The sequence below is a fragment of the Prosopis cineraria genome, unplaced genomic scaffold (assembly GCF_029017545.1).
Source record: "Prosopis cineraria cultivar Desert tree isolate PC_DT_omini unplaced genomic scaffold, ASM2901754v1 PC2, whole genome shotgun sequence".
NCBI classification, from domain to species: Eukaryota; Viridiplantae; Streptophyta; class Magnoliopsida; order Fabales; family Fabaceae; genus Prosopis; species Prosopis cineraria.
In genome coordinates this window covers 13,023,847-13,167,100 of record NW_026555333.1, presented here as the reverse complement: position 1 = coordinate 13,167,100, position 143,254 = coordinate 13,023,847, and the positions used below count along the sequence as shown (strand labels likewise).

Sequence of the window (143,254 nt, the reverse complement as noted above, 5' to 3'; positions counted from 1 at the left end):
ATTTTCTGTGCAACTAATTCTATCAAAACATGCACTTTGAAACATTTTAGTCATTAGATCTGAACGGTCTCTTAATTAACATCTTACCCGGTGTTATTTATTATATTAAGTGAAACGATAGTATTATTTTTAAAGTTATATTACGCATAAATGATAAATTAATAATGTTTTCTTTTTTTAAAAAATCATAAATGGCACAAGAAGGCTGCCACCAGAGGTTGCAGTCCCCTTTATAAATAGAGAAGCTCTCAATTTCATTTTGTCACAACTCTGTTTTTGCCCTTTTCTGAGGTTCCTTGCTCTGTTTGCGAAACCAAACAAACCAGTTCCTAATGGGAGGCAATTCACCTTGTGCTTCATGCAAGTTGCTACGGCGTCGTTGCGCCAAAGATTGCATCTTCGCTCCCTATTTCCCTTCCGATGACCCTCACAAGTTCGCCATCGTTCACAAGGTCTTCGGCGCCAGCAACGTCGGCAAAATGTTGCAGGTTACCTCCTACCTTCCCTCCTCTTCTTCCTCTTTTTTGTAATAACAGAGAACACAGAGAACACCACCAAACTGATTCTTCTTCACGTTCCACAGGAGCTTCCAGTTCATCAGAGAGCCGATGCAGTGAGCAGTTTAGTGTATGAAGCGAATGCAAGAGTTCGAGACCCAGTGTATGGGTGTGTCGGAGCTATATCGTATCTGCAGAATCAAGTTTCAGAGCTTCAAATGCAGCTCGCAGTGGCTCAGGCAGAGATCCTGTGCATCCAGATGCAGCAGGATCCGGAGCCAGCAGTGATGCAAAACGCAGAAGTTGACCCAAATCAGAGACCTTATTTTCTGCAAAACGACCTGCCTCATCAGTACCTTAACTTTGCGTCTTCCAGCAATGTAATTCAGGACTCTCTCCAGAGGGAGAGTATCTTCGGACACGACATGGTTTCTTAACTTGAATTCCTTATACTTTTGTTTTTGTTCCATGTCATGTTTCTTTTCCTGAGATCTTATATGTGAATGGCTTCTCTGTGCAATTCTTTATCCTCGATTAGGGATAGACGAGGACAAGGGGGATTCATGGGTCAACTCTAGCCTGTGAGATAAGTAAAAGTGAACTAAAATAGCGATGGCGTCTGAATCAGTAAACTAATTAATAAATAAAGCAAGCGCTTGTATTACAATGGGTTATATTATATATTAAGCCAAAGGGAAGGGACAGTGTTCGTTTTACAGACATTCTGATGATCATAAAATGACCTCCATTGTCTAGAAAAGAAGACAGAAAATGGGAGATCATGAGTCCATGGGACTACTTTGCTTTTCAAATGAAACAAATAAAGGTGAGAAACAGTACACATAAATTGACTCAAATTTCTGATAACTAACGCTGAAACCATATTCGGATTTCATCATTCTGTGAGAACGTACGAATATGTATTTCTTTCGATATTCATAGTTTTCAATAAATATGTCCTGTGCTTTTATTTACTTTGTTCCCACCATAATCTGTGCTCTGTTGCTTTTACTTTCACCTACGTCTAAGCTGTCAATTATAATTATAAATATTTTCGTATAGGGGTAAAACGTGAGCAACATGAACCTAACTTCAGCGCTCATCACATTAATGAGGATAATTGAGCTCATCAGCGTGACGAGATTTGCGCCATTCATATTAAAATCTAGATAATTCAGATTTAAAATATTATTTTATTTTATATTTATTAAAATAAAAATTATAAATATTTTTAATAATTTTTTTAAATTTCAATCTGATCTAGATTTTTTTTGAAAAATTCAATATAATATTAAATTTTTTATACTTATTATATATCTAGATATATCCTGCACAATTTAGATTACTCATAATTGTGATGAGCAACAAGGATAAGCCCCAACAACATAAAGGTGCTCGAGAGATTAGCTTCTTCTAATTAGTTTGTGTGGGTTTCTCTACAAAAGAATGCTTATTAATTAATGAATTAGTTAACTGTGGGTAGAAATATTATTTTCTTAATCTCAAATTATAAGATATTTTTAAATAAAATTGTGCATATCAATAAAGTTTATTAAATACACTTTACAATTTTAATTTTTTAAAATAAAAAGATAAACTTTTAAAAATATCTTTCATTTGATACTTTATTTATGAAAAAAAATATTGAAAAGAGAGAAAATATTAGAAAAGATAGTATTAAAAAGTATCATTAATAAAACCTTATTCTTATTAAAATATCTTATAATTTAAAATAAATATAATATATATATTAATTTTATGAACTTCTTTTTTAAGTGATTGCTTTTCTAAATCCATCTCTTCAAACAATATATATATATATATATATATCCTAATCAATGGAATATTTTAAAATGTTAAAGAGAAAACTAAATAAGCTAAATCGCAACAACCGAGCTTCTTTTTTTTTTTTAAAATAAAATAAAGTAAACAGATAGGTTAAAAAATGTGCTACGGATTTCATCACCAGCTTTTGTTTAAGGTCGAAGCAATATCTAGGTCAAACACCCAAGAAACTTATATTTGTTGGTCCATAGTTTTTTTATCTTTTAAAAAATTAAGAGTGTCTTCGTCTTCTTATTTTTTGCTAAGTAAATTAAGAGTATCTTGACAAATGACAAAAAGGTAGGCTCTTCCATCTCTATTGGCTTTATACACAGACATCAATCTCCAACCATTTATTTTAAAAATGAAAGCTTCTAACACCACGCATGCCAAACTAATTCTTTGGTTATTTCTACCTTATTAATTATCTTTGGCTATTATATTATCGATTCCTCTTTCATACTAAATTAACTATACATATAGTGTTTGAAGCCAACAACTCCAATTAATCCAGATCGAGTCAAGATCTTTTTAAGTGAAAGCCTAACTACTAAATATTGTTGTATTTTTTAATTTGAACTCCAAGCTTCTGATTAAATTGATACAACTTACTTGCTAATTGAAGATAGTCATTATATTGATTTCTTGTGCGTGTATCTAGCTGCATAGTCTTCCAATAATCAACTTTTACGAACTAATTAAGCTATTACAAAAAGTATTCTCATATTTTAAAAAGGGAAATTGCGATCATCTTGTTCAAATCGAGTGTACGATTTTGCTCCATATAATGATTAATTTCTTTTTTAATATATTATCAATTTTCTGCGGTCTTTATCAAGCAATTACAAGTTTAGTCACCCAAATTGTATATATAAGCACTAAAACAAAGGCATCTGAATGGCGATATGATAATAAAATAAGGAAAAATTCCACGTGTCCTCTTTAAATTTTGAACGCAATTAAAATGTCCTTCTAAATATTGAAAAAAAAAGTAATATCAACCTCTTGATAGATTAGTCCCATGACAATATAGTGATTATTAATAAAATGTACAAACAATTACTAAAGTGGTTGTTTAGAGTTGAGAAATTAATAGACAGACCGAGTCAATATAAACTCAAGTCATAAGTTCAGTTATTTTAAAAATCAATCATTTTTTAAAATTCAATCCTTATTCAAAAAGTTTAGAGTTGGGCTGTAAGCTCATTTTAAGTTTTTTTTTTTAATTTTTAAATATTAAAAATTTTAATTAAAATATTTCATTGTTTAAATATAAATTATAATGTTTAAAAATTAAAATAAATAATAAAAATTTTAATTTTAAAGTATAAATATATATTCTAAAATAAAAATATTTTATTTTTTAATGAGTAAAACAAAAGTGAGTTTAAAAGGATTGCTTGAGCCCAAACTCACTTTTTAAGATCTATTGGAATTGGGCTTTAAAGTGTCATTTTTTTTTAAAATGTTATTTTTTAAGCTCAAACTTTTCTGAAAAAAATTTAAATGGATGATTCATCAGGTGCCATCCTTATTCCGAATGCTAGCACTGATACAGTGATACTGTTGTTCTTATATTTGAGGGGAAAAAAAAAAATCCTTGCTTTGTTCCTTTAAAAAAACTGATTCACCAAATTTGTCCAAGCTTGTATCTGTTGCTTTTTCCTACAATTTGATTGATTACCAACGTTTCATTTTCCAATTGGGGAAAATGTTTGTCTGCCTTAATTTGTTTTATCATATCCGTGGAATGAAAGTCTAATCTAAATTCACACCAGAAATTGCTAGACGGTTCTCATCAGAAAAAAGATTACAAAAGGACAAATACAGGTCTAAAATCTAGTTCAAGAAACTTCGTTTGACATCAGAAAAAGCATAGCGGGGGGAGGGGGGGGAGAGAGAGAGAGAATATGCTGATTTTAAATAATCCAAAGTATATGGAACATGGCATAGCAAGTTTTCTTTTGTTTTTTTTTTCCCGGCCAAAGGTAATGTCATTAAGTTGAAAAAAACTTCAGACAGTCGTAAACAATTGACGAACACAAGTCGAAGCAAATCAAAACATGAAGAGCCAGCTAAAACACGTAGAACAAAACATAAAGGAAACGAAAATGCAAAATCCATATATGTGTTTCATGATCCGGATGCAGGAAAGGCATGGCAAGTTAGACAGTAAGAAAAGTCAAGACATATCACTGTCCGTCTGTCACGATCAATTTCTAGCTCTCCAATGAGACAAAAGCAAGTGATAGTGCAGCAGTCTGAATCCCTCTGATATTTCAGTGGAGGGTTCCACATATATATTACTTCCAGAAGAAAAGATTTGCTCCTGGTCTTCAGATTTCATTTTTTAAAATATCAGAGTCTTCTTAATCAAGCTAAGATTTTCCAGAGCTTCGCTTCTATTCCAAATAAATGCTGCCGCATTACGTTGAAGCTGGGTAATCGGAGTTTTTTTTTTTTTTTTTATTAAATCACCTTACAACATCGCCAAATGCTCAAATATAACACAAATAAGTGTTCTGATTTTTAATGTGAAATCTGTATAAAATTTAACATATCTACACATGTATGTACGAACAAGAAAAATTGAAACATGTATAAGATCAGTTTTGTCTATTTTTCTTACGAATCTACTCCCCTTTTCACGTAAAATCTATGAGCATTTTTTGATTTATGAGGTCTACCTTTCCCTAATGAATTCCTAGACCCAAATTCACCTTTTTTTTGGGAAAAATTTAAATGTTTAAAATTTTGTAGTTTGGAGATTCTGCCTGGGTCCTTGCATTCACAATTTTGTAGTCTCGTTTAGAATATCTAAGCTACTTAGTGCTTGGGTAGTTGTGTGACGAGAAGAGATGAAATTTGATTTTAAGATTTTAGTTTACGTGTATGAAGTTAAAGTTCTCAACGTACAGATGTCATGAAAACACAAAATGAAAAATATTCACACCCCAGAAAAATCTTGCATGGCATGAATATGGAGAAAATTCTGCCGTTGCGGAATTCAAAAAGAACCATCAGTTTTGAATAACTTTAGTATTACTTGCCGTTGCTTTCTATAAGTCATATATGATCACCCATCACACCCACCTCATAAACATAATAATTAAAGGTTAGTGTATGGAAAACCTTACAATTTTTTCTAAATTTATCCTCATAATTAAATAGTACATTTGAATCTCCCACTCCAACCTCAATTTTTAGTCAAATAATTTTTAAATCTTATAGAATCATTTATCAGAAAAAAATATTAACTATTTTTAAAAGTTAGCAAAACGTCCTGTTTAATTTTGAAACAAAATCCTATTCTAGAATGACTTACAATATATAACAGTGGGAGTCCTGCATGTCTGCAATTAAGAATAATCGTATAATCCTGAGTATAAAATTTTAATTGCTTAAGAAGATAGATAATGATTAAATGACCATGTTAGTGCATGGCTGTAAGCGCAGCCTATTCAAATAATCTTGCTTTGTGGACATGGATTGCCATTGCTCCTAGCAGAATACATTCAGGAGATTATTTTTGGACAAAAATAGAAGTATACTGTTCCATGCATTTATTTTTGGTTTTTTGATAAAAGTTTAATTTCTCTCATTTCATGCACTTATATGATGACTTGAATTCCAATATCCAAGAAATTAATCAAAATGTGATTCTTATTATGAATATTATATAATTATATGAATGTATGGCTATAATTCTTAATGCTTGGAATTCACCTTCCACAACCTCCCAATGAATGACTTAAAAAAAAATTTTCAAAGTTAATGCTTTATAACCTCCAAAGATTTCATATTATGTTATTATATCTTTTTTTATTCAATTGTAACATTAAAATTAACCTTAAATAATTGAAAGCCTATAAATAAAAGCCATATACAAAGCATTAGATATCCAAGTGAATGACCTATACTTTATTATTTCTCTCCCAATTCTTCTTGCCTTGCCATTGTCTTTTCTTCCCTTCTTATTTTCATAACAATTCTTCAGTTTTTATTTTTGACAAAAACTGAATAAGGATTCAGAGTTGATCAGGTTTGCATGGGGAAACTAGTCAATTGCTTTCAGCGAGTTCAAATCTCAAACCTTGGCAAGCTTAGCCTCAGATTACTGGCAGTATTGCTTCAGATAGCTTCCAAAGAAAGACAACGTACAAATTTCTGATGGAGAAGATGCTAGCATAGTTAAATTATCCCCAGGGCTAGACTACTTTCTTTTAATGCTTGCTTTCTAATAAATCTGACACTGGAAAAGTATTAAACAAACTATATCTCAACAAAATGATTGACACATTTTGCTGACAATATAAGACATTTATATTTTGGATGGAGTTTATCATTAGGGCTGATCCTTGATAGGCCCCCCCGGGAATCCCTCACCCAACTTGTCACTTGATAAATATTTCTGGATTTCGTAGCTGTGTGTGTCATTGTCCTTCTGTCCATTGAATCCCCATCCGAATGATCATCATCTTCAAAGTGATCCAAACATCATCAAAAGATATATCCATGATCCTTCAGATAATGCCTGGAGAGCCAATTAATGGATGCTGTAATGCCCCGGCAATATTTGTGGATTTTAGATACATCTCTCAGTACTTGTACATATATCTTTTAAATCCCATCAGCACCACATGATGTCCTGATCAGCATGAAAGGCATGGGCTTTGAAAGCTCAAATTAATTCTTCAGTGCCCGTTAACTTGTCATACTCATTCTCATCTATAGCTCCTTTCTTCAATTTTTTCCACAGCCGATATTCTCGCATAAGCTCATCATCATCTTCAACTGACTGCTGAGCACGTCTCTGTTTAGCTGTTTTCTTCCTTGTTACAGGGGCCGCTTTGGCGGTTTTGGTGGGTTTCTGAGGCTTTGCCTCTTTGTCTTTGGCTTCTTTCTTAGCTTGCAAGTTTTGCCTCCTTTGTTTTTCACGAGATTTATCCCTAAACAATAATGACATATGCAATTAACAAAGGCTAACAGGAAAGATACCAAGTATTTTAGGAAGGAACACTAAAGATACTAGGACTAATTCCCCCCTCCCCACCCAAAAAAAGAAAAAAAGAAAGAAAGAAAGAAAGAAGAAGATATTTGAATCTTGCATAGTGATAAGAGTAGTTTTCATCTTTCAAACATGAAGCTTAAAATATAATTTATTTAGATTTTAAATCAAAATAGCCCAACTAAAGTAATTAAGTGTTCAGTGCACAGAATGAAATAAAAGAGAGAGGCTACAAATTTAAGCTAAATATTCATTTCATTTGATGATGCTTTCAATCTGAGAAGGCTTAAAATGAGAAGAGGGAATTTTTTTTTTTTTTTTTACCTGTACTTAATGTCCTCCAAATTAATGTCTTCAACTGGTACAAAACCTTCCGTGGAAAGTGACTGCTGTTTTAACTCTGACATTGAAGGAAGCTGCAGTAAGCCATATCCCATGGCCAACTTACCAATTTCAAGTTCTTTCCACCTGAAAGGACGAGTAATTACAGACATCGTGATAACAATGACTTGTGATGATGAACAGAAACTGTTTTGTGAACAAACAATAATCACCTAAAAATATAGGAGCAGTGATGCTCTTTATAAGCACGTATATAAGAAACAAATGCCCTAAGTCCTTTCTCCATTACATCACGATCCTTTTTGGCAGCAGAACGAAGCTGTAACAAGTTTTGATTTAGAATATAGGGGTAACAATGTTGAAAAATTTAAATCGCATAAATCACTATCCCATTGGTGATTTGAAAAAGATGGAAATGGTAAACGATTAGGCTTGGAGCTGACCTCAGGAACAACATCAGATGCATCATTAGAGGAACTTCTCTCTTGGAGGGGGACTCTTCTTACACGAAGGAATTCCACATAAGATTCTTCCTACTTACAAAAGCAACAGTTTTACCATGATAAAGGAAATGTAAAATTATCCATCCAGAAAGGGTTACCAGAAGTATATACATTTGACCACACCTTTGGCAATAAGAAGACAATAGCATGTCCTTGTTTACCCAGCCGAGCAGTTCTCCCAACTCTATGTATGAAAACATTAGGGTCTTGCGGCGGATCATACTGCATGGGACAAACTGATCTCCATTACATATTGGCTATCGATGTTAACTATCAAGAACAGCATTTGAACATCATTTTTTAATTTACTTTGACAACAATGAGTAATTGCAATGAAACAAAAGAAGATAAAGCAAAGTTGACAGCAAACGGCAGCATTTACATTATTGCAAATCTACCTGCACTATACAATCAACTCCAGGTATGTCAAGTCCACGTGCTGCAACATCTGTGCATAGAAGTATCCCATTTGAAAGAGATGTAAATGACGCCAATGCCTTCTCCCTAGCAGCCTGCATGGCAAAGTACAATAAAAAAGGAAGCACACGAAAAGTTAAACTATAAAATAGTGGACAATGAGGAGAACAACAACGAAACAAGAAATACTGATCTTCAATTATGAATAATGTTAAAAGCCAGCTTTATACCTGCTTCATCTTTCCATGAAGAGGGATTAAGGAGAAACCTTTCAGGGCAGGAAGGCGAGGAAGGACAAGTCCCCAATAGTCAACACAGGCACAGGTCATGAAGTATCTGTATTGGAATAAAAACAGTATTTGAGTAAGATAATTTGTTCCATCATTCAAATTATACTTAAAAGGTACATATCTCACATTATCATTTTCTTGGAGCGGTTCTTCATTAAGATATCAACAAGTTGTGATGGTTTCTTTTCAGCCTCACATTCCATGTACTGAAAACTCAAGAAAAGGAAGAGAATGAATTTAAAAGTATAGGATCAATGTAGCATATATCAAGCATCTTCTAGCCATTCATGATATGTGATGTATAGATTTTGTTAAGAATGAAAGAGGCCCAACCCAACAATCAGTCCTACGTGAAGCTTAGCGAGCATTGTACCTCAATTTGAAGTCCTGCTGGCGTCCTTGAAGAGACTGGCTGTTGTGATGCTGCAGGGTCATTTACTGATTTTGACTCTGCCTGAACTTCAACCCTCACAGGATTTCTCAGCCCGGCTTTAGAAAGCTCCTCAACAGCCTCAGTTTGAGTAGCAGAGAATAGACCTGTTCTGCGAAGCTTTGGTAAGAGAGATATAACGGAATTAATCTGCTTCTGGAATCCCATATCCAGGAGTCTATCAGCCTCGTCTAAAATTAAAATCTGGAAGAACAAAGAATCCCCATCATCTTTTCTGACTAAAGTGAAGATAAAACACCTCCAACATTCTATCACTCAGAAACCCAAATACAAGGTATAATTAACAAGAAAACATATACCTCGAGGCTTTTAAAATCCAATATATCCATTCGATCCATTATGTCATATAGCCGCCCAGGTGTGCCAATCAATATATTAGCTCCCTCTTCCTCAATTTCTTCATATCTGCCTTTACGTCTACTCCACCAACAAGGAGCATGGACTTAACATTAGCTAAAGTTTTAATGAAAGGTTGTGCAACATGGTATATTTGGGATGACAGCTCCCTGGTGGGAGATATAATTATTCCAAATACCTACAGATTAAAAAATAGAAAAAGAATCTTTAGAGACATAAAAACAAATTAAACCCCGCCTTTCTCTCGGTGATCTTTCAAAGCATATGCAACAAGCTGCAATCATGGTCTTCAAGAAACAAAGACAGGACTGCCGTTACCCAAATTTAGGAACAAATCAAATGGCGAGGAAACCCATATTCTCAAAAATCTATATTAGAAATCTCATACCAAAATCAGCATTCTTAGTTTTGTCAGTTCATTTTTCTAAGATATTGGGAAAAAAATCTCCATATCGACCGTGACAGGATTTAAATAGCCGTGTAAGATTATTTTACCGCGTATCAGCAACCCAGAAAAGCGAACATTCTATCAATTTCTCTAAGGCCCAAAACATTACAACGAAACGCAATATTCTTTTTTTTATTTATTTGCTTCATGTTTTTTCAATAGCAATTTAGTCGGTACACAGAAAAACGAAGTCATATGAACCTGATGAAGTTTGGGTTTGGAACAGGACCGGCGGAGAATCTCAACAAGTGGAACGACAAATGCCAGTGTCTTGCCTGAGCCGGTGGCAGCGTCGACAGCCACATCCTTAAAACTGCATAGCAAAGGTATTGTGGCAGCTTGAACCGGCGTGCAGAACTCGAAGCCAGACTTCGACAGGGCTTCAAGGACCGGTTTAGAAAGTGGCGGGTTCAGCTCAGAAAATCGCGTTCTCGTTAAGGCTTTGTTGGGGGAATGAGAGTCCATGGTTCCAAAGCTTCCCGGCGTTCCCCACTGGGCTGCTTGTTCGAGTGGGGCGATTTTGCCGACCTCTTTCTGATCGCTAGGGTTTTCAAAATTAAACCTTTTTTCCCGGTAATTGAAAATAACTTGAGCAGAATGAAAGGGAAGTCTCAAAAACAAAAACAAAAACAAATATTATCACTACATTTTTTTAAGAAGTTAACTGTAAATATTAATTCAAATTATAAATTAAAAAATTTGAATTATAAATATAATTTTTAATTTTTAGATATAATAATTAATATATAATTAAAAATTTTATTTATAATTGTTTAAATTAATATTTATAATTTATTTTATCAAAAACTTATTTGTTAATAATTCATCCTTCAAACTTTATTGTCTATCTCCCAATAACTTGAACACCCTCTCCCGCCAAATCAATGAATAATTGATTGTTAGTATTTTACTCTGAATTTCATTTAAAGTTTCAAATTGGATAATTTTTTTCTGGTTTTTTCACTTGACGTAGCTCCGTGTGATTGGATTTTAAAAAAAGACGATATCTAAAAAATGGAAAAAAAAATGCTTTATAAGATATGATAATAAAAACAGGCTATTCTATTTTTATGTTTAATACAGTTATTTGATGTTTAATATTACTAAATCAAATTTAAAAAGAAAGGGGGGAAATTATCACACAACAACAGAAAATGCCATAAAATCCCACCAATTACACAAATTATCCCAAGATCCATGGTTGTAATTAATTTTTTATATACATTTACTAAAATACCGTCATTCTCTTAGATTATCACGGACTGTCGAACCCATTTTGATAAAACATATGTAAAATATTATTTTTATATACAAACTAGTATTTACTATCTTGTGCATTGCCCGGAGAGCATTAACTAGTTAATCTAATAAAATTAACACGTATCATGTGAACTATGATACATAATTATGTTACATTTCCATACAAAAAATTGTATATAATTTATCATTCATGAAAACTATTTGTAAAAGGTAAATTAGACATAGCGTATGTAAGCAAACATCCCATCAACAGTTGCCTAGATGGGCAATGATATTTCAACTCTAATACATTGAACATAGTGCTAGGTCAGAATAAACATTAGAAAACTGTGATTAAAAATTCTTACATCCATTACACTAAATTCTTAAAATTCTATCTATAAACATTTGTTGCATTACATTTCCTATGAGGTAAAAAAATCTTGAATCCTTCCACACCCTTAGCCCTAATAATGTCACATACAATTGACAATATATCAATACAGGCAAGTACAAACTAACTAACATTGAGCAGTAATTGATCTTGAGTTTTATTAATTGTCATTGCAAATGAAACATTAAAAATTACTTTTGCAAGTGTCTATCCTATAAATTAAGACTTTAATTTTGCTTGAAACCATTTAAAGTTGTTCCTTTAATGACATTTCTTTTAATACAAATGATATGTAATCTCATATCATTGCATTCATATCATTGCATTGACCCAATACCTGAGGCTTAGTCAATATTTTCATTAACTTCATCTTTCATAAAAAATTATATAAAAGAAATATTTAAAAATTTGAAACCAAAATTGCCTGCATAAAACAATAAAAAATTTGTAAGAGACACGAACATAAAAAGTGAGCAAAGCAACAACAAAAAAATGATAGTAATAATAATACAAACTTGCAGGCTGACAATTGTTATTAAATCACGTTTCTACTCCTCGCACAACAGTGGAATGAAAATAATTTATATTCTCACTAACTTGACGATGTGATTTAGTGTTAACTTCTATAGTTATATATTTTCATTGGATTTAAAACAGTAGTCATACCATCCATGCATCAAGCAAGTAGCAACACCCTCAATAACCTTGGTGTACACTATTTCTTCCTTCCCATTTTTTGAATTTATTTCCTTTTTTTTTTTCACTTTTTAATCTCTCTCACCCAATCCTCCGTCTTGCTCTCAATCACACAACAACAAAAATTGATGTCGCGCAAAAGCCTTCCTTTCTTTGTTTCCTTTTTATTATTCCTTTAAAGGAAATAAACAAGTAATTGTCGAAATTAATATTGTTAATTAGTTAAACAATCCACTTTAAGCAAGTACAAGCACCAATACAATAAAAATAAGATAGGACTTCACATATGCAACGCTAATTGCTCTTTTCTTTTCTTTTCTTTTTTTTTTTTTATATTGGTGACATGTGGTAAGCTTTCTCGATTTTTATTTTTGTACATTTACTAAGATGCCCTCATTCTCTTAGATTACCATGGACCGTCGAACCCATTTTCATAAATATATGTAAAATATTATTTTTATATACATAATACACAAGTTACACCATACCAATTATTTACAACAAAATAAAAAGAAACGGTAATGAGGCAAATGACAAAAATAGCTGAAATAATTTGAACATAAAAAAAACTTACTTTCTTGACTTGATGGATAAAATGATTGTAAATATGTCTCTTACATCGAGTTGAAAACTCTTATCACGTGCAAATAAACTTGGGTATAGTAGCACAATGTGGTGTAAATCCATTCCCATTCTCTCAAAGGCATTTTATCAAAGAACTAATGATAAAAGTAAAGTATTAAAAATCAAACTGATCATTAAATCAACTAAAGTAAGAATTCAATCGGAGGTTAAATTAAAGTTAACTATAATGATAAAATAATATAATTTAAATAAATACTCATTAATTGTTAATACATTTATTCATATCAAGACTAAATAACTTGTATGACATATAAAAATAATTCTAACAATAGTAAAAAAAATTCACATGATAATAAAATTAAATTGATAAAAATAATAATGAAATATAAACATAGAATTAAAAAATAAAAATAAAAAATTTACAAGTTAAAAAAAATAACAAATATATAAGTTCAATTAACAAAAAATTGAAATGTGAGGTGTGTGAACAGTGACAAGCAGACAAAACGTACATGGTTTAGTTAAAAAAAAAAAAAAGAGGAAACGTGTATGGAGAAATAGGATGTGAAGACCATACTGACACCTCGTCTAAATTAAAAAAAAAAAAAATCAATGAAGGTATTGCCACTGGTTTAAAATTTGAATAGCAACAATCATTTTATCTCTGGATTTCCTTCTTTGACTTTCATTTGGTTCAGCCTCTCCTTCCCTCACAAGAACAGCTCCACCACTATGAGACAAAGATGATGGTGAGCGATGGACAACAACAGCAAAGCTGGTGATGAAGCAAAGTTGTTGATGAAACCCATGGAAGGCTGAGAAGGTTGAAGGCGAGGCTCACAAATGACAGATGCATGAAGATCGCTGACAGAAGGATGAAGATCTATTCTTTTCCTTTTAAGCAAATCATGGGCAAGAGATCAGAGCCGCAACTAGCGAGAGGCTTCTGGTTTCTTTTCTTTTAATAATTTTCATGTAATCTGCCCAATTCGCCTGACCCGTGAGGTTAGGCGAGTTAATCTTGAGTCACATGAGTTAACATAGGTTAATTAATACCTAAAGAAGTACATGACTAGACTGGATGCATTGTCAGTCTGGCTAGTCTGATTCAAGTTGGATTTACAAACAATTGGTAAAAGCTAATAATCACCCCTTAAAAAGGCAAACAATTGATTGTCATGGGAGTTTTGTACTTGGGACGATTCTCGCAAGCTTAAATTACACTTGAGTTTTGAATTGTGTGTTCTTTCTTTTAAAACAAAGCTACAATTGCCTACTTTAAAATTTCTTCGTTTTCAAAATCATTCCTCTTACATGAATATATTAGAATTACAGAAACCATTTAGATGCCACATTCGAGTTCTATTATCCACGTCGGCTTCAGGTTCATGTGTTCTTGCATCTCGTCATTTGTCTAGGCAAGTTTAATCATGTTTGGAACGTTCAAGGATTAACTGTGAGACTAGATGCAAGTTGCCAGACCTACTTCCCAAAAACAAAAATATAGGGACCAACTTATAAATTACCGTTAAGTATCGGGACGGAGGGTTTGATTTCTCGTTATTGGTTTCAAGTTTGTATCTCATGCAAAAAAGATAGACTCGGTGAACACTAGTACATGGCCCATGAAGAGGTGCTGAAGCTGAACAGATTGTGAAAGATAAAACGGGCCATAGTTGACAAGCCCAACAAGAGCTTATAGTCCCAGAAAAAGTAGTAAGCCCAGCAATACATTTATAAGTCCAAATATTGACTAACTTAATGCTTGCCGAAATAAGTTTCGCAATCACCAATATATTATTTAATTGTGTAAACTTTTCTATGAGTTTTCTTTAAAAAAAAAAATGGATGACATGCGTTTTGAAAATCTCCTCTATTGACATCCATCCATCCAGACACGCATAACCCTTATCATCTTCCATTAACGTGGTTGGAGTGACTACATACATGGACCTTCGAATCAAGTTTTGTGTTTCATGCCAACTTAATTCATAATGAAGCTCCGTTCCTTTCTTGTATATTGTATGGCCATGGTTTTGCGATGCAGAGATTTTTAATCATCATCATCGCCAGTATATTTTGTCCTTACTTCTGTCATTACTTAGTTTGCAGCCTTGCATGTAGCGACAAATTTCTCCTTCAATTAAAATCGGCCATTCTTTATTTTCTGACATTATTTTTTTAAGAAAAAAATAATTTTTGATCCATTTATTTTTTAACATGTTTTGATATTAGTTCTTATATTTTTATTTTGTTGTTTCAAGTCTTTTAAGTTTTATCTATTTATAATATTAGTTCTTATATTTTTAGATATACCCGTAAAGACTTAAGAGTAACTAACATGTGCTTAAACCCTGTACTTTTTACATTAACTTGTTAAAATTATTTGAGTTGTATTAAAAAAATGAGTAGAAGACAAAAAAAAACAATGCATTAAATATTTTTAATCATGCAATGGATAAGGTTTTAGAAGGAAAAAAACATATAGTTAAGATAGACAAGTAAAAAAATTAATAATCAATTTGCTCATATAATATTTAACTTATCAAAATTTTATAAACTACTCACCAACAAAAATAAACATAGTTATTATACACATCTTCAGATCTAATTTTGCCAATGATGATAAAAACTAACATTGTAGATTGTAGACATATGAAATTTAAGGAACTTGGAACAACAAAATACAAATATAAGAATTAATACTAAAACACGTTAAAAAGCACAGGACCAATAATTATATTTTTCTTTTTTTTTATATACAGTTATAAAACGAAACACAACTTCAAAAGAATTGCGATGAGATTAGCTATCAAGAGCTCACTAGGTATCATCGAAGCTAGGGCTCACACAACATTTTAAAACCCAAGGAATGGGTTGTAAAATAATAAACTTAAAAACAAATAGCTTAAAATTTTAAGGGTATATATACTAAATTTAGAGTGTTTCCTAAAGTTAAGGGATGCGTTTGCCCTTATAACTTAAATTGGTTTAACCCTCCCACCGCAAATCCCCAATATGACTTTAAAGTTAATTAAACTTGTAGATAGCATGTTTCATCAGCCACACAAGACAAGTAAAGTGGACGTGCAAGCTATCCAAAGATTGGACTCCCCAATTTCTAAGCAGCACAAAACTGTGAAAGGCCAACTAACAGATTATAGAAGCAACACATCTGAACATAAGTTATTTCCAAATTTAACCCAAACGTAAGCAGTTAAATGGATTGATCTTGGATTAGAAATCATGATTAGTTGGAGAAAAATCATTAGTTTATTGGGAATTTAGTTGATCAATCATGGTTGAAACGTGAATGTCCAGCACAGAATCCGCGAATACCGCTAGAGTCCACGAGTGGGTTGCAAATGAAAACAAACGCGACCTAATACATTTTCAGCTGACACGTACCTAAACCCCGCACCCTTTGTTTATTATCATTATTATTTTTAAATGTTGAAAAAATGTCGTCGTGGGTCACCTTTTTATTTTTTAATTACAATAAAACATTCTCCAATTTTACGTTAACCCCACATTCCCACCCCATAACCATAATTGTACAGTGTATAGTCCAACCCTCCTTTCCAGGCTGTAGAACCATGCGTCGGTCTTATTTTCTTAATATTATTTTCTTTTTAAATTCTAATTCTCCCAGCATGACAGATATATTATTCTAGACCAATGAGTGGAATTCAGAAGGATGCCCGAATGTAATGTGACATGTTTACCCAGTCTTGAAATAATTAAATTCTATTCGTTCCCTACATTTCGAATATTTTTTTTTCCAGGCAAAAAAAAAAGGAATATTGAATTTGTTTATTTCGAATATTATGCACTGAATGAAAATTAGTTACTGAATAAAAATATTATGGAGGAATGGCTTGCCTAATAAATCACATGCACCAAACTACCTCAATTATAATGCCCATGTTCGTGCATGAGGCGAGGAAACAATTATCTATTTATTATGATTATTTTCACGAGAACAATTAATTGTTACATACAAACATGAGTTAGTGTGAATTTGGATAACAATTAATTAAATTTTTATATTTTTTGGTCAAAGTTTTCGTTTTTCTTACTTTTGACCAACAAAAGGGTGCATGGAAAAGAACTAAAAGCAAGAAAACAGAGGTCAGAGTGGGAAAAAAAATGATCCTATAAATATAAAAACACCACAATCACAGAAAGTACAGATGGAGCGAAACTCAGAGGGGAAGGTACGGAACAGGAACAACAGAAATTAGGGCTAGTGAGGTATATTAATGGAAGAGACGGAGAGATGAGAAAGAATACAATTACCCCAAAGAGGCTTGGGGTCAACATGCAAATGAAGCCACCATCGTCTCGCTCCTCTCGTCTCTCTCCCCTGCTTCTTATCTTACTAGCTTTCATCCTCTTCGCCTCCGTCCTCTATGGCCACAACCTCCTCTTCATCTCTCGTCAACATCCCCACTTCTCCGATCCCCCTGGTGAGTTCTATTTATCGCTAAAATTAGCAGGGTCATAAGGCTCTGTTTAGATGACAAAAAAATAAAGGCTTTTCCGGTGATCAGCTCGTCCTCCGGAGAAGGTCGTAAGGCTGCAGCAGAAGGCGGTGCCGTTTGCCATCGGGAGAACGGAGGAGGGGTGCGACTTGTTCAGCGGGAGGTGGGTCCGGGACGAGGCGGCGGGGCCATTGTACGAGGAATCGGAGTGTCCGTACATACAGCCGCAGCTGACGTGTCAGGAGCATGGGCGGCCGGAGAAGGAGTACCAGCACTGGCGATGGCAGCCCGACGGTTGCGATCTTCCCAAGTAAATGTCCCCATCTAAAGCTATGTCCTGCTTTTTTGCCTTGCTTTTTGTTTACTTGCCTTCTGATTCACGGTCAAAATCATCGGTAAATCGGCTTGAATTTCTTGGGGAAAAAAACCGGTTGCCGACAACTTTCGGAAAAAGAATGTACCGGAGGGCCGAGCCGGAGATGTGCATGCTTGGCGCGTGTGAACTGATGAAGAGACAATTTGGTTGCCAACTAAAAGACAGCTCCAAATTGAATACTATCAATTTCTGTTCTATTTTTTTTTTCCCTCCACAAAGACATTGCATGCTCCCATTGGCAATTATAGGCTAGACTCTAGAGTTGCGGACAAGGTAAAACCTAATATGAATATTTAACGCAAGTGATTTTTTTTAAAAGACGTTTTATATTTATGATCCCAATATAATTTTACTAAACTTAGAAGTGTTACAAGTTTTGAAGAAAAAATTATCAAGTTTTCTCAGTTACGATAAAGTGATTAAACCTTTGTTTTACATCCGTATGAAATGATAAATATATCAGATAAACATAATCGTTGATCGAGTAGATATATTTCGTTTGGAATTTGTGGTTGGCTTTTATGTGTGTTATATGATACCAGAACGTACCTTCAAGCGTACTTAAATAATATTTCTTTCATTTTAAATTATAAGATATTTTTAAATAAAATTTTATATATTAATAAATCTTATTAAATATATTTAATAATTTTATTTTTAAAAAACATGAATTTTAAAAAATATTTTTTATTTAATAACCTTAAATATATACTTAATTAGTATTAATAGAGAGAGGGTAATATTAAAATAAGTTTATTTAAAAAATTTTAATCTTTTTAAAGTATTTTATATTTTAGAACTGTAAATTTATTTAAAAATATTTTATAATTTAGGATGGAGGGAGTGATGAGGACATATTAAGATGTACGTATAAATATATAATTAAGATATATGTGCAAAAATCTCTCTGTCCTTTTTGTGTATGAATCACATCTGGAATTGGGAACTAGATTTTTGTTTCTATTATATTTTATATTTTTATCTTTGTGTTTTCACCTGGCTATAAAAGTGCAGCAGATTGACCTGGCATCACCGGATTGTCCTACCTAACATAATGATAACCATTGACTCCGATAATGCACTAAAATCTTAATTATAATAAACAGAGCTTGATTCATGAATGATGAGCTTTTGTTCAACTTCCAGGAGCAGTTGTTGACTCTATTAAAAAGTTCAGAAGATTAATAGGCAAATTTGCGAAGAGGAAAACTATATTTTCTTGGCCATTACCTTTCATTGGATGGCCATCGACGGGTAGTTGAAGCTTTAATTTGGATCATGTCTTTTTTTAAATCATGATTTTGCAGCAGTTAATTCATTCTTATTTCATGCGAATCTAATTCGTGGAAAATGTAAGAATTGGTTTTGTTTAAGAATTATTTGAAGAGAATTTAAGGATCCACGGGCCCAACACATTGGGGCCAATAATTGGGCTCCCGTTTGAGTCTAATGCAGTAAGGCACAGAACATGTACTTGGCACTGTTGGGAAATTGATACTCGTGGTCCAATCAAAATGCCAAAAATAGCCTCGGGATTTCCTCAAAATTTCCCACAAGGTGTTAATTAAATTGAAGTCTGTAGCCTGCATTTTATGCTGATTATATGCTTAAAATATCCAAATTGAAAGCCCGCCATGTGAGGAACATACAATATGTATTAACATGATGGTGATCAAGGGGTGCAGATTCAATGCGAGTCTGATGCTGGAAACACTTCGCGGGAAGAGGATGATGTTCGTCGGAGACTCCTTGAATCGAGGTCAGTACGTCTCCTTGGTCTGTCTTCTTCATCGCCTCATTCCTCAGGACGCCAAATCCATGGAAACCTTCGATTCACTCACCGTCTTCACGGCCAAGGTCGATGATTCATCCTTGTTGTTACTATAATGTTATTACCTCGTACGTGGGGACAATCGTGTATAATTCTGCATTTTTTGTTTGTTTGTTTAGAACTACAATGCCACTATCGAGTTCTACTGGGCGCCATTTCTTCTGGAGTCCAACTCTGACAACGCCGTCATCCACAGGATAACCGACAGGATTGTGAGAAAGGGTTCCATCAACAAACACGGTCGGAACTGGAAAGGCGTCGACATCATCGTATTCAACACCTACCTGTGGTGGATGACCGGCTCCAAGATGAAGATCTTGTGAGTTTATATTCCTTCTTTCCTGTATTAACATTGTTCTTGATCCTGTTGCAAAATTGATATATATATACACCTAACAATAAGAAAAGTTCAGGCTTGGATCTTTTGACGACAAAGTGAAAGACATAGTGCATATGTCAGCTGATGAGGCTTATCGCATGGCAATGAAAAGTATGGTGAAATGGGTGAAGCAGAACATGGACCCTAATAAGACGAGAGTCTTCTTCACCAGCATGTCTCCTTCTCATACAAAGTGAGTAGTCTATGTATAATGCATGCACACACACCCCTCATCGATGCATGTCGTACAAAGTAAAGCTTGTGTGGTCATTCTGATATAAATGTTTGATGGATGTGAAGGAGCATAGAGTGGGGAGGGAGAGAGGGAGGGAACTGCTACAATGAAACGAGGCCGATGGAGGATGTTATGTATGACTGGGGAGGGGAGGCGGAGAGAAGCATAATGAGAGTGATAGGGCAAGTGTTTGGGAAATCCAGAGTGGGCATCACGTTCCTCAACATAACGCGGCTCTCAGGTTACCGCAAAGACGCTCACACCTCCATCTACAAGAAACAATGGAACCCTCTCACTCCTCAGCAGCTAGCTAACCCTACTTCATACGCTGATTGTGTTCACTGGTGCTTGCCTGGCCTCCAAGACACTTGGAATGAGCTTCTCTTCGCCAAGCTCTTTTATCCTTAGATTCAATCCGACCACGGGACAGGAGGAAAGAAAGGAATAATTTGTCTACTGTGTAAAATAGGGACTGTTGATCTATTGAAAGACAGGGATCAGATGGTGTATGCTGGAAAATTGATTGATTCTTTTTGTTATAAGCCTCATTCACGTTTTGACATGCGTTGGGCTCGAACAAAGTGCCTCATTTATGATGATTCCCCGGTGGGTTTCCTTTCCGTCAGTGAGAGAGAGGAAGAAACCATGGTCTTTTGAGGGGGGAAAAATAGATGAATTAAACTCAAAAATTAAAATATCTAATTTGGAATTGAAAACTTATAATTTTTAAGAAAAAATTATCATTGTAACTAATGATTTCTAATTAATTCTTCATGCTGTTTTAATTAAAAAAAAAAAGATTAGAAAAATCCTGCATGATAGGTTCAATTCTTTTTTTTCCTTCTTCACTTTAGGAGAATTACTTTGAAGTATTCAAATTCTCTCAAAGTCTCATGAAATTCATAAATTGCTACAAAGTCTCAAGTCCCTTAAATGTAAACAAGTTTGTCTATATAATTACAAAAAAACCCTTATCTTTATTGCAGACCACACCATACCAGACTCTACCTCTTTGATCAAAGGTAGTAACAGCCAAGCCTTTATGATGTTCCCGACCGCTGGAAAGAAGGGAGGATGTGCATTTGAAAACAACCAAGCACCTTCGTCACTGAAAGTAACCTGCAGACTTGTCCTCGAGGCATTGACTTGCTTCCCAAACCTCCCTCTATTGATGACTGGCCGGAATCCGTATGCGTCCACCAACACTTCGATCATCCCTTGCTACTTTGTAGCATACTTGTGACTACCCAGAACTCCTCCCCCACCACCCTTCCTTGGCACTCGTTCTGCTCCTGGCTCGTTGGCCATAGCTTTTCCCACTTGTCCTTCACCACGTCGTAAACCGATGCCGTTTATGTAACACCACTTGAAATAAAGACAAGGATTGATTAAAAACTAATTCAAAATTTATACAACTCTAAAATCAAATGAAGAATTAAAACCAGTCTAGGATCTTTCTCGAGAAAATCCACTAATCATTACCAAACAAAAACAAGCCGTCATAGAAGAGGGGACTTCCTCTGTGATGAACAAATCCATTATGGACAAATTCCACAGGACATAACAGACGACATCTCTATTGATCGACAAATCATAACAGGGTATCACGTACTAGTAATTTACAACAGACAAAGAAAACACTTGGCTAGAAACTACATACATAGGAGTACAAGAGGACAACCATATACTTGAGTCAAATCAGCCCTGTCACCACGAGTAGACAACAAATTATAACTCTCACCTGAAAAATTATTATTTTCTGCTTAAAAATGTTGTGGCTCACTCATTTAGTCATTGTCAACACAACCAATCAAGAAACAAAAAGTTGCGTAGTGTCGTTGACTCGTCGATAGGGTGGGCCTGATTGTGTTGGCTGATAGATGGGATGTTCGGTTTGAGAGGGTTTTTTATTTTGGGCCTCGGGCCTCATTTTCTCACCAAAAAAGTTGTATCTCATTGGAATGGGCCTAAATGCTCGGATGGTCATTGGGCATGCGCACTAGTCCCCAGTCCAGAATGCAGCAACTGTTTTTTAACCCTCTGAATACTAAATAGTAATTAGCATCCCATGTCCTCACTTGATCTTTATTTTTATAGGGTAATTCTATATAGAAAAGGTACGATAGAGTAAACTCTTTTCTTCATAAGACCAAACAGCTGAGAATATTCTCATTAATGAGAGTTTTATGATTATAAACTTTGCAAAGAAGAATCCTTAAGCAGACCATGTTGTTATGGGCGTTCACAGTTGGCATCCGGTTTTGCATGTATATTGTTGGTGTCGTCCTTGCTTTCAAAATTTGGTTCACAACATGGTCAGTATTTGTTGAATAAATGAGTTTAGATCAGATGGAGGTCTCAAGTCTCAACAGTTGGTAGGTGCATCTTTTGGTTTCTCTGGAATGAGGACATAACTTCTCCAACTCTTCAGCTTTGCCAACATTAATATGAAGATTGATCAGCGCCACACCTAGAAGGGCTCACTATTGAGACCAAATATGGTAGTACAACCTACAATGCTCCACATCATATAGTTACTGTAAGTTAGCCGAGTTAGATACATGATTGTTTGTTGGAAAAATAATAATAAAATTCCTTTAAAATATATAAATAATAATTTAGTCTCTCAAAATACTATAATTTTTCTAAAGTCTTTAGGGACTTTCTGTCATTAATGAATTTATATAAATTATTAAATTATCCTTGTTAAAAATAAATGATTTTAAATTCTATATTCACAACTTTTCTTTTTATATTAACAACAATGCAATAGCAAAACAATTGTTATTGTATTGTTGAAAATAAATGATTCCATTGTTGTTGTATTATTGTGAATATAAGAAGAAAAGTTATGAATATGACAAGAAAAATTGTGAATTATTTATTTTCAAGAAGGGTAATTTAATAATTTATATAAATTCATTAATGATAGAAAATTTTTTAGGAACTTCAGAAAAATTATGAAATTTTAGGAGATTAAATTATTATTTATATATTTTAGATGAATTTTATTATCACTTTCCTTTATTCGTTCATTCATTCGTTTGTTTTATATATGTGTGTGTGTGTGTGTGTGTGTGTGTGTGAGAAGAGGGTTGATAGTTTGTTTTTAGCCTTGTTAGCTCACTCTGTTCTTATTGGACTCATGATGCAATACGCATATAGGGGCTGCTTTGGAAGTTTTGAGGAATGAGGTGAAATTATTATAGAAGTTTATAGTATCATATAATCGCATCAATTTGCATATTATTTTTTATGTTTGCAAGCTTCAAAATTATTTCTCAATGCTTTATGATAAAATAATTCTAGCATTCTACTTTTAATATGAAATATACTCAATTCATTCAATTTATATTGTAATATAGTTTATCTTTGATAGAATTTAGACAATTTTAAAATTAAAATCTTATTTAAATGCTAGTGATGATTATTATTGATGCCGTTATTAATCAATACTCAGTAAGAAAAAAAAACTTGAACAAATGTGTAATTTATCATTGAACTTTTCATAAAAATATCTTTTTATATTTATCACTTACTTTTCATTAAATTTATACTCTACATATATTTCAATAGCCATTTTGTGAAGAAATAAAGTCATTTTTCCTATAATTTATCATTGAATTCTATACTATTATATGCTTTGCAAAATGAAATTCAACACTATTGTTTAAATGAGGTCTTAGGCCAGGACCTTAATGGCCTAAGGATAGTAGCATTATTTTTAAAACCAAACCAGATTGGTGAATTAACGAACCTATCGTTCATCCAGTTTGATTTTCTATTTCAAGCTGCCCTTAATTAACTCAGGTTAGCTCGGGTGACTTGAGATTAAACTGGATCAGCCGCCTACCCTATGGGTCAGGCGAGTTGATTTTTTTTAACTTTCCAAAATAACATCATTTAGGGCTGAAAAAAAGGCAGAAGTCCTGAGTAATGAACCTTTTCATAGTCTTTAACTCTCAAACTTAGACCTCTCCTCTTCACTATTTTGTTCTCATTCTCTTCTCTATCATATCTTATCTCATTGTCCTCGATCGTCCCTGAGCAGTAAGCTTTAAGCAGCTACTTTATGGGTCGTGTAACATCCTAGTTTTTAATCTCTTGATTAACTAAATAATTAGGATAATTAAGTAATTATAGTAGTGTGTGGACAGGGAGGTCTAATAATTATATTCGATCATATTTTAGCCTTAATTATGGGCTTGGTATCAAGTTGGACCACTCGAGCATCAAAAGAAAAAGAAAATGAAGGGTTAGTATTGTTGTGCCACATGTTGTGGTGTGGAATACATCTGTCACAACACAGAAACACTTTAGATGTGAGAATCAAGATCTCTTTGTGCCATGTGCCATGACACACAATCATTTTTTACAATTTATCATACACGAACTGAAACATAAATAGAGAGGAGAAAAAGGAGAAAATGAAGGGGCATGTCAAGCTCTGTTAGGGTTTGTTCTTGGATGGCATTGGGAGTGTTTTGAAAGCTACAAACCCCTAAGGTAAGTATCATGCCTCTTAATCTTCCATTTTCTTTCACATTATGAAGTTTATGATTAATGTTTGATAGTTGAAAATAATTTTTAATCTATATGGGTTATAGATCCAAATCTATTAACTCAAATGAAGTTAATAGGGGTAGATTAGAATATCTAAACTTAGGTATAATGAATTTTGGTGTATTGGGTGGTTGGGCTTCATAAATATGTTAAATTTATATTAATATGGGTTGTTAGAAGAATGTGATGTCATTAATGGGAGTTTGATGGCTTATTAATATTATTGGGGACTAAATATAGTTAATAAACCCAATGGATAGGCTTAAATTCATATAAAGTGGGTATTGGGCAATTTAAAAGTGGAGAAATGAGAGTTAAATGCTTGAGTTTGTCAATATTAATGGAAATTAACTTGGTAAATTGTAAATGGGCTCTTGGACACCTAATTGGCTTGGAAATTCAAGCTTGGAAGTTATCATATTGAAGGATAAACTTTTAACTTCTCAAAAGTTTAAGATAAACAAGGAAACCTTACTTTAAGTAGTTATCTGTTAATTGATTGTTTATTATAATGTTGTGAACATTGCATGCATGAATTGATTTTCAATGTTTGAAAGCATGGTTATGCATGACGTCATATTTGGCTTGAAATGCAAGATGTGGAATCAAGATGATTTTCGAACTATGAATATGTATATGTTTTGGGAAGATAAATGTGATGTTGTGTTAAGGTAAATGCGTGTTAATAAAGAAATGAATTATTGTGATAAGTGAGAATAATATTGTGAAATGTTATTGGATGCTCACTTAGGTAGCTCATGATTGTGAACATAATGTGTGATTGTGATAAATATTAAATGAACATATAAAGATGAATGGACATCATTTATGTCATGATTAGTGGGCGAGAGTTCGTGTAAGGATTGAGAATAGAGAAAAATCCATATAATATGTTAGGCTGTCCTTCGGTTCATGGGATATCGCCTTGTCTCACAGTTTGTCGAGAGACTGTCCCACAGTTTGTCGATAGACTATAACCTAGATTTTTCTACCAATTCAACGAGGCGAATATCTTAGGGTATGAGACATTTCAGAGATTCAAGAGTGGGGAAAGCTATAGTCTGAGAGTGAGTCATGTGATCTTTGGCCGGGTCACACTTCACAATTGGTGAGCTTGAATAGTTCATTCACATGAACAGAACCCTATTAAGTATTATAGCCTATGATTTTAGTTTGAGGAAATAAGGAGGGTACAAGGTTGGTTGATCATTGTTTATGTAAGTGTATGACGTGTCACATGAGGTAAGTCTTGTGTTGTGACGGGTCATGATCACATGTCTAAGTGTTTTGTGATCATGTACCTAGCATGTGTGAGATGAAAAGGTGCTAACTGGATTAATAAGATATAATATGTGTTAAAGCGTGTTTTAAATACTTTCTTTCATATGCATGGTTTTGATCTACAATTGATATATAATTGCATAAGGTAGGTTTTACTTTGGTTACTCAGTGGCTAGACTCACCTTTCTTCTTTAACATTTTTCAAGCACTAGCTCTGGTGTTGAGAAGGACAAAACTACTGAAGCTTAGGAATTTGTGTATTCCTTTAGTATGCCTCTTGTATCTATTTATTTTGTATAAAAGAATATGATTCCCAATTCTAGGTTGTATATAGTTTTACTTGCACTATCTTGTTATTGTAAACGTTTGAATTATATTTTAGGCCTCGAGTATTTGTGTATGGAGAGATATATATGTTGATAGGGTTAAAATACTAGTGCAACTATAGAAATGATATTTTGAACATGTTTTGATTAGTTTTGATTCAATGTAATTAAAATTGCCTCCCCCTTTTGTTTTTGGTGAAAAAGAGGTTAAGGAATGATCTTGTGTTATACGGACATTTAAATGTATATGACATGTTATAGTGATAGTCTTAAGTCCATTAGATATGGCCTAGGTGTTAATAAAGGTTTTTGACACTTGTTGTAAATTTTGAACACCCTTATTGTATAAAAGTTATAAAAAACAATAAAAATGTGTTTGGGTCGTCTCTACTTTGTTTCCTCCCCTTCTCAATTTCTCCTTTCTCATGGCTTTTTAGAGAAGAAAATGTCAAAATCGGATAGATGAATCTGAAACCGAAAGCTAAAGGGAGAGAAAAGAGTTTCGGCGTTGCAGTGTTTTTTGAAATGAAAGAAGAAGAGTGATTTGACATGGGCTGATATAGAGCAGCGTGCAAAAAAAAGTTGCTTCTACTTTCTATATTTTAATGTTGTGTTATTTTTTGATAAGATAAAGTTGTATTTTTTAAAAAAATTTACATTATATTATTTTATTAGAGCCAGTTTGACTCTCAATTAAACTTTTGAACTCTGACTTTTAACCGGTTCAATAATTAATTTAATTTTTAATACTTTAAATAGCGGTCATGACCTTGTGGACGATAGTCAAAAGCAAGAATGAGAATGATGTATTTGAGACCTTATTAATGTTACAGATGACTTCCATAAGATATTTGGGAACGTATACATGGCTCTGGCCTCAACTCCCAATAGCAATTTTTCTCCAAGGTAAAAAAAAAAAGGGAAAGAGCAAGTTTTTCCATTCTTTTCTCATGATTCATGAAAAAATAATAATGCTATATTGTAGTTAAGAATATTACAGTTTATACCTAAAACAACTTTTACAACAAATAATTGTAATTATATTTGTTTATAAAATGATGACTTTATTTTATTTTGTTGAAACACCATATTTTGAATTCATATAAAGCGTATGTGGATCAACGTTGTGAGACATGCAATGCTATTGCCGAAGACATTATCCATCTGCTACGGGATTGCTCGAACACTCAGAGTTTCTAGATGGATCGGAGTTCCTTGATCATGAACACATAACGACTTTCTTTAATGCTGAAGTTCATGATTTGCTCACGAGGAACTTGCCGAGCCAGAGGAAGAAAAATGGTGCTCCTTGGTGCTGTTATTTCTCGATTGCTTGCTGACTCATTATTTGGAGAAGACGGAATGAGAAAATTTTTCAAAATAAATCCACTTCCAATGCAATAACTGATGCTCAGACCATTGTTATTATTTATACGTTTGCAATAAACCAAAAGGAATTTTTTTTGGGGGGGGGGGGAACACGGTCTTGATCTTAGTGGTACGTGGTGTCTGTTTAGTAGTGATTTAGTTTGAACTTAATGTAGATGGAGCTTTTGCTGCGAATCAAAACTTTGTTGGTTGTGGTGGCTTAATTCGTGACCACAATAGCAAGTTCAGAGCTGGTTTCATGCGCAAGATGTATAATGGGAATCCATTCTATGTCCAGCTTTGGGCGTGTTTTAAGGGGCTTTAAAATGGCATGGAACCTTGACTTTCATAAACTCCTCATTGAGATTGATTCTTAATTATGAGGTTACCGATCGAAACAATTAATTACTGGAGATGTAATAATTAGCCATCAAAATCATGAAGTTATTTATGAGATTAAATGCTTGTTGGCTCGTGTTGGTTATTGTTCAGAAGATTTTGCGTGGCGTTGATTAATGAAGTTGTTGATGATATTTTTGTTAAGTAGACGTCTTTTGTTGGATTTCACCGGCCTCTATCCCCGCCTTCCTTAATCTTAGCCTTGCAGCTGGACATTAATGCTGCTTGTTTTTTTTTTTTTCCCAATTTCCCTTGGTATAAAAAAACATACTTCTTTGAATCCTATTTATAAATAATTTTTAACATGTTTTATTAGAATTAAAAAAACCTTAAATTTCATTAATTTTATCTTAAAATTTAATAAGTTTTCACCTTTATTCGTAATAAATATTTTTAAATTTCATTACTAGTATTCAAAGCATTTAATAAAAGTAAAAATGTAAAGAGGAGTATTGAAAATTGATAAGTGTTCTGTAAATAAGATCAAACTTTTTTTTCTCTCTCTATCTTATAAATAGGACCAATGGAGCATAAATAGGACCAGAGGAGTATTAAACTTAAAAAATACTCTTCTAGTCTTATTTATAGGACATAGAGAGAGTGTGTTTTTATTTTAATTTTATTTATAAGACACTTTAATAACTATAATATTCATCTTCACTATTTTAAGAGTGTGTTTGTTTTGATTTTATTTATAAGACATTTTAATAACTATTATATTAATCTTTACTATTTTGGTTCTATTAAATGTTGGAAAGCTTATTAAATACTGAAGTATTTTATTTTATATATATATATATATATATATTTTATATTTAATAGAAGTAAAGTTAAATATTTATTAAATTTTTAAATAAATTTAATTTTTTAATATTTTAATAACAATAATGAAAATAATTTATAAACAGGGCTAGAGGTGTGAAATATTGCCATACATTGCACATTGTTCGCACGGAAAAAAACGATTCTAGGTTGATAGGTTCTGGTTATAATTGGCCGATACATATTAATTTTAAATAGAAGGGTCCAGTGTTGGTAAAAAAAACAAAACAGAGAGAGAGAGAGGAATTAGAAGGGTCTGGCGGATAGATCAGTTGATGAGCACATGCGCTCCATAAATGATCTTCACTCTCCTTCCTTCATGGCTCATGCCTCACCAAAACATTCGGTGTTGGGTGACTTGTAGTAATTAAATTTTATCGTACAGTTGAGACCAGGGACAATTGGCTTCATGTTCATGATCTTCACTCTCCTTTTTTTTTAATATTAATTTCTTGCACAGTTGAGGCTAGAGACCACTGGTTATGAAAGAATCTATGGAAGTGACAAATACCTGAAAAGGTGAAAATATTCCTATTGACAAGCTTCTCATAAAAGAATAGTTATTAACTCACTAGAGTTAAGAGAGGACTATCAAGCACAAGCTACTAGTGTAATTGTGAGGAGAGGGTCCTTCGTACATTTCGTGACCGTAAAAAAGCTAGGGAAGTGTGGCAATCTTTGATTAATCCTAATGTTTTTGGATGTTTTTTCTCTCTTAGTCTGCAAAAATGGCTCCATTGAAATGCAAAAAATAGTTCAAGAAGAAGATATGTCAAGGTCATGGACTGGAGTTTTTAGTTATGCTTGCTGGATGATTTGGTTGAAGAGGTGCTAACAACTGTTCGAGGAGCAAAGCAAAATGGCTAAGGAAATCATCCATAGCTTTCAATACCTCCTAGCAGAAGAAGTGGCAACTGATACATGGAAGCACAAGATTTTTGTCACCATGGATGATCAAATACCTAACTGGACACCTCCACCTTCGACAATAAGAGCGGATGTGGACAGATTAGCATGGGAACAGAATCACGCCGCATGTGGCTAGAGTTATTAGGAACGCCATAGGCGCCTGGATTATGGGTTTTAAGAAAAACTTGGGATGCCTAGGTTCTACTACAACTGAGCTTTTAGCTATTTAAATTGGATTGGATAAAGCAAAATGCTGGGATTATCCAAGATTCAACACCACATGGATTCAGTTGATGTGATCAACCTCCTGCTAAGGGATAGCTCTCTTGACCATCCAATTAGGGAAGAGATATTGGAGATTAGAGGGGCTGCTTATGATCAATGAGAAGCTAGCTAGGATTATTTACTCACCTAGAATGACAATTCGATGTGCTGATTATCTAGCATGTGAAGCTCGTGCCAACAATGTTGGTGGAGCTAGTGAAGGATGTGCCGTCGAGATGTGCCCATATTTTTTGGGAAGATAGGCAATAATCGCCACCTGTTTCATTGTAATTTAGGAGTTGCCCTGTTGTAATGTTCGGTGTTGTTTTATTTTCAAGTTTATGCTTGCTTTTAAATTTTCAAAAAAATAATAATTAAATCTTATCAATACTTAAAAATTAGCAATTATATTTTTTACAAAAATTCAAAACAATTCTCATAAATATAATGCTTTTTATATATATTGCCCCTTCCAAATGTTTTAGATTTATTTTTTTTAGTATCATTTGATAAACTATCTCAATTATATGATTGTTATCATATCACGTAAAACACTCATTAAGTGAATGGTTTCATGACATCATTTATTGAATCCAAATCAATTTGTCCTTGTCCATATAATCACTTCACTTGCAAATCTTAATTATTACAAAATCCGAATATCAAATATTTAGAATATTTTTTAATTTAATTTAACTATCTATTTTCCCCCGTGAAAATGGCACTTTGTGTCGGTGCATACATATCAAGCCCACCGATGGATTCACATGAACGGAGCTCATTTTCAAATTGGTTTGTGCTTGCTGAGAGCAGCTCCACGCATAGAAATATTTGCTTCCTGCTGAATAAAAATCTCACCATTCTGGAAACTAAACCCAAGCTGCATATCTATTGTAATTATATATCATATATGTCTGTACACACACGCACAAGTGCTTGTATGATGTGTCTGAAAAGGAACGCCACCACAAAATAGCATGAAAATATTTTATCTTGGATGTATTATATATTTTTGCTCGAGCACATTCATTCAGGTTTATTATATACACACATTATAAAACAAAAGGAAAGATTCAAAGATCTTTGCACAAACATGTGTATATATATTATTTTGGATCAACCCAGCATATAAACCGTTTAAAATTGATTAGAATAAAAAGTTTACCCCGTAATTAAAACTTACTAAACCAAAACAAACCAAGAAATGTTTCATTAAAAGTTAAAGATTCTCATCGATTATCTAAAAAAAAATATTATTTTGTCCTCGAGAGATTTTCTTATTAAAAATAGTAATTTACAACTAAAAATAGTAGTAAATAAGGAAACACACATATATTGATTTTGAAAAAAAAACATTTCACCACCAACAAATTTTAAACTTGTCTCCTGACTTAAATTGAACCAACCAAATTATATTATTCAAAAAAACCAAACCAAACCAATCATAGAAAAACTTTAAATAGATCCCAAGTTTGATGAACGGGCTGACTTGGTATGGTTTGATATTTTTTTAAAAACTAAACCAAACTGAATTTATAAATATTCTTATTTTCGATAACTCTTTTACTTTTTATTGGTGCATTATTTACAACCGTACCCGAAACTTTCTGGAACAATCCTGAACTAATTAACTAATATTACTGAAAAGAAGGAATCATTAATTCGCTAGTGGTGATTAACAAATATGAACAAGTAATTAATGAAAAGGGGTTTTAATAAAGAAGATTGGATGGATGAAGAAGGAATAAATAAATAAATAAAAATGAATGGCGGGTTTGGGTTATTTGATGAAAGCTGGGGTGGTGAAATGACTTATGGAACACGAGAAAAAGGGCTTGGGTGGTTTCATTATTTTATTTATTCTACAACGCAAAGGAACATGGATGCCGATGGTTCACTCTCTCCTTATTGCCAACTTGCACCCCAACTTGCATTTTTTTTATATCCCTGTTACAACTCACGTCTTCCTCACTTTCTCTCTCTCTCTCTCTATATATATATATAGAGAGGGAGGGAGGGAGGGAGGGAATATTGAGAACGAGGCAAAGAATCACAACTTGACTTAGTTTACAAATCAAGTTGAGTCGAGGCGAGGCAAGTTGCGTTTGATTCGTTCACCATAATAGTAAATTATTAAGTATTAAAATGACGTCGTAATCCTCATTTATATATTCCACATCATCACAGGTTCCTTGCATGCCTCAATTCTTTTTTATTTTTATTTTTTTAAAAATCTTAACAATCTTCCTCTTTTCTCTATGCAGCTGCGATATTCATTCATGGCGTTATTGTGGCCTGTATTTTTTTTTTCCTTTTCATTTTTCTTAAGGTATCTTTTTCGTCCCCAAAAGTTGGGGATCGATTTTAATTTCTTCTTAATTAAATGGTTATTATTTTATGAGTATTATTTATCATTTACTATATTTACAAGCTCTGAACCTAGAACTTGGGGTCATGATGGATTTACTTATTCATGGCTCGGTCGCTCAAAAATCAGATGAATAATTAAAAAGATTAATAAACGTTTCATACACGCATATAAGTTAAAGAATTGAATTAAGAAACTTGTTCATTCTAAAACTTATACACGCTCATTAAAAAGAGACGAAAAAAAAAAAAGATAAAGCAAACGAAGCAAAAACAACAAAATGTTTGCTCACAAGTTGACCCTTCAAACTTCGAGCGCTACTTGTAAAGGACAAGAACAAGAAAAGAAGGTTAGAAGCGCAAACTAGTTGCACCATAATATATATATATATATATATATATATTATAAGTTTGTTTAAATTATTTAGTTATTTTTTTTTAAATAATCATACTCGTGGAGCTGTCGGTGTGTGTGAGATATAGTTGTTTTAAAAAATATTTGAAAACACGATGATATATATATATATATATATATGAACTTGTAAATAGTGTGAGCTCAGCAAAATGTGGAGCTAGGGACCAAACTCTGATGATGTGCAGCAAAGTGAATTGTGCAATGAATTGTATTATTGAGGGTCTCAGCCTCACCCCGTGAATAATTGATACCTCTTATGAGTCACTGACCCCAACCATTATCACTTTATCTATACACACACACAAACTAAACACAAACACACCCCCACACCCTAAATGTATCTCTGGTTGGCTTAGCATTTAAATGAAGCGTGTGATACATTCGAAGGCTTCACTTTAAAATTTTGAAGTCACCGTTTAATTTCTCCGCCTATTTGTAATAAGATACTTTTTAAAAATTTAATTAGTTGAATATTTATGGGTGATTTCTAAATTCTAAATTTATCCACATATATCTTTTTACTGTCCACATTTTTTTTTATTGGAGGCAATCCCATTAAAAACATGGTTGAACATTAAATGTAAACATTTTTTTCAACGAAAATTCAAATTTTTATTTATCATATTGTATGAAACTAACATTTTTTGCACTACACCCAACCCCAATTAGTTACTCACATATTTTTTTCATTTGACTATCTAATTGGATTAGGTTTGAGTATTGTCAGTCCATTTGGGGTGGCTTAAATTTGCACATATGTCTAATTGATTCATTTGCATGGTATATTTGACTTTAAGATTTAAAAGTAAAAGTTGATTCCTAATTTTAAATGAGAGTAGTTTATACTCTCACACTTCAGTGTTATGAAACATGTTTTTTAAGTACTGTTTTGAATTTCCAATCTTTAATATAAAACAGATTCTAGAAGCTTTTTTTAATTTGTCCTAAATATAAGACGAAGTCAGAATAATTTTCTTTTTTAAATTTACCCCTTGTTTATTCTTTGTTATTTGAATTATATATAACAATATATTATTATAATTAATTACAAAGGGTAAAATGAGAAAATTACATTTTTTACAAGTTTAAAGTTATAATTAACGATTCTTAATAAATGTGAAGTTCGTTAATTTTATTTTATATTAAAGAGTAGAGGGAGTATTCTTTTAAAAACTATAAGATATTTTGAATTTTTTAAGGTGTAATTAATACAATTTCTCTTAACAAACTTCTTAAATAATGATCTAATTAATAAATTTTTCTAAGACAATCTATTAAACAAAGATAAACATGAAAAAATATGTAATTTTAAATGTTATTAACTAAATTATTGAATGTGTGAATTAGTTAAAAGTGCTTTATAATTTTAAATGAATAGGAACTAATTACTAATTTTTGCTCCATCCAATTCAAAAATATAAGTACATTTTAACAATAATTCTCAACTATACCAATACAAATTTTGTTTTTTGTGAAAATATATATTATTTTTTATTTTTATTTTTAGTTTCAATTTATGATAAGAGAGAATAAAGTCATAAATTCATAGATACAAAAATTCAGGTTAATAAATATAATAAATAAAATGAGTTTTTTTTTACAAATACTAAAATATTTAGTCCCTGGACTACAATATAAGGTATGGACTATTAGTAACTAATTTATAATTTTTAAAAAATATTAATTAAAACCTAAATTTTTTAAAATTTTTTACATCTTTTCAATTATACCCTCATTAAATATCTCATACAAGTGCCTTGTTAATGATAATTAAAATTTTAATATATTATTTCTTTTTCAAAGAAAAGTAATAAACAAGTAGAGATATAGTTGAAAATTAATTATATATTTTGGAGCAATCAAAACTTTTAAAGATATCCTATATTATAGTTTGGGAGTATTATATTTTAGACTAAGATTAACGAGAAGAAAATACTTATATTTTCAACCAGATGGTGTCATTGATTTTAACCGCCTTTTGTAACTTGGTTAAAAACATTTCCCCCAAACTTGAAACCGACTGGCTATGGGTAACATTTTTGGACGGCGAGAACCTTTTCAAAGCTGAAACATGCACGCCAGGTTTTGATCCTCCTCTTTGGCTGTTACAATCTAAACTTTACAGCGCTTTTCCCGGCGGGTCTTTATATTCTGATTTCCCAAATTAAATTAAATTGATACTACCAGTTTTATCCTTATGTTTCTCACAATCATTTGTTAATTAATCCAATCGTCATAACAATATATAATGTGTGCGCACTTACAGTTTGTAAATTATATCATAGTTTAAGAGTAAGCAAAAACATGTGGCTCCAACAACAAGTGAATCGGATAAAAATCACTTAACTTGTAATTTCGTAGGTCCACTACAAAACAGAATTTACACCAACATGACACGATGAATCAACCAAGTTTGCCGGGGTGGGGATAACATTTTGGACAAATGGAAGCAATCCTCGATCAGAGTGAATGGTGGAATGAAAAAAATACAAGTCTATATATGAAAACATATATAACTAATTTATTATATATGCACATATGTCACATTCAACCATTGCCGTCGATCGAGACCCTTCCAAAAAACTAGTCATGATCTACCCGTTCATTCCCAATACGGGCATGAAATGTGGTGATCTATGTCCACGACTCAGACGGATACGAGATCCGTACCCGTATTCGAAACAGAAAAAGCCCGGAATCATACACCACCGAACCAGGAGAAGAGTTTCAGAATGTGTGAATTTACGATGACAGTGGCGGTTTCTGGCCCCCTCTGGCCATGTTCTCTGCGATCTGGGCCAAGGATTGCAAATTGCACCGTACGATCGTGTCGACGAACACGCATGTCTCTTCCTTCGTGTTGCCCTGAGGGACGTCGACGACGTACGATTCGATGACCACCGTCTCGTTCCCGTTAGCGTGCAAGGTCGTGACCGACCGGTAGTTGCTCAGGCGGTGGTCTCCGCCGACGACGCTGAAGCTGATGACGTGCCGCTCATCGTCGAGGATCTCCAAGCGCTCGGTGCTGGACACGGCAGGAAGGCCGGACACCACGTGGACCTCCCGGACGGCGCCGACGTGAATGCCGTGGCCATCGCCGTCGATGACGTGGCAGCTCTTTACGAAATGCTTATAGCCCTGGGGGTTATCAAAGCGGCGAACCACGGACCAGACGGTGGAGACGGGCGCGTGGATGGACTGGATCACGACGGAGCAGCACTGGCCAAGCCCCACCTCGTGCGCGTGCTGGAAAAGAACCGAGTCCGGAACCGGAGGGAGGTCAAGCTTGGAAGAGGAGAGAGGAACGACAAGGCAGCGCGTGGAGAGCGGTGGAGGCTGCTTGTGGCAGTCCAAGGCTGTGCCGGGATTGAAGGGGTGGAGTTGAAGGGAAGAAGGCATGATGATGACGATGGTGGTGGTGGTGGTGGTGAATCGGTCCGGCAAGGAGGGGGAAAATAGAGGAGGTTGAAGAGGACAGAGGGGCAAAGATGGAGTTATATGTGGACGGTAGAGGTTAATTTTTTTTTTGTTATAGTGCAACTTGCATTAAGTCTTTAGTATTTATTTGTTTTTTATTCTTTTTTATTTTTTATAGGTTGGTTATGGTATGGATGTGAGAGAGAGAGAGAGAGATGATTTTAAGGAGGGAAGCTTACGCTTACGCGGGAGTTGCAAGTGGATGCTGCAAGTTGCAATTGTTTGGATTTGATTTTATAGCATTTTCTTCTTTTTCATGTTCTAACTTCCAACTTTTCCACTTCATTTTCCCTCTTTTTAATTCTCATTTGCCCCTTGCCTAATCCAACAACAATTTTATTTTATTAATAATTAATGTATATTTTTACCTTTAAAGTATTTCTTGAGAAACATCTAGTACTCTAACATTTTTATTAAAATAATTTTACCTTTAAAATTATTAAAATAAAATATTTTTAACATTTTCATCAAATTTTTTAGCAATTAATGTTTGAAATCATTGTTAAAATTTTGACATGGAGGGTAAAAATGCTCTGCATTTATTACTTTAAAAGTAATATTATTTTAATAAAAATATTAAGATGTTAGATATTTTTTAAAAAATATTTTAAAGATAAAGATATACCTTTATCTTTTATTAATTAATGCTTCCGATGAGATCCTACTAGTTTCAATATTTATAAAATTACTTTATTTTTTTGTTTACAAATTTACGGAAAAAATATACACTTGCATTGTCAAACTCAGTAAAATGATCATGCTTGAATTTAAAAATTGGGTTGCATAAATAAGATGAATATTAGAAGTTAGATTGGCGTTGCCCCCTGCGTCGTCTTACTTAATTGTATATTTAATAATTTATCAGTAGCATCCCAAGGATGCCGTGGTCCTTAATAAATTGTTTAATTTCTTTCCGTTGTGTTTGCTTCCGTTCCGTTCTATGTTCAACTCTTACAATTGCCGCATGATTCCTTTTTCTTTTTTTTAAAAAAAATAATAATTAAGTCTCAAAATATTGAATTAATGATATTTAGGTTCTGTTAAATTTTTTAAAAAATTAAATTATAAATATTAATTTAAACATTTACATATAGAAATTCTTGTTACAATAATTTAAAAATTATATTTGATATTTAAATACTTATTTGTAGTTGAAATTCTTGAATTTGTAATTATTCATATCTATATTTTTAACTTATTTTTAAAAAATTTATCAGGAGTTTAAATGTTATTAATTTAATATTTTAGGGCCTAACTATTATTTTTATTTTTTTAAGCGAGGAAATTCGCTAATGCTAACCTTCAGAGAACATACAAATAGCTGTTTAGCCGAAACTTCTTGATTTTAGCCAAAACATAATGTGAAGTCATGAAGGCTGCTAAAGTGTTAATTATGTTATTTCTCAACAGTAATTGAGTTGGGTAGAAAATTCTCAATTCCTCTTAAATAAAATTAACGATGGAACCTTGTAGTTCACATTAGGAAGGCTACTCTTAATTAAGACTTTGACAAATAACTCAAATTTGGTTTGATAATACTAGATGTCAGATAATCATATAATAAACTTATTAAAAAAATAGTTCAGTTAATAAAAATTTGGTCAATAATATCCTAATGTCGAATGAATATATTCTGCTACTGATGTAATGGTATTGTTAGTGGGCAATCTATTAATTCCTCTTTAAGTGGTTTTTAAAATTGGAGCATGCCTTGATTCTGGTGAGTTTTGAGATCCAATTTACTTAAATTTTTGTCTATAAAAATGTATTAATTTGATTTTCAGACTTGTAGCCTTGGAACGCTTTCAAGGTCCATCATTTCAAAATTTTAACTGAAATTTCACAAAATCTTGGTAATAATGTGAAAGTACTTAAAATATATATGTAAAACGAATACGTAATTATCAATAACAAAGCTGCAAACTGCTCAACATTTATGCAGTTTTTTAGTTGAAATGCATAAAATATCAGTGAACAATTCGATAGATGATAATTTAAAAACTCGTTTGAGCGGAGATCCATAATAAAGACACTGAATTGATTTCGGGATTAATCACGCGAGAGTGATGTATAATATATATTTTTTTTAAATTCAAAATTGAATATGAGTATCGAGAGTCAAAAATTAGAAATTCACGTGATGATGAAAATTCAATAAAGTATACTCTTGCATCGGATTTAAAGCACAAAGGTTATCTTATTGGGGCCGCCATATTTTTTCTATAAAAAAGTAATAGCGACGACTCAAAATGAAATTATTTTATCTACAATTTATATAAATAATTTGAATTTGAATAGTTCAAAGATGTTGAGCTCAACAAATAAAAGAAATAAGAGTGACATAGTTATTTACACAACAAGGAACATATATATATATATATATATATATAGAAGGTGAAAGGGACAAAAACTATTACGTAACCACTTACCCAATCCGTGTGTCCTGGCGAAAAGAGAATTGAATTGTCTAAGAAATTACCGCACAGTTTCATTGGCTGTGTTATAAACTGTCAGATTAACCTTGGGAGAACTATAATTAAGGATCAAAATGACAAGTAATTTATAGGTATTAAATTTTTGAAATTATTCCACAGGCCAAGGTCCTTTTCTTAAAAGGAAAATATATAATAACTGAAATGTCCATCATCAAACAGATAATTTACTTCATTTAATAGCTACACATGGAAAATTTAATACTAATATAACGGAAATTTTTTATAGTGACATAAAGGAATTTTTAAAGTACCAATTCCCTATAGGTGACTATTAAATTTCCCTTATTTTAATACTAAAATTCCTGTGGATGACAATTGAACATAACGAGTTGAATTATGTCTCATGAAATTTTCAATTGTTAACTTTGATTCTCTCAAATAATTTCAAAAAAGTAAAATATTTATTAATAAATAAATACTAATATAACAGAAATTTTTTATAGTGACATAAAGGGAATTTTTAAAGTACCAATTCCCTATAGGTGACTATTAAATTTCCCTAATTTTAATACTAAAGTTCCTTTGGGTGACTATTAAACAAGGTGAATTATGTCTCATGAAATTTTCAGTTGTTAACTTTGGTCCTCTCAAATAATTTCAAAAAATTAAGATATTTATTTATATATAATTTTTTATTTTAGTTCTTAAGCATAATTCTCTCTCGAATCTTCAGCTTGAAGCATAGTATCTTTCAAAACGAACACCATCGAGTGACTCAGGAGCTCCTTTTTTTTAGACTTTAGAGGTTTTACATAATTCCTCTAATCTATTTATAGGCCAAAGATAGAAAATTTTTTGTCTTATTTATAAGTCATCTCATTAAATTTTTAACACAAATTTTTTCTTGTTATTCTCCATTGAATGTTGGATAAAAAAAATATTGTTAAAATATATATATTTAATAGGAATGAAATTAAAATTTATTAAATTTTAAAACATGATTAATAAACTTTAAAGTTTTCCTTAATTGTAATAGAACATGTTAGACAAAAAAATTATGCTTTTGGAGGGTTGCTGGCACTCATTGGCATCTCTCAGACCAATTTTTTCTAATTAAACCACGAAAGTAGCTCAGATTATGTCTTAAGGTCCATATGATTTACTTATTTTTTACATTAAAAAAGGACTTTTGAAGATTCAAGAAGGTAAAAGGTGTTTGGTTTCTTTAAATTGTTTTCAAAGTCTATTTAAAAAACACATTCAAAAAGCTCAAAAAGTCCATTCTTTAAACTTAACTTTGAATAGCTTTTTGGAAGTACTTTGCATAATTTTGTTATCAACTAACTCTCACTCTTCTATTTTTCTCAATCTTTACCACAATTCAAACAATTTTCAATTTGCTAAACTAATTTTTTAAAAAAAAATTATCCAAACATAAATTTTATTATAATAATTAATTTTTACCAAATGAACTTTTAGCAAATTGAAAACCAAACACACACTTAATTTCTTAGAGATCGTGGTGCTCAACGTTTCCTAAACACACTCTGCATGTTAGACTGTGATTATATTGGGTTTGAATCTTCTCCTTTTCTATTTTCTTTTTTTTTCCTCCTCATCCCATCTTTTTGTAATATCCAACTTAAAAAATGAATCATTTAAAAAATAATTTGCTCCGTCTTAGTTTAAATTTATTTATTTTTTATATGATATTATGATAGTAATTGTTTTATAAAATATAGCCAAATATGGAGCATTCATTCTGCTATTTAAGAGTGGAGATGGGATAAGAAAAAAAATAAAAAAAAGGTGCAATTAATTATAAACTGTATAGAACAAATTTTAACAGTTTAAAATTATTTGTTTATTTTTAATATAATATCATGATAATTATTTTAAGATACAATTAAATCTGAAACATTCATCCCTTATCTAATGATGGAGATGGGATGAGGAGAAGGAAAGGAGAGAATAGGAAAGGAGAGAGTCTGCCATTATATTTTTAATAGTTAACTAATTTCCAAAACAAATCTGATTCACATCACGCTTCTAATTTTGAAAATATATTTCTGGATGTAAATAATTTAGCCAAGCCATCAAATTCTTAACTTGTTTCTTTCAGTAAAAGTTATCGCAAGGACTCCTTAAAATTGCAAACAACTTTTGAACATAACAGTGTATTATTCAATTTAAAAATATATATTAATGAGTACTTTGAAACTTAAATTATTATTCAAATAGTATTCATATGATGTTGATTGTTATTTAACCCAGCTGTCATACCACATGTCAAGAGATAATTAGTGTTACATCAGCCTTTGACTATACCTCATTAAGTTAAAAATAACGGCAATTATATGTAAATTAACAATAGGCGGGGAGGTAATTTACTCAAAATTTACAAATTGATGAAAATTTTTACTCATTTTAAAAGTTTAAAATTTAAGATACTATTCAAATAATTAGAATGCTCATTAACCCTCAATTTATTAATGTTACAACTAAGAAATAACACAACTTTTTTAAATTATAGCGGATATTTTAGTCTATTATTTGGAGGAATAGCGACAGGTTTCAAAAGACAAATTTAATAACAACTAGGTTCCATAATGTTATGGGCCTAGTTGTTTAATTTTTTTAAAAAAAATTAATTTTCAAATTATTTAAAAGAGTAATAGTTGTTTAGCTCAACTCATCAAATCAGTGAACAATAAAGTTCATAATTTTAAAAAGTTAATCCAAGTTATTTATAAAAAAAAAATCATCCGGAAACAGACTTTCTTGAGTGATTAATTAAAAAAATCCCTCATGTTTAACTTCATTAAATCATTTAATTAAGTAATAAAAAATGATTTTCTTAAGTTTGAACAAATATGCTCAATAAATAAATTAAAGAGTAAGGACATTTAAGTTTCATGGATCATTCCCAATAATTTGCAAATTGCAACTAAAAGTCATACATTTGAACCATGTGAGTAGATATTATCTGCAACAACTTACCTTTATTCAAAATATTTGAGAATCTAATTACCATTAAATTAGTTTTATCACCTATTATATTATAATTTAAAATATATAGTGTATACACTTATTAGTGTTATGAGAGAATTTTATGATTATTGCTATAGTGTTTTGAGTTTCTCACTGTCTCATTTATCAATTCTCACCTTTAAAAAAATTATAGGGAAATTACTTATAGATCTTTGTAAAGCAGATTTATTTATAAATAAGTCTTATGAGATTTAAAAATCACAATCAAGTCATTAGGGAATTGAGAATAAATCAAAATTAGGGTACAAGAACAATATTACCCCTATTAAAAATATTAAAATTATAGTTATAAAATATTAAAGTGATAGTTGTAAACTACTGATGAGTTAGTTGTAAATAATTAATATTAAATTTTGTTAGTAGCTCATGATTAGTTTAAATATTAAATATTTGAATTTATAGTTATAAAATGTTAAAGTAATAGTTATAAATTACTAATAAAATAATTGCATAAAATTAATACTAAACTTGTAATATCAATTTAATTATTGAATATGTAAGGTTATAATTATAAAAAATTAAAATGATAGCTGTAAATTACTTAATCAATTTATTGTATTTTTACAAAGGATATCATTGTTTTTGTATCCCAATTTTAAATTAAAATCAAGTTTCAAGAGACGTAGCTATGGTTTCTAAATTTTGAGACTTACTTATAGATAAGTTTATTTTACAAAATCTATAAGTAATTTTTTGAAGACTTATCAATTAGCCTTCCTTAAATTAGAATAAAAAATAATTGTTATGACTTGTGAAATTAAATTAGGCAAAGCTTATATACTTAATATACTTTCATCCAATCAAATCATGACATGTAAATTTTATTATGTTAATAATATCAATAACAAAAATTTATTATAGAATAAATAATTAATAATAGATATACATATCTTGATTTAATTAAAAAATATTTTAAATATATAAAGTTAAGTATATAAATTTTTTTCCATTAAATTTAGGTTTCTTATCATGTTGCTTCTTACAGCTCATTTTCTTGAAGTGTATAGTGAGAACTTTTAAGAGTATGCAGAATCAGAAAATTTTTAACATATTCTGAAAAAAGAGTTGTACTTTTTATAATTTATAAATAACATGATATATCGTGGATTTTATTATATATATGTAAGTATATATATTATTGTTTTGAACCTTTAATTAAGATCTCTAGGCTCTATCTATGAGGTTCTGTTCCATATCGGAGAAAGAGTTATTTTTTTGTTTTTTGTTTTTTTAAATGGAAAATGGAATGGAAAAGATATCTGAGAAAAGTTATATTATTTTTTAATATTAAATAAAATAATAAATTTTTAATTTAATTTTATTCTATAATTTTTAAGGGTAAATTTAAAAATATGCAAAAAATATTGAAAAATAGAACTTACCTAAATTTTACTAAGATCATTCCTTAATTACGAAAAAAGTATGACGCTCAAATTCTCAAAAAATCAAAGCTTCTATTTAATAAGTAAAGGAAAATTTTCATCATTTTAAAAATTTCACTTTCTCTAAATTTACCGTCAACCACACTAATAGCTATTTGTACTGGGCAGAATGATTGGAAGCAATATTATTTTCTTTGAACAATTGATTCCATCCAATCAAATTTTTCCTTTTCAACCTTTCCCCATTCTTTCCTTTCCATTTCCTCAAACCGACCTGCCCTAAATTTTATCAAGTTCAGATCTTGAATGTAATTTTCCCTTGTTCTTTTATCAAAAGCATCATCTTTGTCTATAAATAATAGCGTTATCTTTAACTTATTTATATAAATATATATATATATATAAATATATATATATATATATATATATCCTTACCAAAGAGGTTGAATTTTGAAGATAAAGCATTATTTTCATGATTGCATGGATGCAGCCAATATTGTGGTCGAAGAAAAGAAAAGTAATTGACAGAGAGAATCGACCAAAACAAAAATGAGAGAGAGAGAAACTGCGCCGGAAAACAGAAACAAAAAAAAAAAAGAAGAACTCTCCCTCCCCCTCTCATACACACGCACACTTGAATTTGTGTTATCTAACATTAGATGTGGACTTTTTTTTTTTGGGGGGGGGGGGGGTGGGGAATCATAAAGAATAAATAAATGAGCCCAAGTAGGGGGGGAGGGATAGATGTGGACAACAATTTCCCCAAATAAATGTAGACAATTCTCAAATTTTTCCAAAAATATTATAAAAAATTAACATTTTAAAGAAATTCAAACAGTTAAAATTGGAAAAAGTGGAGAGAAACCGAATTGCTGACAACCTTCTGTGACGATTTGCCTAAGGTTTTCTTCTGTGATTGTACTCACCAACGAGCCAATGTTATTGCTCCTTTTCACACTTTTTGCTCTCTTTGGGTTTGTTAATAATACTCATTTTCACTTTAATCATCCGTATCATTGGCTAACATTCATTAACCCAAGAGACTAAGAAATAGCCAATCACAAAGAACATACATAGGTTTTACCGTCTATTTTACTCTTCAAACTTTTGGTATGATTCCATGTCTCCCTTGAACATTCTTTTGTCCTTTCTTATCCATGACAATGAATCAGTCTCCACCAACTTTGTTTTTCTCTCCTTTCCACACCCATCTTTGGCACGTTTTTCTCTGCATTAAATAATTATATAACATCGTCATATATCTGTATTTATGTATATATCCCTTTCAAGAAAAGAGGGAAGAAATCATAAAACCAGGATGTGCTAGAATCGTCCAGCTAAACGTTCCATAAATGATTTGAGTATAGTTGATCCCAATTTTGTACTTTTATATTTAAAAAATTTGGTTTATACAAATAAATTCATTATGAAAGAATAAAATATATTACTCAGTCAGTCAGTTGTTGGAATCACTTTTCTTTGGACTAGCAATACATTCATTATATCACATGAGATACTTCACAGCGCATTCATTGCATACGCAGGGCCACAATAGTCTCAAGCAAGTTGCTTGTACAATACATAACCTTTTCTTTACATATTTACATTGTAACCACACCCAAGAAAGTTTGGCCAAAAAAAACCCATACCCAAGAGAGAGAGGGTCAAACTAATAATATAATATAGGTATGCTAGAAGCAACCCATTGATGTTTCGAGAGAAGTGCATGCAACATGCTACTGTTCCTTCCTGCAGGGAAGTTCCCAAGTAAATCACACCTAAAAATAGGCCAAAAAGAAATATACAATTAGCCAGAAATCTTCATTAGAGAGTCAATTTGTAGCAAATAGCCTCTGCCTATATTCTTGATCATCACATTAGTGCAATGGAGATCTAAAGGGCCAAGTGATAAGCTAACAATGTTAGGAATTGCATGAGCAGGTCATGGCAATTTTGAACACATGAAAGTGTGTGGATGCAACATGCATGCAATTTAGCGCATGTAAACATTACGAAACTAAGAAAAGATGATGCAGACTTGCAGATGATGGGGAAAAAAGCATTTAGCTTACATCAGTTGGTTGAAGCTTTCTCATCTTTCATTATCACATGGAATATTTTAGACTTGTCTTCGGCAATCATTTCCTGAAGTATATCATCTTCAAGCTTTTCTGCTTGCCATTTTGATTGATCCTCCACAAAATCCTCACTAAAAATCATTCTTGAAACCCACTCTTTCCAGGTGGTTTTGCGATATTTTTCTTCCTCCATTGTACCCGTCACCAAAAGCCGATACACATATACAATCCTTTGCTGACCAGGACGAAAGGCACGGGCAATAGCTTGCCTTGTTCTTGATGGATTCCACTCTGAGTCCAACAAAATCACACGAGAAGCTGCTGTCAGACTAATGCCTTCAGAACAGGCTGTAATTGAAGCAAGGAGTACCTTTGATGCTCCTCTAGGCTCCTCAAACTTATCCATGACTCTTCCACGTTCAAAGAGATCTTGTTCCCCACTAAGTACCAAAACTTCGCAACCTAACTGCCATCCAAAGAATTTCTCGAATAGTTCTACAAACAATCTCATAGGTGCAATGTAGTGGAAAAAGACAAGAGTCTTTTCCTCCTTGACAACACGATATACAAGGCCCAGAACAAACCGTATTTTTGGTCCTATCTTCAAATCAAACTTGCATTTTTCTAGCTCCCTCAGTTGCGCCTCATTTAAAAACTTATCAGAGCATGCAGCTGTTTTAATTAGCCACGGATGTATTGCTCCAAGGGTTACCAAAAGCTCCACCTCCAGGGGATACCGATTGGAATCGGCAATTTTTTCATAGAGTGCATGAAAAAGCTGATCTTGATAATCAGTAATATTCATTAACAATGTATAAACATGCAAACCAGGAAGACTATCAGAACCTCCACCTTCATAAACATCTATAAATCCATTTGTGATCTTTCTTAACATGTTTAAACCCTGCAACCTCTCATCACTATCACCAGAGTCTATTTTTTTTGCAATTTTATCTAAGAATAATTTTCTTGCCCGTGCTTCTATGAAGTTCGGTTTTCTTTCAGCTCTCCCTTTTTTCCTCTTATATTTGGGGTCTAATTCTCTCAGCACTTCATGAACAAACTTTGGTCTTGCCAAGAAGAGAGTGTTGAAGTATTCACAGAAATTGTTCTGAAACAATGTACCTGAAAGTAGTATTCTCAATTCTGTCTCTACTTTCATTAAGGCTTTCCTCAAACGTGATTCTGTACTTCTAGGATTGTGCCCTTCATCCAGAATCAGGACCCCTGGACTTTTCCTCAAAACTTCAGCCATATACTTTCGGTGCGAAAACTTTGAATTCTCTCCCATCAGCCTAGAAAAGTAAGTATAACTCATGACTAGAACACTCGGGTGTGAATGCCACTTCTGTATTTTTTCAAGAGAGTCCAAAAGATGCCTGACATCTCCATTGGGCTTTGGCACACCAGGAATAACCAATGACTCCTTGCATGCTCCATGGGCTCTACGTTGAGATTGAATTAGGTACACTGGTAAAGGAATTTCCCATTTGATAAATTCTTTATACCACGTATAAAGTGTTGTCTTTGGAGCAAGGACCAAAGGTTTCTCTCCTGGGAACAACTTCAAGTAGCTTGCAAGAAATGCAATAATTAGAAAAGTTTTCCCAGCTCCAGGTGAATGAGATATCACGCAGCCACCTATTCTTTTTGATGCTGCTTTCACAGATGCTGGTTCCACATATCCAGAAATGTTTTTCCAAAGAAATTCAAAAGCTTTTTTCTGGTGGACATGTAACTTACTAGTAAGTTCGGGAATCAGTCCCCAGATATCATTTTCTTCAGATACAGGCATATCAGTTGAAGGATGATTTGAGAAAAGATGTAAACTATCATCCTCGTTGGCCTTTGCAGCATTCCACTGCTTTTCATCTTGTTGCCATCCCAAGTTTTGCACCTGATAAAACAATGTTCCCTAACACTTACTGACAACACATAAAAGTATTTTACCAGAGAATTAGGATATCATGGTTAAGATGCGGAACTAAACTTTTAAATTGATAGAGCTTTGGCAAGTGCACAATAAAGAAGACAGGCATATTCCTAATAGGACCACCCTTTACTTTGCTCTATTCTATAATGGTTTTGCAAATCTTCCTTTGCTTGATGATCAGCGGATGAAGAAGAAATTGGCAGGATGCATCTTATCTCAATCTAGATGACAGGTAAAGAAACCAGAATGCAAGATTTTTCTTTTGTTTTTTTTTTTTTTGGCCCGGGGGGGGGGGGCGCTCAACACAAACACATGCACAGGCACAGGCACAGTTTTCACTAGTTTCAAATTCAAACTTACAAAGGGTGGCGAAATGTCTTTTATCTCTGTGCTCACATAGCCACATTTACAGCAGTAAATTCCAATCTCTTCATTCAATCTAAAATCGTGATGACAAAGTTTGTCAGAATTTTCCTCAGTTTCAGAAAAGACTGCAGCCTTTGAATCCTGATAAGACATTGAATTGAATAATCATTAGAAAAGAATATAACAATGGAAGAAACGCTGGTTGCCGGTTAGCAGAATCATAGAAATTAATCCAAACTCTTCTGACAAAAATACAAACTCCTCCTATCCCCAACCACCCAAAATAAATAAAAAATAAAAAATCAGAAAGGCATAATTAATGTACCTCTATGTTATCAAAGATGTAATTTGATGCTAATGCAACTTCCATTTCTCTCCACAATAAATCAATTTCAGAAACTTCTCCATCAGGTTTTGCCCCCCACTTTTGTCCATAGTTGCTTGTTGCCTTAAATTCTACCCACTGGTCAGGTATAGGTGGCTCCTCTTTAGTTGGTGCCATGTCAGTATTCTTTAAGTAAAAATCTATCAATTCCTTGTAGGCAGCATCACTTAAAGATCTGTCTTTGTAAGTTCTTTCTTCACTGTGAGTAAAACTTTTACTCCTTGTCATTGGTAAATAATATTTTTTCTCTTGAATTTCTTTATTGGAACGTATCCTGTCCGGTCTATTTTCTGTATCCATGTCCTCCAGACCAGATAAATCCTTCCTGTGCACATTACAGGTGCCAAAATAGTAACATCTAGAAGATTTATCACCAACCTCTTTTGCACAATTTTCAGCATCACTTAAGGATCTGGCTTTGCAAGTTCTTTCTTGTATCCCTTCCCATCTATTTTCAGCATCCATGTCCTCCCCACTCGACAAATTCTTCCTCTGCAAATTACTGGCACTAAAGTAATAACAACTGGAAGATTTATCACCAATACCTTTGGCAGAATTTTCAGCATGACTTGAGGATCTGTCTTTGTAAGTTCTTTCTCCCCCACGACTTTGACTTCTTGTTGTTGGTGGCTGATATTTTTCCCCTTGAATTTCTTCAGAATGTCTTTCCCATCTATTTTCAGAATCCATGTACCCCCGACCAGATAAATCCTTCCTCTGCAAATTACTGGCACTGAAGTAATAACATCTAGAAGATTTATCAACAATCTCTTTCGCAGAATTTTCAGCATGACTTGCGGATCTGCCTTTGTAAGTTCTTTCTCCCCCATGACTTTTACTTCTTGTTGTTGGTGGCTGATATTTTTCCTCTTGAATTTCTTTATCAGAATGTGTCCCTTCACATCTATTTTCAGTATCCATGTCCTCCAGACAAGATAAATTCTTCCTCTGCACATTACAGGCACCAAAATAATAACATCCAGAAGATTTATCATCAATCTCTTTTGCACAATTTTCAGCATCACTTGAGGATCTGTCTTTGCAAGTTCTTTCTTCCCCACGACTTTTACTTCTTGTTGTTGGTGGCTGATATTTTTCCCGTTGAATTTCTTTATCGGAATGTATCCCTTCACTTCTATTTTCAGTATCCACGTCCACCAGACCAGATAAATCCTTCATCTGCACGTTACAGGTACCAAAATAACATTTAGGAGATTTATCATCAATCTCTTTTGCACAATTTTCAGCATCACTTAAGGATCTGTCTTTGTAAGTTCTTTCTTCCCCACAACTTTTACTTCTCATTGGTGAATGATAATTTTTTCCTTGAATTTCTTTATTGGAGTGCATCCCTTCCCATCTATTTTCAGTGTCCATGTCCTCCGGACCATATAAATCCTTCCTCTGCACGTTACGGGTATCAGAATAACATAGAGAAGATTTATCATCAATTTCTTTTGCAGAATTTTCAGGATCAGGAACTTTTGGTAGATGATCATACGGTTCAAATGTCCATGGGTCAACAATTTTCCTGTTCAGTTTAGGGCAATGAGTCAGATGATTATATTTGGAAAAAACACAATTTTCATGCCTAGAATTTCCAGTATTGTTTGTGTTGAGATAAGAATGGTCATGTGCTACTGGACCACCTCCATCAGGCAGAGAATCACTAACAGGTTGAGTCTTATGCCCTTCTTTGTCAACATCATCTAACTTCACCTTCCCACTTGCAGCCCCACTTTTGTTCACTAGGACCTCCTGGCAGGTATTTATCTTATTGATATTTTGACAAGCATCTATATCTTCTTCTAGACAATTTGCTTGTAAATCAACGCCATCTTTACTTGTGTTGGACTTGGGTAAACTGGTTCGAACAGAACCAAAATCCAACTTAAAGACACCATCACAACCAAGGTAACGTTCAGGTTCTATGTTACGACGTTTGGAACGCCGTAAGCCCTCTGTGCAAGAAACTGGTGAGATCTCATCTTCAGATGCATCTTTTGCTTGGTCTATCTTTTTGTCGTCAGACAGAACGATATGAGCAACAATGGGTACTAACATCCCATTGTCTACTCTGAAATTTACCTGTTTAAGAGAATTACAGTTCAATGAAGAGCTTGAACGTTCACATCCCAAAATTTGATAAACAATCTTGTTTTCTACAGATCTTACACAGAAAGAGACCTGCTTTAAAGCTGATGCAACAACCAACCATGCAAAATCAGATAAGAATTTTCCTGCAAACAATTTAGTCTTTCGTGCTTCAAAGCAATCCTCAGATGATTCCCACCGATAATGCTGATCTCCACAGGGATTGCGATCAAGCTTCTGGAGGATGGATATTTGATTTATTCCAACCACTTTACTCTCCTTATTAAGACTTCTCATCTCTAGATCATAACAACCTTGATTAACATAGAGGTTGACAAAATATTCACATGAACACCTAGATTCGTGGGGCTTTCTCTGCACAGATCTTATTCTAGCATCAACCCACCCCTATAACAAATAGATTTAGTTGGTCAAGTTTAGAAGTCAAGCAACTACAACTCATAAACCTGATGAATATTACATATAAAACTTTTACAAGTGGACCAAGTAACATGCAAAAATAACATAGCAAAAGACAATAGATGATGAGCCTGATAATGTTGAAAATTAAAACCAATATCTCTTATTCCTAGGGTAGATTAATCCTGTGCAGAGATAACATTTCAAAGGCCGTAATAATGAACCTAGCAATGTGACACATGTTAACACCAATGTCTCTCATTCATAAACTAGATGAGTTCATTTTGGCTATCATCTAGAATGGGGAGAGACTGTAAGATAAGTGAATCTTAGACATTTGCCTCAACAAATAAGTGAGAAAAATGCCAAAATCAAGGAAGAACCGGTGCTTATCAACTTCATGAATACATCATTTCCTGCTTTCACCATTTTCATTACCATTCATGAAGAAAGTTCCAAGATTTACAACGAATGAAATAGTGTGAGTGTTTTGCTGTTATCCTTGCAAGTCTAAATGCAACAAAAAGATAACTTCATGACTCAGCTAAGAAACCCATAAAGTTGAAGGACCTCAACTAAAAGGATTACAAGTTAAAAAGATCACTTACAGGTTCAAGACAAATTTTCCCTGAATTATCATCCTGTTGAGAGGCTGATAGCACACATACATCAATTCCAGGTCTTAGAAAACAGGAGCAATCTGATAGAGTAGCTTTCCTTGACCTTATCCGAATGTCTGAATCAGGACCTTTCTTCAAAACTCTATTTTGGCTATTGATAAAATGCAGTGTTGAAGTTCCCCCCTCAATTTTTATGAGCTCCACAGCTTTCCATGAGCCAGAGAGAAATGCCTCAAAGGCTGTTAAGAGAATGTTGATTAAGATGATATTATGCAAGAGCTTCTACCAAAGAATGTGACTAGAAATGGTAGGAAGAGGAAGGCTTACGGTGAGATTTCAATGAACGCTTTGATTGATATAAATTCCTCTTTTTGTGCGACATTGCTTGTAACAGTTAATTGACTGTGATTTTGTACAGTGAGCATCTACAGGAGATGACTAGCAGCAGCAAAAATAGACACAAACTTCTGAAAACAAAGGCTTCAACCAAGTTTGGAGAAACAGGCTAAATGATGGCCTACAGGGGACAAAACCCCAATCATCATGGCATTAATTAAAAAAAATATTAACATGTGCAGAAAAAATAGGCTCCATTTAGCCAAGAGGATAATTCAAATCCCAAAACATGTCTCCATCTCTCATTCAATATGATCTACCGGCTCTAAGACCGACTCAATGTGTTTGTTTTAAGGACGTCAAAGTCTTTACCTTTTTTTTTTTCCAGTTGGCAGACCGCAGGAAAGGTCCCGTTCTAGAAAAAGTGTCAGATTACCACTTTCTCTCATTTTAACTATTTGTATCAGTACATTTCAATCTCAGACCCAAAATTGCAACACGAAGCAACAGTTGACTCCTTTGTTCTCTTATTCTTCTCACCGTGAATTCCATCAGGAAAAATAAAATAAAATAAAATAAAAAGGAAAATGAGAGTTAAAATGCCGTATTCCTAATATTCACATGAACTGCTGCAAAATGTGAAAAGGCCATGACTTTAGTTTGTGACCAAATCCAAGAACAAATAAGAATAAATAACATCAACTTTTCTTCAAGTATGCATAAAGAGCTGAGAGAGAAGATAAATACAACACCATTCAACCTTCCCCTTTCAACTCCCTAATAAAACCAAACTTCCAAACATAGGAAATGACGACAAGTACAGAGTTTACCTCTCACGGCATGAAAAAAGATTGCTTGAATACAATTCCCACAGAGCAATCCGTTGGGTAAAATAACTTTTAGACTTCACCGAGTCGATCAATCACTTAACAACATCAGATGTCATTCTGACTTCAAAATGCAGAAAAGACAGAATCTACAAGTTTGCAGGAAATCTCAAGGAGATTGAAGAGAAAACCGGCTACTGAAAGTTCGGTAACCACTGCGAGTTGCTTTTCAGGGTAAATTCAAAATTTTCAGCGCCTCCAACACAATGCAATTGGCATTCTCTTTGGATGAGAGCAAAGGAGTGGAACAAGAGGACGATAAGGAAGGGAGCCAAGCTTTCGGGAAGGCACTTTCAACAGATCGTTTCCGTTCTAATATACTCTGATTGATTTCATATTTTCCTTTCGGTGGCAGGGTTTTCAAAACTAGAAAATTCCCACCCAATGCGATGACGCCTGAGGTTTATACTTTTGATAAAATAACAATGAAGTCTTAAGGATTTTTTTAAGACATTTTGAAACGTCAGTTAAGTCTTATATTATTTTTGATAAATTAAATTTATAAAAAATGATGAAAATATCTTTATAATTAAATATAACATGTACACTAATCAGCTCTAGCATTTTCCTTTCGATTTGTCTCTCTCCCTTCATTAATGAAAGCTGCATGTAAATGGTGGAATTGCACATTGAAGAATATCATTCTTAAAACAGAGTTGTGTTTGGAAGAGGTGGAGTTGCCTTAATTACTAACTCAAGAAATTTTAAGGAGTTGTATTGGTGCATTTAGATAGGTGTGTCTTTTTTTTTTTCAAATCCCTACATCTGAACAAAAAAGTTTACTCTATTAAGGTTTAATTTCTTACAAAATGACTCTCGTAAGGAAAAAAAATGGAACGGTTTATTGCAACTAAACATAAAAAGATTTTTTTATTTTATTTCATGTTTTTAAAGATTTGGCATGAAGATTCAATATTTTGCAGCTGAAAGTGTAACATCTCAATTTAAATTTTAATAGTTAATTTAGGTTAATAGAAATTTTAAAAAATATTTAGAGGTAAGCAAATTAGTAGGAGATGATCATTAAATCTAACTTAGGATATAATTCTAAATTAAAATTAAAAAAAAGTAAAAAAATATTATTAAATTATTATTATTATAATAAAAAAAGAAAAAGGATAAAAAAAAGATAGAGAAGAAGAAAAAGAGAATTTGCTTTCGGCGCCGTGCAACAATCATGCATATATAAAATAATAAAAAAAAAGAGGAAAGAAGAGAGAGAAAAGAAGAAAGTAATAAAAAAAAGACGTGGGACCCACATTCATTTTTTTTAAAAAAAAACCTACCGTTCTTTTCTCATTTTCCTTCGTTTACTTCCTCTTTCGTGTGCGATCAAAAGAGAGCGTCTGTGAGCAAAGTCGCCGGTGCAGAAGATCTAAATTTTTAAAGTAAGAATTTTTAATAGGATATTTAGGGTGTAATTTCAAGTTTTTCAAGACTAAGTATGTATTCTAAAAAATTTTTTAGTCATCTTTCCTCTTTGATTTTTGATTTTGTGGTGGTAAAAAATTTAAAATTTGAAAGAGAAATGAATTTATATTGAATAAATATAGTTTTTGAGATTATTAGTAGTATAATAAATAATCTAGAGTATAAATTTGTTGATGATCTTTGAATTTGTGGCTTAAGGATCAAATCCTAGACTAAATTTTTATTAAATTTGAAAATATATGTTAATTTATTGAGGTTTAGATGATTATTTGGGATGAGAAATGAATTATTATGGCTATAGGATTATGATTCTAAGCTTTAGACTCAATTTCTAATTGTTGAGTATTTTAGGTGCGAATTTATGAAATAAAAAGAAAATTTTGATAATAGAAATTAGTTTAAAATTTGATTTTTAGATTTTTAATGTTTATTGATGAGTAAAAGAGGAGTTAAAAAATTTTACTTAATAGTATTAACTCTAGATTTGTATTAAGATTGAGATTAGGAATTATGTTATATTTTTAATTCTATTATTAGAATTATTTTATTAGTTTCAATAATTGAAACTAATATTTATAAATAATATGTTATTTGTAGATTGTATTATTGGTGAAGATTGTGGTGGGAGAGAAATTATAAGGAATAATTTATTGAAAAAGCCACGAGGTAACCATGCTTTTAATTTGTGATTAGTGTTACTTCATGTTAATTGGGTGATTATTGAGAAAATTATGAATTTTGTAATATTGTATAATTGTGCAATATTATTATGAATTTGTTTGATTATTGTGGGAGGTGTTGGGAGACTTGTTATTGTTGTTGTATTTATGTGCCACGTGATACGCCCCTATTGGAGCTCAATAGGTGGCTTGTAAGGGCTCGGACTAATCTACCTTTGGCCGGGTAATTTAGCACCAAGTGAGGGCTACGGCTCGAGATTAATAGAGGGATATAAGGATGGTTATTTGTGTGTATTGTAATATTTTTTATATTTGTTGGGATTATATTATTTTTAATTCTCATTTAATAAGCACACACTTAACTGTTTGTATATACTATCATAAATTAGCTATAGTTACTGAGACTTTTGAGTTTCATTATGTGGTTAACAATTTTCAGGAGAAGAGCCATGAGTGACATGTGGAGGAGTCCCAGAGGCTTAGTGGCTTAAATTCACTGTCTCTTTTGGGTATTTGATTTATGATTTATAATGTGTTATATTGTCAATATTAGGACTTTTTGTTTATTGACAATTATATGAATATATAAATGTAATTATGTCTTTCAAACTATTTTTATTTTTAGTACACTTTAGATGACTGTAATTTAATATTTAGTTTATTTTGGATTGATTAAATGGCATAAATATGAGGCCAAATAATTGGCTTGTTTTAAAAATTTACTAAATTATTTATTTTACTTGTTGGGAGTATAAGGATGAACAAATGTGATTTAGCCTAATGGCATGTGGGAGGTAAAATTTTGTCTAAAATATTGTATTGTGCAAGTTTAAGCTAATTATAAAAGATTTTTATATTAAATTTATTGATATAAAATGTGTTGGGTGGCTGTAACCCTACTATAATTGAGTTAAATTATTAAAAAAAATTGGTGTGTTACAGAAAGTGTAAGAATTTATCATTGAGTGTCCATATCTTAAAATGGAATGTTGTCACTATTTCACTGATGCAAAAATTACTTATGTCAAAAGTAACTTGTTTATAAGTTATATATTATTATATTTTATTTTGTTTATTGCATGTTAATATTATTGGGTACGATGGAAAGTAGTTGTTTCAAAAAAAAATTTTATTATTTTCATTTTAGTGGAAATATTGTAAAAGATATGCATGAGACAATGCATTATGATGGGGGGAGTTGTAATGGAAGAATGATTAGAGAATGAATGTCTCTTGAAGGATTTGTTATATTGATTTCATTATGCTTGAATTGTGATTTAAATGGAATAGAGTTGAAGTACACAGTAAAGTTTGATTGTAATGCTCTTTTAGACTTTAAAGATGATGAAGGGATAAATCAATTAATAAAATTGAATGATAATTTTGTTCATGTGTACATCATTGAGAAGATACAGCAAAGTATAAAGGCAACAAGAGATTCAATTGATGGGTAAGTTTTTTTAATAATTACATGATTACTATTATGTTAATATGAATATGAATGGTAGTAATAAACATGATTTGAATAGAAATGTAAAGCAGGATGTTCAGCTGGGAATTCATATGCTATATAAGATCTTGAAGTTCTACCATGTGCAATACAAAGTATCCCAACACCAATGCCTGAGCTAAATGCAACAAAGTGGAAGGATTTGCTAGTAAGACTTGGGCAAATTTTTGCGAGTGCTGATGATTGTAAATAAGCAATTTACAAGTATAGTATTGTATTATGCATGTTATCTTCGTAGCTCATAGGAGAAAATATACAATAATACTATGCATCATGTTGAGACCCATGAGATATCAAAACCAAGTGCATTGACAGTATCTAATCTCATAAACCAAACCTTTTTATTGCCTCTTATAACATCTCGATGAGCTGGTAGACCTCGTCGTGTGAAGATTGAGTCCCAATATCAGCAGAAGAAGGTTTATCATTGTTCTCATTGTTATGATATAGGTTGTACACGGAAAAGGTATAGAAATTCAAATCCAAGTTAATGTTATTGTAAATGGGTTACCACATGAATTTGGATTTGGGTGATATACATATATGGGTAGTTTTAGATTAAGTTAGATTTGGTTAACATATATAGGTTTTTGCACATATATATTGATAGTATTGGGAGATTTTTTTGGTACATAGAAACCCTCTTTTATAAATTCAAGTTCATGTTTTTGTTTATGTGGACAACCGATATGTGCAGATGCATTAAATGAATTAATACATGTAGCTTATATGTGCAGTTCATATCTTCTATAATCACTAAAAGTGTGTTGTCTTAAAATTTTGAACAGAAGTTGCAAATTATTTGTAAGGCAGTTGCAAAATTTGGTATGTCAATTACAAATTACTGGAGTTATATCCTAAAATAATTTGATAGCTTTGCAAGTTTAAGAATTCAAAAGTTATTCCACCCAAAATTTTGAGAATGAGTTACAAATTATTCATAAGGAAATTGCAAAATTTAGTATGTTAGTTGTAAATTACTGGAGTCATATCCTAAAATAATTTGATAGCTTTGCAAGTTCAAGAATTTAAAAGTTATTTCACCCAAATTTTGAGAATGAGTTGCAAATTATTCGTAAGGAAGTTGCAAAATTTAGTATGTTAGTTGCAAATTATTGGAGCCTTATCCTAAAATAATTTGGTGGCTTTGCAAGTTCAAGAATTCAAACGTTATTCCACTCAAAATTTCGAGAAGGAGTTGCAAATTATTCGTAATAAAGTTGCAAAATTTGGTATGTCAGCTGCAAATTACTAGAGTGTTATCCTAAAATAATTTGATAGCTTTGTAAGTTCAAGAATTCAAAAGTTATTCCACCTAAAATTTTGAGAAGGAGTTGCAAATTATTTATAACGAAGTTGCAACATTTTGTATGTCAGTTATAAATTACTGGAGCCATGTCTTAAAATAATTTGATAGCTTTGCAAGTTCAAGAATTCAATAGTTCTTCCACCCAAAATTTTGAGAAGGAGTTGCAAATTATTTGTAAAAAAGTTATAAAATCTAGTGTCTCAATTGCAAATTACTGAAGCATTGTTCTACAATAATAACTTTAAGAATTCAATAGTTCTTCCATCTAAAATTTTGAAAAGAAGTTACAAATTATTCATAAGAAAGTTGCAAAATTTGACATCTGAATTACAAATTACTGGAGCGTTGTCCTAAAATAATAACTTTCTTAAGAATTCAATGGTTCTTCCACCCAAAATTTTGATAAGCAGTGGCAAATTTGTCTCGAGATAATTGCAAAACTAGGTACCTAAGTTGCTTGGCAACTTGATTGATTAGGTATAATGTATAACTTGAAAATTACAAATACGTTTCAATATTAGAAGTTGGGAATAAAATTGTGAAAATAAATTATAGAGTTACAAAGTTGCAAACTTAATTAATTGAGTACAATGTATAACTTCAAACTTAAAATCCATTTGAGCATGTCCTCACTTGTACAAACTACATAGTCCCCTTCAGCTAAGACACTCAGGAAAAAAAATTGAAAAAGAAGCAATTTCTGCATAATCAAAATAGTGAATGTTGATGAGGATCAGACTCTTCAGCTAGGCAAATGCATCACACTCATCAAAGATTAATGACCAAAATAGATTACAGATTAATGACCTAAACAACTGATCACTTAGGGCAGAGAAGAGACGTCAAACAGGACTAGAATAGAAATGACAGACAACTTTACTGATAGCCTAGGGAAGAGACGACAGAGAGCTTTACTCGCTTGCAATGAGACAAGGAAGAGACAACCAACAAGGTAGGGAAGAAACAACGGACAGGGCAGGGAAGAGTAGAGAAGGAGCAATATCAAATTTTTATTAGCCAAATAAAGGTATTTCGGTCATTTCTCATTATACTAAAATGTTACTCAAGAACTTAAAGACTTAACTGACCTTTTAAAATATCTTGAAACTTACCTTAAATAAAATTGATCATTTGAAACTTAATTATCATTTTCCCTATACTTTTTCCCCACGATAACACACATTTCAAGACCCCAAAAAAAATATAAAAAAAGAAACACAAATAGCGTGCATCAATAAAAAGTGATAGTTTTTAATTTCTTAAATACACATCCCATTTAATTCAGTCTATTTATTAATTTCCTTTGTAGTGTTGGTTAAAAAAAAATTCTTTTGTAGTGAAAAATTTTTGCAATTGTAAACAAAAGTAGTTCGAGAAAAAATAATTAACGTGAGAGATAAAAGAGATTAAAATTTTACATTGAATATTGTTGCAAACTCCTTAATTAACACTTCAGGCCAAAAATAAATAAATAAAAACTCCTCAATTAACACATACTTTTAAAATTGGAATAATACTCTTTCCCTTCCTAATTATAAAATAAAGTTAACCAATTCTTAATGAATGATAGTTAATATTTTTAAACTTATAAAAAATGTTTGACTTTCCAATTTTTATCAACATTCAAATAATTATTGCAATAACGTATGTATAGGAATTATAATTCGATAAAATTAATGAGAGGTAATATTTAAAAAAATTGATTGCTATACCTTTGTCATATGTTTAAGACCAAATAAGATTTTAAAACTATGTCCTATAATTAGGACTTAAGAGAATTTTAATTGTCTATATCGATATTCATAACTCATTTTTTTTAAAAAAAATAAAAACCTAACTATCATCGTTCTCCCACATACAAATCCTATGGTTCTCCAATTTGAATGTGATATCAATGAAATAAATATAGGGAAATTTTACAGCAAAGTCTCGAAGTAATGAAATTAATTATTAATAGGTTTTTTTGGCCAAATTATTAATAGGTTTTTTAGATTTAACTTATTACTGATAGGTTAACATAAGATAAATGGTGAATTTCTAACTTTGACTCGTAAATATGACAAGAGAACTGGTAATTTTTTTCCCAATTTCATAGCTTAGAATATTACAAGTCCTCCTCCAGTATTTACAAGTTAAATTTAAAAATTTACAATTTATTTTACATAATTGTTCATAAGTCCTTTAGAAAACTTATTAATAATAAATCAAATTTAGAGGATTTATTGGTAATTAATTTTCTTGTCTATGGCTTGTTTGTAATTTTTTTTCTTATATCATTATATTGGATCCAAATGCTAAAGTTTTTTGTGCGCACAAGTCTGTTCACTTAATATTCATGGTTTCTTCTTCTTCTTCTTTTTTTCTTTCACTCCACATTCTTGATTGACTTATAAATAGTATAAACTTCTATAAAATTTGATGTATTAAATATATTGAATGAATTGCTGAATATATTGATTGAATTATAGGGTCGACGCAATTAAAGTAAGTTATGAACATAGGGTTGTATTTTTTTTTTTTTGCCTTATTTTATTGGCACGTTGAGGAGTTTTTCTTCATTTATATTCGAGGTAGACAATCCAAGATATAAAAATCGGTATATTTTATTGACCGCATTAATTTAAATTTTAGCCCAAATTCATGGGAGCTGTAGAGTGATTGTTGATACAAGTGTTACAAATTGGTCTATTTCAGGATTTTGACTAATATTTGGACCCTGCATGCCCACACAAGCAAGAGTACGTATATTCTATTTAGTGTACGGTGGCATGCACTTCTTTCTTAGTGGCCATTCATCTATCAACGCTGTGTTTTAAGTGCTCTTGCAACGTTCGGCTAAAATTAAATTTGAAATATAATGGCAGAGCAAGAGAATCACTAGGGGCAAGTACGCACGTTCCAACATTCTGAAAGTGTCCGTGGGCGAAACGTTTTCGAAGAAATTAACAGCAGCAATCTCCCAGACTAAAATGGCCATTTCTTTCAAGTTTTTCTGCAGAAAGCTGACAAGTTGAGAATCTGGGAATAAAACAAAAAAAAAAAAAACCAAGAAAGAAAGAAAAAGAATGACGACGAATCATCGTCCAGGAAATGGAATAATCTCTGTGGATGTCGACGCCAAAGGAAACATAAAAATTTGTCTCTACAATGACCGAAGTCCAGGTTCCAAGGGCATATTTTTTGGGGACAAACCATTCGACTTCTCACTTCCGGTCACTTTATTCCAAGTCTTCTTCGTCGCTCTCTTCTCCCAACTTATCTTTTTTGTCCTCAGGCCTATCAAAACTCCCAGATACATGTGCCAGGCCATTGTATGTCTCCTTATATATGCATATATATACATATATCATCCTCCATAAGTTTTTTCTTTCCTTAATATCTGTGCATGCATGCTTATTGTGGTTAATTAGAGCAAAAATTCATGATCATTGAAAATTTACAGGCGGGCATTCTGGTGGGGCCTTCGTTTCTGGGGAACAACAAGGTATTCAAGGAGAATGTGTTCATGCCCAGACAGCTTGACGTGTTGTCGGTAGCATCACTGGTCGGAATCATATATGCTCTTTTCATCCTGGCACTGAAAATGGATGTAATATTGACCTTAAGATCCGCGAGGAGAACATGGAAGCTGGGTATCCTTTCATCCCTGTTCAGTTTCTGGGTTATGTTAGGGCTTATCTACATGTATGGCCCTGAGAGCATCCCCGATCTTCCCAGCACATGTGATCGCATCATTCTTTGTGTCAATGTCTCGTTGAGTAACTTTGCCGTCATCTCCCAAGCCTTGCTGGATCTCAACCTTATAACCTCCGAACTAGGTCAAATTGCTTTGTCAGCGGCCATGATAAATGACATTGCACACGTGCTTTTCTTACTAGGATTGTATCTCATTCACAGCAAAGTAGAGGGATCCAAACCTCATTCACTTTTGCTCATCTTGTCAAGCTTTTGGGCATTCGTGGCTTCTGGCGTATTCATTGTACGCCCGGCATTGCTCATGATTGCCAGAAACACTCCGACAGGGAAACCAGTGAAGAAGGCATATGTTGTGTTGATTCTCACAAGTGTGCTGGTCATGTCATTAATCACGGATGTCATTGGCTTGTCTTTCCTCTTCGGGCCAATGTTTTTTGGTTTGATCATGCCCAATGGCCCTCCTCTGGGCACCACCATACTGGAAAAAACTGAGAGTTTGGTCAACGAGTTCTTTCTTCCATTGTCCTGGGCTTTCTTGGGCCAAAAGATAAATGTGTTTGGAATCTGGAATTGGGATGTCATTTCCAAGATCAACTTCATCATTGTCGCAGGATGCATAGCCAAGGTGATTGGGTGCATTCTAATTTCACTGACTTACAAAATCAGGCCCAAACATGGCCTCGTCCTTGGTCTAATACTCAATATGAAGGGCATTGTTGAGGTCATTAATTATACCCGAATGAAGAGAGTTGAGGTTTTCATTTCTCATCCTTCCTTCATCAACTCATAGTATTTTGGAACCGTGATATATATTTCAAATATGTTATCCATTATCAATATAATATGTGTCCATATTGCTGTGGATCTTACAGGTATTGGACGACCAACTATACTATTTTTTGATGTTCTCTACGGTGCTAACATCTACAATTCTACATCCTTTCATTGACCTGCTATACAAGCCCTATACTCGATTAGATAGTAATAGTAAACGTTGTCGACAGATAAGAATGGTCCAGAACACTTTTAGAAACCCTGAGTTTTGTATTATATGTTGCATACACTGTGAAGGGAATGTTCGCAGCCTCATGACCCTCATAGAGGCTTGCAACCCGATTTTGTCAAGCTCAATCTGTGCCTATGTGGTGCATCTCGTGGAGCTGTTAGGCAAAAGCACGCCTTTTCTCCTCCCCATGAGCATGAAAAGAAGAAGATTCTCATCATTCAACTACCCCATCACCCTCCACATCATGCGAGCCTTCGAGAACTACGCATGTAACTCTGACGGTCTGGTCACTGTCTTGCCCTACATCAATGTGGCACCCTACAAGAACATGCATGAGGCCGTGTGCAACCTCGCACAGGACAAGCTTGTTTCCCTCATCATCCTCCCCTTCCACGAGAATGACCAATCACGTGGCAGTCTCATGACCATCACCATCCGTGACCTTAACCAAAACTTTCAATACTATGCGCCATGCACTGTGGGCATCCTAGTGGATCGATTCTCACAGTTGAGTATCAGTACTTCGATAGAGCTCACCTTCCATGTGGCCATCTTCTTCTTGGGAGGACCGGATGATCGGGAGGCTCTGGCATTAGGGAATCGAATGTCAGATCGTCCTAACATAAGGATCTCGTTGTTTTACTTCATGGTGAGGAATGATTACCTGAGAGATGGGAGGAGTTACAGCCACCACGACAATGAAAGTGACATTTTTAGTAGTAGATCGGGGGGAGAGAGGGGAGAGGAAGAGAAGGCGTGGGACGAGAGTGCGATAGATGAGTTTAAGGCGAAGAGTATAGGGAATGGGAATGTGATGAGCGAGGAGATAGTGGTGGAGGATGGAATAAGGGTATTGGAAGCAATAAGGAGATTAGAAGGAAACTATGATTTGGTGATGGTGGGGCAAAAGCACAGCATGGAGGGTTTGGATGATAAAGGGATGTGCAATTTCATGGAGAATGTGGAGACGTTAGGGATTATTGGAGACATGTTGGCATCAACGGAGTTTTGTAATGGGATGGTTCCTGTGTTGGTTATGCGATGTGCTATGCAGCAATTGAAAAGGAATAGTAGCTTAAGTTCTATTGCCTTCTCTCGTGGCAGTTTTCGTTGAGTTGAATCTGTGTCTATTTATGTACACAACCAACTTAATTAGTTTGCTATTTTTTTATAGGGTTTGGATCGGTTGTTGATGAATTTAAGCTTTTAATCTTTTGTTTTTCATGTGCCTCCGTTAATTAGCTCATAACTTAAGTGTACATATTCTTTTATATATGGAGTTAAAGTTTGATGGTAGATCAAAACAAAAAGTAGAAAAATTATTTTTATTAATTATATTACTACTGTTGTCGCCATTTTGATCTTGCTACATGCATGCATGCATGTATATGTATATATTCGGTCCAAGCATTTATAGTTTATTCTCAGCCAATAAGCATTTTAGAGTTTAGACCCATCTTGATTTTCTTTTGTTTTCCTTTTTCGCTAACTCATCTTTCTTTTGTTAATAATTATTTGACGTTTAATTAGTGTAAAAAAGTTGCAGGTTTGTTATTGGCACAAAGTCAAAACAAATGTTAAGTAATAATTTGGTATTCTAAATATATTGATTTTTGATTTGCAAACACAAAATGTCTACATGTACAATTTATTTTTAACATTAATTTGCAGTTGTGGATTTATAATTAGAATAGAGTAGAGGTCAAAGGTCAAAACAGCAAGATAAATAATGAATATACATCATGTTCCATATATACTTTGTGTCTAGATCTACCTGTCTAAATAAAACCCCCCTCTTCAATGTACAGTTTGCTTTCTTTGGACCCTTCTCGATTATTTACAGGTGCTCAAACCCACATTCCTGTCAAGAATTAATCAAGTCAATTGGTAGTTGGGTGCCAGTTGATCATGTACGTGGTTCTTGAAGGACTAGCAAATGAGAAGTAACTACTTCTAATTATTTTATCTTATGACCTCAAAGTTATTAAGAATCCTACAAAAAACCACCATTTCAACCCAATGCCTCCATGCGTGTGGGTAAGATTAAAGTTCAATTTTTTAGTCATCACCTGATATTCATCAATTACATCAGATAATATAATTATAATCAGCAGTAGGAGATTATATTGGTGATGGAGAGTTCTTGTTTTACACAAGCTGACTCTTCAATTACAGTTAAGCTAAATGGGCAATTAAGTATTTGTGCAAAAAATGATAAGTGTATGGGGTCTCACGGCTTCTGGTATGGGGATAATCCACTTGACTTCGTGCTTCCTGTCACCTTGGTCTAGATCGTCTTGGCCATTATTGCTTCTCATCTCTTTTACTTTCTTCTTCACCCTTTACGAACTCTGGAGTTTATTTGCAGCATCCTCATAAGTCCGTTTCATCATATTAGAATTTCTTTTTGAGCTATATGAAACACTAGTCGTAAATTTTTAAACCTTTTCCTTCTTGGCATTTACAGGGGGCATGTTATTGGGGCCTTCATTTCTTGGGCACAACAGTAAATTTAGGGACACCCTTTATCCATTGAGAGAAGCTGTATTTTTGGCAACAACGTCTACTTTCACCGGTTCTTATTTCATCTTCATCATCGCACTGCAAATAGACGTAACCATTACCTTAAGAGCGGCAAAAAGAACTTGGAGGTTTGGCATCGTACCATTTCCTCACTTCTCTAGCCGTTGTTTCAAGTCTTGTCTATGCAAGTGACAGATTGCTCCCAAACATCAGATCCCCTAGCATTCGTACCTTCTTCAGCACCATAATTTCATTTAGTCACTTCATCGTCATTTCCAATTCCTTAAAGGAACTCAACCTTGAATCCTCTGAACTCAGCTAGATTGCTCTGTCCTCCACTAGGATCAATAACACCATGCAATGGTTAACCCTTTTACTCATATTGTTCACGAGGACCATCGATTTGGAACATTCCTTTGAGTATTTGATCTGCTATTGGTTACTAATATTCTTTTGTATATTCTTCATACGACCAATAATGTTGATGATTACAAGGAACATGCCTGTGGGGAAACCAGTGAAAGAAGTATACATGATATGTATTCAACTGGGGTCTTGGCTATAGCAGCTACAGGAGATGTGATGGGCTTGTCCTTTCTTCAGGGTCCTTTACTTTTTAGTTTGATCATGCCCAATGGACCTCCTTTAGGCACAACATTAATAGAAAAGACTCAAACTATAATGGCACATTTTCTGATGCCTCTCTTCTTCACGTACATTGGCACCAATATAAATATCTATGAGCTTAAGAGATGGCGCAAAATCATGACACTTTTCGGGATTATATTCATCGGGTATATGGTGAAGGTGCTTGCTTGCTTGCTTGTTGCAACATCTTACGATATTAGGGCAAAACATGGCCTAGTGCTAGGCTTCATGTTAAATGTGAAGGACATAGTTAAGCTCATGGCTTTTATTTGAATGAAGAGACTCAAGGTTGACCAATACATATTTCTTTGTTGTCCATATATCAATGAAAATTAATATCTCAAATTCTAATTTGTGCTGATATAATTGCTCTTACAGGTGCTGGATGAATAAGGCTTCAGTGTCTTAGTTCTCTTTGTGCTACTAATGACTTTAATCATCTCACCTTTGATTAAAGTACTTTATAAGCCTCATGCTCGACTAGAAATATCTACCAAGAATGGAGAGATGAAGATGAGAATGATTCAAAACATGATAAGAAACTCAGAGTTTTGCATTATTTCATGTGTATACAGTAAGGGGAATGTACACAACCACATGGCTCTTCTGGAAGTTTACAATCCCAACATAAATAGCCCAATTTGTTTTTACGTGGTGCGCTTTGTCGAACTCTTGGGAAAAAGTACACCTTTTCTTCTTCCCTTGGATGAGAAATGAAGTAGAAAAATGGTGTCCATCAATTATCGAAACACCAACCATATCATGTGAGCTTTTAAGAACTATGCCTAAAACTCCAACAGTCAAGTCAAGGTTCAGCCTTACGTCAACGTCGCTCCTTACAAGCAAATGCACGAGGCCATATGCAACTTGGCACAAGTCGAGAACATATCATTCCTTATTATACCCTTTCATGAAAATAATCAAACACTTAGTAGTCATATGACGGCTTCCATCCGCAATTTGAACTCCAACTTCCAATTTACTTACCCTGCACTATAAGAATCCTCGCGGACAAATACTCCTAAATGAGCATAAACAGCTTCGATCAGTTCTCTTTCCACACGAGAATTTTCTTCATCGGTGGACCCGACAATCGAGAGGCACTGTCTTTGAGTCTTCGAATGACGGCAAATGAGAAAATAAGGTTGTCCTTGTTCTAGTTTGTGATGAAGAAGGATGGGAGGAAAAATTAAATCTCAGATAAGAGAGAAGAGGAAGATGAGAAGATAGAGAGCATGCTGGACGGGAGCTTCATTGATGAGTTCAAGGTGGAGAGCATCGGGAACAACAACATCAAAATCGAAGAGATAATGGTAGAGGACAGGATCGAGGTGCTGGAGGTGATTTGGAAAGTGAAAGGGAAATACAATCTGGTGATGGTAGGAAGGAGACACAACATGGTGAATTTGGATGACGAGGAAATGTTGAATTTGATGGAGAATGTGGAGACATTAGGGGTTTTTGGAGATATGTTGTCTTCTACAGAGTTTTATGGTGGAATAGTTCCAGTATTGGTGACGCAGTGTGGAGGCCATAAGTATGGGCATTGGCTCAATAACATTCATACAGCTTATCCGTCGAAGATGAATCCCTCCGAAAGTTTTGGATCTGGATATTCTTTTATTTAACCTAATTTACTTTTGACATTGTAGACACAGATTAGCAGTATAATGGATGGGAATTAGAATTACTTTTTAAGAAACAATTATAAAGATCCCTTTTATGTTGTTGTTTTTTTATTACGTTTACATGCAGAGCATCTAATTTCTTCAATTGCTATTAGATGGATACCCTTCAGGATTGAAGTCACGTGGCCCTTGTAGGACAATGATAAATGCTGTATATCAATCTTATAGATCGATAAAATTAAATCACATGGGGCTCTTTTGCTTTCTCTTTGCTCTTAGAATTAGAAACCCAACAAATTTTGGATGATTTCGTGCTTTAGGAAAAGAAACAAATCAGAGGTGTCGAGAAAATGCTTGATTATGAAAGACAATCATAGATTAATTAATATCGTGAGCACCATAGCTTTAGATAATAGAGAGACCAATAAGACAAAAGTGATGGTGGTGGAGATATCAAATATGACATTAGTCACAGGGTTTTGAAACTCATTGCCTAACAAAAACTATGATTTAAGGGGTGGCTCACTCCTTAGGCCTAAAAAAGGTTTTTTTTAATAGATTTCAGCTTTGACTACTACTTATGTGCCTTATTTATAAGTCATTTTTAATATATTTTATTAATATCAAAGAAAATCTTAAAACTCATTAAATTTGTCTTAAAATTTAATAAATTCTCAACTTTGCTCCTATTAAATATATATATTTCAATAATATTAAAATTTAATAAGTTCTCAACTTTGTTCCTATTAAATATCAATATTTTAATAATATATTTTCTCTCTCCAACATTTAATGGAGAGTGAAAGAAAAAATTTATAATAAAAATTTAATAATATCATTTATAAAAAGGATTAAAGAAATTTTGCCACTTCTGTCCTATAACAGGACCAGAGGGAGTATATGATTAACGTAGAATTGTAGAAGTGGCTGATAGTGTTGAAATCTCAACTGGGGTTTCTTGCTTAAGGAGCTCAATCAAACATTTATTACTCTCATCTCAAGAAATTTTTGAAAATCTAGTTTCAACATGTCTTTTTTTTTACGAGCTTATTTTTTGAAAATGCTTTTCAAGATTCAGGAGAACTCTATTTTTTTTTAAAAGACCGGAAATTCTGTGGGCCTAAAGCTTGATATTTACCACATCCGTTTAAAAATGCAATTTATTTTTGAGTGTCAAGATGTTTAAAAATATAATTTTTTTTTAATTTTTTAAAATAATATTATTATTTTTTTAAAAAAATATTACTATTAAATAAATTACTTTATATTATATTAGGGTGAAACTTTCTATTAAATAAAGATAAATATAAAAAGACAGGATTAGTTTGAGAACAAATAACTACTTTATTAAAAGGTAAGATTTGGTTAAAAATACTTTATATTTTTTAATAGAGAGAATATATATATAAACTTTTTTTTTTGTGTTCTCACGTCCCATTTTTTGGGAGTGCTTTTTCATTTTCAAAATGTGGGATATCATTATAAAAAAAATGTGGGATATTATTTGGGTAATATGTTTTATTCTAAATTAACTTTTGAGAAATTCTTAAACGTTATTGGACGTGGATTTAATAAAAGTCATATAGTGAAGCTTATGAAAAGTACTTTTAAAATGTGATTCCTCTAATTTTTTTATATGGCTTTGTTACTCTAAAGTTTTCAATGACACTTCCACATTTAACTTTTCTTTTTTATTTTATTTTTTTTACTTTTAGAACTATTTTTGTATAATTACTTTTTATTTTAACTATCAAGGATCAAGGAATTTAATTAAAAATTATGTTTTGTGGGGAAATTATCAAATGGACTTTATCTATTTTTAAAAAAACATTTACCACACAAAACATTTACATCGCTTTAAAAAATTATATTTAATTTTTTTCACTATTTTTTAAACAGTTCTATCGCATGTGTGTAACAAAAGTTATACATTATTATAAACCAATGCTTTTTTTTTACTAATTATACATTTAAAAATATTTTATTATATGTAATCCAATCAACTTTTTATCAAACTATCTTTTAAAAAAGATATATTTAAATATATTTTATTATAAATTAATGAATAAAACTTTTGATTGATAAACTAATTTTTTACAAATAAAAAGCTAGAAGGGCACCAAAAGTTAAATAATTGCTGATTTTCAAATGAAAACCTTTCAGAGAAGACCACACCATAGGAGTGAAGTGTAATAGTAATACTTGATAATTTTTGGTTTGATTGGCTATGTTTTAGCGAATGCTTAGTCAGATTGTAGGTTGTGTCACCTGTGCTCTTTGGGTTGCAATGCTTGTCACTTTTATCATGAATACGATATGATAACCTCTTCATTTTAATAATAATAATAAAAAAATACATACTCCCTCTGATTTTTATCATAGAGCATAAATTTTTGAACATTTTTTTTTTGTTTTTGATATATGATACAGAATTATTTATTATTATTTTTAAATTTTATTCTTATTATAAATTCAATGTTATGGTTGTATATGTTTCGTTTCTCTCTTTGTAAAATAATTCATAGCGACTTAAACAATATATGGAGAATATATTAAAAGCTTTAATTTGTGGTGATAAGACGGCCAAATATTGGAAAGAATACATTGATTGAATAGCAATTAAGCAAGCTGGGCGTTTGCCTCTGAGATGGCACATCGTCGCCATCTCTACAAAAACACAATTTATCTATATCGAAGAACAAGAAACAAAGCAAAAAACAAAGTCCCCGGATGCAGGGAAATCCCTAACAATTTAAGAAATATCATAGCTCCAGTCACCGCCCTGATGCTTTGAAAAAGATACTAACAGAGAGGCAGATCTGCGGGAGGCGGCTCTATGGATTGCAATTTTCCAACTCCATTCTCCACCAAGAACACCATGGCCAAACCCCAGTTTATATGAACATCCAAATGGCAATGCATGATCCAAGCACCTGCATTACGTCAATCACATCAGATTCAATTCCAATTATTGTTGTCACATTTTATACAAATCGTGAAGACTTATTAAGCACAATCTGATTCCGTCAGATTTTTACCTGGATTATCTGCAACGAATCGGATAGCTGCCCATCCGTTCACGGGAACAGCCACGGTGTTCCTGAGAGGCGGATCAACGAGGTTGAATTTCGCGGTGTCTTTCTTGGGGTTGAAGTTTCCAAATCCCTCTGCTACGATGTAGAAATCGTATCCATGAAGATGAATCGGGTGGTTCTCGGGGGTCACGATGTTAGTGTCCTGCAGAACAACCTGAACCCTTGATCCGTACTTGAGCTTGTACACCTTGGTTCCAGGGACAGGTTGCCAGAGTGAACGGCTGACATTACCGGTGTAATCAAACTTCACCGGAGGGCTGGCCGGGAAATCGGTGGTGAACACCCCCGGGACTCCCAGCTGGTGGGCCTGGAGGATGGAGATGTTTCTGGGGAGCGCGAAAGATACGTTGTTCATGCTCGCAGTGAATCGAGTCCCATTGGGCCCCTGGCACCGTCTCTTTCTGAAATTGGGCGGGCACTTGTTGAGACCAAGGCCCACGGTGAAGAAGAGGCTCTCGTCGATTTCTGTGGGCACTTCGGCTTTTCTTGGGCTTCGGAATTTCCTGCTGAAGGCGGTGACGGTGTTGGTGTCGTTGTAGGCGGGCAGTGGGGGCATCACCGGTTTGACGCCGGAGGCTCCTTTCGAGAGATGCTTTGCGGGTTTGTACTGGAGAATGGCGGTGGTGGTTGTGTTGTCGAAGGCTGCGTTCTGGGCGGATTGGTAAGCCCGCGCCGCCATGTAGTAGCGGGAAGAGGGTTGGTCGCCGGTGATGAGGACGTCGGTGGTTTGACCAGGTCCTAGCATGAGAACGTTGGTGGTGAATGGCTTGACGTAGGAGGCATCGGCACCGACCACCGTCAGCTTGTGGTTGGCGATGGTGAAGAAAAGAGGTTGATTGAGTGCAGCGTTGATGACCCGGAGGAGATGGGTCTCGCCGGAGTCTATTGGAACAACGGTGGTCTCTGCGATGTGTTGACAACAACGATTATGTCACATTAGAAAAAGAAAACAGTACAAGAAAGCGACTCATTTTTAATTTGTTGTCACAGTGAAAGTTAAAGGCAAATAAAACGACTTGTGCCCAGATGTTCTTAAAATACTTTTAAATGCAGGGATATATAAAGGCTCAGTCACTTTCTGTGGGATATGAAAGCTACTTGCAGTGTTTAATGATATGAAATATGATAGTTTGATGTAGCCATTGAAGGAGAAAGAAGAAAGAATGAAACCTTGGCTAGAACACTTGTAAAGATCGCCAGGTTGACCATTGATAGTGTAAGCATCAGACACGTTAGGAGCAGCTCCTGTTCGAGCGGCCTCTCTCAGAACATCAATGGGGTTTATGTCCCACCACTCCCCTGTATCATCATCATCACCATCATCAACGCATAAATCATGGATGATCCCAAGAAAACATCAAGATTCCTATCGTGACTATTTTCCAAAACACATATCACTTTTCAACCCAAACTTCTTAGAAATTTTTTCCACCACCTTTATTCTCTGCAGGCTAGCTCCCACAAGCTCTAATTTAAGCAATTAATAATTATAGCAGAGAAAAAGCCAAAATGAAAAAAGTCATTCATTACCGAGAAGAATGGGAGTCTCGTGCTTTGGTTTAGGGAAAGGATAGGGCTCTCTCTCCCTGGGACGAATGATGAGAGCTCCATAAACAGTAGCTCTAAGCCAGGAGCTGTGAGCGTGCCACCAAAGTGTGCCTTCTTGACCTTGAATTGTGAAACGGTAAGTGTAGCTTCCTCCAGGACGAATAGGGCACTGTGTCACAAACTCTGGTCCGTCTGCCCATCCGGTTCTCATTTGCCGAACCCCATGCCTAATTAACATCAACCAACCAATCAATATATTTATCAGATCAGCCAGCCATATATATATATATATATCTCACACTTGCATGAACTTGCTGGCAGGGCAAAAAACAGAACACGTAAGTACCAGTGAATGGTGACGTTGTAACGAGCTTTGTTGGTGACTTTGACGACTAAAGTGTCTCCGTTATTCACCTCCAAAGTTGGGCCAGGGAATTGGCCGTTCACTGTGATGGTGTTGTGGGTTTTGCACAGTCTCTTCACTTTAGTCGCTTCAACCTATGCTCATCAATTCAATGCCTTAACTGTTAGAAACAAAAGAGCAACATGCAAGTATAGAGGAATGAAGATCCTGAAAGAGAGCGATGAGAGAGAACATACAACAAACTGGTGCTTGTGAACTCTGGCATTTACACAAGACAATGCGGAAGCTAGAAAGAACAGAATGAGTAAAAAAATGGATGAGCTATGAATGGTCTTGAGGGCCTCCATGAGTAGTGCAATCAGACCTGAATTTGTATGGATGATTATGGGTTAAGGTTTGAGTTGGAGATGAGGGGAGAGAACAAGGGGCCCTTATATAGATAGCAGATTAGGTTGATTAATTTTGATACGGCATAGATGGTCAGACTGGAGGACAAACTTGCTTCAAACCTATGGTATAGTTGTTGCACCCACTACCAGTTATTAGTCTCTCATGAATGCTTGTTTCACAAGTCTTCATTTAAAAGTTGAATTTTTTTCCCAAAAGCTAGCCAGCATCATTATTTTTGAAAATTTGCTCAACTAATTAATAACTTGCCTTTTCCCCTCCCTTCATTTTCTATTGGCTTTCACGTGAAAAGAAACAAGATTAGTTCTATTTTTTCTTTTACCCATTCGTTAATATATATTTCAAGGCGCACACGCGCACACATACACACACACACACGCACGCACACAGCAATTCGAAAAGATCAACCAAAGGCAATAAGTTTGATCCTCACTCAGCATGAAGTCAAGTTCTCAGTATACTAAATTATATACGATTGATAGGTTTCAAACGGACTACATAAATCACCAGCAGAAAGCAAACATAATTTAACCATGTCGGCATCAAATAAGTCATTCTTGTTGTTGTTATTTTGGATAGTAGTTTTGGAAGTATGTTTCTCAACGTGATTAAGGAAGTTATATTTCCAGCAGTATTTAATTAAATATTTGAAAGAAATATTTTAAACATCATCACACTTTGGTCAACAAAGCTGACACGTAATCACAAAGACACCAGGGTTTTTTAAATTATGAATCGTGTTTAAATATTTTCCGACGTTTTCGGATGCTATAAAATATAAATATATCTGAGGTGTTTCAATTACGGTTAAAGTCAATCATACCATCAACTTGACTCTATCATAAAACATCAATTATAACATATACTAGAAATAACAATATTAAATAAAAAAATATTATCATTTCAAATTTCTAGCTTTTAATGCTACTAAATATATCATACTTATTAATCATTTGTAGTTGATTTGACTTTAAATAATTGATATATAACAATAATACAAATAATATAAAATAAAAATAAGATTTTGTATCATATATTATAACTATTATATCCTAATTAAAATTTATAAGGGACCAAATTAATATTATCATCATTTATTACTTAGTTTTATTTCTATATGGTTAGCTGAATTACTCCTTTTGTCCCTATAAATGTCCTATTTTCTAGAAATTTATTTCATCTCTAAATATGAGAGAAGATATATTTAAATAATTAAATAGTTTTGTTATTGTCTTAAAAAAAAGAGATATTAATAATCAAACGTTTTATCTACCACTATCATAATATTAATTGACGGGCAAAATTATAAAATTTTTATAATTTATTGTGATTTTAATTAAATAATAATTTTTTATTGATATGCAAGAGTTGATTAAAAATATTTTATATATAGAAATGAAAAAATTACTTAGTTTTATGACTAATTAACATTAGGATATTGCAACTGCAATAACTTACTCCCTCTATTTTTATATATATAAAAACAATTACATCACACAGTTTAAGAAAAGTTAGTTAATCATAATAATTATATTTAAAAATAAAAAAATTAAAATAAAATACCCTATGTTCATCAATATAAATATGTATTAATTATTTTTTGTTAATGTAAATTATGAGGGGCTATTTAAAAAATGTATAATAAATATTAATTAAAATATGTTATTTTACTTATATAAAAAGTAAATAAAAATGATAATTTTTTTATAAATAAAAACAAAATAGTATTATTTATATAGATGATTGCTAATGAACCCACGCCAGTTTAGGCTTTTTTGTCCTTGTTCTTTATGTTTTTTCAGTTTTTAACATCTCTCTCCCTCTCCTTTTTTGGTGTATTAAACATGTCATCATGTCAGTTTTATTGATATTCAGAAAACGATGAGCATGATGATTTTTGTTAATTAGACTCCTTTAATTTGAAAGAAACGTCAAATGTGAATTTGGATCGGACTATATATTTCGTGCCTACTGGCAAATAGAATAATAAACTGAATACTGAGAATGAAAGGGATTTCATTGGACCCAACAAGAATTTAATTAGTTAGAGATGCTCATGAAAAAAGCAACTTAGAGCCCTAAATTAGGTGACCTGTCACCAAACATTTCACGCTTGGATATGATGAATCTCAATGTACACAACACAAACATGTCACCCTCAAAACTGTTACCTGCATGTATCCAAATATTCAGGGGCGAAACTAGACTTCAAATGTGAGGGGGGGCCAAGTTTTTAATTTAATAAAATATTATTAATCTAAGTAATTTAAAACTAATTAATTAAATAATAAAAATAATTTTTTAAATATTTAAACTTATATATACAATTTTTTTAATCAAAATCAGTTGATTTTTTAAGCCACCACTTTTGCCTTGTAACTATCTCTTAAATATTATTAATCGATATAATTTTAAAACAAAAATTTGGGCATACATAGGACAATCTTATAAATTATGTATTATTTCAAATGATTTAATTTATCATGCTAAAGAAAAAGATACTAATATGAACGTATAAACTTCATGCATCATTTTTTTTATCAATTCAAAATTAATGTTAATCAATAAAAATATTTAATAAATTAATAAATTATATATCTTATAATATATAATATCTATCATATATAATAAGTATATTATATATAATAGGCATATTTTATAAGAAGTATAAATATTACATGCATGCATGCATGCATATATTTATATACACAAGCGTGACTGATGAATCAAATAAAAACTGAGTGTTGGTGTTTTTCTTTGTAGTTGATATTTTAACCTCATATAATTATGGAAGGGGGTGGAACTTTTTTTTTAGTTCTGCCCCTGCATATATTCCATCACGGACCAAAAAAAATTATACTTCCTCTATTTAAAAATATAAGATATTTTTAATCAAATATCACCCCTTAATAAAGTAATTGTTTACTTTTAAACTAACTTTATCTTTCTATATTTATATCTATTAAACACCTTTCAATAAATATAAAGTCATTCATCAACATGGTACTTTTTGAAAAAAAAAAAGACAATAATTACACCTCAAAAAATTAAAAAATTTTATATTTTTTTAATATCTAACTATTTAAAAAATATCTTAAATTTTTAAATGAAAGGAGTATTTAGCAGGCAACCAAATTGCCACCTGTTGGACTAAAATGTCTTCTCATGATTTATCAATAGTATCGTTTGACCCATGAATCAAAGATATTTGGTTTACTTAAGTGTAATTTTTTTTACAAAAAAATGCCTTCAGATCACTTACACCAAACAATTGTTATATATACTTGTATACTTTTATGTTTAGTTTATAAAGCATCAAGGATATATAAGCAATGATGCTGCCATCCACCTTAATTGAGACAGATATATCATTGATCTTCAACGCTAATATTATTATTAATTCATACACGCGTCTACAACCAAAGTCAAAGTGAACCAGAATTTTTCTTCCCATATGGCAAGGAATTTTTCAATATATATATATATATATATATATATGTATTCACTGATATGTCTCTTTCTAACTCATGTGCCAAACCGTGCTTTTGACGTCAGATAGCTCCCTCCAGCATATGCACAGAAACGTGTAGTGGGGCACGCATGAGTGTATGGGAAATCCTTGGACTAGTCTGTGCTACTTCCTATGATGTCCTCCAGCTCGTGACGTAAACCATAGGCAACATACAATTATATGCTACTTCTGACAGTTAGTTACGTCAACCTATTATCCAGAACAACTAAGCACTGGTCTGGTCTGAACCCTTGGAGGATGGCTTCTTGTGATTTGATTAAAACAGGTCCAAAAAGATTATATTTGGTGAGAGATTTAATTTATATCTGTTGTTACACATCATTGGTCTCTTTGAATGAAATCATGTATGTAAAACTGGAAGAGGATATAACAGACACAGCTGAAATGGTTAGTATTGGATTGGTGAACAAGAAAGAGCCACGCTTATTGAAATTATTAAGTTGGTAGAGTTTGTTATATACATTGACATTTTATAGATTCCTAAGAAGCAAAGACGTTAAAGTAATCACTCTCAAAATAATGCCAAAGAGTGGTGAAAAAATTGACAGATTAGCAGAAACAAAAGAATTACTAATGGTTTCCAAGTCAAATTTTGCCGGTGCCTTGTTTCCTTTACGTTCCAATCTTACTTATTATTAATTTTAGGTTTCGTTATTTGACTTGTCAATGTTGTACTGGGCATGCGGTTATAAGTAGGTGCTTAATTATATTTTGTACATTTAATTTTATTATCACTGTTTTCTGTTATATCGATAGGGGTTGGTGGTCTGGTTCAGCAATATTTATTGAATGAATAAAGAACATCTTCTGATATGATTATGCGGTAATTTTTGCATCTCCAAAGTCGATAAAAAACCTTCTATACAATATGAAATTACCGAAATAGTTATATAATTCTTGAGGTAGATGCCTAAATTATCTGGTTCCTTTTCATTTAGAATAAATGACACTTTGGCCTCCTAAAGGTATCCAAAAAAAAAAAAAAGAATTCAGTCAGTGAGTGCTTGGATTTTACTGTTCTAGATATAGAGATGTAGCCCAAAAGCAATGATGTGGAGATTGCATGAGATTGAACAACAAACCCATAATATTGTCGTGTTTCTTGAAATGGGACCTTAGCTTGTTGAAGATCACGCTCAAAATTATATATATGCATCATGGGTTTACTTTCTGTGAGAGTGCACATGTTATAATATATAGTGCCTTTGAATTTACATGTGGCCCTCCTTGCAGTGAAAGGTCGAAAGTCGCTATAATCTGTTGCATCAACTTTTATTTGCACTTCACTCTCATGGGATCCAATGTCTTATCTTATTGGCAGCATAAGTGCCTGTTTGTGCCTAAAACAGTGCAAAAAATTCTACCTTTACTTTTCTCACTCGCTTTTAATCACTCCGTATATAGAGTATTAGTTTATAAGCACATTAAAGTGGCTTTTTTAACATATGCAGTAATCTGCAGAGCTTGCTGAACTGGTGGTGTGATAAGCAGTCACACAAGTATCTCTGAAAATGCTGATATTAACTATACATAGAAATTATCCAAATTATAAGATACGAGAAGTCTGACGGTTGTTCAATTCTGCATATGCCTCATATATACTATATATGTGCGCGCGCGCGCTCGTGCACGAGTTTTGACTTCTGAATTTTGTTTTTCTTTCCTTTCACTATTCAGACCACGGGACACAGAAATTCTCCATTTTTCTTTGACTTTTGTCCTTCTTTCACTGTCTGTTCTCTAAAATAAGAATTAGTTTTCCTACTTATGTCTATCTAAACTATCCAAATTTTCAGATTTAAAATATTATTATATTATTATATATTATATTTATTTAAATAAAAGATTATAAAAGTTATAAAATAATTTAAATAAATTTTTTATTTTAATCTAGTCTAAATTTAATTTAAAATGTCTAATTTAATATTAAAATTTTTATAATTGATGTATATTAATTATCTAAATATACTCTGTATAGTTTAAAACTATATAGAATACATCTGAATAATTAATATACATTAATTTTAAAAATTTAAATATTAAATTATATCTTCTAAATTAAATCTAGACTATATTAATTAAAAAAATTATTAAAATTATTTTATAATTTTTATAAATTTTTTAATAAATATAATATATAATAATATTTTATCTAGATTTAATTTGGATCATCCAGATTTTATAAATTTTTTTTAATAAATATAATATGCAATAATACTCTATCTAAATTTAATTTGGACTGTTAAGATTAAAATTTAGATAGTCCAAATCTCATTCCAAAGATGGTGTTCATCCTTGGAATGAGCATGGAAATTGGACGCCTGTAAAATAGCTCGAGTAACATATACTCATCCCACAGCAATATACTCAATAATCTTTGCTTTTGCCTCATAATATGCTTGTGGTTACATTGACTTATTTGGGTGTTGAATATTCAGTTTTTTAACCCCCGAAACAAAGACAACCAAATAACAGTTGTCATATCGGTGTGACTTTGCCCAAAAATACTCACTTTACATCAACCAGCATCAGCCAAGGCATAATAGCTACAGGCTACTTCAAGAGTGACAAAAAGCATTCAGGGCCACATGGTTGATTTGCAGCATATCAAGCAAAACTTTAACTCGAATCTCAATAATTTGGCAATGGATCATTGCACTAATCCTTGATACAAAATGCCAAATTAGCCAGATCTAACATACAGCTGGTGTTCCATTAAATTGGACTGCTAATAGATTTTTTGATAGCCAACGCGTTTACATTCCTATTTGCTGTCTGATCAACCTTGAATTTTCTGAGATCAGGATAGAAAGTTGAGTAGTGCCCAACTGTCAATGTGACTGTGGAAAGCAAACATTAGTCAAAACTGGAAGAGTACATAAAACTTCTTTGGAAAAAAAGAAACAAAAAGAAAAATCAATCCACAGATGAGTATGTCAAAGATGTTTGGCTTGCAATGCAAGCAATCATCAAAAATCCGCGTGTGTGTGTCTCAGTTGAATAACAAAAACTGCGTAATAATCTTAGGCCGGCTCTTATCAATAAGAGATTCTAGATTTTAATTTGAGTTTGATCTTACTTTTCCGTTAATATTATTATACTGAATTTACTGAGATGGTACATCACATGGCATCTTTCTCTGAAATTAAAGTACAGTGATACAAAAGCCGGGCGGGCAGCAAACTTTTACTTCTCCGTTTCACTGGCCAGTGAACATGACGACAGACTTTACATGGGACCTAAAAAAAGAAACCGGTACTTTACACTCCACACTTTACACTTCACGGTGACCAAATAGGGTAATAATCAAAAGTTACAATAAACTACAATTTCTACTTTCAGCAACCTTGGAAGGAATAGACTTTGCAGAAGAAAGCTTCCCAAATCAATTCATCTTCGGAGAACAGTGTTCTGGTGCTGAAACTGGTTTCTAAGCCAAATCCAAGTTTATCCATCCATAATCAAAGGTTAATGCAGAGAGAAAATGGAACTAAATTTCAAGCAATACAGAGAATTAAGGGAAAGAAGCAGGCATTGCTGTCTGGGCAAGCCATAGAAAAATGCTCTTTTTGAAACCAAAACCGGTTTTTTGTGTTTTAACTTTCCGATTGAAACCGAGACTACTGGTTAACCTGTTCAAACTGCCAAACTGAATTTCTCTGTTTCAGAGTTTTCTCTGCTTATGCTGAGGCAACCCAACTTGATTCAAGAAAGTTGAGCAGTTGCTTCTTCTACTAGACGAAGGTTGATTGATAGTTAACATCAATTCTCAAAGCTAGGAGATGAACCCATATAACCAGGACGGCGAAAACAAGCATCAGCAAGAGTATCTAGCAGAAATGGAGAGCCAGGCCTAAGGTGGAAACTGGAAAGTACAAATATGGCATCGAGAGTGTTCAGTGAGGAAGACATTAGTGAAGCAATGAGAAAATTAGGATTTGCTTTTGAGAAACTTCATAAATTTTAGGCAGAAGAAGCAATTTTCCCTCAGAATCAATAGGAACGACTGACCTGAGAAATGTGTAGCATCTGGTGTGTGTGAACAAGTTCTCTATGCCAAATTTGATGTTCATCTCATGTATACTGCACCAAACATTTTGTAATGGAACTTGTTGGTTAAATATGATATGTTGCAAGAAACACTGCATGATTACCTTGAAACAACAGTGCCAGTCATCAACAATGTACTTTCAGACCGATCAAAGTCATTACTGAAAGTTCAAACACTTGCATCAGAAATATCTGGTTTGAAGTCACAAATTGAGAAGTTTGAAATAACTTCATGTAACTCTGTTGGGATTTAATATCAATGTTTCAGTCTTTTATTCCAAAAATAAAAAATAAAAAAAATAAAATAGTGCGTCATCCGAAATATTTGGTGGAAATAAAAAATAGAAGAATTGAAATAAGCCATCCACTTTCAGATGAAAATGACTTTTCTATATTTTGTTTGATATATGATGCTATTTAGTCTTGATGCTTCTGGTAGTCATCAAAATTTGAATGCTTTTGCCTCTATCTGTTTCATTTCCCTGTTCAGTTATTCTAGCTAATGGATGTGTCCTATAGCGTAGCTGTATGAATGGAGAGTTTCAACTTTGTAATTTGATTTACTTCTATACAGTGCCACCCATTGCTGAAGGTAAGTTTGTATTTCCATCTTAGAGCCTTTAAACGAGTTCCTAGGATCCACCTTTGAAGGAGGGGGGGGGGGCACACAAACGGAGTCACTTAAACTGAACTTTTTTAAACATACTATTCGATATCCTGTATTACCAACTAATCCAAATTTAAATTAAGTCAGGTCTCAATTGAAAAAATCTATTTCAATATAATTGTTTTCCCAGTTTATAACGCTCAAACTTAACTTAGGAGACCTTGCTTAAACTCAATTTAAAAACCTGTTATCACCTCCGAAGATCAAATTTATTTAATTCTTGTTTTATTAAGACATAATATGTGTTGATTAATCAAAACGTAGATGTGGGTTAGAATGAGATATATTAACATACTTCCTCCATTTAGAAATATAAGCATTTTTTGAGGAATTGAATGTTAAAAAATGTAAGGCATTTTTTGTCTTTTAAGATGTAATCATTACTTTAAAATGACCTTATTGATGAATGACTCTGTATTTATTATATGATATTTAATAAGAGTAAATATAAAAAGATAAGATTAATTTAAAAGTAGGTACTTATTTTATTGAGAGGTGAGATTCATTTAAAAATGCTTTATATTTTTAAATAAAGGAAATATACATGTGAACTTTTGTTAAATGTGCTTCATTTGACATGTTTTGATCACTTGTGAAACAGAGATATGTTTGAACTTCCATTTGCCATACCTTTTTTTATTCTATTCTTGCATTTCAGTTATTGTGTTTTGTGGATTTTAGATTTTCAGTTTTAATAAATTCACAAAAATGTCTTTTTAATGCTACGCAATCTTTAATCAGACATCTTATCTATAAAGTTCCAGCTAGTGGATACTCTCAAATTTGCTTTCTAGGAATTAGTTATTATCTCCACTTAAATTGATTGAATTTTGAAAGCGTGGCTTATTGCATTATCCTGGACAATCTGTCCTTTTATCTAGTTGCCTGTCAATTCCTAGGCTCCTTCACTATGTTTTTTCACCTCTGTTTCTTTTGATCCTAGTCACATGAAATGGTCTTTCAAGACAAGATGTGATTCACTTGTTCACGTCAATTCAAATTTACAAGCCTTAACTGAGGAATCAATTTGATGTGGAAGATTTTGTGGAAATTTCAGAATTTACTGTGGAATCTTTGCGGGAATATAACGATTGAACTTGAAAGAATTGACAGTGAGACATTATGAACGAATAACGGATCAGGAGGTTTGTTGTCAAATCTAATAGCCGTACCATTGCCTGCTTTATCTGCCGTATTCAGTACAGTTTGATATCAGACATGGCTGTTTAGTGATTCACATTACATAATAAAAATCATTCATTTCACAGAGGGAAAAGATGGCAGCTATCAACATACAGAAGAAACGGTCCAAAACTCTCAAGTCATGGCGGCTTTTGAGATGTATATAGTTTGTGTGTGTGTTTGTGTGTGTTTTTTTCTTTTTTTTGGTTTCTTCCTCCAGTGTGGGAATGTATGGGTTAAAAAAAAATTGGGGTTTAAAATGGAGGAATCAAGAAGCAGCTTGGCAAAGTGTCCATAAAGAAAAATGAAGTGTTAAAAGAAGAAACACTTGCTGACGTAAAAAACAGCAATATTTACAGACGCGAGCAACTCAAACAGGCAAAGTTATAATAATATATGAATGAAAGAATAATGACAGTTCTACTAAGCACGCAAAGAAGTAATTAAAAAAAGTAATGTCCTCCTACTAAGATGCTCCTAATCACTGGTTGATGGGACGGCTCCATCATCCACAGAGCTGACTGATCTTTCTGGTCTAATTTCTTCCAATTGGTGTAGTACTTGCTGAACTTCTGGCCGTGCTGATGGAGAAGGATCAACACAGTGCAAAGCAAGTTTCAATGTGTTTAACAACTCATCACCAATGGTAGATGCATCTCTCATTAGCTCCACGTCGAACACCTCATTCGTCCACTCTTCCTTCACAATGGAGGCAACCCACTGAGGCAAATCCACCCCATTCATAGCCTCACCTGGTGACTTCCCTGTTAGGAGTTCCAACAAGATCACACCCAGGCTGTACACATCAGTTTTTGTGGTTGCTTTCTTCAGCTTTGAGAGCTCGGGCGCCCTGTAGCCTAACGCTCCGGCAGCGGCAATCACATTAGAACTAGCAGCAGTTGTCATTAACCGAGAAAGACCAAAATCTGCAATTTTAGCATTTGTATTTTGGTCAAGCAGGACATTGCTGGATGTCAGGTTCCCGTGGATGATGTTCTCATGGGAGTGAAGGTAGAACAAGCCACGAGCCATGCCTTGTGCTATTCCCATTCTTGTTGGCCAATCGATGGCTGTTTCTGGCCCACGAGCTGCAACATAATAATGACAATACATTAAATCAATAAAGTTCTGAACTTTGCACATATATGAAGCTGATTGGAGTTATAACTTACCGTGCAGGAAAGCAGCAAGACTTCCTCTAGGCATATAATCAAAAACCAGAAGCTTTTCACTCTTGGGTCCCAGATAATATGCCCTCAGTGCCAAAAGATTTGGGTGACGAATTTTCCCAAGAATGTTGACCTCGGATTCAAATTCTCTTTGGCCCTTGGTGATCTTTTCTCTCAGTCTCTTCACTGCAACCTCACTTCCGTCCTCTAATGTGGCTTTGTACACTGTCCCATAGGTGCTTTTTCCCATTATCTCTGCGGTTGCACACAAAAGATCATCGGCTGTAAAAGCTGTTGGGCCATCAAAGTGGACTAGTTTCCCTCCTGCCTCACCGCCGGGCTCAACTGCACCAGCAGCTCGGGCTGCGGCTGCAGTGACTCCTTTTTCGGTCCTGGCAGTGCCAGCAGCTTCATCTTTCTCTGCTTTCGATGCCGCTCTTCTTCTGATCAAGAAGAAGATCAGGACGCAACATATTATTACAAGGAGTACGAGGAGAGCCCCCGCTGCTATGAGAATTATGTCTTTGGTATGTAGTTTCCAACGGTGATGGTGTTTTGATGTCACAGGAGATGGAGTAGAGACAATTTGAGATGGCGCTGGAGAAGGACATGGGACTGAAGGATCGTACCCACATAGTTGGATATTACCCAAAAATGAGCTTGAGTTAAATTTTTGGGCAAGTAGAGAGGGAACAGGACCAGACAGATTATTGTAAGACACATTGAAGAAATTAAGGCTACGTAAATTGTCGAAGGAGGAAGGAATTTCACCACTGAGATTATTTAGAGACAAATCAAGCTGTTTAAGCGAGGAAACGTTGCCAATACTTTCAGGAATGTGACCACTAAGTTGATTTCTCCTCAAATTAAGAACAGAAAGGTTACGTAATCTACCTAGAGATTCTGGGACTTGATCATCGAGGTGGTTGTTCTCAACATTCAACGCAGTAAGCGATGACAAGTTAGAGAGACTAGCAGGCAAACTTCCGTTGAGGGCATTATTTGAAAAATCCAACGTTTTAAGTCTAGCAAGGCTCCCTATTTCATTTGGGATAGCTCCACTAAGCTGATTATGACTTAGAGAAATCTCTCTGAGTTCGGTTAAGCTGCCCAAAGAAGCAGGAATAGTTCCGGAGAATAAATTATAGTCTAGGATCAAATTCTGAAACCCAATGAAATCATTTTTCAGAGTCCCACCCCATGAGTTCGGGATAGAGCCAGATAGATTGTTGTGTTGAAGAGAAACGAAGGTTAGAGAAGGTGAACGAGTGAGGGTGGCTGGTATTGAACCAGACAAGGAATTGAAGCTCAAATTAAGCCAATAAAGCTTAGAAGAATTGAAGAGGCTATCAGGGATTCTCCCTGTCAGTAAGTTATTACTTAGGTCTAAGGACTGAAGCAAAAGGCAAGAACCTAATGAGGGAGGGATGGACCCTTCTATCCTATTGTTGAATAGCTGAACCCCTCTGAGATTAGGAAGAAGCCCCAACGAGGAAGGGATTGACCCTCCAATTTGGTTATCATGAAGACTAAGCTTTCGAAGGCCTGCAAGTTGGCCTATCCTCTCTGTGATGTGCCCTTTCAGTCCCTTCCATGGAAGCTGGATCACGATCACCTGCCCCTGAGCACACTTGATCCCAACCCAACCTCCAGAACAAGTAGTGTAGCCGCTGTCATTCCAGCTTCGCAAGAAGCCTTTGGGATCAATCAGCTCTTGCTTGAACGCTTGAAGTGCCAAGAAATTTGATTCTGTGACGACCACTCCATCCCAACGATCCCCTTCGCCCAAAACTGGCTTCACACAAATGGGGACCAGAAGAATCCACAAACAAGGGACCCAGAGAAACCATTGAAATGGGTTTTGGGTTTCACGACGATTCTTCCATTTCTCTCTCTTCTTGTCCAAAATATAGTGCCAATCTGCTGCATTTATCGTCCTGAGTTGCAAAACCTGAGAAGGGTTGTGCTGCAGAATATTTCTGTTCCCCATTATCGTAATGAAGAGCATAACAATCAGTGGGGAAGTATAATAAGAGAAAAAGATAGGAACTTGGGAGGGGAAGAGTCTATTGCGACATTTGTGTTCAGAGTGATCGAACTGGGGAGCAGAGAGTCTGGACATAGAAGGAGGATTTTGTACCAAAATAGTGAGGGAGTGAGTTCTGAGAATGGGCACGTGATGGTCATGAGGAGGATGCGTGAGTGTGTCGGCGAGCGTTGGAGCGTGAGAGAGAGAGAGAGAATCTGTGTGTCTGGACACAAATGTCAGGTGGGAGCAATAAGATTCACAGGCTCTCCTTCATACAAGCGCTAACGGCTAGTTTTTTCTTTAAACAATGCAATAAGATTCAAGTACCTGTGGGCTTTTTAATGCTTGCCTCCTCAGTCCTCACGCCACGAAGTCCCAACGGCTATTCCTTATCTGTTCGGTAGGTCCCGCCACACAGCTTCCATCTGCATCACTCATGGTTGCTTACTTGCTTCGCAGATCTCAGACTCTTACAAAATGCCCTGAAACGACCTAGTTAGTGCCTTGACGCGGCTTCTTGCCAATTGCTGGAAACTGCAAAGAGCATTTGATTTAAATATTATAATACCCTACGAAGAAGAGCATGTTCATGTATTCGGACTTTAACCTGCGAACGCGAAGGTCAATTTCAACATTTCTAGCATTAAATGATGGAACTCTGTTTGTTAAAGTTCAACCAGGTCATGGTCCAATAAAATCAAAGCGGTCCCGAAAATCTGATAATGACAAAAGTCATCATCCTCATGTTAAAGGGACCATTTTCGGTACGAGTGCGCCATATCATCAAATCTTTACATGTCACCAGCAGTCCAGAGCGATTAATTCTTTAAATTTTGTGTGATATATGAAAGGCTTGCCTAATTTTCATGTTAACTTAATTTTATTTCATTGTTGGGCATGGAGTCTGTTAAACTTGGTAAACTACGTGAAAAAATATTTCATATTAGCAACGTTTGATCTTTAAAAATATGAACTTCTAAAATTTTCCTTAAATCTTGTTTCGGTTGTCTCAGTCACTTACACACTCCTACAGCTATTTGTATGGCAATTGTCGACCTTTGGGAATTTGCTAGATATCGTTGGGAATACAGAAATTTCTCTTCTAGAAATAATTATTTCCCATTTCAACAAAAAGAAAGCCTACTCAGTAATATCAAAAAAGGAGAATTACATTCAAAGACTTAAAAAAAAAAAAATCATTTGTAAACGAGAACTAATAACAAATTTCATTCCATGATAACAAGTTTGTATTTCCATTTTAATAACAATCTATTTTACATTGATTATTATTTGCGAATAACTTTCTTCCCAAATTCTTGGATGTGATTCTTCATATAAAAAAGATATTGGAATTAAAGATGAGCAAAACCAAATCAAAACTAAAAATCAAATTGAATTTTTGTTATTTGGTTTGGTTTTTTGGTTCAATTTGTTTTTTTTTTTGAAATATTTCACTTGATCAGTTTGATTCGGTTAATAAAATTTAAAATTGAATAGACCAAACTAACTGAGTTATCATGTATATATATAATTTATTAATTTTTAAATTATATTTAGCTTATTAATTACTTTATTTATTTTATTTTTAATATTTTATACTTAAATAAAAGTAAATATATAATTTGATAAGTTAAACCCCTAACCCCTCATTAAAATGAGTTACTATCACTCGACAAGCTTTATTTTATTTATAAGCATTGTTTATTTTAGTATAAACAATAACAAAATTGACTTAAGTCCAAACAGCCAATATGAAGCCCAAAATAGAATTAATAAATTGAACTGAATTGTCAAATTTTAATTCTGTCCTTATTCAATTCAATTCGGTTCATATTTTTAGCATTGTTCGGTTGATCTCTTTTTACATGGTTTGACACCGAACTGATTGATACTCACATGTAATTGGAATCTCATCCATCCTTTAATAACTCAGTGGACCAAAAAAATACATTCATCAGAGCAATTTATCCCCCCAAAAAAAACTTGACCCGGAATTAGAAGCCCATGTGACATGGTAAGATAAGTGATAATCAGGTAATATCAAGTAACGATGTGAGACTATCATAGACAAGCCAAACTATCACCCCTGTAAAGCAAGTGTAAAAGATAAAGTGTCGACAAAATGAATCAAGAGAAAGCCACATTAGGTGCAAGAGAATGTTAGCGCCAAAAAAAAAAATGAAGCACGTTCAAGAAAGGCCAAGGTTGAGAAACAGATGCCCGCAACAAAATCCAAAAATGAGGTGGGGGTTCTGTGTGGAAGATGATTCATTCCTTCACAATTTTCCTTATTCCCTTATCATCCCTCTCGCTGGGTTCAACCAATTATTATTCCAACCATGCGCTCTTAGAGGACTCATCACCGATTCACCAATGATAGCTATGTGTCTCAGTTAAACTACAAGCCCATTCAATTTTTTCCCTTTCAGTTTCCGGTTTCTTTAACGGTTTTTTTTTTATTTTCAGTTCTGTAGTGTTTCATGCTGATTTTGACAACAGTTACCGACCGATAGGTCTGCCAAACGCAATCCACCTGGGTAGAGTTTTAGACCTCTCTGACTGCATTACTGAAACAAGCTGATTTAGTACTTTGCGTATAATTCAGCCGTAACCAGATCCATTGGACAAGTTTCATGAGAAGTAAATGAATCCTCACAACCTTAAAAAAAAAAAAAAACAGGTAAAAAGGCAAATATACTCACAAAGTGATCAGTCAGAAACACTCAATATTTTAAAGTGAGAAAACGAGCAAACATACTCATAACATTATATGAGAGAGTGCAAAAGTGATCAGACCATTAACTTTAACCGTTAAATGCTAACTGTGCATGTCATGTGTCAGCTTTTGCGGACTTGGACTAATAAAGGGATAAAAATACTCATGAAGTCATCAATCAAGAGCAAAAATATCCACCACGTTACCAGAGTTGGTGCAAAAGTGACTAATCCATCAAATTCCTTAAATGTTGACCATTTAGCTAACATCTAAGTAGAAGTTAACTATTTTTTTCGCTAATGTAGATTGAAAATATTCCCAGATAAATTTTTATAAATGTTGATCAATCACCATATAAGTACCCATAATTAGTGACTAATCTGTCAAAATTCATATTACATGATTTTTTTTCTATCGTCACATATCTTACTCCCTTCCTTCCTCCCTTTTCACTCATTTTTTGCCTGCAAAACCTGATATTCAACATAGTGAGATGAGTTATACACATTTAAAAATCAACACTGAGCACCCCTCCTATGCCACGCTACCTTAAGAACATTGTTACAACTTTAAACAATTTCATTCATAATGGGTTCAAAAATTTTAAATGATTTACATCATTGCTGCAAAAAAACAAGCAATTTAATTTGATATTTAATTAAAATGACATTTTCTCACATGATATTCATATAATGATTGATTAACCTTCAAAAAATTCCATCTAGAAATATTTTGTTTGTGTCAGCAAAAAAATGATCAACTTTTGTTATGAATATTTTTACTTATGATTGATGATTTTGCAAATATTTTTGCTCATTTATTAGTCCATGTCAACAAAGACTCACATAGCATGCACAATCAATACTTAACAATCAAAATTAATGACGTTAAGTCAAAGTTAACAATCTGATTACTTTAACACCCACTCATATAACGTCACTCATATAACGTTATGAGTATTTTTACCCTTTTCCTCACTTTAAGATACCGAGTGCTCCTGACTAACCACTTTGTGAGTATTTTTATCCTTTTACATTTCTTTTTTTTTTTTTTTTGAGGGATGGTTTGGTATTTGACTCCTCTTCGCGTCCTAGCCAGAAAACCTAGCCTATAGAAGTGGCTGCAGTCTCTTGAGGCAGCAAATCAAAATAAGCATCTAGTATTCTTTCACACACACACTAACTTCAGCCATATGTAATTGTTAATAACTTCAATCCTTGTGCCCGCTAAAAACTTCTATAAATTAGTTGTTCTTTTTCTGCGCAAGACATACATGTTGATCGGTCAAAAATTGGAATCCCTAACCCCTGTATCAATAGATGAAAGGTAGCTGTCACATGCACTACATTCATCCAGTCCCTCAGTCTAATAGAGTGCAATTCCCCCCTAGAGAATATTCGTAAACACGCACAGGAAGCCACTTCATTTCCTTAAATCTACGGAAGCTTTAGTGATAATGCCACAGTACAAAAGCACAGCCCAAAAAAAAGTTACAATTTTTTCCTCCCCAATTTCTACTCCCAAATAACCTACCTATCTCACAAGCACCATAAAGCTTGAATGCTGCATGAATCTCATGGTAAAAAGAACTTCAAGAGTGGGTAGATACGTTTGAAACAACAAAGGCAGAGTTCGTACCACAGGAAGTTATTATTAATAGTTGAAAACTTGAAATGCTGCCTTGTTCTTTAGTCCTGCATTAGCATGGGCTAAAGAATTCAACAACCAACAGAACCTAAAAATTTTCAATGACTGCTAATCATTATCTACGCAAAGGCTTCTTTAGTAAGCACTAGGTTCAAGAATAACAAAAATTCACACGTACATGTTAAATTCAATGTGTGCAATCAGATGAGAACTTCCACGTTCATCCCTTTCTCTAAAGCTGCAGTTGGTACATGGAAAAGGGACTTGAGAAGGTATTGGTAATTGGCAAAGTGAATTCCCTAGAAGACAGCTTCCAGGTTAATGGTGGAAAGCCCATTCTCATTCCCTTTCCCATTCCCATTTTATACCAAATCCACCTAAAGAGAAACCAAAAGAACATACAGACAAACAGATGCCGAAACAGACCATCTCAAACGAAATCGTGACAGCGAAGCAAATAAACCATCCAGGACAAACAAACAGGGAAATGAATGAAGACATTTGTCTACTGATAGAGAAGGTGACAATTATAACCAGAAGCAAAATTGGAATATAAACTACAAAGATCGAAAGCATATCTTGCTACTGATAAAATGGCGTAAAGTAATTCAATCTGCAAAGTTTTCATCTACGTATATCTCGGAGAAGACAATATCCCAAGCAATTTGCTTTGGATCATACAAATGAGCAAGAAAAAGTCCTCCTATCAAGAAGGCAACTAGCTTAGTAAAGCAGGACAAGAAGATTGGTCCGAATAAACCTCGTGAAAGCCAACCAAGATACACGGGAACCCCGATCCGTTTACACGCGTGAAACAGACGATGCAGCGGCAGAAGAGGCAGCGCCGCCGAGGAACGACAGGAAACCGGAATTCATGGGTTCTTGATCGTCCAGAAACAGATCCTCAGGCATTCTGAATGCACCGTGCGCACAAACGATTGCCAACCCAACCATCAAAGCCGAAATCAAGAGAGATCCAACGTTGGTGAGAAAAACAACGAACACTGTCAACACCACCAGAATACCCAAAATTTCGCGATCAGTGAAGGTGCGACCAAAAAGGATAAGGGGCTGATCTGAAGGCCTGAAAAGGTACAGAAAGGCCCATGAGCCGAGGAGGCCGAAGAGAACAAGGAGCGAGAGCGGGTGGGAGATGAGAGAGATAGCCAATACGAGGGCAAGTAGGGTTATGTAGTTGACACGGAAGTAAGAGAAGTTCTTGCGGATCCGAGAATATGCTTCTGAAAGAGAATCTGGCCGGGACATTGCAGTCCGGTCAATGAGCTCCGACCACGGGCGGCGCTGGGAGAATCCCTGGCGGACAGAAGAGGAGAGGCGTGCGATGAAGGACCGAAAGGCAGGCGTAGCAATTGGAGGCTGAGACTGGGAAGCCGTGGTGCCGCTGTTGGATTGGGGGTTGGAAATCGGAAGTGTCGGCGGAGAAGCCATGGGTGGCGCGTGAATCTCCGACTACCGCGTGAGGTTATGCTACTGCAAGAGAGCGAATGGCCAAGGGGAAACGCGGATTTGGAGAGGAATGGTTTTCTTCGATACTGAGACTAAATTCGTTGCTAGGTCCGACTTCCGCGATGCTAAGATATGTGTCCCGGGTCGCCTTTTAATTTCAAAGGTCACAGGTCAAAAAAATAAAAAATTCACAGGTCGCAGTGCACAATGAAATAAAAAGCACATTAATAATAATTCTCTTTAATTCTAGAGTTACATTACTGAAAATGTATATGAAAAGAATTGATTAGAGAAAACAAACTTTTAAATGACACTTAAGTTATTTGAGAGATTAGTTCCTTGATTGTCGACTGTAAAAATATCTTAGCAAGCTACTAATAATAATAATATGATTTTAGAATAAAAATCAAATCTAGATGAAATGATTAAAATATCAATTAATCTCTGTAATAATGACTTCTTTTAACATTTTTTCCACAAAATTTTTCCTACAATGCTAAGTAAGCTAATTTTGTTGGCAAAATAGCTTAGCATTATGAAGTTATGTGTGTGTTGTTGTTGTTTTTTTTTTTTTTTAATGTGGTGTATTTGTTTTTGTTTTTATTTTTTTTTACCCATGGCATGTTGCTATTGGAGATAATCTTGTTTGAATCATTATTAAGTACAGAATATAGATACTTCTATTGATAAGTTTTTAAATTTTAATTTTAATTTATCATATTATAAAGGATTAACTTTTTTCACTAAACATAATTACATAAATGGTAATGTATTTGTTTTGGTTCAAAATGGTGGTTTAGCTTTGTTGGGCTCATACTCCTATTTAGTGGTTATCTAATGAATCACATGTGAATGCTGTGGGCCATTAGGTCATTTTTTTTTTTTAATTCTTAGGATTCATTCGGTTTCTATCTTGGGAAAATCACACTGAAGGATCTTTGGAGAATTTCATTTACCGAGAATGATCAAATAATTATGAGTCCACACTATAGGATCAAGGGACTAAAATGTAATTAAATTTTAATGTAAAAAGATAAAGCGGCCACCAGAGCTTCAGTGTCAGTCACCATGACTAATGAGGGAGATAGATTAATTTTTTTTTTTAAGTAAACAATGTAGAGTTTGAACCCACATTCTCTTGGCAATCAAAAAAATAGTTAGCCACTGGGCTAATAATTCCTTTCAATTATGTAATGCAAATCTTTATGTATGTATCTATGTATGTTTAACTTTGTTTTCACTTTTTATGTAAATATTTATCAAAAGCTTAATGGTTACTTATTATTTTATAAATAACTACTTGTTAAACTATTAATGTGACTCTTTAGTTTTTATAAATGTTCCTACCATCCAAATGTGATGTCCCTGTCTTTGTCATTGCCTTCTTAGACATTGGTTCTTACAAAGGTATCATGAAACCTCATATTCTTCCTAAACAAGAATGAGATGATTGGTTAAGGTATATAAGGCCTATTAGTCTTGGGCTTGAAGGAGATGGACGAGTTTTCATTAATAATTTAATAAGTAATCATTTATAAAATAACAAATCTTATTACTGGCTTTGAAAATTTATCTTGATAATTTGATAAATAAATTTTAGTAAAATTATAAGTTTATATAAGCTTTTAACATGTAAGTTTTTAGTAATAAAAATAAGTAAACATTTAAAAAATTGCTTCATATTAAATTTCTTTAACAAGTCCCCACTGATAATTTAATAAATAATTATTTGTGAAATTACAAGTCCTGTTACTAGTTTCAAAAAATTTTCTTAATAATTTGATAAGAAAATTTTACTAAAATAACAAGTTCATATAAGTTTTTGACATGTAAGTTTTTTATAATAAAAAAAGTAAACATTTATTAAAAAAAACTCCTTATTAAATTTCTTTAACAAGTCCCCTTTACTAATTTAACAAATAACAATTTATGAAATGACAAGTCTTATTACTAGTGTTGAAATTTTTTTTTGATAATTTAACAAGTAAATTTTAGCAAAATACTAAGTTTACAAAAGCTCTTGACATGTAAGCTTTTGATAATAAAAAATAAGTAAACATTTTATCAAAAACAATGCATATTAAATTGTTTGATAAGTCCCACTAGTAATTTAATAAGTAGTCATTTATAAAATGATAAATAACCATTAAGCTCTTGATAAGTATTGATATAAAAAGTAAAAATAAAGTCTAAAATATGTATAAAGATTTGCATTATTCATTTAACAAGTTCATATCAATATTTTAAAATCTTATATGAATTTATTATTTTATTAAAATTTATTTATCAAATTATTAAGAGAAATTATCAGTGCTAGTAAGGGGACTTATCATTTTATAAATGGTTGCTTGTTAAATTACCATCAAGAACTTGTCATTTCTAACAATAAAAATAAGTAAATATTCATAAAAATCAATTCATATTAAAAATTTTAACAAGTTCTGTTGTAATTTAATAAGTAGTCATTTATAAAAAAAATCATTAAACTCTTGGTAAATATTGGCATGAAAAATAAAAGCAAAGTTTAAAATATAATGAAACTTGCCATTTCACAAACAGTTACTTGTGTAAAAATTTGCTTACATAAACATAATTAACTACCAAATCTAAAGTAATCAAAGGTGTAATCCAATAATGATTATCTAGTTTGTCAAATTGTACAATTAGGATCCCGAGTTTTTAATATTTAAAATACTCCCATACACTTTCAACCTTTACAAATCAAAGTTTAAAACTCATGCAAAAGCACGAAAATTAAAAAAGAATCAAAACATTTGCATATCGACTTTAAAATAGTGAACTGTGCAAAACAGGACATGCACTGGTGCATTGCACGAATTTGATAGTAAATTTTGCTGTCATATGATAACACCCGGGACAAACATTCAAGCATCCTAATTCTCTATCTGACATCCAATTGAAATAATCTAAGTGTCTATAAATAACTTTCTCATAATTCTAACTAATAGTACAAGTTTTATAATCAAATCATTTTTCTACAAAAAGTTGGACACCCAATATAAATTTCACTCCTTTTTCACATTAACTTACATCTAGGGTGTTCGAGTTCCAACACATGTGCCAAAAGCCTATACTAACTCTTAGACCATACTCAATAGATCAATTTAGACCAATACACCACAATTAATCAATTACACATATTACACAAATTCACCACCCAATCCCTTAATTCATAAAAATATGAAGGGAGAGATAACTTACATAAAATCATTAATATCCATCTAAAAGCAACCCAATTACACTTTACCCTACTTGTATTAGTATTTTGGCCCTATTTAAACTTTACAACCACATATCACTAGCTTAGGGCATAAAATACTTTCAGTTATAATGTAAGTAGACAAAATAATTGAATGAAATCCTAGTTGGCAAATTAACAATATTTAATACACATAATCTAAAACTAAGAGACTTACAAGTAAGATTTATTCAAAATCTCATGCCTCCGATCATTTTCCTCGATCTTAGTCTGATAAGCTAAGCCCTGAAATATTTAATAATGAGAAATGACACAATTATTCAGTAACCAAGGTCAATCTGACTTATACAGTTACATATCAATTATATTTGGATGTAAATGGCAATGAATTCAAAACATTACATGCTCATAAATCAAGTATAGCCTTAGCCACAATATTAGCAACCATGTGACCGGGTGTGCAATAATTAACATCGAATATATCACAATTATGCATATCTTAGGGTCTAAAAAATAACAATTATGTGCTCCTAAAATACGTGAGACCACAATAATAACAATCATGTGGCTAGAACTAAATGCATAATCAATGCCAACTTCATACTCTTCTAATACCTCTGACATGAAATTGATGGCTATTAAACGGTTGTGTTCACAACTCGAACTAACCCAACCTTCCACTTGTGAGGAGCTATCGAGCTAAGATTAACTTGCCCACTTGTGTACTATAGTTTCTCCCAATACTAATAACCATAGGGCATTATACCCTTAATCTAGCCTCTTTATGAAATAATGAAGACTAGTTAGGTTTGAGTTTTTAAAAAAAATAAGTAAAACAATCCTGAATCAATTATAGGATAAGGGTTACCTCCCAATTTCAACTGTTAGTGCCAAGACAAGCTTCTGATTCCAATGGTAAACAACTTTTATCACATGAATTTACCAATCTACTCTTCTCTTTAGGCAAAACTCTTATCAATGATCATGCTCTACATATATTAACACTTAATATATCATTTTTTTAACATAATTCATCACATATCAATTCACACAAGTTTTTTTCTTTATACTCATCCACGTATCATAATTCACATATTCGTCATACTCCACATGTCAAATACCATATATTTATCACTTTTCATAATGGCATGCTTTCAATTATCATCACTAACCATATATATATATATATATATATAACATGAATATATTCTCCAAAATCCAAGATAATGCCACATATAATTTATCACATTGCCAAAATTTGCATCAATAGTTTTCAAACACCGAACAAGTTCCAAATCATTAAATTCTACAAATAACTAATTAAAAAACAACTATACAAACTAGATTTTCCTCCTATTACCTCAAGCCTTTGAGAGGTCAAAGATTTATCCCTTAAAACACAACTTCTAAAGCTTGTCAAATAGCTCAAATGGTGCCAAAATTAAATAATCTACAACCAAACACAAGAACATTCATCAATATCCCCTTTTCTAAGTAACTTCAAACATTATAACTCTTCACTCTCCTTTTTATTTAAGTCATAAACTCACTCTCAATTATACCCATTGAGTTTACTAAGTCCCAGCAACTCACATTATTATTAATAAACCATTAAACTATCATTAAAGGCCATCAAACACTCCTAACAACCCTCATAAATATCAATTTTCTATTAGTAATGGCCCTCAACCACCAAAAACTCACAAAACTATTAATGTAATGTTTAAATACTCTAAACATCTCTTATTATCACTATTTTAGCCATTAGGTTCGGACCCATAGCTCATATGAACCGTTAATTACTCTCCCAATTCAAACCTTAACTTTGAAAATGGAAGAAAAGGGGAGGGAGAAGCATGATGTACTTACATTGGGTGTTAAAAAGCTTCAAAATACCTCTAGTGGTTCCTAAGTTCATGCCCTAGCAGAGCAATAATTGTGCTCTTCGTTCCTTCTTCTTCTTTCTTCTGATTTCTCAAGCAGACATGAACTGGTTTAAATAAAATTTTGGCTGTGCACCATGGTGCATGTAGCCCATGACACGGAGAGGCTCATCGTTCTTAAGTTGCCTCTGTGTACCATGGTAGATGTTTTTCACATCACAGCATATGGCACAGAGGTCCCTTATTCAATTCTTTCTTGTTTTCCAATGCACGAATGGCCTGACCTTATCTCGGACCCGCATTTAGGTTTAAAATCACAATCAAACATACTTTTTTAACCTATTTGGCTATACATTACATTATTAAACTAATTTTTCTCATTAAGCTTAGTTAATTGGGTTTCAATTTCTAAGATGTTACAACTTGTTAAATTATCTATGGGACTTGTTAAAGAAATTTAATATGGAATAATTTTTGTAAATGTTTACTTATTTTTATTACCAAAAGTTTATATGCCAAAAGCTTATACAAACTTATTATTTTATTAAAATTTATTTATTAAATTATTAGGAGAAATTTTCAAAGTCAATAATGATACTTATCATTTTATAAATAATTATTTGTTAAATTATTAATAGGGACTTGTTTTTCAAATCATCAAAGAAATTTTTAATATTAGTAATGGGATTTGTGATTTCACATGTAGTTACTTGTTAGAATAGCAAAGGAGACTTGTTAAAAAAATTTAATATGGATGATTTTTATAAATATTTACTTGTTTATTATAAAAAAAATTACATGTCAATGGCTTATATAAATTTATTGTTTTACTAAAATTTTATTATCAAATTATCAAGAGAAATTTATAAAACCAGTAATGAAACTTGTCATTTCACAAATGGTCACTTATTAAATTATTAATGGAGAATTCTTAAATAAATTTAATATGGAGCATTAAAGCTTACATGTCGAAAGCTTATATGAACTTGTTATTTTACTAAAATTTACTTAAATTATCAAGAGAAATTTTTAAAACTAGCAATAAAATTTTTCATTTTAAAAATGGTTACTTATTAAATTGCTAATGGACACTTGTCATTCTTGGTAATAAAAACAAATAAACATTTATAAAAACTAACAAGTCCCATTAGTAATTTAACAAGTAACTATTTGTAAAATGACAAGTAACCATTGAGCTCCTAATAAATATTGGTATGAAAAGAGAAAATGAAATTATATATATATATATATATATATTTTACATTATATAATTGAAAGGAATTGTTAGTCTAGTGGCTAACTATTCTTTTAGTGGCGAAGAGGAGGATATGAGTTCAAACCCTATCTTGGCTTAAAAAAAATTAATCTATCTCCCTCATTGGTTGGTAACTGGCACCATAGCTTTGACAGGCAATTAGGCTACCAACATCAAAGCTCTAATGATCGGTCTAGCCACCGACGGCTGGTGATAGTGAGAAGATATTTGTTTTAAAAGATAAGAGGTAGTTTTGTCTTTTTATACTCAAATTTAATTATATTTTTGTCTCTTGGTCCTATAGCATGAATTCAAAATTATTTGGTCCTTCTTAATAAATAAAATCCACTAGAGGTACTTCATTGTGATTTTTCCTCCTCATTTTTTTGAATGAAAATAATACAAGGGCTTAAGCCTAGAAGCCAGAGCAACTACAACTCATTTTAGTTTTTCAAGTGATTAAATAACCTTATATATAACATATTATTAACCAATAAAGATTGATTCAATTAAGAATAATTTAGTTCATAACTCATAAAATTAAAAAATTAAATATTACCATTGATATAAGGATTTTATTAATGAAATGTACAACCTTGATCAAATCCCACTATTCATAACTATACAAAACAATGTTGTCAATCCTTGACAAATACTGTGCACAAATGGTCCATGGATAGGAGGATTTATCCGCCACTGGAAAAATAAGTTCCACATCGAAAGGAAAAAGAGAGGTGAAGAAGGTGAAAGGTAGATGCTATATACCCATTATAAGCTTGCACTGGTTTGTGGTAGTCATAACACTACGTAACCTTCACTCAGAATGAACGGCTCGGACACACACACACACACAGATCTGGAATGTTTGGAGCTACGATGATATAAAAAGAAAATTTTCAACTTGGAAAGACTAACTCCCTTAGTTGCTAGAAACACTATTACACTTGATATTCATTTTTGGGCACATTTTCTAAAATTGACATATATAATTTTTTGTAAAATTTTATCTTTTGTTTTTCTAACTTGTTCTCATTTTATTATTTTTTTAAAAAATATAAAATATTTTATCTTGTTTTAAAAATATACATTTAATAAAATTAACAGATTTTAAAATTTAGATTATCCATTTTTTTAACTTTTACTTAAGTAGCTTTAGAAAATTTAGTATTGTTATCATACAACACTACAACTAGAGGTGAGAAACAAGTAAGCCAAGCCCATATGGGCTCAATGTGTAAACCTAATTACTTAAAAATCAATCATTTTTTGAAACATGGCTTTTATTTAAAGAGTTTAGGGTTAGGTTCCATAAACTCATTTTTATTATTTTTATTTTTTTAAAACTAAAACTTTCATTTATAATATTTCATATTCTTATTTAAAATAGAAATTATAATGTTTAAAAATTAAAAATAAATAATAAAAAATTTAAATTTTAAAATATAAACATATATTCTAAAATTTAAATTTAATTTAAAATATTTTATTTTTTATGGTTAAAACAAAAACAAGCTCAAGTGGTCTTTTTGTGCCCAATTTTTCAAGACCTATCAAGTTAAGCTTTAAAGCTCGACTTCATTGAAAAAAAGGCCATTTTTCAATTCAAACTCTATAAAAATAGGTATAAATGAGTGACCCATCACGCCAGTCCTTATTTTTGACTCTAAGCATAACATTCTCAAGCCTTCCCTTCTCTTGATCCCTAGATTATTCATAGGGATATTGTGTAACTATTTTATTTTATTAAGGGTTAATATGCAACTGAAACTTTGAACTCTTTGTTTAGGGGTAATTTGAACCTTAAATTTATATTTAGTACATTATGAACCTTAAAAAAAATAAATTTCAGGCAATTTCACCTCCATTATTAAATTAAAACAAACGTCTATTACTTTTTTTAAAAAAATGAGGCCTAGTGTGCAATTTGCCTCAAATTTCACTCTCACTCTCTCCTACTCTCATTTGAGAAAAATTACACATCAAATCCTATTTTTTAAAAAAGAAGGACATTTATTTATATTTAACAATGGAGGAAAATTATCCCAAGTTTAATTGCTTATATTTTCGAATGTATCAAATATGAGTTTATGGTTCAAATTACTTGTGAACTTATAGTTTGAGATTCAAATTACATATTAACTTTCTCATTAATACCATTTCATCTTTAGTGTGTGCATCACCAAAACAACCTAAATCAATTTGGTTACTGTTGCCATGAGCGCTCGCACACACCCCTTTAGCTTTTTTTGTGAAATTGTATTTTGAATTTAAACTTATTGTGGTATCAAACTAATCTGAATCGAATTAGGATGAGATCCTTTCATGCGGAAACTTTATCATTAATGATGTTGCATTCTTCAAACTTAAATTCAAAAAATTTGGTCAAATTGGCACAACTCCTTAGCTCATGCTTTTGCTTTATTTTTAAATGTGGACTTCTACTCTCTAATATTAAATGAGATGAAAGTAACTAGATATGGATGAAGGACTTTTAAATATTGAGAGATGAAAACTAACGGACTAATTTTACGGGGAGTAATTTTAAAAAAGTTTAAGCTAGGGAAAAGCTCGATTAAAGATTATATCGATAGATGAATTGATTTTTCCTAGTAGCATAATACATATCAAAATCAATTATAAATTCATGATCACAGTTATCTCATAAGTTACTATTATTTATTTTTAAATTCAACTTTTTAATTATACTTTTCTAAAAAATTATCGAAAAATCATATAAATTATTTTACAAATCATATTTTTGGGTCCAAAATTGATTTAAATATGTATAGAAGTGTTTGCATATTTTTTAAGAAATTATAATTTTGGATTCATGATTGATTTTGGCACATATAATGGTGGTTAGATATTTTTAAAAAATCATGACCATGGATTCATAATTAATTCTAATATGTAATAGGAATTTTTAAATATATTTTTGTAAAACCATGAATTTTACTTTTAAAATTTATTCCAAAAGTTATTCAAATTGATAATTAGATTCTGTGTTCGCGTTTTATCACAAAACACAGCAGATTCTGTGGCCATGTATTCAATTGAGCGATAAATCAATCTTTCATTTCCCATCTAAGAAAAGATTTTTTTTTATAGAGTTAAAGTACAATTTTTTTTGTACTTATTTTTAGAAGTGCTAAATACTCTATATTTTTAAATGGAATAATTTTACTCTTGAACTATTTTTTCGAGGAGCAAAAAGCTGCCTCTATTAATGAACAGTTAACTTTGCAGTTATATGCTAATGTGGCATGTCTGTAGGTCTACACAGTGACATGTAAAAGTCTAACCATGTTATTTGATGTTAATTTGTCATTGAACTCTTTTTTCAAGAGCGTTGAACACTCTAAAGTTTTTTTCTAAAAGCAATGAGTACCTTGAAGTCTTATTAAAAAATTAATAAATATTTTCATATTTAATAATTAAAATATTATTATTTATAAATATTTATTTTAAATATTAACAATTCAAACTAGTATTTTATAAATTTTTAAACTTCTTTATGAGACAATGCCCAAATTGTTACGTTTTTTATGCATGTTGAAACTTGGTTACTTATATTTTTAATATTAGTTAAGTTCTTTAATTTTTTTGGGTCAACTAGTGATTTTCCTCCAAAATATTACACTGCTCAAATTTAATACTTTTTGTACGTTACAGTGTTAGAAATAAAATCAGAAATATGACAATCAGGACTAACAAAATGATAACAAAAATATTTATTTAAAAGATATTGCTTATTTTATTAATGTATTAAAAAAATTACTGAACAAGAAAGAAATGGAGAGATGAGGAGAAAAAACTCCTTCGTTAATTTAGAGATTTATTTTCTTTATTTTTAATATAAAATTATAAAATATTAAATATATTAAAATATTAAACTGAATGGTGTAATATTTTAAACAATAATATTTAAATTATTAAATATTAAAATACTTAATATTTTAATAATATTTATTAAATTTTATTTTAACAAGACTTTATATTACCTAGTGCTTTTGAAAAAAGATTTTAGGATGTTTAGCACTCTTTAAAAAAAAAGTTCAGTGACAAATTAGCACTAAAGAATATAGTCAAAGTCTTACATATTACTATACATGGGTTCTGCGCACAAACAATGTTAGTATATAATGGCAGAGTTAATGGTTCATTAATAGAAAAGTTTTTTTGCTCCTTAAAAAATAATTTGGGATAAATATGCCCCATTTAAGAGTATAGGATGCTCAATTTTCTTAAAAAATAAGTATAAAAGTAAAATTAAACCTTAACTCCTAAGTAATTATATTGCAACTCACAATCAAACATGTTAAAAAATGTGCTTGGGAGTAAGGCCTTATGTTTTCCAGAGTGCTTAAGAGTTGAGAGTAAGGCTTGATGGTTTTTTTTTTTTTTTGAAAGAATTTCAATAAAGATCCCTTCATTATATTTGCTTAAATTCAAAGTCTATAAATTTTTAAATTTTCATTGCAGTCTAAGGGTATTAATTTAATATTAAATTTTTTTAAAAATGATAAAATTGTCATTTATTTAAATTAATATCAAAACTGTCATACTTTTCTTGTTAATTGCCTTACTTTACTTGTAATGAACAAGTGAAGTAAGGAAAATAATAACATTTCGTAAGTAAATGAATAACATACAGTATATGAATTAGCATGTTATTTTAAAATGATTTAAATACCTTAACTTAAAACAAGTCACGTGAATTTCTGATATTAATTTACATGAGAGTCAATTTTATTATTTCTTTAAAAAATTTAATATTAAAATAATTACCCCTGAACTGTAATATAATTTCAAAAATTTAAATATTTTAAATTTAAATAAATGTGATGAATGAATCTTTATTAAAATTCTCCCTTTTTTTTTCTAGCTTTTTGAACGAAGGCTTTTCGTCAGCGTGTTACCCAAAGTTCAGAAACTTCAGGCTAGTTTGATGGATAAGTTCATCTAATCCCTTTTTCTACGAAAGAGTGGTGGTTTTTGTCACTGCACTCATGGGCTAATTGATCTGGCCATTTACGTGTAGCCAGCCAACAACTGTCAATATTTTAGACGTTCATCAACCACCAAACTCATCCAATTCTTTCTGTCCTGATTGGACAAAATCGAATTTCTATGTGATAAGATTGTATGACTCACATTCTAGGTACGGGAACATCGTGTCAATTTATTCACTCATACACATTATGTTATGAATATAATGTTCATATTCTAGGACTCAAACGGAACATAGTTTCTCATACACGACTGAAATTCGTTTGGAATTTCCCTTGAATCTTTCTCTTCCCGTTTATAGTTAAACTTCATGAGAAGTAACGAAAATAAAGTTTTGGAAGCAATAAAAATTGTATCACCTTTTTTGGGAGATAATAAATAAAAAGTGGTAAGTCAAGAAATGTGACAACTCTTGCTTACTTTTCACGAAAAGTAACTGTAAAATGCGGAGTTAAAAAATTACAGCCAGACATCAACGGAATTGGATTTAATGAAAAGCGTTAGTCTTTCAGGCAAGCCAGAATTCAAATCCCTGAAACTTCATGAGAAAAGTCTTCAGTAAAAAAATAATTGTAATAGCTGACTAATTCAAATTCATATGGAAAGGATAGGGTGAGATTTATGCAGTTGTTATAGGTTCATTCCTTCCTAAACTTAAAAAAGATGAAAACAACTTTAACTAATAGTTTACACTAATAATTAATAGCACATCATACTTTCACACACGAATATTGGTATTTGCTGTTATCCTAGAATTGGATTGCCCTAGCACATATATTTATTAAGAGTGTACTAACTATATTATATTTGAATTGCTTAAATTAAATTTAAGTAGTTTATTAATTTGTCATATAATGAATGAGAAACAATTAATGAAATCTAAATTGACCCTATTTAACATGGACTGTTATATTTGATCTAGATGGTCAAATCAGAAAGATGTAAGTATCATAAACATCTCCAAAGTTTTTGTCGAGTTTGGATTCCTCAAGCCCTACGCAAGCAAAGCTATAAATAATTAATCCATATACTTGTATTGCTTATAATTAATTGATCTGAAAGTTCTTTCACGAGCAAACTGGGAAGGCACATTGTTATCTTCGCTTAAGGAAAATTTAATTGACATCATTAATTTATTAAACTGGATTAAATATTTTCATTTAATATATCAATGTGATTAAATATAATTTGATTAATTATAATTGACTTGTATGTTGGTTATAGAAAACAGCAAAGCTGAAAAAACATAAAAGCACGTGAAAAGTTAAGGTTTCTAATCTTTTAATATATATGTTGAGGATGATGACTTTTTCTCTTCACGTGGTTGCATGAAACAGTGTTGCCATATATGCATGGATGCGTTTTCCTTCAACTTCCTTAGATCATCAAATGTTTTTCCCCTCCTTCCAATTATGAATCTTATTTCTGTCAGTGAAGTATCTACACCACAACTTCTGCCAGTAAAAGAAATTGCATGTTTCACTCAGTTCTGGTATATTGGTTTATTTATGCAAGCCACTAAGCTAGTTTGAAACTTTTCACATCGGATGTGATGGAAAAATATAGTTATCTTGTACGACATAACCATCTTTACTTCTCACTTTTCCCTGACCCAACTAACCACATTTTCTGACATGATCCTGCATTTATAAGGGAAGAGTAATTAGACGCCAAAGAAACGATCAAAAGAGCTTCCATTCATTCAATAAAACATGGCTGTCTTTACCTTTCCTGATGTATTTTTCTGGATTCAGAACCTTCCTCCAGTCTCAGAATGGAGTCCAGCCTCAGGTTCCATGACCTTATGCTTATGTTCTTCAAGTTCGTCCCAGCCTTCTCTTAATCTCACCATAGCCAGAAGTCTCCAATCTTCAAAACTCTTTTTCGCCATTATCGCAGACTTCAAGATCCCTGTAACTCTCTGGACCTCTAAACGATTCAAGCCCAGCTCTCATACTAAATCCATCAAGCTATTGGACGAATCAACTACCTCCCATGTTCTTGTCAACTTCATTGAAGCCATCCTTCATTACGGTTCTAACAAAAACAGCCCTTCCTTGAAGTTTCCCAAACTGGATTCCATTTCCGACCTCCCAGACATATTCAACCTTGCATTTCTCACCCTCTTGTTCCTGGTTATTATATATGAAGCTCCAGAAGATTTACGTATTGGATGCGTTAGCACGATTAAGAACCACTTGGCAGTTTCTGATCAATCGAGAGAAGCGTCGAAACTTCTGATGAAGCTATTGGGATCAAACTTGGAAGAGCTGTGGATGCGTTCTGTGAATCTGGCGATCACAAACTGCGTGGTGGAGCTGAGAACAGTGAATCAGAGTAGCTGCAGAACACCTTGTCCGTTGTTCTCTTGTGCTTTTTCAACTTTTGGGTTGTGGAAAGTTCAGCTGTACTGCCCTGTCATAGCCATGGACGTAGAGAATTCTAATAACCATGGTGCTGATGAGAGGCTTCAATTCTCTCTCAGATACCACCAGCTTGAAGGTGTTCTTCAGTTCAATTACAAGGTTACAGTTCAAGAGAAGTGGGTTGACATCGTGGTTAGCATTGACAACATAAGGTAATTAATTAATATTATTTTCATAATTAATTAATAATTCTTGGATAGGGGCCTCTAATGTATCTTGGTGCCTTTTATAATGTCTTGAATGCCTTCTCAATTTCCTTTTTTTTTCTTTGGAAAAACATTTTGATATATTTGAAATTTCAAAATGGTTGAGTTTTGTATTTTTTGCAATTTTCTAAAGAAAAATGTTAAAATTACACACTTTTATCTTTTTTTTTGGGGCCAACACACTTGTATCTTCAAAAAATTATAAAAGATACAAAATTCTATCATTTCAAAAGTTTACGAAATCAAAGTATCTCTTATTTTATGTAAAAATTAATGACTACTTAAAGAAAAGAGAAAAATAAAATTAGAGAAAATCACATTAGAGCTTACAGACAGCCCTTAATTCTTAAGTAAAATGTTGTAATTGGGCAATTAATTTGTTTATAATTATCGCAACATAAATTCTTTCTTGCACGACTGCAATTGGTAGGAGCTAATTAATCTTGTTATAGCAAGCGTGTAGTAATTTGATATGAAGCATTTTTTTTTCCCCAATAAACTCCCATAATATCCTTACGTCTGTTTGACACAACAACGACATGAGGCATGAGTGAGAGGGTAGAAAAAGGGGGAGAAAATAAGGAAAAATAATAAATAGAATATTATATATATAACCTTATCAAATTTAAGTTTTAGATTTATTTAAAGAAAGATTTATATTATAATTTTCCATTTTCTTATTTTAAAAATGTCAGTAGGTAGTTTTCGCTTATGCTTATTATATATCATTCACGATAAATTTTATCATTAGTGCATTTTTAAAATTATTTGATTAATTTCACTTTTTTTGAAAACATATTTCAATTTCACTTTATAGTCACAATAAAAAGGTAAATTCAATATTTTTATTATAAAAATAAGAAAGTCAACTTGATTGTGTGAAAAACCAATTTCATTACAAAAATTTAACATATAGACTAAAATGAGTAAATGTCATGTATATATACACAAAGAAGAAGCACTGAGCATGCTATGATAATTTAAGAAGTGATAAGGCATTAAGAGTAAAAAGTAAATTAGAATAATTTGGTTATAAAAATTAATTGCCTCTAATTTCTCCATTTTGCAGATGAATAGGGATTTAAATTGTTGCATGAAATGGACATAAAATACAGACGAAGTAATAGAGAGATGTTTTGGTGGTTCTCATCTCTTAGGTTCATCATGAGACCCCTCTCTTTTTCTCAACCATTGTAATCTCTTAATACTTATTCTTCATGTGTGTGTATAGTGGAAGAAGAAGAAAATTTATTAAAATTTTCTCTCTTCTCTCCACTTTTAAACCAAATATTAGGGGGACCTATTTAATTCTTGTATGTGGAAAGAGACCCTAAAAGAATCTTCTGTCATCGCAAGAATCAATAATGGATGAGTGTGGTAAGATTCAAGAATCAATTATTTTAACTAAGATATAATTTCAACTTAAAATTGTGAGACTTGATAGGTTTATAGATGCCTTCATTTTATTATATATTAATTATTAACAACTTTATTTACTATATTTTCATATTAACTCAAATTCACTTACACATGTACAACTAAACCGGAAGTTCGGAACCACCTCACATGCAGTTCAACTTTCATCATCTAATCGCTATTTACGTGCATCAATCATTTAATTTGCTAACAGATGTGACGTTGTGAAACTTGTGAACGAGACCCTTCTGAGAGGACGAGGAATAGGAGCAGGGGAAAAACATTTCCCTTCAAGGATATGCCTGGAACTCACACCCACACTCCAAAACCAAGTGTTGAGTCTATCAGTGAGCAAATCCACAGATAATCCACGAAGAGAGATAGGTATAGACAAGAGCATCGAAGCTTCACTGGAGCCAAACAATCCCTTGGGACTCAAGGTATCGGCCGGAGAGACAGCGACGGTGAGCCTGAAGCCATGGAAGTTCGAAGAATCCATGAACGGCTACAGTGCGAACCTGAACTGGTTTCTTCACGACAGCATAAACGGGAAAGAAGTGTTCTCGTCCAAGCCTTCCAAATGCGCGTTGCTCAACCCTAGGTCGTGGTTCAGAGACAGGTATTCGAGTGCTTACAGGCCATTCACGAGGCAAGGAGGGATCATATTTGCAGGCGATGAGTACGGAGACAGTGTGATGTGGAAAGTGGATAAAGGTGCTATTGGGAAGACGATGGAGTGGGAGATCAGGGGTTGGATTTGGTTGACCTATTGGCCTAACAAACACAAAACGTTCTACAGTGAAACTCGGAGGTTCGAGTTCAGAGAAACTGTTGATCTCCACGTCGCTTAATTAGCTTTCAAAATAATGATATATTGATATAAGATGACTTTATTTTTAATTTTCATCTAGCTATTTGTTGCCCACATAAAAGTGGAAAAATTCTAATGATTTTATGTCCCTGTTATTAGTTTTCTTTTATGAATGAACCTCTCTGTTGGTGCACATGACTGATCACTATTTATTTATTACTAGCTTAATTAGGATCTTTTTAGGAAAATCATGCTGTTGTTTTAGAGCAGACACACATGCATGTGATGACTCGAGAATAATAGATGAATATATTCCTTTATCGATCGAACCGATCAGAATGGTAAGCAATATATTAATCCGTTATGTTAATTAATAACAAATGATGACTTAATTTGGCTAAACATTTTCTTTATAATCATAAGGGGCTCAAAATCGACCAATAGGTTGAGTTTAGTGGAACCCCGGCTAGCCCTCACAATGTACCTTTTAATATCACAGTAATATAACAAAACAAATCCTACGCGTATTTAATTTTATATATTTTTTCTTAGAAATCCCGAAATAATATTTCACTGTGTTGTTTTTCATACATGATGGTAAGGTGTTTTTTTTTTTTTTTGGCCAATCATAATGATATTTCTTCTTTCTAGGAAATCCAGCTATAAAATGACAAAACGAAAAAATAGTTGACTAGGAGCCTGTTTGGTTTCTATAATCATTTTTTATTTTTAAAACTATTTTATAATATAGTATTTAAAATTATTTTTAAAATAAAACAAAATAAAATTTTTTGGTTATGTTAATTAACAAATAATTTTATAATTAAAAAAATAGACTGATAGTAATGGCTATAAGAAGTTAATGATGGTGATTAATAATAGAAATTAATCAAGTTAATAAAACATAGTGTATTTTAAAAATAAAAAAAATGAAAACAACTGAAAGTTATTTTTATTTTTTTTAAAAAAAAAAAATAAAAAATGTTTTAAAAATACTTAAATGAAAAACGTTTATCTAAATAAAATTTTAAATTTTTTCATGTTCAAAAATAAAAACTAATTTTTTAAAAATAGAAAATAAACACGCACTAGGTGTTTTTTAAATGATAAGGTTTTTGTTTTTTTTGGGCCTTTAGACCAACCATATATAAATAGATAAAGTATTTAAGTGTATCTCGCTAATTATACTCGCAAAACCTTCATGATTAAGGCCCCACTTATGAGAGAATTCAGATTAATTTGGATTGAGCTGGGCAGGCAATAAAATTTAAAATACTTAAACACTTCAGAATATCAGGTGGAAAAATAAAAATAAAAATGGATAAGCATGGTTTGCGTGAGGGAGATGAGTTTTCCGGACAATAAATGTGCGCTGGTTTTATTTCCATTTCCAATGTACTCATATAAAAATGAAAGAGAATTTATAATAGAAACAAGCCCGGTTGGAGATTGAAAGAGAAGTTATTATTGGAAGGAAAATATGAGACAGAAGGATCAATCTGAACCAAGATCAATCCCAAGACATCAATACAATATTTAATGATACAGAGAAAATTGAAAACTCGTGTTGTTTTTAGATAAATTAATGAGTTTTAACGTTTAATTTCTTTAATTGTTGTGAAACAAATTAAAAATAACATGTAAATAAGGTCAGAAGAACATTTATAAAGACATAAGGCACATAATAACCATGGGTTTTTTTTTTACCAACCCATAACCACATCAATTAAGTAAAATGCTTCTAACCCATTTCCCTATTATAATATGTTCCCTCGGTCCAATATTACATAGTATTTTAATTAAATCATATTCTCAATGAGTTAGGTAATTGTTTTTAAAATTATACGCTTTCACCATTATTAATTATATCCTTGTTTAAGAGTATTTCCCTATTATAATATGTTCCCTCAGCCCAATATTACATAGTATTTTAATTAAATCATATTCTTAACCAGTTAAATAATTGTTTTTAGAATTATACGCTTTTACCATTACTAATTATATCCTTGTTTAAGAGTATTTTTGAAAAACCTTGTTAACTGTATATTAAAAGCATAAAATATTTTATATTCTTAAAAATTTAATTTAAAAATAATAACATATTTATAAACCAAGTGAGTAATACACAATTGGCTCAAGATTTATGTCACACAAAAACAATGAATTCGAAATCAAAATCTATTAAGCACTCATTTATATTAAAGTATAAGACATTTTTAAGAAAATTTTTTCTTTTCAAAATATAAGACATTTAAAAAAATTAAAATTTCATTAAATGTGTTTATTTCAATACTACCATTCATTTTTCTATTTAATTATCATCCCTTTATCTTTTTAATATATTAAATAAATTTTATTTTAAAAATTTTATATTTTTTAAAAAATAAAATTATTAAATAATATTTAATTTGATTTATTTATATGTAAAATTTTATTTAAAAATATTTTACAATTTAGAATGGGGGAGTATCTAATACTATCAATCAATGTACCAACAAAAAATCAATGTAACGTCGCATATTAAAAGCGTGAAAAACATTATCATGTTAACAAATCATTAAAACTTATCTAAGAAAAATAGGACGACATCCTCCTCAGGGACGCATCTAAAGGGGGGTGCTTGCCCCCCAAAATTTGATTGGCCCTTAAAATTTTTTTATTTTGCTTCAAAAAATACAAATTAATGTTAAGCTCTCGTATTTTAAGTAGTTTTTAATTTCTCCCCCTGATTTCTTTTCTGGATTCGTCCCTGATGCTAGTCCTCACAGTCGCGGGCAATAATATAAATAGTGACTAGAATATTGACAGGGAATATAATTTTCCCGCGCCAAGCTGGTAGTGAAACAAAAGTAACGAAAAAGCGAAACGAAACGAAAAGTGGCACCCAATCAGCTAACACTTAGCATACACGTGGCGAATATGCATCGTAAGGAACTACTACTTCCCGTAGGAAATCGTAAACCATAAATCACAAGTAACACGGCGCATGATAGCAATAAGTCCAGGGAGAAGAAGGCACAGTACGGAGAAAACAAGCGAGAAGGCGGAATTTCCAAGATAAAACACACTCCTGTTATTCCGTCTTCAGTAGCCTCAACTGTGGCAACCCACACATTACTTCGCTAAAAGCTTTCGCTTCTTGTCAGTATCACTGCATTCCATCTGTCCTTGCCACATCTAATCGCTGCCATTTCGATTCCATCTCAATTCCATGGATGCCTCGCCTGCCATCCGATCCGTTCACTGTATGTCTTTCTTTTCTATTTTCTTCTGTATTTGCTTATTTTCAATGTATTGCACTAAGTGCTAGTTCTAGTTGTGGTTGGCGTGTTACAGTTTTTTTTTTCTTTTTCTTTTGGGGATTCCGTGTATGAAGGAATTTGAAATCATTTCATTTTTTTTTTTTGGGTGGGGGAGGAAATCATTGTAGATTTTGTTATGTTTCTTGAAATGTTATCCGAATTTCCTTTAGAATTGAGGTCAGCTGTAGCTTCTTTCGCCCGTCTCTCGGTTTTAGGATTAGATTTCTTTCACCTACTGATTGAGCTAAAGGCAGAGTCTAACTTACACTTTAAATTGGTTTTGGTATTCTATTTTTTTTTTTTTGGGATAGGTTTGGTATTCTAGTTTGGAGAATCTAATCTTAGAGAAGCTTGCCGATTTAGTTTTATGACGATAGTAGAATTATTTCTTAGCAATATTTATGTTCTTTCACTTCATGCTTTTCATTTTTTTTTTTAAAAGGCTACTCAACCTTGGTTGTCTAATCAACAATCACATGTTGAACTTGTGATAAAGGTTCTGGTTCAGCTGTTTTAATTTCTTAAGAGTTACAAGAATTCGGTGGATGTATCAAGGTTAGAAAACTTTATGAATGTCTATTCCCAAGGAAACTACGCCTCTTAGCTTTCTGCCTCTCTCTCCTGGTTGTTTCTTGTTGTAGTATACATAGCCTAAACGATCTGCTCTATTTTGAAATGAGTAGGGAGTTTGAGAGGGGGAGGGGGAGAGAAGAATAAACACAAAAAGGCTACCTTATCCTGACAGGCGGCTTTCTTCTTAAAGGGAGCTACGCCCATAGATATAGAAATGAATTGAGCGCTTTATTGCATTGACATTCTTTTTTCCAGATCATGTATTCTGTCTATCTTCTTTCTAACAGTGGTCATCCTTTCATTCAAAGAAAAAATATGTGTTAGGCACTCACATGTATGCATGCATGATTTATCAAGACTCTGTACATGCTGATACCTTTTTTATTAAAATATTATAGGGCAAACTATGGCAATCATAAGCTTGATTTTTGTTTTGATTTCAGATCCCATAGCAATTGTGCGGCAATTGCAGTCAAATCTTGAGAAGCCAGGTATAGTTCCGATGCATAATGCTGGATGGAACTCTCAGAGTATACTCTACAGCCATCGCTTGGACAATGATAGGAGGCACATCAGTTCTCAAATCACACGGAAGCAAACACGTGTTTTGTGTGCAAATACAGCTGAAGATACCCAAACTGCCAAATCAGATGGTTAGTTATTTTTATATTGAAATAAATTTATTGAACATATTTTGCTTGTAGCTGCTGCTTGAGTGAGTCTAAAGTCTAAACTGTTACACTCAAGAAATTAGATATCAGTAGAGATATTGTATTTTCTTCCTTGGTACCTGATAGTTATGTAATGATGTTGCCAGCTTCTTCGGACAGCATTCCACAAAGCTCATTGGCGAAAAAGCATGTGAAAAATACTTTTCCTAATGGATTCGAGGTCTAAGCTAACCTTTTCTTATATATACCTTTGATTTCATATTCACACACGCGCGCGCGCACACACATTTTTAATTGATATATGTTAATGGTTATCAGAACCAATATATGCAATGAAACTCATTTTGTGGGCTATCAATAAGAAACAACTGCAGAGATTTTCTTTTTTTCTTTTTTTGCCTTTGATTGATGACTTGTCCTCGACTGCAAAATTACATATAGTTAAATTGCTTTCCTTCTCCTAAGAGATGCCCTTTATGCACCCTGCCCCTCTATTATAAAAATATACCCTAACTTTCCTTTGAAGTCAAAAAGTGAAAAAAGCACCTTACATGATAGTATTGATTTCTTTTGTTAAAAAGAAAACATATTCTCTCAAGCTTTTATTTCAATGCTGATTATTTTATGTTGAAAAATGTAAATTTAATGTATTTCAAATTTTAAAATATAACTTTTTCACATTGGTCAATGCATAATTAATACTCCCTTCGGTCCTTATCATAAAATAATTTCAACTGTTTTATGCATCTTAAGGAAAGTTAGTTTTTTTTGTATAATAAAAAAAGATGTATTTCCTTTTTTGCCCTTGACTTTTAATAATGATATAACTATATTAAATACTTTTACGTTATCCAATAAAGGATAAAATTGAAAAAAGTAGTTTAAATATTACAAGGTATTCTACATTTAGAACCAAAAATTACTTTTAGAAGGTATCCTACACATAAGGCTTGAGGGACTACTTATTATATAAGTAATAACTATTAATTAGGAGATAAAAGTTTAGATATACCTCAAGTGAAAAGATTTAGATATTTGGGAACTATTATCTGACAACAACAACAACAAGCCTTATCCCACTAGATGGGATTGGCTACATGGATTATATGACGTCATTGTACTCCATCATTTGAATGCTGGGCTCTAACGGGACAGCAAGAGCATAAAGTTGGAGTAGCAGAGATGAGAATGTTACGATGGATGTACGGACATACACGTAAAGATAAAATTTGAAATGAGCACATACGTGAAAAAGTGAGGGTAGCACCTATTGAGGAAAAAATGGTAGAAAATCGGTTGAGATGGTTTGGGCATGTACAAAGAAGACCAAGGGAGGCACCAGTGAGAAGAGTGGAACATATAACTTTGAGTCCGATTAAGAGGGGTAGAGGAAGGCTTAAGAGAACACTCTTAGAAGTTGTTGAACACGATCTCTTAATTAATAATATTCCTAAAAGCTTGATAAATGATAGAGCACAATGGCGTCTTACAATTCATGTAGCCGACCCCACCTAGTGGGATAAAGGCTTGTTGCTGCTGCTGCTGCTGTTGTTGTTATTATTGTACTCCATCATTTATTAAGTTTTTAGGAATATTATTAATTAAAAGGTCTCACTTAACAACCTCTAAAAGTGTTTTCTTCAGTCTTCCTCTACCTTTCTTGACAGAGCTCAAAGTTATCTGTTCCACTCTCTTTACGGGTGCCTCCCGTGGTCTTCTTTGTACATGTTCGAACCACCCAAACGATTTTCTATCATTTTTTCTTCAATAGGTGCCACACCCATTTTTTTTCATATTTGTCCATTTTAAATTTTATCTTTACGTGTATATCCACACATTCATTTCAACATTCTCATCTCTGCTACTCTAACTTTATGTTCTTACTGTCTTGTCAAAACCTAACATTTACTACCATATAAAATTGCTGGTCTTATAGAAGTTCGATAAAACTTTACTTTAAGCTTATCAAGTACCTTACGATTGCAAATAACTCTTTTAGCCTTTCTCCAATTAAACCACCCCGCTTGTATCCTATGTATAATATCTCCATCAATGTCTCCATTTTGTTGAATAATCGCTCTCAAATATCTAAATTTTTTCACTTGAGGTATGGCCTAATCACCCAATTTTACTTCCAAGTTACTATTCACTAACCCCTTATTAAAATTACAATGTAAATATTCTGTTTTACTCCTACTCAGGCGAAAACCTTTTGACTCTAATGTTTTCCTCCATAATTCAAATTTACAATTTATCTCTTCTCTTTTGTCTACAATAAGAACTATATCATTTGCAAAAAACATGCATTTAGGAATTTCTTCTTGAATATGTTCAGTCAAAACATCTAACACTAGATCAAATAAATTAGAACTTATAGATGATCCTTAATACAATTCAATCTTTATAGAAAAATTTTTTATTTTACCACCAAGCGTTCTTATACTAGTTGTTGCCCCCTCATATATATCTTGTATAGCTCGAATATAGGCAACCTAGACACCCTTCTTTTCCAAAGTCTTTCAAAGTACTTCTCTTGGTATATATCACGGGAACTATTATTTAACATGATGAAAAAATTGATTGAGATGTTATACATTGGATACAAGTTGGGTGGTTTAAATGGAGAAAGGTTAAAAGAATTATTTGTGATAAAAAATTACCTAATAAATTTAAAGGGAAGTTTTATTGAATTGTTACAAGATCAATTATATTATATGGTAATGAATGTTGAAATGGATGAACGGGCACATATGAATTGAAAAGATAAAATCTGAAATAAGCATATATGAGAAAAAGTGAGTGTGGCATCTATTGAGGAGAAAATGGTAGGAAATTGTTTAAACATGTATAGAGAAGGTTGTGGAAGGCACTGGTGAGGAGAGTGGAATGGATAATCTTGAGCTTTGTAAAAAGGGTTAGAGGAAGACTAAAAAGAACATTTATGGAAGTTGTTGAACGAGACCTTCTTGTTAATAACATTCCTAAAAGCTTGGTTAATGATAGAATACAATGATGTCATGCAATCTATGTAGCCGACTTCACCTAGTAGGGTAAAGCTTGTTATTGTTTTGTATATAAGGAATAAATTTAAGATATTATGATCAAAATAGATGTAGTTATAGTTTATCTTTTGATTTGAAAGGAGGAGAATGTAACTTCCCAAGATAGCTGGGAAGGCCATGTAATTTGGTCATCTTGCAGGAAAGAGAACTGTAATTTACCCTGATAAGCTCCTGTAAGTCTGCCAAGTCTAAAAGATGATCGTTTCCTGCCATAGTATTAATTTATGTTGCTACCATCATTTTGTAAGACCGTTTTATGGCCTTGAAATTTCTACTGAACCTCTTAACTATATTTTTTTGACAATGACTGCACATAGCTACACACCATCTATTATTATAAGACAACGTTTTGACAATGACTGTACATAGCTACGCACCTAAACCCTAAACCCGCCATAATATCAATTTGTGCTACCATCATTTTGTAAGACTAGGTTTTACGGCCTTGAAATTTCTGTTGAACTTCTTAACTGCATTTTTTTGACAATGATTGTACATAGCTACACACCATCTATTATTATACTTTGCACAGTTGCACTCTCTCTCTGTTTTTTTTTTTTTTTAAATCTCCTGACTTGAACCATGTCTGCGTTGCATACCAGGCTTTGGTATTGGAGGTCTGTGACGAGACTGAAATTGCTGAGCTGCAATTAAAGGTTGCCATCTACATTTTGTTTTTCTTTTAAAGGGAATTTGTTGACCTCTTCTATTTTCTCTGCATCTATAAAATTTATGGTGGCTCACTGTTCTTTAAATATAGTAAGAAGGCTGATAAAATCCCACTTCATACTGCATGCTTATGAGCCTGAAGTTGCACACACAGGCTATTGATGTGGTAAACGGCTTTTCTTTCATATATGTGTATTTCTCTATTTGTCTTTGAATATTTAGGAATTTCTGTTGAAATTTAAATTCTTTTCTTTTCTTTTTCCTTCTCAAATCAACTAGATGCATTTATATAGCCCTCTATTCTGGTGTCTGCTTTAAAACATAAGCCAAAATGATGAGTATGATTTACGCATGGCACAACATAGGAAATAATTAGAAATGAGTTTGGTCCTTGAGGACCTCCTGTCTTATCTGGCTTTAATTCCTTCTCCCCCCCCCCCCGGGGGTTATTTGGAACATTTGAATTTGACAATAAACAAAAGTAAGGGTATTAATATTTGATATGACAATTTACTTGGATTGGATCACGCTGCATGAATTTCATGTGTTTGGGTCATGAAAAGAAGCAAGTTTTTAGCTGTGTATTTGTTGAATCTTGTACATAACCTCTGATGCTTAGGGGGGGATCTTTGTCCTTGGTGAACACCCAAAATATTTATTTAATTTTTAATGTGATAGGTTGGAGAGTTTGAAATGCATCTCAAGCGAAACATTGGAGCAACAAAAGCTCCTTTGTCCAACATTTCACCAACTACTCCACCACCTATTCCAACTAAACCCATGGTTGAATCAGTACCTGATACACCCCCACCACCCCCACCAAAATCATCTCCAGAAAAGACCAATCCGTTTATAAATGTTCCCCATGAGAAATCATCAAAGCTGGCAGCATTGGAAGCTTCTGGTACTAAAGCGTACGTGCTTGTGTCATCTCCTACGGTATGTCATCCAGTAATATATGCACTGAACTCTACTTATTTACCATTGCTTTATCTGGGAGACTGGGACCATATGGAATTTACTATCACTTCCCTCTCCCCCTTCAGGTTGGCTCATTCCAAAGAGGTAGAACGTTGAAAGGGAAGAGGCAACCTCCTATGTGTCAAGAGGTAAATATGTTTGCTTTTCTTTGTCCATCTTTCACATTTTATTTCTATGTCACGAACTTGTTCTGATCATTCAACATCCCTTGCAATCAAACTTTACAAATCAAGTTTTGGTTTTGTACATTTTATTTCCATCTTCTATGGGTTGCATAATTAATATTAACTAAAGCAATTAGTCTTAAGACTTAGGTATATTCATGCCGTGCAATTGAGATTAAATTTTGATTTATTCTTACAAATAAGAAATTTTTGCAAACAGTCGTGTGTGAGAGATGAGTTAGATTTTTCATCTTTGGTGCTCATATATAGGTTAGCAGACCTACATTTCTCTGCGAGGCATGATTTTATTGATGCTTTCTACCCAATAGATTTTATGTCAGATAAGGATCTCACTTGCATTGGACTGACTGCAAATCACTGTCAACATTTACTAGCCTTTCTCTACAATCTTAATTATCTGTTTTCAATTTTTAAATCTACAGGGTGATGTAATCAAAGCTGGACAAGTCATTGGGTATTTGGATCAGTTTGGCACTGAACTTCCTGTTAAGGTAAACCACTTCAATATTTTTAATAGCTAATCCCCTTATAAAGTTCTGCTGTTGCTAACTGTTTTTATTATTGAATATTGCAGTCAGATGTGGCTGGAGAAGTTTTGAAGATACTTTTTCAGGATGGAGGTATAATGTCTCTGTCTAGATTTGTTTGATATGGGTCTTTAATTATATGGAGCTGCTGATCTGGAACTGGAAAAAAAATAATTTAATTACAAGGAAAGATATGGTTGTTTTACACTCGTATTTAATTGTAGTATTAAGAATATTTCATTACAAGAATAGACAGACACTAAGACTAGAGGAAAACGGACAACAGAATTGTCTGTAGTCAGTTTGTTTGGAATTTATACTTCGGTTTTGGCCAGGGGACCCTATGCTCTCTAGACTGATAGCTTTCCTCTGATTGTTTGCATTTTTGGATTTGTGTTTTCTGGAATTATGAGAACCACAAGATACGCATGAAGACTAATATGGTTATTTGTAATTCACCATAAATGATTATTCGTTATATGTACAAGTTTCCATGAGTTTTTAATGACTGTTGACTGTGTGGAAAAGTTTCACAAACCAGTGATGACTTAATTTCTTATTTTGACTGGTCAACTAGGATATCTAATTCTTTTCTGCACAAGTCGATTTGCAATATACATCACTCTTCGTCAGGACTGTTGTGCTGAATCAGTCCATGTGATGTGGTGTTGGGGGCTGCAACATTTTTCCTTAACGGAACTTACCAAAACATTATATGCATGACCTTTTTAACAAAGGATGACTCCAATGGGTGTCACTATACGTTTGTTGTTTAGCTGCTCCACTTGATTAATTAGTTTGAAGGCATGCATAACTGTAATGGATTTTAATTAAAAATATGTTTGAATTATTATTTACAGAGGCTGTTGGTTATGGAGACCCTCTTGTTGCTATCTTGCCTTCATTCCATGATATCCAGTGAGGTAGCATTTTCCTCTTATTGACAATTGTCATTCCACATTTATTTGTTGGCGGCTTTTGAGATGTGGAATTTACTTTGTATTCCTTTTTTTTAAGGGAGTATGTGAGTATTTTTTGGCGATAGTATCTACGATGATAAGATACAGGCTGTCCGTGTACTGGGAGATTGGTGCTTCCGTGAGGGTCACTATGTAAACTAGATGATATAATATTCCAAATTTACCCTATTGTTATGTAACTGAGAAAATGATTTGTTTTGCAGCGCTGAAATCTTAGTCATTTTTACATTTTGTATCATTGTATGTGTTGTTACATTGTAACTAACGCATATGAAACAGAAGAATAATGTTACTGCTTTGCGAAGACTGGTAGTGCTACGTCAGGTTGCAGATGAACATAATGTAGTTGATAATCAACGTGTACTTGTAGTGTTCCATGACCTTCATCTAGGAACGGGTTAAGCTATGATACAGTCGAGCTTCTCATGAATTTGATGGGGCGTGTGTTCTGAGAATGGGTAACATGCACCCACCACAAAATCCCCTCGTCAAAGCCTAGTAGTCCCTCCGGTCCAGTGCTAGCGGGTAGGTTTGTTTTGAATTTAAATACAAGTTTCTAATTTTCTCTCTCTCATATTTTTTATTTTTTTCAAACTACTCTTGTAGTTAGATTTTTTTTTTTTTTTTTTGCGGTGATAGTTAGATTTTTGTATGATATACAAGTTATGTTGATAATTCTCCAGTATGAATTATTCTGAGGAGGGGTGTTTTAGGAAAAGTAACACTTTTTTTTTTTAACAAATAACTAACCTAATTTTTTTTAATCTATATCAATTAATTGACTAGCTCTTGCATTGAAGATTAGTTAGAGTACAAACTTATTACTGATCTACTCCGTTCAGATTCCTTAAACAGACTGTTCTTTCCAATTTCTTGGATATGCCCACGAGCTTCCATGCAGTGTGGGCAGGTTAAGGAAGGCTCGTGTTACTTTAAACCTCAATTTATTTCCTCAGCACTTTTATTTGACTATGTTATATGCATTTCCTGTTAAAATCTAAATATAGAAGCATTACGTTTGCCTAAAAGACTCTCCTTACAACAACAAATTTAATTGATTCTTTCTTTTTACCTTTGTAATTGGAAGAGTATGGTTGAGAGTGAAGAACACAAAGGGAAGATGTGAAAGAAGAGATACTGAGAGAAGTAAACGAGAGATTTGTATTTATAGACAATGCTGGTCGAGTACTGAACCGATACAAAGCAAGCGAACTTCATCTAATTAACTGCTAGTTCCGAGTTCTGACAGCTCAACTACGTCTAACAATATTTATTTATTAGGATATCTGTTGTCCGTATTATTACTTTATTAGTGTTTTGGTTGATTTTTTTAATATTTAATAGTCATTATTTTATTAAATAATTTAAAACTGCTCATTTTAATTGATAAAATATATGTTTTATTTTTGGTATTTTTTGGCCGCTAATATTCTGGTATTACATATAAAATTATGGCGATAAAATGGATTGAACTGTAAAATATTAATATTAATATATATATTAATATATATTTTTTACAATGAAGTCAAATAGCTTATGAATAAATTATTTAGAATTTTTTCCTCTGACTGCATTGTTAAGACTACCCTTTTGGATTCACATTCAACAAAGCAAAAATCCTTTCAAAATGTGATTTAAATTAGAAAGTTGTTTGGATTTCAGATTTCCCACAAAAAGTTCATTTAAAAAGTTGATCCCAAATCTATCTAAATGTGTTTTCTCTCAACTTTTATCAGAGTTGCTTTTGCCATTTGCAAATGGACTTTTAAAAATTTAGTTCCCATATTATCATTAAAATAATTTAACAATTGTTGAACTTTGTGTCTCATTTTGTGTGGAGTGGTAAATTGGCAAGGGCAATGCTTGAATTTGTATTTAAGGGGACAATGGTTACTTAAATAAACTTTAATAAATAAGGATCATCATTATAATAATTTTTTGTTTGGTAAATTCTTTTAATATTTGTACAGACATAAGTTATTATATATATATTTTTAATATTTCAAAATTTATATTATTCATACATTTTTGTTATATAAAGTATTCACCATATCAAATTTTATATATTTTTATATTTTTTATATTTTTATAGTTTTAAATAAAAAATTAAATATCATAAAATTATGTACTTTTTAGTAATTATACTTCTAAATGTTCTTGTGATATGTTATCTAAATAACTTTCAGTTTATTAAACTAACTTTTAAAAATATATATTCAAATATAAATTTTATTTTAATAATTAACTTTATCAAATTGACTTTTGATAAGTGAATTTTTAATAACTAAAATTTTATTAAATTGAAAACAAATGCATCCTAAGAGAGAATTGATTTTGGTGAAAGTAAAAGTGAAAGTGAAAACAAATGTAGAAATGGGGTATAAAAATGTAATTGATATAAAGATGGAAGTGACATAAAAATTTTGTTTAATATTATATTTATATTTTGGAAATACTTATATACCTCTGGAAATAAAAATAGCCCATTGAACCACCAAACACTCACGAAGCTAATGTCACGAAGAACAAAATAATCATCATCTAAGATGAAAGAGGAAGATGATAATATTCAATCAATAATTGCACAATATTATGCTGGTCCATTGGCAAATGGGCGATTACTACCTCCAACGCAAAGTATCATGTTTGAAAGAGGAAGATGACAAAACGAGAAGTGAAAGAGGAAGAGGATGATATAGCTCTAATCAATGTCAATGAGAGCGAAAACAAGAAGTGAGCAGTGGTTATCGAGCCGTTACGTTTAAGAATGAGAGCGAGGCAACAAAATTTAAGAACAAAAAAAAAAAACAAAGAAAAAAAGGAAAACCCAGATCTACAACTCGATTTGTGATGCCGAGAAGAACAAAGATTTGAAAGCCGTTGCTAGCGAAGGACGGTTGCCGTCATTGTTAGCAGAGGATCGCCGATGTCACTGTTGCTGACGCAGGGTCAATGAGCTTGAAGTATCGTCACATCTGGGTTGGACTTAGGGGAGAAACTTGAAGGGCAAAGATGAAAAATGAGGAAAGAAGTGAGGGAGGAACCAGTTCCACGGGTATGGAAAAGGAACCCAGTTCCATCATTTTTCATGAAAGTGGCTTCTTGAGAGAAACGGGTCCAGCGTACCAAACTTCTTATTTTCAGCATTTCATTTTTTACTTTCACCTTTTCAGTTCCAACACAGAAAATGAGCGACTCTATTTACGTGTCAAATGAGATTTATTAATATTTTACTATCTCTTTCTCGCTCGATGCGACGTCAACCAACGTAGAACAGTGTACTTCAGAAGGAGATTCGCTCCCAGGCAAAAACCAAAGGAGCCTGACTCACACCTGACTCGGATGGTTTATCTGAGAAGCGAACTCCAGAGCAAGTCATCAGATACTTCCAAAACGGAAGATCCACATGTACATCGGAATGCGCCGATATGAGATTTGTGATAATTATTACTTGACAAAGAAACTAAAGTGAATATTATTCGTATATTTCAAAAATTCATTATATAAATATTCTGGCCAGAAGTATCACATGTTTACATAAACCCCGGTCAAAAAATAATATAAATAAATATTTGTGGAAGTTAATATTTTTTCATTGAATTGAATGGTTAAAAACTTGTGCAAAATCTCACGAAAGGAAATTAGGTAGTGTTTAGATTTGGATGTTGAATTTAAAATTTTACGCTTCAAATGTCTTTGTTTGTTTGGATAGTTTAAACATTCTTAAACAAAGAATAGAGTTGAACTAATATTTAAAAGAAAAATAAAAAATAAAAAATAAAAAATTTATTTTTATTTTCAATTGATAATAAATGAAAAAATATTAGAGTTATAGTTATAGAAGTATTAATAGTAAAAATTTATAAAAAAAATAAAATATTTGAAGTGATTAGAATTTTAAATAATTAAAATGTAAAAATAATTTAAAATTATAAAAAATATAATTTGAAATAAATTTGAGTTTAAATAAAATTTAAATTCATAAATTTTTATATATTCACATAAAAAATTTAACTCAAATACAAATTTAAATTTTTATTAATCCAAATATCAAAGTCCAATGAAAACTGAAACAAGAAAAAAGCAGTTATTTATACAATTAAATAGGATCATATACATGAGATAATTTTGAAAGGCCAACTCCATGTCAAGTCGAAAGAATTTTCGAAGATTTATCAATTTGAACTTGTGGCCATGGTTTATCCGGCGTTTTTCAGCACAAAAATATGTTACTTTATTTTGTGTCTGTGAATTTTACGCCTGGATTAGATAGGGCGAATCTAATGCCAACCTCCCATGGCTGAAATTCAACGAATAACTCTTCCTGTCTCATCCAAATGTGCCACTGACGGTTAAGGGGACGCAGTAAAGCCTGCGAAGGTCCATGAGACCCCAAACTCACGCTGCTTGTAGCAGTAGACCGCCAACCGCTTTTCGGCGTGGCAGTGCGTCTTCTGTTCCTCCGGAGAAGTTTGTTCTGTCGCTATTCGACGCCGGAAACCATGCTTCCCGGAGATTTTGGACCCCTAAACGCCGCCGTATGGTCAGTTTATCTGCCCATCCCTCTTGTATCAAGGCTAGTAAGTCTGACGACTATGGCCGTAGTACCAGAAGGGAATATTTAACTGAAAATTTGGAATCATCGGATGAGGCTCGAAGCACCAGGCGACAAGTGTTGTTCGTGCCAGTTCTTGCCATGGGAGCGTCATTTCTGTTCGCAGCGGCAGCGAGGGCCGATGATAAAGTGGCTGTCACTGCGACACCGTCGCCGACGGAGGTGAAAGCAGCAGTGGACTTGCCGGCTTCAAAGCCTGAGGAGCAGAAGGAGGAGGAGGAGGAGGATGTAATAACGTCGAGGATATACGACGCGACGGTTATTGGTGAACCATTGGCAGTTGGGAAAGATAAATGGAAAGTGTGGGAGAAGTTGATGAATGCTCGAGTAGTGTATTTGGGTGAAGCGGAGCAGGTTCCAGTTCGAGACGATAGGGAATTGGAGTTGGAAATAGTCAAGAATTTGCACAAACGATGCACCGGGAGCGAAAAGCGATTATCTTTGGCTCTTGAGGCATTTCCATCTAATCTGCAGGAGCAGCTCAATCAGTATATCGATAAGAAGTACGCCCTTTACCTTTAAAAAGGAAAAGAATTTATTTTTCTTATATATGGTTATACTTGTCCATTTGTCATGCGATGCCTTTCCATGCTAGCTGAAAACTTGAAAATTATAATCTACTTGTGGAATTTAAAGCATATGCTGATTGAAAATTAATTGGCTTGGCTGTTTTTGTCATATTATCTTAATCTTATCATTTTGGGCATTTGGATACATGAGATAGTTTAGAATATTCACCAATTTACGGTCTTAGTCTCGTACTCTTATATTAATTTGCTTTGCTTTATATGGTTAATTGCAAATCATATGCTCATGGTATTGGTAGTATTCTAGATAGTTGAGTTTTCCTTTCCCTTCATGACTTTAGCCGTCTGGTCGAGAAGCGGAGGAAGTAACGGCATTATTTTATCCTTTATGTATGTCAGATTAGGGGCAAGAAACTGTAGGCACTGTTCTGTTGTACTTATTGCACTTGCAGGCTTGAAGTGGAATCTTCAAGTGATATCATGCATAGTGTAGCCCTCCCTATGTGTTACCATTTACAATGAGTTACCCGTCTAAAGTGCTGTAATGCATGGGACATGAAAATGGGTGACGTGCTGCTGTTTGTGGTGCACATTTTAAGAAAGCAAAACATCGTGTATGTATGTAGGAATTAATACTTTAATAGTAATAAGTGAAGTTTCTGCATCCATTTTATGTGAGTAGAAATTTTAACCTATAAATATATTGCATGCTACTGACACAATCTGTGTCTTTCGCGTCTGTTAATTCTAATCTTTGGCTTTTAAAAATATACAGTGACCAATCCCTGCATCTTTTCCCCCTCTCTCCCTACTTTTGAAGCTTCTTTACTGGCCAATCTCTCATTTATCCGAGCCATATGTTTCCCCACAATCCTGCATTGATTACATCCTGGATTTCATTGCAGGATAGATGGAGAAACCTTAAGGTCTTATACATTACATTGGCCACCTCAAAGGTGGCAGGAGTATGAACCTCTTTTTAGCTACTGTCGTGATAGTGAAATCCGTCTCATTGCTTGTGGTACCCCACTAAAGGTATACTTTTGTTTTCATCCAAGATATTGCAAATCCTTGATATGTTCCTTTTGGTTCTGATATGTCTGGTGGAGGGTAGATTTGATTCTGGGGAAAAATAACAAGGTTGACATACATATATCTATTCAAGACAATGATTTAGTATTTGGCCTAGAGCTGCATGGGAAGATAACAGCATATGATGTGCTTCTTGCAATGGGCCAATGGCTTTCTATAATTCCATTATGCTATCACCACATATTTATTTTCTTTCTTAATGCTCTGACATTAGATGGAAGCAGAGCTATGAATGATAAAAGCTTTTGACGTATAACTTAGCTTATACAAATTGATGTAGATGCGTAGAAGGTTTAGGAGAAAGGAGAAAGGGTGATGCAGAAAATGGAAAGACATCATAGGAACTTTCACATGTTAAATGAACTTATAATGCCGCTAGCACACATTATCTGGGAGCAAAGTAATTTTAAGTTTAAATGAATTAAGAAAATACAATTCTAAGTTCAGGGTCATTATTGGTCCCCGATCATATATATTCGTAAGCTATCCTCTAGTTCAATATTCTCCAGGAATTGACTTCACCTTTTTCATATATTGAATATCTATCTTGAGTAAAATGAAAATTTGACAAGCTAAGTGCTCATTATGTGTGTTGACTATAAGAAGAACTGTTGATGACATGGTAACTATCCTGGTATTAACAGGTCTTAAGGACTGTGCAAGCAGAAGGAATTCGTGGGCTTTCAAGGGCTGATCGTAAACTATATGCTCCTCCTGCCGGTTCAGGCTTCATATCAGGCTTTACTTCCATCTCACGAAGATCATCAATAGATATGACTAATCCAAATCCATCTATTCCTTTTGGTCCAAGCTCATATCTATCTGCACAAGCAAGAGTAGTTGAAGATTACACTATGTCCCGCATTATCTTACAAAATGTGCAGGAGGAAGGTCCTGGTGGCATGTTATTAGTTGTGACCGGTGCCAGCCACATTTCTTATGGATCTAGAGGAACTGGAGTGCCAGCAAGAATTTCAAGGAAAATGCAGAAGAAAAATCAAGTTGTTGTATTACTTGATCCTGAGAGGCAACTCATTCGTAGAGAGGGAGAAGTTCCTATTGCTGATTTCTTGTGGTATTCTGCTGCCAGACCATGTAGTAGAAACTGCTTTGATCGTGCTGAGGTTGCACGGGTTATGAATGCTGCTGGTCGAAAGAGAGATGCCCTCCCACAGGTTGGCTATTCAATTTATTACTCAGTGCATCCACCTTTTTTTTTTTTTTTTACGCACCCTTTTCTTCCCACCTCTCCCCTTTTTCACCTTCTTTCTGTTGTGTATCGCAAAGGTAAGAACTTGAAACATTCTGAATACTGTCAGGTGTTACATATCAGTACTTGTAGTATTTTGTGTCTTCCATACGCTGCAGTATTCTGCAATCAGTTATCATCCTTGAAGAAACTAAAAAATTTTATGCATTAAGTTATGACTAGGATTTGGGAGTATAATGAGTAGTCACAAGTGACACCAGGTGTAAATTGGTTGTGCTTTCATCGTCAGATTTTTTTTGTTCTTGTCCTTATCCCATAGATATAATCAATAAATTTTCCATTTATTTTCAGGATCTTCAAAAGGGAATTGATCTTGGTTTGGTATCACCTGAAGTGTTACAGAACTTTTTCGATCTAGAGCAGTATCCACTGGTTTCCGAACTGACTCATAGATTCCAGGTATTTCTAAATTTGAAATAGGAATCTTTTGTCTCATTATGAGAGTATTTTATTGCTTTGATTACTCATATTCCCGCTCTCTATCTGGCTTCCCTTGATGCAGGGATTTAGGGAACGATTGTTGGCGGATCCCAAATTCTTGCATAGATTAGCCATAGAGGAAGCTATATCAATTACAACTTCACTGATAGCTCAGTATGAAAAGCGGAAGGAAAATTTTTTTGAAGAGCTTGACTATGTTATAACAGACTTAGTCAGGGGATCAATCGTTGATTTCTTCACAGTGTGGCTTCCTGCCCCGACTTTGTCATTCCTTTCATATGCTGATGAGATGAATGCACCTGACAACATTGATGCTTTGAGAGGTCTTCTGGGCTCTATCCCAGACAATGCATTTCAGAAGAGTCCCGTGGGGACCAACTGGAGCCTCAATCATAGAGTTGCTTCTGTTTTATTTGGTGGTTTAAAACTTGCTGGTGTTGGATTTGTCTCAAGTGTAGGAGCTGTGGCTTCATCAAATGCATTGTTTACAATTCGTAGATTCTTTAATCCAGCAGTTATTTCTAATCAACGGATTATAAGATCACCGATGCTCAAAACAGCAGTTGTTTATGCATGTTTTCTTGGAATATCTGCAAATCTTCGCTATCAGGTATAGAGAGTGATAGCCCATATCTGAACTTGTCTGTATTTTAATATTTTGGCTGTAGTTAATGTGTTACATGAGAGTTCGAGAAGATCACACCTACTCTTTAGTGGCAAATGCCATGTTATATATTGTCATGTTATTGGTTCATGCTTTACTAATGTGTGAAGCGGTATTTTTCCCATGCATGATTTATTGGGTATGGGTTAATGAAGAGCTTCAGGTTTTCAGCATGTTGAGCTGTGTTAAGATTTGGAGAGGGGGGAAAATTTTTGATAGGTTTTTTCCCTAATGTAATACACACACACAAACACACATATTGTTGGTTGTCACACTTGGAAATATGGTTTTCCACGTGCTGCAACTTGAAATCTAGGGTCTTTGAAGACCACTGAAAAGTTCTGGTGAAACACTAGTTCAAGGATAACTATGTTTCCGATGCTGTATTGTTCTTCTCCCTTATACATTTTGCTCCTCAGACTAATTTTTTGAAAATATTTTCCTCGATTGGAACTGCAGCTAACTGGCTAGGCGGTCTCCATTTTTTTTTAAATATCATTGATGGAAGTTAAGGTCTGTAATTCTCTTCTGGTGTTGGATACTCAAATGAGAACAATTTGTTTTACAGATTATTGCTGGAGTTGTGGAGCACCGGCTTTCTGAACAGTTTTCATCCCAAACACTTCTTGTAAATATGATATCTTTTGTTGCTCGGATAATCAATTCTTATTGGGGAACTCAGGTCAGTATACTTTTTTTATTTTACTTCCTACGATGTGTGCTTAAATGCTTTGCTTGCATCTTGCCCACAATTTCATCTTCAGGAGGCCAACTCTTTTCTTGGTTGAACATTCAAACAATGGTTTTGAAATATCTTTTTTTTTTTCTTTCCTTAGTGGACCATTTCACATCGTAGTGCTCATAGTAATGAATATTTTGGAAGGTAAAATGATTTAGCATAATCTTGTCTTGGTGGGAGACAGTATTTAGTATGATTAGAGTTTTGGATAATTTGGAGGGAAAAAGAGGAGCTTTGGCGGCCTTTAGAATGGTGGATGAATTCTGTGCAATATTGCTTTGTAAACCACCTCAAGTACATAATCTGCAATATTACGATTCATCAAGTTTCATCTACATTAAGCATTTACATATTAGACAAGCTAATTTTTACCATTTTCCCTCTTAAATCGCTGCAGCAATGGATTGACATCGCACGATTTACTGGACTGCAAGTTAAAATGACCGAATCATCCTCCCTACAAATCCCAGATTCTCCCAATCATGCTGCAATTGCATGCAACGAAACAGAAGAAACTGGCGTTGATGATGTCCAAAGTAAGTGAGATGAAATTACTCCGGTCACATTTTCAGTAGTTTGTGCTACTCTTTCGAGGAAAAATGTGTATACAGTTCCCCCCCCCCCCCGCCCCCAAAAAAATAAATCATAAACCTGATAGTTTTATTGGAAAACCTGGCAGAAAAATATAAAGAATTGTATCTGAGTTTACTTCTTGCACAATTGATAGACACAACCGAATAGGGTTTTCTAATTTTTTAATGTTTATTTTCCTCTTTGAGTAGCACGAAAGTTTCTTTTACTATTCAATTGCATATCTCTTTTTATGATTCTCCCAGTTTAGTGAATGAAGTGGCGAACATTATAGATGCGAGTTATGTGTATGAAAAAATAGTTTTACAAAATTAAAGGGATATTATCAAATTATAGTGATATCTCTTGACAAATCTTATTTTCCAAGCCAATAAAACAAGACTAGGGGCAACATTGGACTATCTAGTCTACGGTAAAGTTTGAACATCTTTACCCAGGATTATGGAGCAGTGAACCTTAGTACAGGTTGGAGTTACTTTTAGTAATGCTCAGATAGCATGAATGTAAAACTACTTAGTACATCCAGCAGCCTGTGGGCAGAAACCCTGGAATTATATATGAGTGGTTAATTTACTTATTACTGAAACTCGCAGGGGTCCATTTGAGTTTATATTCAAAAGCTGCCCCATTTGCTCAACGAACTCGTGACTTGCTGGTTAGCGCAAATTGGCTCCACTTTGTTGCAAGTCATGGGTTCGATTCCTCTAACATCACTCTAAATTCTGAAAAGATGCCCCATGTTATGTGATCTTATGCTGTAGTCATTAGTCCATCATTATGCAGAAGTGATTTGCAACAAAAAACAGAGATAAGATCTATTTATAGTACAAGGATCTTTTACAAATATTGATGGTAACACTCTTGTAGAGTTCGGAAAGAGTGTAACATAAACTACGAGTGTGTAAGAAGCGTCCCCCGCCCCCCCAAAAAAAAAAAAAGAAAAAAACCCTACAACGAGAAATTTGTACTAAATTAATAAGAAAGATTTAGACTCTGATTTGTACGGCGTTGGAAGGGATTGAAATTGGAAAAGATGTATAGCTCAGGATGCTTCTTGATCGTCAACGATGCCGAGCATCAACATTCAGTCTTCTCTTGCTCCTGATTCGTCTTTTGAATCAGCATCTCCTTGACTTTGTGCAAGGAATTTTCAAGGTTTTCCAGCTGCATAATTGTCATAAGTCAAATGTTCAGTTCCCTGGTTCAGTGATTTTAAAGAGTGAATAATTCTTTTATTACTAAATACTTGGAAATAAGCAACTGGCAAGCAGCTTGGTACCTCCTGTCTGGCAAATCTGTTATGCATGAACAATCCACTGAAGAGATCAAGACTACCCTTCATGACAGTGTCCTTCTGCAATTATATTATTATACATCAATTAGTGTAATGTCATTATTCATTTATTATATTATTAATTTTTTATGTTATTATACAATGTTCAACTCATCATAATTTTACAAACTCAGCAACCTAATCAACAGAGCTATATATACATTAGTAAATTTAATCCATAACAAAAAGGGTTATAGACATGAAATTTAAGGAATTTGGGACAACCCAAAAAAAAAAAAAAACAGGAACTAATACTAAAATATGTTAAAAGTATAAGAATCAATAGTTGTATTTCCCCTTAATCTTTCATTCTTTTAATTTGAATATTATCACTCTGAAGTAGTAAAACAAGATATATTTTTTTACGTAATTATTGCGGCTAAAATGGTGGACAGGATAGAAGGAAACTTGAGCTAGAAGAATGGGGAAACTTTGAGATTTGAGCATGTATATGGTGTACCGTTTGAACAAGTGTCTGAAAGCTCTTGGTGTCGATAGGTGTGGACGTGATTTCCATCTCTCCCAATGTCCTACTCAATGAGAAGTAAAGAGATGAGTCTATCTGGTGAGCATTTTATGCCACGTGTTCATGTTCGATAATTAGATGTGTAGAAAGCTCCATACCTGCCTATGGCGTGCGTAATAAATTGGCTCTTGGCAGCTAATCTATCATGTTCCTCACAGGACATTTCCAGCATTGTGCAGCCCTGGATAAGATAAAATGCGGTAAATTATCTCCTAACCCACCTTGGATAGTAGTGAAACATTCATAAATGACTCCATGAGCTATGAAACCTACTTCACTCGCAAAAATTTGGAGGACATTAGAGCAGGTATCTTCATTTCTGATCCGAACTTTTTCATACATGAAATTGAGGTCTCTCCACCCATCCTTGCCGCTAGCCGGTCCAAACATTGGATGCGTGCAGAGGATATCTGATTCCTCCGGCAAAACCTTACAACCAGAAACACAGAGATCCATCAAAGAAATAAAATGAAGTGAAGTGAAATCACTGATACGAAGCAATCCGTGTCTGGCATACTTGTAATAGAACTTGTCTCGGGTACTCTTTGACTGAAAGTACATCGACAAACAGCAGAGGTCTCTTGAGTCGATCAAGTGGCATAGACCTGAGAACCTCTGATAGAGAAAGAATGGATGTGCTGATGAGCACGACGTCGTTGTCGGCGTCGAGGAATGCAGTTACATCGCTGCATTAAACGGACAAGTGAATGAAAATGTTAATAAATAGATACATGAATATGATGGAAATACCTGAAGAAATGGATCCCTAATTGGGAGCAGAGGAGGGAGTAATCGGAGCGAGAAGTAGCCCGAAGGGTGTGGCCTTGTCTGATAAATGTCTTCGCCAGAAATTGGGCGAAGCGGCCAAACCCCACAATCCCAATCCTCATGCTCACAGAAGATGACGATGAACTTGACACGAAAAGAATTAGACGCGCTTTTTCCTTTTTGAAACTTCCGGAGCTCCGAGCGCAGCTTTTATTGCCCAACGAGAACATGAAACGGATTAACGGGAGATGTGAGACATTCACCTCTTATGTCGTCATCTTTATCCCAGTCTTACTTTTTAATACAATACTTTTTATAGAATTTTAATGAAATATTGATGATTATCTTAGTAAAAGTCCTACGTTTTTTTTTTTACCACGAATCTCTATCATTTTATTACTCATTAAGGATAATTTTAGAAAATTATAATTTTTTTACACTTACCCAATTTTTAATTTTTTTAGAAAAAATAATTAACAAGATCTTATTAAAAGAATGGAGAAATTATTACAACAATATGGTTCATTAAAATTTTTATGTAATAAAATCTGAAACTCTGCATGTTTTTTAATTTTTCTTCTTTCATTTAGGCAGGAAAAATCACTTAAAAAATCAATAAGTCCAAATTCTTTGATTTTCAATAATCTAGATTTTAATAAATTTTAATATTGATTATTTATTTCTACTGTAATATATCTTGTTTTTTGAAAAATAAATATAAGGTACCTCAACAGAAATAATCTCTCGGCGGAGCCTCCTTGAGAATACAAAAATAAATATAAGGTAAAGAGATAATCTACACAATTTTATATTTTTTATTTGATAAGAACGTGAAAAAAATAGTTGTATCCTATAGCTTATTTTTTAAAAAAATTAAAAGAATAAATAATTAAAACTAAAATACAAGTTAGATGAATTTATATGTTGTTTCCTCTACGCAACACTGAGTTGATTTGCGCACGCTACAAGCGTTGTCTACATCTTTGACATTTTAGGCCCACCCGGTGAGGAACAAAGAGGTTGGTGGAATTCATTCTCCAAATATGTTTGATACTATGTACATTGCATTGGCATTGGACGCTAATTTTTTTTTTTTAAAAAAAATGTCTATTACGGTTTGCTGGAATACCAAGAAAGAGAGACATTACGATAAAATTATCCCTTAATTTATTTTTATTTTTTTGGCTGTTTACCTGATATGTCTACAAAAGACATTGAAGTTCGTATCAATCATGGAGATAAGAGAATTACCAAGATTATCAATTAAACCAACTAGCAAATCAGATAAGCGCCTTTCATTTCTTATAGGGATTATTTTAGTATAATAATCCCAATTAAGGGATTGAATTTAAAATATACTTTCAATAGAAATGATCACAATGTCCTTTATTTTTTTTATTTTTTATTTTTTAAAAAAATACCTTGCTTGAGCCCACCGACTGTTGGTGCCAGCAACCGGACTACCCCCATGGCAGGGCCGAAGCTTTGGCATTGGCCATCGGAAGATAAATACTTAAAGCGGCCAAGGGGTACCAAAAATTTAATAACCACTTAGTCAATGATGCATCTTGATAATATAATGCAAAATATTATATATAACATAAACCAAGTTTCTAAATCAAGTTTTAAGTGGACTTGTTATTTTATTAATATATACTTGTTAATTTATTAGCAAAACTTACTATGCTTCTACATATTTAATTTTAATGACTTGTCATTAAAATCCCAGCACTTAGTAAAATTGCTGAAATGACCATTAACTTTCAAGGTGGAACTAAATAGCTTCCATTCCATGCATCATATATGAAGCTTGACAGTCAAGTTAGATTATACAAAATTTGTGAATAGTGTAGTTGTATTATGGGCAAAGAGGCAAAAATATTTATGAAGTTGTCAACCAAAAATATCTAGTAGTTTAAAATAAGAAAAAGGATAAAAAAAATTTATCACATTACTTAATTTAGTATAAAAGTAACTAATCTATTAAATTCTTCAAACGTTGAACGTTTAGTTGACATCTAAGTAGATGTTGACTTTTTTCTTTTTTGCTAATGTAGACTAAAAAAAAAGCAAAAATATTCATGAAATCATAGGCCAAGGACATCTAGTAGCCTAAAGTAAGAAAAAATATATGAATACCTATAACATTATTTTAGTAGGTGTAACAATGATGAATCTGCCAATTTCTCAAACATTGATTGTTTAACTAACACCTAAGCAAAAGTTGACTATTATTTTGCTTATGTGAACTAAAAAATATTCCTAGGTGAAATTCTACATAGGCTAATCAATCATTGTATGATAATGAGTCTCCACTTGAGGCTTTAGTTTTAACGGCGAGAAAATGTCGTTTTAACCAAACAATAAGTTAAATCGTTTGTTTCTTTAAAATTCTTGTACCATTGAAGTTTCTTTTTAATGATCTGAATCGATAAAGGAAGTTCCCCACATCTTAATTTTCTTTCCAACTTCATTTGCAATGCTAAGAGGGTTCAATGCCCAGTTGAAAAAGTTATAGAAAATCGTGCTTAATTGTCAAAAATTTCTCTGAAAAGCTTTCGCTTCAGAAATGTTTGAAACCTTTATCAACGGTACCACCAGATGAAAAGAAATTATGTGACATGAATTTTGATAGATTGATTACTGTTGCATCTACTAAAGTAATATTATATGTATTACTGTTCTTTTCTTAATTTAGGCTATTGGATATCTCTAACTGACAATTTTGTGAGTATTTTTATCCTTTTTTTAGTTCACATCAACAAAAATAATTAACAACATTTATTTAGGTATCAACTAAATGATTAACATTTAAAGAATTTAATAAATTGATCACTTTTTTATCAATTTAAGTAATGTTATGAATATTTTTACTTTTTTTTTTTCATTTTAGTCTATTAGATGCTCTTGACTGAGGGCTTTATGAACATTTTTGCCCGTTTGTTCTTATATTATTTATTATAAATTTTATATTGATACTGAAGATTTGAAACCAGTGCCAAGCAAGTTATTGTCATGGCTTGTTTTTCCCCCCACGAAGTCAGGCAACAGCTTCATCCAAGTATTATAGTTTGGATGGGGAACACCAGTGTGAATATATATCATCAGCATCAATAACATGAAGATAAAGCTCAAGCTAAGGACTACAAATAACAAAACTGAGGTCCAGCTATATAAACCTCTACAAATAGTCAATTGCTATAAAGAAAAATTGTCAAAAATGGAGGAAGTGATATAGTGAATCTTTACTGGAATAGGTGTCAACATTTCATATATAGTCTTTTGCTTCTAATGAAAGGACACGTGCACATAATAAACAAGCGAGAATACAGAATAGAGTTATTCAGCGGTTGTGGGTTGAGGTTGTTGGTCCCAAGGGGTAGCATTCTTGCGAATCTTTTGAAGTGCTCTGATGACTTGCTCCGTTGTAATGTTGCCCGTCACAATCACCTTGTTCAGCTCCGTGTCCACGTTATACGTTTCTATCTCTGTAACACGCGCAACACTCACACTGCTATAATCTTATTTGACATACGCATAAATAACCATCTCAATAATTTCAAGGCCTGAGGGAAAATTGAAGTACCTTCGATCTTCTTGACGGCCTTGAGGATCTTCTTTATGCATTCATCACAGTGCAAACCCACTCTCACTTCCACCACCTGCTCCTCACAACACAACACAAACCCACTTCATTTCAGCTGCTCTGGTTCTGAAGAAGTAAACAGATCCGGAGATCAAACAAAAGATTGATGGGCACTTACGTTTGTCATTGTTCAGGATGATGAAACGTGGAGAATACGGCAATGAAGGAGAAAATGATACCAAATGATGTTGAGAGGGGATATGAGAGGGGTGATATAGGGTATAAATAAGTAGAAATGAGTAGTGAGGAAGGAATTGGATTCTGGAAGGAAACTTCGAGTTTTCTCTGCATAAAGATAAAGCCTTACTCTTCCCCCCCCCCCCCCCTCCTCTTTATTTTTTTGAGTTGTCATTGAGTGGCTTCCACTCACTCGGTTTGGGTTGGCATTTGGCAAGCAAGAATGATGTTGATGGCTGGGGGATGCTCTGTTTTTTTTTTTTAAAAAAAATAATAAAACTGGTGAAGTGCATCAATAAATTAAAATAAATTACAAACGGTCTAATGTTTCTCAAAAGATCTCCTTCATCGTTCCCATCTCTTGTGGAAGAAATAAGGGATGATCAAAAGTACAAAAATTTTCATCTAAATTGTACGAATAGGTCACCGTGACGACTGAGAACTTGAGTCGTTGAAAACAGAGAACTTTAGCCCCAGAAAATGAGCAGAAATGAGAAAGGTAAGGCCTATTATAAGTTTTAACTTTTAAGAGATACCCTCGAAGCATATTGAATGAACGACGTTGAACTTGAACCTACTTTCTCCCTCAAGCATCTTTTCTCGTCATATCAAACCTTCTATCTCAAATTGCACACATCTGTTCCCAACTTTTCTTATTCACGTCCATTACCGTTCACCACAAACAATAAAACTCAGTTTCACCCTTCGTCAACTCCCATCATCCACCAGGGGTTCCTGGAATTTCTATAAGGGCCATTGCTGCAAGTTTGGTGTATGACAACGTTTATTTTTCAAAGCAAAAATAGAAAATAAATATCCATCGATATAAAAAAATTGATATTTTACAAATACACATAAAGAGCTTTAGCAACCATGTCAGCACTTCTGCCGCTGCAAAATGTAGTGAGTATAACTAGCATCCTTCAAACCTTCATCCAAAACAAATCTTCAATTTAAAAAATAATTAAATAAATAAAAATTTTCTTATTATCCATCATGTCAGCAACTAAGAGAAGATGAGAGCTAACAAGGCAGCCAAAGTAGCCTACAGTTACATTTGCAGTGGCAATATACAAGACTCAGTAAAAATACATAAAATTATGAGACACAGAATTCAAGAGAACAAAATACCAAATCTTGCCGGATATCATACAACAGCATGCCAAAATAATGCCCAACAAGTCACTGCAAAAAATGAAGAATCTTGTATCAGGTCAGGGCCAAAAAAAAATTGTTTCAAAATTTTGTTGGTCCTGCAAGAGACTGGCACATCCCACATCAAGGATTGCAGCATCAATAGCAAGCAATAAGACAGTAGTGGAAGTAAAGCTCATCACAAGTTTGTGGAATTACAATGATAACATGCACAAGTGCTTTTTAGCAACCTAGCCTCAGATCTACAAACTTTAATTTTCATGAAACACTACTAATTATAAAATTTCAAATCTAAACAACCAGTTATCTTGGAAAAATAGTGTGCAATTCGCATCAGTAATCATTCCAACTTATACTTCTTTACTGCAAAACATTCTTCGCCTAACATAATGTTCCCAAGTTTCAATTGCCATCAACTTTCAATGTGTCAAGCCTCATATCCATATCAATGCCCAAGCTTCTTCTTAGGAACATACCAAACAATTTACTTAGTGGATAGATCTTACAACCACGTAATATCATTACAAATGTTAAATGCCTCATGAGTGCACTCACAGATTACAAGCATTAAACTAAAAGCATTGTGCTAATCTAATTTGAAAACTTCGCCCAAGAATAGACAATAGTAACCAAATATACTGTTCAAAATTGTATGATCACTTCAATAATCATAAACATTTTCCAAATCATTTAATAGAATTTAAATGTAACAAAAATATTTTAGAAATTCTCTGAGCACAAGAATCAAATAGAAACTAACTTAAGTTTGTCGTAACTATAAGTAGAGACGGCAGTGACAAAGAAACAAAGGCAGAAAGGAAAAGGAGAAACAAGAGTTCCAGGTCTCTTAATTCTCATTTCTGAAAATGTTAATCATATACACAACCAAAGTGTCACATTGATGTAATGATATTTCTCAAAATGTATTGCAATCTTTCTATCTAGATCTAAATGCAACAATGCCTTCCAACAGAATTTAACTCCACAAATCAAAGAAAGTAGTCATGAAGACAAGATGGTGGGAAACTGAGAGGTGAAAAGGAAGTTGGCACCATTTTGGGTTGTACGAGATAACTACAAAAATTGACATCCAAAACAGAAACATTTTAAAAGTATGGAAGCAATTGCATTTGTCATGAAAGCAATGTTCATATAATTCTAGTAAACTATAGAGCCAGTAAATAACAATTTTGCAAATAATAATAAAGCCATTATGCAAGAGCTGCTGACTGCTCTAAGTTCTAGAAGCAGGATGCACATTATCTCGGAGCTCTCAGAAATAGGTCATCAATTTGACATCTCAGGTTATCATAACACTCCAATTAAAATAAACCCAACAACTTCCTTTCACAGCATAATAAGCAGCACTATGAAGAACAACAATATAAACAAGATTTCAAACATGATGCGGACATTATAATTAGTAAGCACCCGTGATAATTAAAATAAGATATACAGTCCTATACCAGAAAGCTAATTTGATTTAAAAAATTGACAGTAGGAAATTCCGCAGGCTAATCACTAGTCCTGTACTTACAAACTGCGGAGGAACGCAACTCTATCTGTCTTTGTTCTCCCTTTCATTCGAATCAGAGTCACTTGCTCTATAACCTATACGGAAACAAAGTAAATTGTGACCACAGCATGTGAGGCCAAAATTCATCCATCCAATAAAGGAGTGAGAGATTACCCGGATGCTTTTCGCTTGCTTTCCATACTGAATTTCGGGTCCTTGATGCTTTGCTAATCCAAGCATGTCCCTGCAGAACAAGTTTATAACAAATTCAGTTGTCAGAAATTCAAGATCATTGAACATAACCGGACCCACTGGGCTTCATTGCCATATGAGCAAGCCACCAAGAAAACATATAGCGTCTCTATCTGATTGCCCAGTTCTACTGAACAATCTTATAACTTTAAATAAGCAATTCGATTCAAGCATTCTTTTCAAAAACAAAGTAATCATAGAAAAGGGATCCTCTTGGCTGCAATGGACAAAAGAAAACCACAGTCCAGAAAAGATGCCTACGTACTATCTCAACTACGTTTACGAGGATTCTTATAACGAAGGGGGGAAACAGAATGGTAAGAAGATTTGGGGGGGGGGGATATTAGACCTTTCGAGGGTCTCTGGGAACACCATAGCCAGAGTTGTACATTTGCCCGACCAGGACCTGCATATTGCTGTCGCCGGCCTGGGCCTCCTTAAGAGTGTCCTGGAACCACCGCTTGGCGCAATCGGCGACCACGTGGGCGAGTGGAATCCGAGTCCGCTCCCCTTCGGAGCTTTCCATCTTCAGCTGCGATGCCTGAGATTTGAGAGCCGCCGGGGTCGCAACACGATTCGGCAATCTGGGGAGAGCGTTACTGGGCTTAGGGGCTTTGGCGGACGAGACAATCCTCGATAACTCCTGAAGCCTAGCCGCAGATTGCAGTGATTTTCCCATCAAATCACAGGGGAAGAAAATGAACCCAAAGAAATGGTGGGCAAACGATGGATGAGGTTTTGGTTCAAGGCCTTCCTGTCGGCATTTGGATTTCTAATTTTGATGTCGATGGAGTTTGGGGGGATTCTTGAGACGGTAATGTATGATTATCTAGGATTCAACTCCACATTATTCGAAAAAAACAGTAGAGCCCTTGAATCCTATGTATGCAACAGAACCTCAATGGCTGATGCGAAGAGTGCAGGGGATGAAAGAAAATTTTTTAAGCACACTTCCACGCGCGTCCAATTAAGATATTTTTAAATAAAATTTTATATATTAATAAGTTTTATTAAATATATTTAACAATTTTATTTTTAAAAATAAAAATATAAACTTTTATAAATATTATTCATTTAATAACCTTAATTTCATATTTACTTATTAAATAGAGAGAATGTAATATTTAAAGAAATTTATTTAATGAAACCTTAATTTTTTAAAAAATATATTACATTTTATAATGACAAATCTATCCCAAATGTATCTTATAATTTAAAATGGAGATAATATTAATTTTGGTAAGAAGTCTACTTCCATCTTCTTAACTTTATGTAAAATTTTAATTTAACGGTTTAATTTTATAAACTATCTTGTTAATCTTTTAATTCCAATGTTGTTATTTTAGGTGAAATCTGCTTATGAGCTAATCATTGAGGAATGAAGATGATTGGAATTCCTAGGATGCTAAATGAGAGGTGATGTGGAAGCATGAAAATGTCCCAAGGGTGCACTTGTTCCTGTGGCTAGCCATCTGGGGAACTCTTATGGCTAATGCAAAACATGTTAGAAGGCGTATGGCTAATAATTATCTATGTGTGAAGCGTGGCATGTGCAGCAAGATTATTGATCATGTTCTCAAATAATACAGCTTCGCTTGTGAAGTGTGGAGACTACTCATTCCTCATAGTAGATTGAATCACTTTCTCAATGAACCCTTAGAGAAATGGATATTACAAAATCTACTAGGAAGCATGGCTAATAATAATAATAATAATATGAACCCTATTTGGGCTTATACTTTTGGACTTGTTTGTTGGCAACTATGAGATGCCTGGACAAATTTATTTTTTCAAACTGCTTCTTTGCAGGGAGACTAGTAGATAGTCGGAACATGTGCGCTGGTAAATTGGATGACACTCAATTGAGATGGCGCATGCAAAAGTAGCAATAACTAAGCGGGTGCTAGATGCTTACTTCATAACCTTGACAGCTCATGGATCCATAAATGCTACTGCAACGTTAGAGTGTGTGCCCCTTTACATGCAGAACTATGGACTGTGATTGATGGGTTAAACATGGCGTGGGAGTAAGGTTTCAAAAAGGTTCAGCTAGATGTTGACTATATGCTAACTGTGGATTTATTAACCCACGATACCAATTCTGTAAATGTCAATAGCTGTTTGATTGGGCAGATCCATTCTCTACTACATAAGGAGTAGCAAGTTGAGATTGAGCATATATACCGACAAAGAAATAAATGTGCGAAATTTTTGGTATTTGTCAGATTCATATTTGTACTACCAGATCCTAATTGGGTCTCTCCTTTTTTGAATGAAATAAATAATTCTAATGCCATTAATTTTAAATAATAATTTTATATAAAATATTATTTATGTTTCTACTATATAAGATACATATGGTCCTAATCCTCGGCTAACTTGAGGGGTTGCTTGAAACGGACTCTTTGAAGTAGGGAATCATATAGTATCTTATTCCTGACGATGGGAGATGAGGCTTCGGCCTGTGCTTGCAGCAAGCCCAATGGACTGTCTGAACCCATTACTAAATTCTACGTTTTGATATGAGAACGAAACTGTGAACAGTGTGTTATTGATAAGGACAAAAACTGCTCATTTTTTTAAAAGACCAATTAAACTGAGACTTGACGCAACTGACTGGATCTGCGGTTATCTTCAAGCAGTGAATTGACTTTATCAGTTTATCTCCTGTGAGCTACAGCGATCGAGGCTGTGAACTGAAAAGACGAAAGATTTTGAGTTGGGGGGGGGGAAAAATCAAAGAAAACGATGTCACCTGATAAGGTTGAGATGAATTTTGGCGTGTATGCATCCATTAGGCATTGTCAATTATATCTTGTTGGGTACGCTGAGGAAAGTGGCTTCTTTTATGACGTGGTCTTCACTGCCTGCATCGGATAGATAGGTCCCCCCCCCCCCCCCCCCCACGCCCCTCCATGTCATCTTTCTCATCACCCATATAGTTTTCATCTGATCTTTTCATCTAAAACTAGATATTCATGGAGAAATATCTAGCTTGAGATCTTGCACCGTGTCAAATATGAAATATTATTAATTAGCTTGATTGAGGGATTCGCGACGGACCTTGATTCTCTACTACCACTTTTTATGCTACTTCTCTTCATCTTTTCATGAACAATATTTCAACAATTTAATTATGAAATTAAAAATTAGAAGACAAATTCTTGTTTTTTATTATGTTTGTGAGGGGATCTAGAGTGGCCGTATGGAAAGTGAAGCAATGTTCTCTTTGCAACTCCGATCCAGTTGAAACGTGCGTAGTCGTGTTTACTTACTTAAAACCTATCATCTTGGTCTATTGGAGTGTTTGTTTACATTGTGATATGAAAGAACGGCAATAAAATTTTATTAAAATATATAAATAATGATAAAGTCTTTGGAAATGTCATATTTCTTTTAAGGTTTTTAGATACCTCTCCAAATTTAATAATTTTAGATTGAACAATTAAATTGCTGCCAATCATAACTTTTATTTACATAATCACAATTTTAATATTTTGAATTGTAAAATTTAAATAAAAAATCATAACTTTTCATGTAAAATTTCTTTTATTATTGAAATCTAAGTTTGTAAAAATAACTAATCACAACTTTTGTTTAAGCAATTATAATTTTTTTTCTTGTAAATTGTAAGAATTAAATAAGAAATCATAACTTTTTATATAAAATTATTTTATCATTGAAATTCAAGTTCTATAAATAACTAGTTACAAATCATGAATTTTTACTAATACCATTATTTTTTATTTTAAAAAAAGGATAATTTAGTTATTTAATCTAAACTCATTAATGTCAGAAAGATAGCTGGGGACTTTAGAGCATTACATTTTTTAAAGAACCTATTTGTCATTTATATATTTCAGTGTAATTTTATCACTATTTTCCCTTGTTATATTATATTTGTATATATAAATATTTGTATGTATAAAAAATATAATTTAAACTGAATTATTCAATTTTTTTGAAAAATTCACTTTTCATTGTATTAATTAATTATCATCGCTCCCTGCTCTCCCTTGTGTGTGTGATATATACATATGCAATATTATAATTTTTAAAATATTAAAATATTGATAATAGGCTAATAGCCAGGGGTGTATGACCTGATTTGATTTAATTTTGGTCTAACTTTTTTGACAAAAAACTCAAGTTTAAACTTATAGACTAGTCTATTTATTTAGAGAGACATTCCTAGTTTAGTTAAAGTCTCGCCTAACTCAACTCACCTTCACCTATAGTTAGGAAAAATAGATGCCTTAGTTCTTCTAGCCAAGATTCAGAAATTCATAATACCCAATCCATGACGAGGTCAATGCCTCGCGATTAAAATTCCTACATCCTTCTGCCATGCTCCAATTGCTAAACGATGGCAAATGTATGAGTCTGTAGTGCCCACCAAGAAACTCCCAACAAATATGCAACATGACATCCATTCTATACTATGCATACATAAATCAACACTCGAGTGTTATAAGAATATTTGCACGTGTACACAGCATGATTCTCACATGCATTATATTCCCCTGCTCATACAACGCAAGCATGCATCATATTCTCAGTTGTTGCCACGTCCCTGGATTCTGTTAATCTACATATCTCAGACAATCCCTCGTGGCTTCAAAAGCATCCACTTTCTCCACTTCCCCTGTTCATGGTTACATTTATTAATTAACTTGCGCGTGCTTTGAAACTCCACACTATTTAGGCTTCATCTTCAGCCTGGACGCAAGTTCTGATGGACCCGGCTTCCACGTGCGTATACATCACAGGCTGGCACAAAGCTACAAGCGATATCATATCCAAATTAATTGATTGTATTGGTAGCCAGCAATTTCAACTAGACAGCATTTAACTAATCTGATATACTAGTTTTCTTATCGTGTCTTGATATGAATCAACGTTCAGTGAAATGCGCACCATTCCAAGGAATAAAAGCCAAAAAATAATAATAATAATAATAAAGATTGATGGTGATGTGGATTACATGACACAATTGGCATAATAACCTTTTTTAAAACTCTCTTTGGGTAGCCCAAGTGGCATCCTAATCTTTATGGTGGGAAGTGTACAGGATTATGGGAATCGAATTTTGAATTATTCCTTTGACACTGACGGAAAAATCAAATTCAGCTTTCTTTAGAATACTTCCCCTTAGAGAATGCAACCTTTGTCAGGCTTTCTTGTCTACTGGTGTATCTCTTATTATTCTCCTGATCTGTCCCTAAAAATATAGGAATAATACTCTGCATCGATACAAATGAAGTGTGAGTATACTTTATTAGATTCTTCACCTCGATGACGCTTAACAAATCAGATTCGGTAAGAATAGTACTCCTCGTAAGATTTTATCCTTGTTAGCACTTATCATTTGACACTCTTCAAGCATGAACGCAGCTCTCTATTGGAGCATTTTTTTCATTCTTTACCCAGAAGTTTAGTCTATATGACATCTCTAACATCTTGAGATGTCAAGTGCAGATTATATTCTCCTTAATACTTAAAAGAATGCAGTATTAGAATATTACTCTCTTTAGTGCCCGTAAGAGTGTGATGTTGGAGATTATACTCTTAAACATTCATAGGATGCGGTGTTTGAGTAATAATATCTCAATTACTTGTAATAGAGGGAAATCTGTAGTCAAAAGTGGAATAAAATGCCTTAGCCAGGTACCCATACCATGGATGTGAGCTTTGTAAGAACCAAGAGACCAAATTATAAGGTCTCCTTTACTAATCCACTATTTAACTCCAAATCATGGCAATCAAGGGATTAACCCTCAAAGGATTACTAAATTGTAAAATTTCACAAAAAGGAAATTTCTCCAATTATTTTTTTGAAAAGAATCTCAAATTCAACATTTTAAATCTCAAACATTATTTATTAGTCTCAAATCAGAGTTTTGAAAGCAATACGGAAGCTTGAAAA

The 143,254-nt window shown here is 33.2% G+C and overlaps 14 protein-coding genes, 1 long non-coding RNA gene and 1 pseudogene across 24 annotated transcripts; 8 read left to right on the top strand and 8 right to left on the bottom strand.

Annotated features, from left to right (window-relative positions):
* The first annotated feature begins 278 nt into the window (after positions 1–278).
* Positions 279–1,343, top strand: LOC129304244 (LOB domain-containing protein 12-like). The gene is made up of 2 exons (XM_054943943.1): positions 279–488; positions 584–1,343. The coding sequence occupies exons 1-2, from the start codon at positions 333–335 to the stop codon at positions 932–934; spliced, it is 507 nt and encodes a 168-aa protein (XP_054799918.1). The 5' UTR covers positions 279–332; the 3' UTR covers positions 935–1,343.
* A 5,036-nt stretch (positions 1,344–6,379) lies between these two features.
* On the bottom strand, positions 6,380–10,702 carry LOC129303160 (DEAD-box ATP-dependent RNA helicase 18). Its single transcript, XM_054942269.1, is given in 12 exon segments — positions 6,380–7,270; positions 7,654–7,797; positions 7,884–7,990; positions 8,115–8,204; positions 8,298–8,396; positions 8,573–8,686; positions 8,822–8,927; positions 9,008–9,087; positions 9,255–9,515; positions 9,632–9,729; positions 9,732–9,867; positions 10,339–10,702. Coding segments are annotated over 12 exon segments (1,767 nt in total). The 5' UTR covers positions 10,603–10,702; the 3' UTR covers positions 6,380–7,002.
* A 6,535-nt stretch (positions 10,703–17,237) lies between these two features.
* Positions 17,238–20,958, top strand: LOC129299876 (protein trichome birefringence-like 33). The gene is made up of 6 exons (XM_054938353.1): positions 17,238–17,520; positions 17,605–17,845; positions 19,597–19,768; positions 19,862–20,061; positions 20,156–20,314; positions 20,422–20,958. Exons 1-6 carry the CDS (start codon positions 17,331–17,333, stop codon positions 20,762–20,764), a joined length of 1,305 nt encoding a protein of 434 aa, XP_054794328.1. The 5' UTR covers positions 17,238–17,330; the 3' UTR covers positions 20,765–20,958.
* Positions 20,959–35,393: 14,435 nt separating this feature from the next.
* On the bottom strand, positions 35,394–36,570 carry LOC129303395 (abscisic acid receptor PYL4). Its single transcript, XM_054942684.1, has one exon. The coding sequence runs from the start codon at positions 36,467–36,469 to the stop codon at positions 35,813–35,815; it is 657 nt and encodes a 218-aa protein (XP_054798659.1). The 5' UTR covers positions 36,470–36,570; the 3' UTR covers positions 35,394–35,812.
* A 7,785-nt stretch (positions 36,571–44,355) lies between these two features.
* LOC129302954 (SNF2 domain-containing protein CLASSY 2-like) lies at positions 44,356–53,016 on the bottom strand. 5 transcript variants are annotated; one of them, XM_054941898.1, is made up of 7 exons: positions 52,478–53,016; positions 51,639–51,828; positions 51,300–51,550; positions 48,118–50,679; positions 47,787–47,933; positions 45,488–47,390; positions 44,836–45,193 (listed from the first exon to the last, which is right to left on the bottom strand). In XM_054941898.1, the coding sequence occupies exons 2-6, from the start codon at positions 51,691–51,693 to the stop codon at positions 45,489–45,491; spliced, it is 4,917 nt and encodes a 1,638-aa protein (XP_054797873.1). In that variant the 5' UTR covers positions 51,694–51,828; positions 52,478–53,016; the 3' UTR covers positions 44,836–45,193; position 45,488. The 5 variants fall into 5 exon arrangements, with proteins under 5 accessions (XP_054797877.1, XP_054797873.1, XP_054797876.1 ...); XM_054941901.1 differs by having other exon boundaries at positions 51,639–51,713; XM_054941899.1 differs by lacking the exon at positions 52,478–53,016 and adding an exon at positions 52,020–52,456.
* LOC129302955 (uncharacterized) lies at positions 49,353–51,869 on the top strand. 2 transcript variants are annotated; one of them, XR_008591366.1, is made up of 4 exons: positions 49,353–49,446; positions 49,641–50,153; positions 50,346–51,639; positions 51,730–51,869. It is a non-coding gene; the product is annotated as an uncharacterized LOC129302955 (long non-coding RNA). The 2 variants fall into 2 exon arrangements; XR_008591365.1 differs by having other exon boundaries at positions 49,641–51,639.
* A 7,915-nt stretch (positions 53,017–60,931) lies between the features above and the next one.
* Positions 60,932–63,331, top strand: LOC129300274 (cation/H(+) antiporter 15-like). Its single transcript, XM_054938822.1, has 2 exons — positions 60,932–61,914; positions 62,033–63,331. The coding sequence occupies exons 1-2, from the start codon at positions 60,970–60,972 to the stop codon at positions 63,278–63,280; spliced, it is 2,193 nt and encodes a 730-aa protein (XP_054794797.1). The 5' UTR covers positions 60,932–60,969; the 3' UTR covers positions 63,281–63,331.
* A 1,307-nt stretch (positions 63,332–64,638) lies between these two features.
* On the top strand, positions 64,639–66,515 carry LOC129302546 (cation/H(+) antiporter 15-like; annotated as a pseudogene).
* A 3,038-nt stretch (positions 66,516–69,553) lies between these two features.
* Positions 69,554–72,383, bottom strand: LOC129301994 (laccase-5-like). Its single transcript, XM_054940650.1, has 6 exons — positions 72,209–72,383; positions 71,955–72,106; positions 71,591–71,835; positions 71,231–71,359; positions 70,004–70,963; positions 69,554–69,898 (listed from the first exon to the last, which is right to left on the bottom strand). Exons 1-6 carry the CDS (start codon positions 72,317–72,319, stop codon positions 69,768–69,770), a joined length of 1,728 nt encoding a protein of 575 aa, XP_054796625.1. The 5' UTR covers positions 72,320–72,383; the 3' UTR covers positions 69,554–69,767.
* Positions 72,384–82,106: 9,723 nt separating this feature from the next.
* LOC129301702 (probably inactive leucine-rich repeat receptor-like protein kinase IMK2) lies at positions 82,107–85,466 on the bottom strand. The gene is made up of 2 exons (XM_054940301.1): positions 82,984–85,466; positions 82,107–82,899 (listed from the first exon to the last, which is right to left on the bottom strand). Exons 1-2 carry the CDS (start codon positions 85,100–85,102, stop codon positions 82,289–82,291), a joined length of 2,730 nt encoding a protein of 909 aa, XP_054796276.1. The 5' UTR covers positions 85,103–85,466; the 3' UTR covers positions 82,107–82,288.
* A 4,451-nt stretch (positions 85,467–89,917) lies between these two features.
* Positions 89,918–90,974, bottom strand: LOC129303490 (PRA1 family protein B1-like). Its single transcript, XM_054942846.1, has one exon. It carries the CDS (start codon positions 90,819–90,821, stop codon positions 90,174–90,176), a length of 648 nt encoding a protein of 215 aa, XP_054798821.1. The 5' UTR covers positions 90,822–90,974; the 3' UTR covers positions 89,918–90,173.
* A 12,954-nt stretch (positions 90,975–103,928) lies between these two features.
* Positions 103,929–107,210, top strand: LOC129301752 (uncharacterized). The gene is made up of 2 exons (XM_054940343.1): positions 103,929–104,785; positions 106,470–107,210. The coding sequence occupies exons 1-2, from the start codon at positions 104,004–104,006 to the stop codon at positions 107,104–107,106; spliced, it is 1,419 nt and encodes a 472-aa protein (XP_054796318.1). The 5' UTR covers positions 103,929–104,003; the 3' UTR covers positions 107,107–107,210.
* Positions 107,211–110,060: 2,850 nt separating this feature from the next.
* LOC129302900 (biotin carboxyl carrier protein of acetyl-CoA carboxylase, chloroplastic-like) lies at positions 110,061–118,320 on the top strand. Its single transcript, XM_054941801.1, has 10 exons — positions 110,061–110,311; positions 111,385–111,594; positions 111,759–111,832; positions 115,277–115,330; positions 116,022–116,282; positions 116,390–116,452; positions 116,932–117,000; positions 117,084–117,129; positions 117,897–117,959; positions 118,054–118,320. Exons 1-9 carry the CDS (start codon positions 110,278–110,280, stop codon positions 117,956–117,958), a joined length of 873 nt encoding a protein of 290 aa, XP_054797776.1. The 5' UTR covers positions 110,061–110,277; the 3' UTR covers position 117,959; positions 118,054–118,320.
* A 3,952-nt stretch (positions 118,321–122,272) lies between these two features.
* LOC129302404 (protein RETICULATA-RELATED 5, chloroplastic-like) lies at positions 122,273–128,235 on the top strand. Its single transcript, XM_054941264.1, has 7 exons — positions 122,273–123,134; positions 124,064–124,193; positions 124,895–125,425; positions 125,812–125,919; positions 126,023–126,571; positions 127,194–127,307; positions 127,762–128,235. Exons 1-7 carry the CDS (start codon positions 122,401–122,403, stop codon positions 127,906–127,908), a joined length of 2,313 nt encoding a protein of 770 aa, XP_054797239.1. The 5' UTR covers positions 122,273–122,400; the 3' UTR covers positions 127,909–128,235.
* Positions 128,236–128,805: 570 nt separating this feature from the next.
* LOC129302405 (arogenate dehydrogenase 1, chloroplastic-like) lies at positions 128,806–130,833 on the bottom strand. The gene is made up of 7 exons (XM_054941265.1): positions 130,565–130,833; positions 130,332–130,500; positions 130,088–130,243; positions 129,913–129,995; positions 129,749–129,818; positions 129,235–129,309; positions 128,806–129,119 (listed from the first exon to the last, which is right to left on the bottom strand). Exons 1-7 carry the CDS (start codon positions 130,810–130,812, stop codon positions 129,033–129,035), a joined length of 888 nt encoding a protein of 295 aa, XP_054797240.1. The 5' UTR covers positions 130,813–130,833; the 3' UTR covers positions 128,806–129,032.
* A 2,874-nt stretch (positions 130,834–133,707) lies between these two features.
* Positions 133,708–138,246, bottom strand: LOC129303885 (uncharacterized). Of its 5 annotated transcripts, XM_054943450.1 has the most exons (7): positions 137,678–138,245; positions 137,251–137,320; positions 137,098–137,171; positions 135,537–135,590; positions 134,347–135,334; positions 134,169–134,244; positions 133,794–134,070 (listed from the first exon to the last, which is right to left on the bottom strand). In XM_054943450.1, the coding sequence occupies exons 1-3, from the start codon at positions 138,005–138,007 to the stop codon at positions 137,119–137,121; spliced, it is 453 nt and encodes a 150-aa protein (XP_054799425.1). In that variant the 5' UTR covers positions 138,008–138,245; the 3' UTR covers positions 133,794–134,070; positions 134,169–134,244; positions 134,347–135,334; positions 135,537–135,590; positions 137,098–137,118. The 5 variants fall into 5 exon arrangements, with proteins under 5 accessions (XP_054799428.1, XP_054799427.1, XP_054799425.1 ...); XM_054943453.1 differs by lacking the exon at positions 134,347–135,334 and having other exon boundaries at positions 133,708–134,093; positions 134,169–134,294; positions 137,678–138,246; XM_054943452.1 differs by lacking the exon at positions 134,347–135,334 and having other exon boundaries at positions 133,708–134,070; positions 134,169–134,294; positions 137,678–138,246.
* Positions 138,247–143,254: the final 5,008 nt, after the last annotated feature.

What these genes read in the sequence shown, in the direction of transcription:
- LOC129302405 (XM_054941265.1), bottom strand. Translation starts at nt 130,812, where the DNA reads ATGTTCTCGTTGGGCAATAAAAGCTGCGCTCGGAGCTCCGGAAGTTTC. An exon ending in TTAGGGATCCATTTCTTCAG is followed by an intron (nt 130,501 to 130,564) that starts GTATTTCCATCA and finishes CGTTTAATGCAG; the next exon opens with CGATGTAACTGCATTCCTCG. An exon ending in TTCAGACACTTGTTCAAACG is followed by an intron (nt 129,310 to 129,748) that starts GTACACCATATA and finishes ATATAATTGCAG; the next exon opens with AAGGACACTGTCATGAAGGG.
- LOC129301752 (XM_054940343.1), top strand. Translation starts at nt 104,004, where the DNA reads ATGACCTTATGCTTATGTTCTTCAAGTTCGTCCCAGCCTTCTCTTAAT. An exon ending in GTTAGCATTGACAACATAAG is followed by an intron (nt 104,786 to 106,469) that starts GTAATTAATTAA and finishes ATTTGCTAACAG; the next exon opens with ATGTGACGTTGTGAAACTTG.
- LOC129299876 (XM_054938353.1), top strand. Translation starts at nt 17,331, where the DNA reads ATGAGAAAGAATACAATTACCCCAAAGAGGCTTGGGGTCAACATGCAA. An exon ending in CCACTTCTCCGATCCCCCTG is followed by an intron (nt 17,521 to 17,604) that starts GTGAGTTCTATT and finishes TCCGGTGATCAG; the next exon opens with CTCGTCCTCCGGAGAAGGTC. An exon ending in GGCTCCAAGATGAAGATCTT is followed by an intron (nt 20,062 to 20,155) that starts GTGAGTTTATAT and finishes AGAAAAGTTCAG; the next exon opens with GCTTGGATCTTTTGACGACA.
- LOC129304244 (XM_054943943.1), top strand. Translation starts at nt 333, where the DNA reads ATGGGAGGCAATTCACCTTGTGCTTCATGCAAGTTGCTACGGCGTCGT. An exon ending in ACGTCGGCAAAATGTTGCAG is followed by an intron (nt 489 to 583) that starts GTTACCTCCTAC and finishes CACGTTCCACAG; the next exon opens with GAGCTTCCAGTTCATCAGAG.
- LOC129302954 (XM_054941898.1), bottom strand. Translation starts at nt 51,693, where the DNA reads ATGTCGCACAAAAAGAGGAATTTATATCAATCAAAGCGTTCATTGAAA. An exon ending in GCGTTCATTGAAATCTCACC is followed by an intron (nt 51,551 to 51,638) that starts GTAAGCCTTCCT and finishes TTCTCTTAACAG; the next exon opens with CCTTTGAGGCATTTCTCTCT. An exon ending in AAGACATTTCGCCACCCTTT is followed by an intron (nt 47,391 to 47,786) that starts GTAAGTTTGAAT and finishes TTGTTTTATCAG; the next exon opens with GTGCAAAACTTGGGATGGCA.
- LOC129301702 (XM_054940301.1), bottom strand. Translation starts at nt 85,102, where the DNA reads ATGTCCAGACTCTCTGCTCCCCAGTTCGATCACTCTGAACACAAATGT. An exon ending in TCTTGCTGCTTTCCTGCACG is followed by an intron (nt 82,900 to 82,983) that starts GTAAGTTATAAC and finishes ATTATGTTGCAG; the next exon opens with CTCGTGGGCCAGAAACAGCC.
- LOC129303490 (XM_054942846.1), bottom strand. Translation starts at nt 90,821, where the DNA reads ATGGCTTCTCCGCCGACACTTCCGATTTCCAACCCCCAATCCAACAGC.
- LOC129302900 (XM_054941801.1), top strand. Translation starts at nt 110,278, where the DNA reads ATGGATGCCTCGCCTGCCATCCGATCCGTTCACT. An exon ending in CTTTTCCTAATGGATTCGAG is followed by an intron (nt 111,833 to 115,276) that starts GTCTAAGCTAAC and finishes GTTGCATACCAG; the next exon opens with GCTTTGGTATTGGAGGTCTG. An exon ending in GATACTTTTTCAGGATGGAG is followed by an intron (nt 117,130 to 117,896) that starts GTATAATGTCTC and finishes TATTATTTACAG; the next exon opens with AGGCTGTTGGTTATGGAGAC.
- LOC129302404 (XM_054941264.1), top strand. Translation starts at nt 122,401, where the DNA reads ATGAGACCCCAAACTCACGCTGCTTGTAGCAGTAGACCGCCAACCGCT. An exon ending in AATCAGTATATCGATAAGAA is followed by an intron (nt 123,135 to 124,063) that starts GTACGCCCTTTA and finishes ATTTCATTGCAG; the next exon opens with GATAGATGGAGAAACCTTAA. An exon ending in AACTGACTCATAGATTCCAG is followed by an intron (nt 125,920 to 126,022) that starts GTATTTCTAAAT and finishes CCCTTGATGCAG; the next exon opens with GGATTTAGGGAACGATTGTT.
- LOC129300274 (XM_054938822.1), top strand. Translation starts at nt 60,970, where the DNA reads ATGCCCAGACAGCTTGACGTGTTGTCGGTAGCATCACTGGTCGGAATC. An exon ending in CCCGAATGAAGAGAGTTGAG is followed by an intron (nt 61,915 to 62,032) that starts GTTTTCATTTCT and finishes TGGATCTTACAG; the next exon opens with GTATTGGACGACCAACTATA.
- LOC129303885 (XM_054943453.1), bottom strand. Translation starts at nt 138,007, where the DNA reads ATGGGAAAATCACTGCAATCTGCGGCTAGGCTTCAGGAGTTATCGAGG. An exon ending in TTCCCAGAGACCCTCGAAAG is followed by an intron (nt 137,321 to 137,677) that starts GTCTAATATCCC and finishes CTTGTTCTGCAG; the next exon opens with GGACATGCTTGGATTAGCAA. An exon ending in AGCAAGCGAAAAGCATCCGG is followed by an intron (nt 137,172 to 137,250) that starts GTAATCTCTCAC and finishes GTTTCCGTATAG; the next exon opens with GTTATAGAGCAAGTGACTCT.
- LOC129301994 (XM_054940650.1), bottom strand. Translation starts at nt 72,319, where the DNA reads ATGGAGGCCCTCAAGACCATTCATAGCTCATCCATTTTTTTACTCATT. An exon ending in CGAGACTCCCATTCTTCTCG is followed by an intron (nt 71,360 to 71,590) that starts GTAATGAATGAC and finishes ATGATGATACAG; the next exon opens with GGGAGTGGTGGGACATAAAC. An exon ending in ATTCGTTGCAGATAATCCAG is followed by an intron (nt 69,899 to 70,003) that starts GTAAAAATCTGA and finishes GACGTAATGCAG; the next exon opens with GTGCTTGGATCATGCATTGC.
- LOC129303395 (XM_054942684.1), bottom strand. Translation starts at nt 36,469, where the DNA reads ATGCCTTCTTCCCTTCAACTCCACCCCTTCAATCCCGGCACAGCCTTG.